This window comes from Muntiacus reevesi, chromosome 11 (genome assembly GCF_963930625.1).
Source record: "Muntiacus reevesi chromosome 11, mMunRee1.1, whole genome shotgun sequence".
NCBI lineage: Eukaryota > Metazoa > Chordata > Mammalia > Artiodactyla > Cervidae > Muntiacus > Muntiacus reevesi.
Genome location: NC_089259.1, coordinates 12,012,512 through 12,156,690, shown reverse-complemented (window position 1 = coordinate 12,156,690; position 144,179 = coordinate 12,012,512). Strand labels below are relative to the sequence as shown.

Genomic DNA, 144,179 nt, shown 5'->3' with positions numbered 1-144,179 from the left:
TACCAAATAAATCATAGGCCATATAGTGGGGTGGCCAAAAAGTTCTTTTGGGTTTTTCTGTAACATCTTGTTGAAAAATCCAAACGAGCTTTTTGGCCAACCCAATACTTAAGGGCAGTTTATTGTTTATAATATTCTTGGGACTGATTTCAAATTATAGAATATGTTCTAGGGAATATATTCTTTAATATGTAAGTTGTTTTAATTATCTGTGAAGTGGTCATTCCATGAAATAGTTTAAATTTATGTCAGTGAAATCTTTACAGTTTAACAAGATAAAAAAAGCCATCTTTGTAGTCTGAAAAATTGCTGAAAAGGGGCTTTACAAATTTTCTCAACTTAAGGGTCTGTCGTGGTCTGTGCATGGATTGGAAAACAATTTCCAGATATTTTAGGCAGAATGAGAGGAGGATAGTTCATTAGAGTGGGAGACGCTGTTGGAACAGCGGGCCGGCTCAAGGGAGAGCTGACCCCTTTCGGAGGCTAGTGGCCAATTTTTGTAGCCTCTAGACAGAGGAAATTCCAGCTGGAAGAGGGGCATTAGGTGATTGTTTAGGATGCTCTGGCTGGCTAATAGGTTCGGTATTATGGGGTCAGGGAACTGGCCAGCTTAGATCAAGAGGTTCATGGCAACAGCTGCTATGGGGCTTGCTTAATTCCAGAAATTTTCGTCCTGTGACCTTGGTATAGGGCTCCCCGGGGTTCACCTTATGTTTTACCATACAACATTTTCTAAGCTGTATATATGGTTTGACTTGCCTTGAAATCTTAAAGTCCAAGTTCCAAACTTCCACTTACCAAAAACTCAGCCTCTCCGTACATGGTTGTAATATCAAATCCAGGCGACAGAGTTTTAAGTGACGTAGAAAAGGACAGACTTATTGCTTTGACAGGCAAAGGGAGACACACCTGGCTTCGCCCTTGGACACTATGCGTCCCAACCCCAGAGGACTTGATGAGATGTGTAACAGTTGTTCCAAAGTGGGCTCTCTGAGTATCATGGAAACTTACATTACCATATGTAAACTAGATAGCCAATGGGGATTTGCTGTATGGCTCAGGAAACTCAAACACGGGCTCTGTATCAACCTAGACGGGTGGGATGGGGAGGGAGGTGGGAGGGAGGTTCAGAAGGGAGGGGATGTATGTACACCTATGGCTGATTCACACTGATGTTTGACAGAAAAAAACAGAATTCTGTAAAGCAATTATCCTTCAATTAAAAAATAAATGCATTTTTTAAAAGTGGGTCTCTGACAAGATTTGGGTGTGAGCAGGGCTTGCACTCCCTTAATCTCCTCTCAGGTGGTGTGTTCATGCTAAGTCACTTCAGTCGTGTCCAACTCTTTGGGACCCCGTGGACTGTAGCTCGCCAGGCTCCTCTGTCCATGGGATTCTCCAGGCAAGAATACTGGAGTGGGTTGCCATGGGGATCTTCAGGGGATCTTCCCGACCCAGGGATTGAACCTTCATCCTGTGTCTCTCCTGCACTGGCAGGCGGGTTCTTTACCAATAGGGCCACCTGGGGAGCCCTCTCAGGTGGGGAGTTTCACAATCTTGAGGAGCTTCTCTGGCCCCTTTAATCTTGCCTCAGGTGGTCCCTCGGAGAAGGCAATGGCACCCCACTCCAATACTCTTGCCTGGAAAATCCCATGGACGGAGGAGCCTGGTAGGCTGCAGTCCGCGGGGTCTTCAAGAGTCGGGCATGCCTGAAGTGACTTAGCAGTAGCAGCAGGTGGTCTCTTGGCTGCTCCTCCCTTGAACCTGCCCTTTGGAGGCTGCAGTCTTGCCCACAAGAAATGGAGACGGAAAAGCTCCGGCGCGAGGGAGCCCCACAGGGCCGTGCTCAGTTTCACTACTCGCCCCTTAATTTACATTTTCTACTTTGCTTTAATCTGCTTGATTCCAACATTTTCCAGAAGTGTACATTTTAGCATTTTTATATTTGTTTACTTGCTAAACAACATTTTTGTGAAAGGGCAGATAGTCTGCCAAGATAACAAAATATGCAACAAAATTAGAAGCAGAAATGTGGTATGAGTGGACATACCGGGGGCAAATTACAGGCCAGATGCTTTGCCTTTTCAATAGGGGGCCTGCTCTCTTCAGCTGATTACTGCACGGGTTCATTAATGTCAGGTTTTTTTGCTGGTTTGTAAAGAGAGAGCTGAGGACTTCCCTGACGGCACAATGGTTTACAATCCGCCTACCAGTGCAGAAGACACAGGGTGGATCCCTGGTCCGAGAAAATCCCACACGCCATGGGGCAACAAAGCCCATGCAAGCACCACAACTCCTGAAGCCTGCGCACCCTAGAGCCCGCACTCTGCAACAAGAGGAGCTGCTGCAATGAGAAACTATGCGCCGCACCCCGAGAATCGCCCCCGCTCACCACAACTCGGGAAAGCCCGGGAAGAGTAATGAAGACCCAGCGCAGCCTTAAATAATTTTTTTTTTTAAAAGAGAGAAAGCTGAAATCACAGAGGTAAAATCTCTGTGTCTCCAGCAACAAATTGGGGTTGAGGGGTTATTTAAAACCCCTGTAGGCTAGACAAAACCCACTTGCAGGCCACGTTTACCCACATTGGTCACCAGTTTGCCACCTCTAATATGGATTCTAATTATAAAAGGCTGACAGTTTAACTATCAGCTTCAAAATTAGGAGGGCATCATTTCTTCCATGTGGAATATATTGTAACTCTTTAATTCTTTGAACAAGTAGGCTTGAAGTATTAGTATGCCCTTCTCTGTTTTGAAGATGTAACAGATCTCTCATTACTGCTTCTCCCAAGGAGTTATGCAAATAAATGACAGAGCTGGAGGGGAGAATAACAACAAAAATCAATGTATTTTACGACATCAACAGAATAAAAGACAAAATAGGATCATCTCAACAGATACAGAGATTCAACATCCTTTCATAAAAAATAGACCTCTTTGTTAACAAAGAATGGAAGGGAATATTTTTTATCTATTAAAGACTATCTATCCAAACCCGCAGCAATCATCATAGTCAATGGTAAATTGTTGAAAGACTTTGCTCTGAGATCTGAAGTGAATCAGATATGCTTGCTATTACCACTTATATTCATATATTTTAATAAAAGTTCTAGCCAGCACAATGAAGCCAGAAAAATAAATATATATAAGAGCTAGAGAGGAAGAGATAAAACAATCTTTTCCTCTTTCTTCTTCTATTTTTTTTTTCCTGCAGAAAGCAAGAGTGTATATGTAGAAAGTTCAAAGTACAATTTGTTGTTTGTTGTTCAGTTGCTGGGTTGTGTCTGACTCTTTGCCATCCTATGGACTGTAGCCCACCAGGCTCCTCTGTCCATGGGACTTCCCAGGCAAGAATACTAGAGTCAGTCCCCATTTCCTTCTCCAGGGGATCTTCCCAGCCTGGGGATAAAACCTGCGTCTCCTGCATTAGCAGGCAGATTCTTAACCGCTGAGCCATCAGGATTACAATTACAAGCTACTAAAATTTAAAATCATATTTATGAGGTTACAAATTTTGTTAATGCAGGTTTGTATGCCCCACACACAGTGAGGCCAAATAAACCGTACTGTTAGAGTTTGGAGCAGAGAAAGGTTTATTTCAAGGCCATGCAAGGAGACGGGTGGCTCACGCCCTAAAAACCCTAAGCTCCCCTAAAGGTGTTTTTTTTTTTTTTTTTTTGGAGTGTTGGATAACTCAGGTTTACTATACCAGGAGACCCAGAGGAGTTAACACTCCAAGCTCTGAGCCCCGAACAAAGGGGTTACCGAGTTTCTATACACAGACAGGCATGATTAAGAGATGTGGTGGCGGGTGGGGGGAGGCGGAGTGTCACAGAGCATGTGATTAACTTCTGCACAGTTCTCTGGTTGACGGTAAGGTGACAGGGCTGTGTCACAGGGGTTAACATTATCAGTCCTTGGGCTCCAGGAGGCCTGGGGCTGTGGGCTTATGGTCATCAAAGAGTTCATATCTTCTCTTTGGTGAGGAGTTTTCAGATCTACAAAGCAACTCAGGAAATGTGCATGAAATACTATTATCTAGGTACTTCAGAGAGGAACTGCGGAAAGGCCTGCTCCAACAAGAAGGTGCCATAGGGTCCTGCTTGGTTAGTTTCATGGGGTAAATATGAAACTGGGCAGAAGGCTGTATGGCTCCAGGTACAAATTCTACATGTCCCCTGTTTCTTGTTTGTGGGGAAAAAAGCTTCATTCTGCCTCCTTGAACTTCCTTGAGTTCCAAAGGGCAGATTCAAATAATTGTTGTCTGTTTCAACTGCTCACAGGTTTTATCTCCAATAGGCTCCTACAGTTTTAGACTAAATTGTCATTACTATGAGGGTAGAAGCCAGTTTCAGACATGAAGTACCCTCCTTAGATCAGGTAGAGACTTCTACTGGGCAAGATGATGCCCACTCCTAGCAAGAAGTAGTTACAGAAGAGACCTCCCCCAACTCCCCAGAAGTGTCTTCAGTATGAAGCCTCTCAGAGGGGAGTTGTTAGGGAACCATTGGCCTAAACCACCTGCCCTTTCCAGACACGATAATTACCCACTTGCATGAGTTATCTCACAAAAGGAGGTCCCGATAAGGAACACAGAACTGACCAGCTGCCGCCAACCGGAAGAATTCAATAGGGGCCAAAAGGAGGGAGGAGACACCAGCCATGGTATCTGCCAACATGTCCTGCCAACCTCCCAGAAACCCTCAAGCTGAAATCCATCTCAACTGAGAGATGATGTGCCACCAGGAAAGGCCTTGACTCAGACCAACACGGGCAACAAGCAAGATGATCGGCCAGAGACAACCCAGAAGGCCAAACCCACCACCTAAAACCCTGAGCCTGCAAGGCGAGGCAGAGAAGTTCTCCTGGGTTCTATCACCTTGCTGAGTTCCTTACCCCTTTCTCTAGGTAATCAGCAACAGTTCATTGATTAGTGCTCTTTCAATGTTTTTATACAAAAACTAGGCTATGATGCTGTAGCAAATTAACCTCAAATCTCAGTGGCTCGATACAACATAAATTTAATTACTATTCATGTCTCAGTCCAGAGTAGGGTGACTGACTCTCCTGAGCAGATTGCCTCTATGCAATACCCACAGAACTGGACTGCTCCCATGGAATGCCTCCACAGCGCCCTTGGGCAGGGAACAGAGAATCAGCTAAGCACCTCAGAGGAGATTCTAGGAGCAGGTCCAACAGTGGCGTGGATCACTTCCACCCCCATTCCGTGGGTCACCTCAGCCTCACACTAACTTCTGGGAAGTGTCGTCTTCTAAAGTGCCCAAGGAGAACAAACGAGCATCTACCCATAACTCTCTCAATAGAATAAAACCACGATCTTCCAAAGTTGGTAACGGCAGGAGACTCCCCTAGGGGGAAGGGGTGAGTGGACCAAGCAATCTTATTCTTTTCCCCTTTGGCATTTCCTTGAGTGCTCTTTCATTTGCATCATTATCATCACCCCCAAGATATCAGAGGCTGCTGCAGCCATTTAAATGCACCCTTCCAAGGAGGACTTGCACTTCCCACCAACCTAACAATGTGGAAAAGATGCTGCTCACCAGTGGGGCTAGATGAAACAGGCCAGCTCGCTCCTTCCACAGCCCAAAGAAACCTGGTGATAACTCCACCAACTCAGCAGTTCTCTCTGCTGAGAATCGTCGCCACCTCTAAGCCACACATGGATCTAATGGATCCTCTAAGCCACATGGATATAATATGATTCATGATAACTCTCTCTTGCAGGTGGTCCTACTTCTGCTCCAAGCAGAAGCGCTCTTAGATGTCTTGCCCCAAAGAACTATGAGAATTTTTCCTAATAAATCACCTCCTTTACAAAAAGCTCATATCTGGAAGCCTTTCTTTTCCAGGGGAGACCCCAGTCCCAGCCCCAGCAACTGTAGTCTCAACTCTCAGCTCTACAGTTTAAATGGGACAAGCACAGCAGAGTACCTCATCATGTTACACCTCAGGGTGGATGCAATAATTCTAGTATAATTCTTTGTTGTGTGGAGCTGGTCTTGCTACCGTGACATACATAACAACCCCATTTTGTGTCTAACAAAAACGACCCACAACTTTCCAATGGTTCACTAGAATCCACAATTGAGAATCACTGGGATTTATTGAGAATCACTCGTCCAAACCCAATCCTTCAAGGATGTTGAGAACATAGCATTCAATGACACACACGTAGAGAAAGAGAAAGAGAGAGAGGCTATTTATTGGGTTTCACATGCAAAGAAGTAAATAGCACCACCAAATGCTTTTTATCCTATTCCTCCTTCTCTGCTTTCAAGGTAAGAAAGATTTGCTTGGCAATGGATGTAGTCCATGGTCCATGATAAATCATGACTTACCACCTCTAGACTCTTATTTTCAATTACTTCTTCTATACAAGAAATAATAGGAGTCAAGTCATAGTATTATCTGAACAAAGAGTCGCCACCCCAAACCAGTCTTCTGGGCAAGCAGTCCCCAAATGGAGCCTTCATACAAAACCCCCATTCCTGCCCATCCTTTCCACACCAGCACCCCACTGGCCTATACCCACCAAGACCCTTACTTCAGATTCAGACCCTCCCTCAAAAGCTTTTTCAGAGGACTTCCCTGGTGGTCCAGCGGTTAAGATTCCATCTGCCAATGCAGGGGACACAGATTCGATCCTGGTCCAGGAAGATCCCACGTGCCACAGAGCAACTAAGCCCGTGGATCACAACTACTGAGCCAGCACTCTGCAGACCTTGCTCTGCAGCAAGAGAAGGCACCGCAGTGAGAAGCCATGCACCGCAACTAGGAAAGTTCTTGCAGCAATGAAGACCCAGTGCAGTCAAAGATAAATCAGGAAACTTATTTTTTAAAAACAGCTTTTTCAGAGAACAGGAATTTATTATTGTTGCATTAATTGATCTAATGATTACAAACATTTAGTATTTAGTTCAGTAACACTGAAGAATTAAACTATCCTTGCCAAGGCTGTGGTAACCCACAAATATATCTCTGGTTCATATATTTATCAGAATGTTTCTAAACCCAAAGCATTTTCAATATCTTTACTTTTCATCTTCTCTCAAGGTGAGATAATCATGAGAATCATAGCAATACTCTGGGATAGTATGGCATAAGGGGCTTCCCCAGTGGTTCAGGAGCTGCAGAAGATGTGGGTTCAATCCTGGGGTCAGGAAGACCCCCTGAATGAGGGCACGGCAACCCACTCCAGTATTCTTGCCTGGGAAATCCCATGGACAGAGGAACCTGGCAGGCTACAGTCTATGGGCTCTTAAAGAGTCAGACATGACTTAGCAATTAAACAACAAAATTATGGCATAAAATACTTGTGAGGACTTTATCTTGCATCAGTCATTTGCTAATCCATGTGACTGTACCAACATGCATTACTCCAAGAGGCTATCATCAGCAACTTAGCCAAATGTCAGACTAATATCCATAAGCACTTGTGAGGCACTCTCCCAATCTAGCTAATATATTAACTTTTTCCAAGAACAAATCAAAACAAAAGCTACATCATGAAACTTTAAAAGAGGAAGAAATCTTTTCCATCACTATTAGCTCAATGGGAAGCAGCAGGAAGCAGTGGATAAAGGCCTGTATTTGAAGTCAGGAGACAGCCCTGGGCTCTTCCTTGTATGCTTGGTTGACCTTGGGAAAGTCCTTTAATTCTTCTCTCTCCTTATCTCTAAATGCTAAGAATAATGCTTTCCTTCTAATTAGGATCTAATTAGGAAAACATAATCCCCTTCAAATATTTACAACCAAGGGAATTGAATGCAAGGAGTTGCTTAGTCAGGTGACAGAGGCTCTGAGACCCAGGAAAAGATGGTTAGGGTAACCGGAGATTTGCAACACAGGAAGCAGAAAGCAGGAGGAGGCAGGGCTCTGGAGTCCAGGCGCTGAGGCCTGTCTGGTGGGAGGTGGGGCCCAGAAGACACAGCCCCTCACAGCTTAACAGAGCAGCTCCCACCTCCCACCAGTGCTCCCATTAACTGAACCCTGCAAGAAACCAGCTGATAAGGAAGGGGGGCATGGCCTGCAGGAGGGGCTTCCCAGGTGGCACCAGCAGTAAAGAAGCCACCTGATGATGCAGGAGACCTAAGAGATGCAGGTTTGATCCCTGGGTGGGGAAGATCCCCTGGAGGAGGGCAGGGCAACCCAATCCAGTAATCTTGCCTGGAGAACCCCATGGACTGAGGAGCCTGGCGGGATATACCCTGTAGGTGCGCAGAGTTGGACACAACCCAGTGACTGAGCACACACCTGGCCTGCAGGGTCAGGGCCCTGGGGATACAGAGAAGAGCAGAAAACCAGTGAGGAATAAATCTGAGGACAAAGTACCTTTATAGGTTATTGTGAGAATGAACACAGACCAGAAATTTCGTAGGAGAGACCTTTGTAAACTGTTAAGCTCTGTAAACACGATCAGGTATTGATTTGTAAGATGCATTTCGTTGAAAACACCAAACACGTCTGTCCGCCTGATCTCCTCTAACACTTGACTTTTACTCACCTTCCGCTTACTATTTTCTGCCCAATCCTCTTGTTTCTAAGCACCTGTCATCTCTCTTCTTGCATGCTTCTGCTCCCTGAGGCCAAGTTCTTGGCTGATTCATCTTCATAGCCTTCCATACAGATTTCTTGTAGTAGATGTTTAAATAAGTTTTGGAAGAAGGAAGGGGAGGTGGGAAGAAAGAAAAGAAATTTTTTTTTAAAAAAAGGAGGAGGAGGGAGTCCTTTGGTGGTCCAGGGGCTACATCTCCACTCTTGCAATGCAGGGAGCCCAGGTTCAATCCCTGGTCAGAGAACTAGATCCCTAGCCCTGCATGTTATAGCTAAGACCTGGCACAGCCAAATTAAAATAAATATTTTTTTTAAAAAGAAGAAAAAGGAAGAAAAGTGTGGAGGAAGGAAAAAAATGTCATATCCTGAAATTAAACTTATAATATAAAAGATGACTCCCTGTCATGGCATGCAGGGCACTGGGACAAAGACTCTTCCTTACAGGGACCAACCCAAATGTTAGAGGATGTTTGGCATCCTTGAGCCCCACCCATTAAGGGCTGCTCCTTGTCTCTCCTCCTGACACATTTCAAACTGCCCCTGGGAGCTGGCTATTCATAAATTCAGGCCTGGCCTCGGGATGAGCTGAGGCATCTCTTCTCCCAAGGTCCCAATCCCTCATGCCTCCCTTTGACTTTTTTTTAAAATTTCTTATATTATATTGGAGTATAGTTGATTAGCAATTAATTGATAGTTATTAGTTGATCATGTCACCGACTCAACATGAGTTTGAGCAAACTTTGGGAGACAGTGGAGAGCAGAGAAGCCTGGCACGCCAGCAGTCCATGGGGTCAGACACAGCTTAGGGACTGAACAAAAACAACAATGTTGCTGATTAACAATGTTGCATGAGTTTCAGGTGTACAACAAAGTGATGCAGTTAGACACATGGATGCACAGTATCTATTCGTTCTCAATTGCTTTTCCCAATCAAGTTGTTACAGAATATTAACAGAGTTCCCTGTGCCGTACAGTAGGTCCTAATTTTAAATAGAGCAGTGTGTACAAGTCCATCCCCAACTCCCTAACTCTCTCCCCCGCAACACCCACAACCGTAAGTTCATTTCTCTCAGTCTGTGAGTCTGTTTCTGTTCCATAAATAAGTTCATTTGTATCCTTTTTTTAAAGATTCTGCCTATAAGCAATATCGCATGATATTTCTCTTTCTCTGTCTGACTTACTTCACTCAGGATGTCACCCCGGGTTTGATCTTGTATTTGATTTTATGACAGAATTATTCATTATCATGTCTGTTGAGGGAGAGAGTGAATAAGTAAAGTGTAAGTGTTCTCAATCAATATTCATTACCTATATGCAGCTGTCAACTTAAAAAAAAACATGTACAACGTGAGAGTTGTGAGCCAAGTTTTATTTGGGGCCTAATGAGGACTGTAGCCCAGGAGACAGCCTCTCAGAGAGCTCTGGGGCACTGCTCTGAAGAGGCGGCAGGGAGGCCAGTATATACATATACATATGAATTTAATGAAGGGGGGATACATACAATCAAGCACACACTTTAGCAGAAAATTACTGCTAGTCACAAGGAGGTTGCTATTAATCACAAGGAGCAGATGCCTCCAGTAATGTCCTTAGTGCTTTTCTAGAAGGAAGATGCAAGAAATTGGGCTCATAAAACTTTCTCCTGGAAATATCTAACTACCTGAAGTCCTGTCCTGCAAGCTTCTCCAGAGCACAGAGTGCCTCCTTTCGGACTTCCGCCCTGAACTCTTTTCAGGGTGTGCTCACGGTCACTGGCTGCAGTGACAAGAGAGAGACTCAATCCTTATAGAATCAGATGGCGACTGACAATTTCTAGTTGGCACGAGAGACATAAAGTGATCCAAAGGAAATTAGGAGAGGTGAGCGTTGTCATAGCCGAATCATTCAATTCAGAGAAAACTAATTTCACTGTCCCCTTGGCACAGGGCCATTCATTTATTCAATCAACAAACCCGTTAATCCATTACTATAATAGGGTAGTTACGTTAGATGCTGGATTCTTGTTGTTATTCAGTCACTCAGTCGTGTCCAACTCTTTGCAACCCCAAGGACTACAGTACACCAGGCTCTCCTGTCTTTCACTATTTCCTGGAGTTTGCTCAAACTCATGTCCAGTGAGTGAGTGATGCCATCCAACCATCTCATCCTCTGTCACTCCCTTCTCCTCCTGCCCTCAATTTTTCCCAGCATCAGGGTCTTTTCCAATGAGTCGGCTCTTTGCATCAGGTGGCCAAACTATTGGAGTATCAGTACTGATACTGATACTCAGTATCAGTCCTTCCAATGAACATTCAGGGTTGATTTCCTTTAGGATTGAAACTGGTTTGATTTCTTTGCAATCCAAGGGACTCTCAAGAGTCTTATCCAGCTCCACAATTTGAAAGCATCAATTCTTCGGTGCCCAGTCTTCTTTATTGTCCAACCCTCACATGCACATATGATTAGTGGAAAAACCAAAGCTTTGACTATATGAACCTTTGTCAGCAAAGTGATGTCTGCTTTTTAGATGCTTGACTTCTCTGGTAGCTCAGACGATAAAGTGTCTGCCTACAATGCGGAAGACCCGGCTTCAATCCCTGGGTTGGGAAGATCCTCTGGAGAAGGATTTTCCAGTACTCTTGCCTGGAAAATCCCATGGATGGAGGAGCATGGTAGGCTACTGATCTTCCCTGGGTTGGGAAGATCCTCTGGAGAAGGATTTTCCAGTACTCTTGACTGGAAAATCCCATGGATGGAGGAGCATGGAGGTGGGGTCGAAAAGAGTCGGACACGACTGAGCGATATCACATATGGAGATAAATAGAATACAGTCTCTACCTGGGGCTTTTGATCCAGTGAGGGAGAGTGAAAACTGATCAGCCAACTACAACATTAAATGTATGTTAAAAGCGCTGATAGTGGCAAAGAGCCTTAAGGACACTCCAGACAAGTCATTGTGCTTCATTTCTGCAACTATTCAGGCACGCTCTGAAAAGGCCTGGACAATGACTGATCCATGCTATAGGCTTCTAGCAACTTTCCACCCCATCCATGGCAGGGACCCAGGGGTAGGGACAGAGAGAAGCTTGTAAGTTGCCTGAGGTCATGAGATACCTTAAGTCACAGGTTAAATTCAAGTCCTGGAACTGCAAAACCCAGAAACAAGCAGGCAGCTCGTGCCAGAGCATAATCCATCTCATGACTTGACAAGATGATCTCTATTTGTCTTCTCCACGAGACCAGCTGAAACATTAGCCTCTCTGTGGCTTAATGACACAGTTATTACTGTTGCTTTCCAAAATGAGGCATCACACGGATACACAAACACACGTGCAGAAAGTATTTATGGACTCTGCCAATGAAATACATGTCAAAGCAAGCTCTCCCACTGAATGAATATACTTATAAGTGTCACTCCACCCACCAATTGTTAAGAAATAAGTGTCCAGGAATGGCAACCTGACCCTACAGAGATGTATAAAATACACACTGTGAATTAGTCCTTGAAGATGAAAGGGTGTGTGCTCAAAAGTACTTAAATTTCTGCTCAAATTTCAGATTTCCCCACTTGAGCTGTGGATGTTGAGTGTGATTCATCAGGGCCTCGCTCTTGTTTCAGGCTGCAGACATGCTGAGAAATGACCCAATAATCCCAGAGGAAGATGAGCCCATCCGTTCTGTGAATTTTCAGAAACTCAATACGTGTATCCACTAGAAGAACAAGGTTGTAATAGCTCCTCACGGTGGCCCATGATGTCAGGAGTTTCCAGCCCAGGACTTGGGATCAACAGACACTGTGTCAATGACTTTGTCTGTTAATTGATCTGGGGCCTTGTCGCTTATGGAGCTTTATGTGAGCATCACAGAGTCTACACAAAACAGGGAGATGTGCACATGCGTGCGTGTGTCTTCACGGGTAATTCTGTGATCCCCTCCTCTGCTATGAAGCCTGTAGTTAGAAACCCTTCAGGCATAAACAGAAAAGAAACTTCATCCAAATGAGACAATAAGAAATTTGAACTTATTCCGTAAACTGTAAAATGCATGCTAATGATGGTTGTTAGTTACTATTTTCTTATTAGTGCCCATTAAAAAAATCTCTGCTTGTCACCATCAGTTATTATGATCAACATATAAACAGCAGAATATTTTTTTAGTTAAAAACTGCAACTTGAGTTCCTCTAAGGGCAAAAGAGCTATCTTTGCTCAAGGAAAAAAAAAAAAAACCTTACTGGGAATATTCAGGGCAGAGGTAAAGCCTCAAGGAGTTTGTCATAAGCAGACAGAGGGATAAAGGTAAGGGAAAAGGCAATCAGAAAAGAGAGACGGGGAGAGGGCTGGAGGCTAGGGACTGCAGAGTTCAAAGAACTTTTAAGAACTGGATGTATTATATTTTGATCTAAGTTGTGCAGCACTATATTACAAATCCCTCTTCCTTGCCCTACAACTTCAGAAAGCTGTCTACCTACCCAACCTTAGAGATCAAAGGTATTTGGGAGAGCAAGCAAAGCCGGGCTGAGAACTTCCATGGCGGTCTAGCTGTTGACTCCGCATTTCCAATGCAGAGGCACGAGGTCAATCCTTGGTCACGGACCCTGCATGCCAGATGGAGCAGCCAAAGAAAATAGGAAAGAAGGAAAGAAAAGTGGGTGGCACTGAGCGTGGGGTGGCTGTGTAGAAAACAGCCAGGGAGCACGAGGCAGCAAGACAGTCCCTGGACGGGCCTCTGAGCTTCGGCAGGATTTCAGGGCCATGGCTGCCAGAAGACAGGGGGCAGAGCTAATGGGGACACTGGATGTCTGGCCCTGTTCTTCATGCTTTACTTGCAACAGCTCCTCGAAGCATCACCCCAACATTAAAAAGAGCATTATAATGCCTGTTTCACAGATGAAGGAGCAGAGAGGCTCAGGCACCTGCCCAGGATACACAAGGAGTCACACCCAGATGTGGGATCCGGACACAGGGACTCCTGGGTCCCTGCCTTTGCTCACTGTGCCTGAAGCCAATGTCAACCACAGCTCAAAAGTCACCAGGATTCCAGCTGACATCTGGGCTGCAAATTTCTTGTGACTGTTTTCAAACTGATGCAGTCAGAGGCCGGGCCACGCTTAGATGGTGTCCTGAGTCTGCTGGCACTCCTGGAAACCAGATGTCAAGTCAGGCCTCCCCAACAAGCCCCCGCAGCCCGAGTCCATTGGGATGACCTTTACATGAAGACCACGCAGCACTACTATTTCCAGGAGCCAGAGCAGAGTATGAGGGGGGGGCAGAGGGACAGATCGTGGCCCAGGAAAAAGGCAGACCAGACACGGAACACTCTCGAGGAAGCCTGTTCACGTTGAGCCTCCAAGGTGCAGGCCGTGTTCATAGTTAGCATCTCTTTGCTTGGCTTGGAATGATGGACCTGGGAAGCCTGAGTAGGCCCGCCGGAGCAGGGTGGGTCCCCAGGGGCCTGGAGTGGTCAGTGGGGGTCTCTGCCTGTGCCCCCCAAACACCAGGGAGCAGGAAATAGATTGTGTTGGAGAGAGAAAGCGGAGTCAGGTCTGCAAAGCAGTGAGGCTCTGAGGAGGGAAAGTAAAGACAGGAGTGTGCGTGAGCCTCGGGAGAGAGCCCTGCAGGGGTGCAGGGGTCAAGGGTCGTCTGCATTTGTGTCTCGAGCTCTGTGGCGCAGGGAGCCTGGGCTCACCTAAGAGGCCGGGCCCACAGTGACGATGGCGATCCATGGCTATACTTGATTCTTCAGGAAGTTTGCCCTGCTCGGCCTCTGGGACGTTCAAGCTCTCCAGTGTAGACCTGCGGGTCCACAGTCGGTCATGAGCCAACCCTGCTTCCAGAGCAAATGTCCTCTGGAAATGAAACTTTCTTAAAGCCCCTTTAAGAATCCTGAGATGAAGAGAATTGGGAATATGAAACTAGAGTGTGTTGGAAGCAGGGAGGTAGCTTGACACAAGAGTTATTTCAGGGGCATGTGAAGACCTAGAGCTCCCCAGCACTTCCAACTTCCTCGCTGGTGCCTAAAGTTGCCCTCTCAGCCATGTCTCCTCTCCCCAGTGGCCTTCTCCAGGGTCTAGCACAGACGTTTCTGGAACATGTCAATCCCCCTGCCATAAACCTGTAGCCTTAGCTCCCTGGTTACCCAGTCATGGCTGGAATACCTGGGGTCTTATGTGTATTCAGCGCGGGGGAGAGGGGCTGGAACATTGGATGCGAGGGACTGTTCTCCCTTCTCCTCCACTAATTCTTCCCATCCTAGGGAGCAATCAGGCCATCAAATAAGCAATACAAACTAATATGGGTTTAATGAAATGAGGGCCTTGGATTGACAGTATTTTGCTTTAAGGACTCTCTGGGCTCTGGCAGCATAATTTATTCATAACCTGCTACTCCCCAGGAAGGGAAAACAGATGGTTTATCTGTTTCCAAGTCGGAGGTTGAAGGACTAAGATCAATAAGCATGATCCCATGGCAAACACTGCTGTCTGATTCCACTCCAAAGCCCACTTCCCTTTTGCCCGCCTCCCACTATAAAGAGTGAAAATGCTAGAGACTCATGTCCCAAGACTCCTTTGCAACGGAAGGTGGTGATAAACGGAACTATGCTTGGAGGTATGTGGGAAGTATTTTCCCTCCCTGATCAAAGGTGGGAGGCAACAAGGAGAACACTCCTATGTGACCCTACTTTCTGCGTTTTGTCCAGGATCGGGTGAGCACGTAGTGCCTAGAGCTGTGCAGCCATGTTGTGGCCATGAGGAGAAGCCCAGAGAAACATATGAGATGACAGTCTGGGGTCTTGATATCATAGAGATGCTACACTTACTCAGAAATCACCTACCTCCAGACTTCTTGGTGAGTAAATTAAAAACACCCTTATTGCTTAAGCCCCTGCTACTTAGGTTTACTTTTACTTGTAACAAAACATATCCTTTTTAAATTTAGTGGCAGTACATAGAGCAGCACAAATAATATAAAGTATTAGAAATAAAATAAAAATAAGACTGTGAGCCTTACTTCCACAAAGTTTCATAACTACTAGTTAAGAAATTTATCACCTATTCACTCTCAAGTCAAACCCCCAAATCAATGGTCTACCTGGAAAATGCTAATTAAATGCCCAGTTCTATGCATTAGATCCAAAGGAGTGTGCTAGGCTTTGAGATGTTTTTCCAGCCTTAAAAGTGCTGAAGGCAAACATGGATGGATCTAGAGACTGTCATATTGAGTGATTTAAGTCAGACAGAGAAGGAGAAATATCGCATGACTTCCCTTATATGTGGAATCAGAAAAGAAATGATACAAATGAATTTACTTATGAAACAGAAATTGACTCAGACTGAGAGAATGAACTCATGGTTGTGGAGGTGGGGGGCAGGGCTAGTCGGGGAGTTGGGGATGGTCGTGCACACACTGCTATATTTAAAATGGACAGCTAACAAGGACCTACTGTAGGGCACATGGAACTCCGCTCCATGTTATGTGGCAGCCTGGATAGGAGGGCGTTTAGGTGAGAATGGTTACATGTATGTGTATGGCTGAGTCCCTTCGATGTTCACCTGAAACTATCACAACACTTGTTAATTGGCTATACTCCAATATAAAGTTTTTTAAAAGTAGAGAAAAAAGAAAAAAGGTGGAAAGCCATTTAAGAATTTAAATGAAATGGTGCTTTAACATGTGCTGTTTTTGTTCTGGCCTTGCCACACTCGGTTCTCGGACCAGGGGTTGAACCCACGGCCTCTGCAGTGAAGCTCAAAGTCCTAACCGCTGGACCGCCAGGAAACTCCCTTTTCTGTGTATCTTAAGATGCTTATTACTGAGTTAAGGCTGAGATCATTTAACTACCTTGGCAAGCTAGCAATAGAATTGGGAGACTGGTGACAGACTCTGAGATCTGTTCTAGAAAAGGATTCCTTCCCCAGATCTGACGGTTGTGAAAAATTCCCCAGGCCCCTGTGCTACTTATCATCAGCAAACACATGAGGATCCCTGACAGTGATCTGGATGTGGACCTGGGCTGGATAGCAGTCTAGGGCCGTGCTTGTATCATAACAGATGTAATATATGCTGACTCACAGCATCAGCGCTTTATCAGAGGAATAAATGGAAAGTGATTCTGGGCTGAGAGGGTAAAGGGATCAGTTCATGGAAAAGCGAGCCTGCTTAGGCACATATTCTGAAAACTACAGACCGAGAGCCAGGAGAGGAGTGCCAACCGTGAATAATGAAATCACACATCCAGACGTCTGGACGGAATCAGACATTCTGATGATTTCTTTCTCAGCAAAAATCAAGGTTTCTGCCTGGTGCTGAATACTTTGAAGATAAGTGCTCTGAAGGCAGAGCGAGGTAGCGATCACATTCAGTGGAGTTAGGTGAACTTTCAAAACTGGGTTCATTTAAAAAGTGAGCCCCAGAGTGTCCCACCAGCCAAAGGCCGGCTGTCCCTGCCTTTCAGGAACATTCTGGTTGTTCCATGATGTCAGGTGGTTATAGAGACTGAGCTGGCCTCACCTGAAGACTTCACTGGGGACTGCACATCCCAGTCCACATTCTAACCAAGAAAATTCCCGCTGTGGCGAAAATTCTCAGGAACACACAACTCAGCCACCAGCAGAGCCACAAGCACACCCTAGGAAGTACGCATCTGAGTTCCCACTCACTCCCCAATTCATTAGGCTGCATCCCTGCCTTCTCTCCACCCTCAGCTCTAAATAATGGCAGGTGGTGTGTGGGTGGGGAAGCGGGGAGACCCCTTGCCCAGGCGGGCCTGGTTCCATCCATGCTTAGCACGGGAAGTCCTACATTCAAGGCAGCTCCACCAGTCAGGGGTCAACTGGGATGGCTGGTTCCCCAGTGAGGTTCCCCGCACCCTCTGATGGATGCTTGCCCTCTCGGCAGCTCTGGATGTGGGTTAGCCCCTGTGCTTCGAGAAGACTCTCTGCCCCCTTGGTTTCTATTTATTGTATTTTATTTTGAGCTGTGCTGGGTCTTCACTGCTGCATGCAGGCTTTCTCGAGTTGCTCCAAGTGGGGGCTACGCTCTAGTTGTGGTGTGTGGGCCTCTCACTGTGCTGGCTTCTCTGGTTTGAAGCACTAGCTCTACAGCGCATGGGCTTAGCTGCCCAAGGCATGTGGGATCTTACAAAGTCAGGGATTGAACCAGCATCCCTGCATTGTCAGGTGGGATTCTCAACAACTGGACCACCAGAGAAACCCCACCTTGGCTTTCTTTCCTCCTCCCTCTCTCATATCTCCTTTCTTTACCTCTCATTTCTCTGCTGACACCTTCCTTCCAGCCTCTACAGTCAGTGCTTCTCACAGTTCTGTCCTTAGCTTGCCTTTTCTCTTCCCAACATGCTGGGTTGACTAGTGTCCCCCGAAATTTATATCCTCCCAGAACCTCAGAATTTGACCTTGTTTGGAATTAGAGTTTTGGTAGATATAACTGGTTAAGTTAAAATTTTCATTGCTCAGTCATGTCTGATTCTTTGTGACCCCATGGACTGCAGCCTGCCAGGCTCCTCTGTCCATGGAATTCACCAGGCAAGTGGGTTCCGTTGGCTTCTGCAAGAGAAGTTAAGACAAAGAATGTTGCCTGCCATCAAGCCATCAGCCACTGCTGACGTCCAGATGGTGCACCTGAGGGGAATTCATGATGGAGAAAAACAGGATACTGGCCCAAGAGAGTTAAGATGCATATCAAAGGAATAATTTCAATGAACACAGACTCTTGCATCTTCCCATACACAGAAAAGCACTCAAACCATTAACTTGAGATGTCTGTTTCTTGTGACTAGCATTAATCTTTTAATGTCCAACTACATTTTTTTTTTCCAGCAAATATTCCTATATATCCTCGTTCCTTCCTTACCTCTTGGGAGCAGTTCCTCAGAGCTGTCTGCGAGGCTGTCTCCCAAGCTATGGTCCTCAGTAAGGTCCCCAAATAACATAATTTGCAGCTTTTAGGTTGTACATTTTTCTTCAGTTGACAAGGATGAGGAAGGATCTTAAATTCAGTATGATTAATGTCCTTACAGACAAGGAGACAACCCACAAAGACACAAAAGGAAGAAGGGCACGTGAAAATAGAGACAGAGATTGCAGTAATGCCATTGCAAGCCAAGGAACACCAACATTGCCAGTGTTAAAACAACAGGCCCAAAATGGAGTCACTTACGCTCACCTCCATGTCACTAAACTAGATCTAATACTTAATTACAGTTTCAGCCTCTTCCAGAGATGGAATTTTAAACCAGTCAATCAGGAATCAGCTGTTCACTCTAGTGAGGTCTTCTGTTACTCAGACATTTGCCTTCCCCTAAAGGACAGTAACCTTGCAATACCCTGCTGCTTCTTTGTCTAGTATAACCTCCTTGTTCCCACATCCTTCTGCCTGTAAGTCGTTCATTTTGTACAGCTCCTCAGAGCTCCTTTCTGGGGTGCTGCTCAATTCATGAATCACTGAATACAGTCAATAAAGGTCTTTAAAATTGAGTTTGTTGAGTTTTGTTTGTTTTTTTTAGTACCAGCAGCTATCAGAAGGTAGGAAGCAGCATGGAAGAATTCAGGAGTTCTCAGAGGGAACATGGCCCTGGTAACAGCTTGATTTCTTCTAGCCTCCTGAACTGTGGGTGGGGGGGGGAGTTTCCACCTCTTTATGCCACCCAGTTTGTGATAATTTGTTACAGTTAACCTAGGAAACTATCACAAGCATTGTCTTAAGTAATGTAATTTAATCGCTAAGGTTTCAAGCCCATCTATATGTCTGTGACATCTCTAGCTCTTAAGTGCCGGCTGGGAGCTCTCTCCCTTGAGTTCTAGGTTTGGTTTCCAAGCACCAGCTTAGACAGCAGACACCCTGGACCCCAGTGTTCTGCATGCACTGTCCTTATAATGTGTCCAGCTTTGACTTGATCTCTGCCATGTACCTGGTCTCCCTCAACAGTTTTTTTTTTTTAATTGGCCATGCTGGGTCTTAGTTGTGGCAGGCAAACTCTTAGTTGTGGCATGTGGGATCTAGTCCCCTGATCAGGCATCTAACCCAGGCCCCCTGCAAGGCGAGTGAGAAGTCTTAGCCACTGGACCACCAGGGAAGTCCCCACTCCTCAATAATTTTTTAAATCTAGGTTAGTAGCATAACCAAAACCTGCCTTCCCTACCTTAAACCTTGATATTACCCTTGATTATTCCTCCTCCCCACTCTCTCTACTGGAGAAGGAAATGGCAACCCACTCCAGTATTCTTGCCTAGAAAATCCCATGGAGAGAGCAGTCTGGAGGGCTAGAGTCCATGGGATCTCAAGAGTCGGACACAACTTGAGTGACTAAATCAGTACCACCTCCTCTCTCTATATTTTTGCAGTCTAGTTGCTCAGTTGTATCTAACTCTTTCGCGACTCCATGAACTGAACCCCACGAGGCTCCTCTGTTCATGGTGTTTCCCAGACAAAAATACTAGAGTGGGTAGCCATTTCCTTCTCCGGGATCTTCTCAACCCAGGGATTAAAACCAGGTCTCCTGCATCAGCAGGCGAACTCTTTACCACTGAGCACCTGGGAAGCACCTCTTTACACCAATCTTACCGTTAAAACCTCACAATTCTACCTTCAAAGTCTCTCTCTGTAGATTGTTGGGTGAAGCAGAGGGGGTCCAGTCAGAACCCAAGGGACCACCGCTGCTACATTTCAGACTTGTGTCTGATCTTGTCTGAGATCCTGGAGCACCAGGCAGGTGGCAAAGATCCAGCAGACACCAGTTTGGCTAAGAGGTTTGTGTGACTTTGCGAGGGTGTAATATATTCCTGGCTTCCTTAGCCTGTGGGGCTTCCTAGGAGGCACCCTGGTAAAGAATCCACCTGCCAATGCAAGAGACACGGGTTTGATCCCTGGGTCAGGAAGATCCCCTGGAGGAGAGCATGGCAACCCACTCCAGTGTTCTTGCCTGGAAAATCCCATGGACGGAGGAGCCTGGTGGGCTACAGTCTGTGGAGTCACAGAGTCAGACACGACTCAGCATGCATGCACACGCAATAGCCTGTGATTACAAAGCAAGGCCATACTTCCCTTTCAGAAACCAAATTCCTACGGCAGGAGACCTCATCCTGCTTGCCTGCAGCAAACGGTTCTTTCTCAAAGTGTCCTCCTGCTATTTCCAGAAGTCCCTAGAGGGTGTCTCATCTGTATTCACAAATCAAACTGGCACCTGCTGGCACCAGAATGTGCATTAGCCAGGGCCAGCTTGGCCGTGTGTGTCAGAGGACGTCAAAAACTAGCCTATACAAGAGAATAATTGACGCCCGTTGTTAAGAAGGAGGCAGAGGCTCTAAGCCTTAGCACGATCTTCTGAGAAACTTCTGCACCATGAGAGCGAAGTGGAGGAAGAAGCAAATGCACAGACTGAAGTGCAAAAGAAGAAAGATGAGCAGAGGTCCAAGGACACTTTATACCCACAGAAGTCACACGAGCAGAAACAAGGGAAACCAGAGGCCAGGGATGCTGGTACGAACTGTTGGACTATGTGGCTTCCCTGATGTCTCAGACAGTGAAGAATCAGCCTGCAATCCAGGAGACTCCTGGGTCGGGAAGATCCCCTGGAGAAGGAAATGGCAACCCAGGCCACTATTCTTGCCTGGAGAGTCCCATGGACAGAGGAGCCTGATGGGCTAGAGTCCATGAGATCATAAAGAGTCGGAAACGACTGAAGTACCCTGGCATGCACATATGCATGTCCAGAATTTGTCTCAATGGATTTGGAACATCTAGAGCTATTTTGATGGCCTCAGCTGGCTTTGAGATACCTACCTTGCTCATATCGAAGCAGTCCCTTTTGGTCCTTTACCCTGGAACTATGACATTCTGAACCAGTTCTGTTCTCAGTTGTGGCTGCATGCAGCACATGTACAATGAACCATCTCTCCTGCAGTCAGAAATAAACAAGAAGGATGCTGAGGATTTTCATGTAACTAAAGTAGTAGTGCGTTCTCTTGACAAAACTCTATTAGCCTTTGCCTTGCTTCATTCCTTACTCCAAGGCCAAATTTGCCTGTTACTCCAGGTGTTTCTTGACTTCCTACTTTTGCATTCCTGTCCCCTATAATGAAAAGGACATCTTTTTTGAGTGTTAGTTCTAAAAGGTCTTGTAGGTCTTCATAGAACCATTCAACTTCAGCTTCTTGAGTGTTACTGGTTGGGGTGTAGGCTTGGATTACTGTGAGGGTGAATGGTTTGCCTTGGAAATGAACAGAGACCATTATGTCATTTTTGAGATTGCATCCAAGTACTGCATTTCAGACTCTTTTGTTGACCATGATGGCTACTCCACTTCTTCTAAGGGATTCCTGCTCACAGTAGTAGATATAATGGTCATCTGAGTTAAATTCACCCATTCCAGTCCATTTTAGTTAGCTGATTCCTAGAATGTCGACATTCACTCTTGAAATCTCCTGTTTGACCACTTCCAATTCGCCTTGATTCATGGACCTAACATTACATGTTCCTATGCAATATTGCTCTTTACAGCATCGAACCTTGCTTCTATCACCAGTTACATCCACAACTGGGTATTGTTTTTGCTTTGACTCCATCCCTCCATTCTTTCTGGAGTTATTTCTCCACTGATTTCCAGTAGCATATTGGGCAACAACTGACCTGGGGAGCTCCTCTTTCAGTATCTATCATTTTGCCTTTTCATACTGTTCATGGGGTTCTCAGGGCAAGAATACTGAAGTGGTTTGCCATTCCCTTCTCCACTGGATCACATTCTGTCAGACCTCTCCACCACGACCCGTCCGTCTTGGGTGGCCCCACATGGCATGGCTTAGTTTCGTTGAGTTAGACAAGGCCCTCTTCCAACAACACAAGAGAAGACTCTACACATGGACATCACCAGATGGTCAACACCAAAATCAGATTGATTATATTTTTTGCAGCCAAAGATGGAGAAGCTCTATACAGTCAGCAAAAACAAGACCGGGAGCTGACTGTGGTTCAGATCATGAACTCCTTATCGCCAAATTCAGACTGAAATTGAAGAAACTAGGGAAAACCACTAGACCATTCAGGTATGACCTAAATCATATCTCTTATGACTACACAGTAGAAGTGAGAAATAGATTTAAGGGACTAGATCTGATAGACAGAGTGCCTGAAGAACTATGGATGGAGGTTCATGATATTGTACAGGAGACAGGGATCAAGACCATCCCCATGGAAAAGAAATGCAAAAAGCCAAAATGGTTGTCTGAGGAGGCCTTACAAATAGCTGTGAAAAGAAGAGAAGTGAAAAGCAAAGGAGAAAAGGAAAGATATTCCCATTTGAATGCAGAGTTCCAAAGAAAAGCAAGCAGAGATAAGAAAGCCTTCCTCAGCGATCAGTGCAACGAAATAGAGGAAAACAACAGAATGGGAAAGACTAGAGATCTCTTCAAGAAAATTAGAGATACCAAGGGAACATTTCATGCAAAGATGGGTTCGATAAAGGACAGAAATGGTATGAACCTAACAGAAGCAGAAGGTATTAAGAAGAGGTGGCAAGAATACACAGAAGAACTGTACAAAAAAGATCTTCATGACCCAGATAATCACGACGCTGTGGTCACTCACCTAGAGTCAGACATCCTGGAATGTGAAGTCAAGTGGGCCTTAGAAAGCATCACTATGAACAAAGCTAGTAGAGGCGATGGAATTCCAGTTGAGCTATTTCAAATCCTGAAAGATGATGCTGTGAAAGTGCTGCACTCAATATACCAGCAAATTTGGAAAACTCAGCAGTGGCCACAGGACTGGAAAAGGTCAGTTTTCATTCCAATCCCAAAGAAAGGCAATGTCAAAGAACGCTCAAACTACCACACAATTGCACTCATCTCACACTAGTAAAGTGATGCTCAAAATTCTCCAAGCCAGGCTTCAACAATATGTGAACCGTGAACTTCCAGATGTTCAAGCTAGATTTAGAAAAGGCAGAGGAACCAGAGATCAAATTGCCAACATCCGCTGGATCATCGAAAAAGCAAGAGAGTTCCAGAAAAACATCTATTTCTGCTTTATTGACTATGCCAAAGCTTTCGACTGTATGGATCACAGTAAACTGTGGAAAATTCTGAAAGTGATGGGAATACCAGACCACCTGACCTGCCTCTTGAGAAGCCTGTGTGCAGGTCAGGAAGCAACAGTTAGAACTGGACATAGAACAACAGACTGGTCCCAAAAAGGAAAAGGAGTACTTCAAGGCTGTATGTTGTCACCCTGCTTATTTAACTTCTATGCAGAGTACATCATGAGAAACGCTGGGCTGGAAAAAGCACAAGCTGGAATCAAGATTTCTGGGAGAAATATCAATAACCTCAGATATACAGATGACACCACTCTTATGGCAGAAAGTGAAGAGGAACTAAAAAGCCTCTTGAAGAAAGTGAAAGAGGAGAGTGAAAAAGTTGGCTTAAAGCTCAACATTCAGAAAACTAAGATCATGGCATATGGGCCCATCAATTCATGGGAGATAGATGGGGAAACAGTGGAAACGGTGTCAGACTTAATTTTTTGGGCTCCAAAATCACTACAGATGGTGATTGCAGCCATGAAATTAAAAGACGCTTGCTCCTTGGAAGAAAAGTTATGACCAACGTAGATAGCATATTAAAAAGCAGAGACATTACTTTGCCAACAAAGGTCCGTCTAGTCAAGGCTATGGTTTTCCCTTGGTCATGTTTTAATGTGAGAGTTGGACTGTGAAGAAAGCTGAGTGCCAAAAAAATTGATGCTTTTGAACTGTGGTGTTGGAGAATAGTCTTGAGAGTCCCTTGGACTGCAAGGAGATCCAACCAGTCCACCCTAAAGGAGATCAGTTCTGGGTGTTCATTGGAAGGACTGATGCTGAAGCTGAAACTCCAGTACTTTGGCCACCTCATGTGAAGAGTTGACTCATTGGAAAAGACCCTGATGCTGGGAGGGATTGAGGGCAGGAGGAGAAGGGGCTGACAGAGGATGAGATGGCTGGATGGCATCACTGACTCGATGGACATGAGTTTGAGTAAACTCCGGGAGTTGGTGATGGACAGGGAGGCCTGGCGTGCTGCTATTCATGGGGTCGCAAAGAGTCGGACACGACTGAACTGGACTGAACTGAACGTGGTAGTGGAGGCGCCCGGACCTAAAGGCCCAAAGCCAACGCTCAGCGCCTCCACAGCTCTTCTTCTCTTTGCTGCCCGTCCTCACTCTCCCCTTTCTGCTGTCTTTGCTCTCCTTTCTACATGGCCTCATTTCTTCTCTTCATCTCCACGGCCCAGGCATAGCCATGTGAGTCAGCCCCACAGATGGGTGTATGTGTGCTTAGCTGCTCAGGGGTGTCTGACTCTGTGACCCCGTGGACTGCAGCCCACCACGCACCTCTGTCCATGGGATTCTTCAGGCAAGAATACTGGAGAGGGTTTCCATTCCCTCCTCCAGGGGATCTTCACAACCCAGGGATAGAACCCAGGTCTCCCAACCCTAGGGATAGCCTCCAATTAACTCTGTATGGGTCTCAGATCCAAGTCTAGGCTGAGGGCTGTGTCCAGGGATGGAGGAGCAAGGCACATGGCCATCTCTGCAGCTTGGAGGCAAAGTCTGTACTGGGAGAAAACGAGTGACAGCCCAGCCCCACAGCTACCACGAGGCCCCACACGTGTCTCCCTCTGTCGTCCTCTCGTGTGTTTTTGTCCACTGCCTCCAAAGCCACAGGGAGGGAAAGCCTCATCGCTGCCCATGCCACTGTAAGGCCCAGAGCATAGGCAGCGCCGCTTAAGGTCCGGGTGACTGAGTGCAACGCCGAGAAGAGGGCGTTCTTCTATGCGACGATGCGGCCTGCTCTCCAAGGATCCCACAGTGAAGACGGCAGTTACATGCAGCACAGGACGTGGGGGGAAGTAAGACGTTGCCGATGTCCAGGGTGTGGATCCACGAGAGGAGGAGGTGGAGGTTATTAGGACAAGGTCAAGGACCACGGGCCAGGCTGTCCTGAAAGACAGCTGTTCAGGCAACACCAAGAGAATTGGAAACTCAGAAGTCAAGTCAGCAGGTTGAATCCTACTGGCCCACGAGTTCTTCTAAGGAGTTGGACTCTGTGTGTGTGTGTGTGTGTGTGTGTGTGTGTGTGTGTGTGTGTGTACTTACAGGAGTGGATAATCCAAGTGAGTAAGCCCATCAGCTCCAGGTGGATTCTAGATTCTGCAACGTGAGAACCTCTGGCTCTGGCTGTCCTTCTCACAGTTGTCCAGTCACGGACGTTGCCCTGGAGTCCCAGTGCAAGCGTTCTCCTTCTGCCCCCAGGCCCTGGGGCCACCTGTCACCAGCAGCCACTGTGCAGCACACAGCCCCATCTGGATTATGGGGAGCAGGGAGCCGGGGGCATGGGGGGGGGACTGGAGCTCGCACACATTACTGCTCGGTCCCGGAGTGGGAGCCCTCGTACCACCCACTGGCCGTGTGCACCAGCTGTCTAGAGCGTGAGGCTGGTGGTTCTGCCACTGCCCCATCCTGGTCTATACAGGCCTGATCCAATGGCTCTCCCACTGCCTGTGCCTTGACTGTAGCCAGTCAACAGAGCCAAAGTTAGCAGCCAGGGCTTACTTCAAAGGACCGTTTAGAATCACTCTTACTTGCAGCATGAAACACAAGTGATTGTGGTCACCGAGAGAGGCTTGGGAGATAGAAGTTTGTGGCTGGACGGAGTGTAATTAACACATCATCCACACAAAGTCCAAAGATGGAGTCCACAGCACCACTGTGATGACTCCCCAGAAACACATTGTAATTGTATCATGCCATCCAGATACGCTGGGACAAGCATTTATGTGTCTGGACAGAAGTCAAGGCAGATTAAGAAGGGCTTATGCCAGAGGCAGCTTCCCTGACCAGCATAAGGAGGCAAGGCGTGAGAGGAACTCGAAGGGGCTGGTCAAGTAAATAAATCCACAGCCAGACAATAGAACACGACATGTAATTAGGAGTTACACTGCAGGAGAACATATAATGATACAGAACACGTCAACAATATAACGTGAAAAGAGTAGGATATGAAGACTGAAGAAGCAGCATGATCTTAGGACTCTCAAATGTTTATTATCTTTTTGCATGCTTTCTTTGTATTTATAGAATTTTTCTTTGGGGATTTCCCTGGCTGTCCAGTGGTTAGGGGGGGCTTTCCAGGTGGTGCAGTGGTAAAGAACCCGCCTGCCAATGCAGGAGACACAGGAGATGTGGGTTCGTTCCCTGACTCAGGAAGATCCCCTGGAGGAGGAAAGGGCAACCCACCCCAGTATCCTTGCCTGGAAAACTTCATGGACACAGAGCCCGGCGGGCTACAATCCATGGGGTTGTAAAGAGTCAGACACAACTAAGTGACTGAACATACACACACACACACACACACACACACACACACGTGGTTAGGACTCCATGCTTTTAGTGCCGAGGGATCAGGTTCAATCCCTGGTCCGGGAACTAAGATCCTGTAACCTGCATGACAGAGCCAAAAATTAAAACAAAAAAAAAAAAATAAATAAATAAAAATTTTCTTTGGACCTGGTTACTTGAAAAAGGAAGAAATCTTGATTGCCACTATTTGGGAAAAAAATAACACTAAAGGTCAGAAAGATGTCTCTCAAGCTAAGAGATATTTTTAAAAATTATTCCTGCCCTTCCCATCCCCTGGCACTAAATCCAGTCCAAGAGTTATGCCTGAAAAGCCAAGTCCTTTTTCCCTTTCCTGCCCCTACTAATAGTTAGGGCCACCAGGCCAGAAAGTCCCAGGGTGGAATCTGATATGGGACGGACACACACACACACACACTCACTCACACACATTGTAAAGAGAGAGGCATTTCATGGGAACCTGAAAAACGAAATCCTTAACTTAATGGTGTTCTATAAAAACTGATTGCTAAAGAAAATAAATCCTAACAAAAGCAGCATGACAAAGGATGGCCATCTGTTGTGAGCATCATAAAGGAGAGATCTGTATGGGACGGAGGCTGAGCCTAATTATCTCTAAAGACTCTTCTGAAACTCAAATTCTCTGAAATAGTGAGCCCATAAAAAAAGGAAGCACAGTGGGGAAAAGGAGGAAAAACACTCCACTCTTCTTCGACATATATTCTGTGACTTCTGACACCCCTGTCTCTCAGGTTGGTAAACTGGTCCCCCTTTATTTAAGTTTTAAAAAACATATGCGGTTATGTAGTCTGTTTCTGCTTGAAGAAAACCTGGTCATCACCCAGCTTCAGTACCCACCCCCCTCAGTCCCTTGGAGATTTCTGATGGCAAACCCCCCACCCTTCCCTCTGTCAGCCAACCCAGCCTGATTTGCTGTGTTGTTGTTGTTCAATCACTAAATCGTGTCCGACTCTTTGAGACCCCATGGACTGCAGCACACCAGGCTTCCCTGTCCTTCACCATCTCCCAGCATTTGCTCAAACTCATGTCCACTGAGTCGATGATGTCATCCAACCATCTCATCCTCTGTCTCCTCCTTCTCCTCTTGCCCTCAATCTTCCCCAGCATCAGGGTCTTTCCCAAAGAGTTGGCTCTTCACATCAGGTGGCCAAAGTATTGGAGCTTCAGCATCAGTCCTCCCATTGAGTTACACAAGACCCTTCACCATGACCAAGTTTGTGGTTCATGGAGGGGGTTTGTAGTATGAAACTTCTATTAACCACCAGATAACTAAAGGAACATGTTCTCTTTGAAAAGGGCTCAGCTTCACTCCTTCTCACTCCTGGACCCTGGTCCCCGGGAAAGTGAAAGTAGTAAAAGTGAAAGTCGCTCAGTCGTGTCTGACTCTTTGTGATCCCATATAGTCCATGGAATTCTCCAGCCCAGAAAACTGGAGTGGGTAGCCTTTCTGTTCTCCAGGGGATCTTCCCAACCCAGGGATCGAACCCAGGGTCTCCCTTGTTGCAGGCGGATTCTTTACCAGCTGAGCTACAAGGGCAGCCCCAACCAACAAGCCGGTCAGGAGCTCTGGTCCCCAGGGGAGGCATCAAATTCCATGGAGCAGCTAGAGGCATCGTCTCAGGGCACAGCACAGCGGGAGAGTCATATAGCACAGCTCTCGCTGGGATGGTCAGGACTTCACGCAGGGTGTGCCGCCTATATATTTTAAGCCAATATGTTTACATACGGTGGTGTGGGTTTGAGGAGTTATTTATCAGATCTAAGATATTTTTTTCTGGCTTGTTTGAGCAAAAGGATGGAGGAAGAGGGAGCTGGTACTGGCTGACAGTGAACAGGCATATTTGAAGTGCTTATCTTATATCTCATCTCAGGCTTCTCAAGAGCTGCATTTTATAGAGTGGGGTCTGAGTATCTTAGCTGCTTGAATATCTTGCCCAGGGTTATGCAGCCTATAAGTGGCAAAGCAAGGGTGAGAACCAGAGTTGTCCTTTCCTTGAGGTTTTTTAAAGCAACTGAAAAACTAAGATTTTGTTAAATGTTTCTCAGTGTCACATCATTTGGAAAAAAACTGTAATGAGTGGATGTGAAGGTCAGGCTTATACCTCAACAATGTTTCAGTTTAAATTTCAAGTTACATGTAATTAAATTGTATAATTCAGAATATAATGATGCCACTGTATTAGCAAGATAGACACACTTAGTGATGCTTACTACTGAACACAAAAGAGCCATTTAATTTAAACAAGATAATTCAAATATTTGCTTGCCTAAAGCTCATAAAATGCCATTTCATTAAATCATGTTTTCATTTATGTGACCGTTATATCGAAGCTATTTTATTGTTATAGAAGTTGGAATAGTATGGAAGGTTATTTTCAAATGATGAACATATAATGAAAAATACTTTTTAGAATAAAATACACTTGGCTATATTATGTATTGATGTAATAAGTGATGACTGAGCACCTGCTATGTTCTAGGTATGTAGGATACAGTAGGTTTATTCCGTTGAGCAAGTGGAGGGAAACAGAAATTGTGAGGTTGAATAATGGCCCCCCAAAGATCAGTTTCTAATCCCTAGACCAAAATATATGGCAAAGCAGAGTGGAGTGTCTTTCCTCATTTCCCTCTCTGTACGTTCCTTTTTTTAATGGGCTCCTTCTTTGATAGAATTTTCCGAGGAATCCTTAGAGATAATTATGCTCAACCTCCTTCCCCATGCAGAATTCTCCATGTGAATGTCACCTAACATGGAAAGAATATCTTTGTGGATGTGATTAAGTTAATGGTGTTGACATGGGGAGATTATGTTGGATTATTAGAGTGGGTCCTAAATGCATTCACATGTTTTCTTCTAAGACAGAAGCAGAGGGAGATTTTGACACTGTCACACAAAAAAGGAAGTAATATGACGGCACAGAGAGATGTTGGCCTTGAAGACTGGAGTGATAAGGCCACAAGCCAAGGAATGCCAGTGGCCATCAGAAAGTGGGAGAGGCAAGAAGAGATTCTCCTAGAATGAAACACTGCCATTTGCAGCAACATGAGTGGATCTAAAGATTATTCTACTAAGTGAAGATGGAAGGATCATGGTGGAGAGTTCTGACAAAACGCGGTCCACTGGAGAAAGGAATGGCAAACCACTTTGTCATTCTTGCCTTGAGAACCCCATGAACAGTATGAAGTAAGTAGGAAAGAAAAAGACAAATACCATGTGATATCACTTATACATAAAATCTAAAATATGACAGAAATGAACTTATCGATGACACAGAAACACACTCATGGACTTAAGAGAACAGACTTGTGGGTGCCAAGGGGAAAGGGAGGGTGGAGGAGGGATGGACCGGAGTTTGGGATCAGCAGACGCAAAGCATTATACACAGAATGCATAAACAACAGGGTCCTACTGTATACACAGGGAACTGTATTCAATATCCTGTGATACATCTAGCAGAAAAGAAGGTAGAAAAGAAAGTATATATAACTGAATCACTTTGCTGAAAGCAGAGTTTAACACGTAAATCAACTATACTTCCCTTGCCTTTGGGCTTCATTGGTGGCTCATCAACTGTATTTCAAAAAAAATAAATTTTAAAAAATAAGAAAAGAACACAAATGGAAAAGTGATAAATAATACCTGCTTTAGAAAAATTTTCCAGGGACTTCCCTGGTGGTCCAGTGGCTGAGACTCTGTGCTCTCAATGCAGGGGGCCCAGGTTCAAACTCTGGTCAGGGAACTAGATCCCACAGGCTGCAACAAAAGGGTCCGGCATGCCGCAACTAAGACCTGGGGCAGCAAAAACAAAACAAAGCAAAACAATAAAAGAGGTGGGGGGCAGCAAAAAAAAAAAAAAAGAGAGAGAGAGAGAGAGAAAGTTTTCCAAATAAGCAACAACAATGCATCTGTTGGAAAAAAAAAAAAAAACAAGACTCTCCTCTAGAACCCCCAGAGGAAAGTGGCCCTGCCTACTGACACCTTGACTGTGGCCCCAGGACGCTTATCTTGGATCTCTGCTCTGCATGACGGTGAGAGAACACATTTCTATGTCACCAAGAGTGTGGTCACTCGTTTCTATAGCATTGGGAAGCCAGTACATACACACGCATGTGACCATGATGACATTCGTGGCGATTGATGAGACTGAGAAATGTGATAAATGGAGGAATGCCTTCAGTGCACACAGCCCAGGCAGGGGGCTCCGCGGTGAGCATTTCATCACCGGCCTGTGAGCCTGGAGCAAGGCGGAGCCTGGCCGGCCGGTGGCCACGTGGAGGCTCACAGGTGGGTGGGGCTCCAGGGGCGTGGGGGGCACGTGACTCCAGGGGCATGGGGAGGCATGGGGGGGTGTGGGGGGACGTGGGGGGACGTGGCTCCAGGGGCGTGGGGGGCACGTGACTCCAGGGCCGTGGGCGGGGAGCGTGGGAGGATGTGGCTCCAGGGGCCTGGGTGGGGTGTGGGGGGCAGGTGGCTCCAGGGGCATGGGGAGCCCTGGGGAGCCAGGGAGATGGAAGCCAGGCGGCCCGGGCACAGGGCTGTGAGACGCTGTCCGAGAGACTGTGGCCACTTCGTGTAGGGTCTGCCGGACAGGGTAAGGAACCTGGGGTTTAGACCGATGCGCTGTGAAGACTGGAAGATTTCAGTAGAGTGATGTGATCTGCTTTCCATCGGGTAGACATCACCGTGTAAACAGTGGATGGTGAGAGTGGAGAGGAAAGGGAGACAGCAGTGGGATGACGATTGCAGGACCTCCAGGGCTGGGGGCAGAACTGCTAGTGGCGACCTCAGTGCCCCATCTGGCTCTGGAAACCAGCGCCTCCACCGGGTGCCCCTATTTCAGTGACATAACCACTGTTTGCAGAGCCCTGTGGCAATGACTGGGGGGACTTTTCCACTGTTCCTTCTCCCGTCTCCTGCTGTCAGGGGGCCTCTGAGTCCCCGACAGCCCAACCATCTCCACCTTTCTGCTGCCACCACCCCACTTCTGCTCTGGCTCTCCTTGCGGTCTGTCTGAATGAATAGATGAGAGCCCCTGGCTGTGTCTAGGTCTCCCTTTTGTTGTTGTTGTTCCGTATTTCCGTAATTTCGTGGTTTCATGAATCCATACTTTTTACAGTAACTTTTATTGGAGTATAGCGCTTACAGTGTTGTGTTAGCTTCTGCTCTGCAGCAAAGTGACTCGGCTGTATGTACACATCCATCCCCTCTTTTGTGAATTTCCGTCCCATTTAGGTCAGCGCTCCCTGTGTTGTACAGTCAGTTCTCATTAGCAGGTCTCTCCCTTATTAACTGGGTGACCTGATAAATTACCAAACTTATCTGTTCCTTACTTTCACTATCTGTAAAACAGAGAAAACAGTCATCTCTTTTCACAGGGGTGTTGAGGGGATTACAGAAGGTAAAGGATGTCAAGTGGCTGAAAACCATGACTGCCTTCATAAATTTTACTGTCTTCCTCATTACCACCAGCAGCATCCTAATCTGACCTCCAGGCCCTCCTCCACACGGCTGCAGGATTAATCTCAAAAGCTCTGCTTTGATCAGCGTGCTCTCTTCCGTCATCTTCCATCACTGCGGGATGCCCTCCGTATGAAGCTGGAGTTGCACAGCCTGGCCTTCAGCCCTGGTACTCTTGTCAGTCTTCCCACCTCCTTACTTACTCCCTCATCCAGCCAAACGGCAAACCTCACGTTCCCCCTCACTTTCACTAAACCACACAGGCTAGATTTGCTTTTTCACTTCCAAGCCTCTGCTCCTGGGTTATCTTCCACCCCTACTTCCCTCCCCAGGGCGCATCCTCTGGTGCCTGCCTACACTTAAGCTTTTCAACCATTGAAAGCTTCAAAACTCCATAATTTCTGTGCATTTCTCAACCTTCTCTCCCCTGAATAAGCTCATTGATTTACATCTCTGTTGTTGCTCAATCGTGTCCGACTCTTTGTGACCCCATGGACTGCACCACGCCAGGCTTCCCTGTCTGTATGTTAGGGTGCACCTGGAGACCCTCCTTCCTATGAGCTCTCATTAGGAGAAAACCTGGATCAGAACAATTTAATCTGAGGCACTGCCCCGGGCCTGCTGCCACATCTTACTCCTTGACAATGAGCATCTCCCCGTGGCCTCTTGAAGGTCTCAGGGTCTGGGAGGGACAGGACAGTGAGTGTCCACTCTTCCTAAGAGTCAAGGCCCAGAGCCACCAATGGGAAGCACACCCCTCTCTCCATGCAGGAGTCTAGAATGATGCTGTTAGCTCTCTGAGGAAAATCTGGGCTTGTCTCACCAAACAAACTCCATGTATGACCTGCTGAGGTGGTGAGCCCGCCCGCAGCTCCCCTGGGCCACAGGGCGGAGTCCCTGGCCCACGCCTTGCAGCGTCTGTGATGATGAAGAAGGAAACATCATGGAACACCTAGGCTAAGATGTACATTACAAGACCCTCAAAGAAACCCTCAGAAAGGCACAGTGCGGGCTGGGGTCCCTGTGCTGAGACCTGGGAGGGTCATTGTAGGGATGGCTGGGGGGTGGAATTCAAGGCCAGAGCTAGGTGAGTGGGGGTGGGGAGGTGTGACAGGACAATTCCCTCATGTGGGTCTGAAAGGTGTAGGAGAAAGAAATGTCTACCTGGAGTTTCAGCTCTAATCTCCTTTCTGATGTTGTTTAGTCACCAAGTCATGTCTGACTCTTTGCAACCCCATGGACTGCAGCACACCAGGCTTCTCTGACCTTCACTGTCTCCCGGAGTTTGCTCAGACTCACATCCATTGAGTCGGTGATGCCATCCAACTCAGAATATTCTGGAGGGTCTGTCTGGCCATTGTTTGCCTTGCCTCGCTTCCAGGACATTCTTAGTTACCTTCTGTACCCAAAGCACGTGTTCATTTTCATGGAGGGAAGGAAATTTCCACCCCAAGATCAGAAGGAAGGATTGGAATGCAGTTTAGTTCCCTTTCTCATCATCTCTGCCCTTTGACCAAAGGAGGGGGAATTGACCTGATGGATGAGCAGAGAGAGAAATTCCTGGGTGCAAACCCTACATGTCAATGGGTGGGGGTGCTTCCCTTAAAAGTAGGGGACAGGTTCAGTCCCTCTCCCTCTCTCAGGCCAATGGTCCGTTATGTTCCCAGGGGCTGGAGATGGGGGTCATAGACAGGCTTGCCTTTGGGGAGGGCCAGCCAGCTATCTGCCCTCTTAGTTCCTTCTCCTCCTTATATGAGTCACTAGGGAGGCTGGGCTGGCCCTAGTTCTAGTGAAAGTGAAAAAGTGAAGCTGCTCAGTCGTGTCCAACTCTTTGCAACCCCATGGACTGTAGCCCGCTAGTCTCCTCTGTCCATGGGATTCTCCAGGCAAGAATAGTGCAGTGGGTTGCCATTTCCTTCTCCAGCTAGGGGAGGGTGCAAAAGGGCACATTTTGGCCCTGAACGCTCACAATTCTGTTATGCAAAGTGACCCAGAAGCCCTGGATTTGTCACTGAGCCCTTGCTGGGCCCATAGTCAAGTAGATCTCACCTTCTATATCCCTGGGTAGCAACCTGTACCATCTCCAGAAAGATTAGAACCCAAATGAGACCTCCACACAGTTAACCAGGACAGAACTCCACATGTCTACACTGTCACCTGAGTTACTGGACTTCGTGGGGACCAAAGCATAGAATGGTCCTGGGAGAGATGGATCTCGTCCAGCCCTTTGAGTGGGTGACTTATGAGATTACCTGTTACACAGCTGCAGAGAAGAGACTCACGACCAGGAGATGGCAGGGAAAACTCCAGATCTGGGAGACAATGTGACTCAACTTCTTGACTGCCCTCCAAGGATTGGCCGAGATGACCCTTAAGAACAGAAAACAAAGGGACGTTTCCATATCTACACGATGCATCTAATCCCTTCTCTAGATCATAAACTCTTCATAATCTGGAGCTGTTTGACTTATCTTTGCATTCAACTGTCAAGCATTGAGCCTGCCATAAGGTAGGAAGTTAAAACCTAGATTGAGTAAGATGTATCTGTGGATGATAAACTTAAGGATGAGGCTTATGGTGTGCACTCTCTCAGGGTCTAAGAAAGAGGAAATCTCCCAAAATGTCACTGCTGATCTCCTTTGAATAAGAAGTAAATGACAGCACCCAATGGAACCAGAATCTTTAAGTACAAAGAATAGATAAACTGTGAAGAGAATGACTAAGTCATTAAAGGATCCAGGACCCTTTCTAATTCATTTTTCTTTCTCTTATCTCCCATATATTTTCTTGTACATCTTCAATAAGTGATCGCAATATGTATGGATCCTTAGTAACCCTTTACCTCTGCTGGTTTTGGTTCATTTCAGGACACACATGCAAACATATATGTGCAATGGTCCCTCTCAACCGAGTATCTGCTAAATTGCTACTCAGAAACAAAGACCCAATGAGATTAATATACACATCTCTTCCAAGGCCCTGGGTCCCTCCTGTTGTGGCCTCCTAGGTACCCAGTGGTTACCCAGATGCCAGCTGTTTCCCAGCCATTAAGAACCAGGTAAGTTAAATTGATGATCTGAGATTCTGCCTCGGGGCACTAACTTCAGTCAATTATTGAAGTTACTGCTAGTTTTGAAGTAGTGTTTGCTTTAAATCTCCACTAATGTAAATCTCACAGGCAGGGAGGGTCCCTCAGCAGCCATTCTAGCTCCAGTGAGAAACCAGAAAAGATGCTAAGAAGTTAAAGAGGTGGTAAAGACCACGGTCTCTTGTTTGACTAACACAGCAGTCATCTTCAACCTGAGACAAGACACAGGCTTTTGTTTCACTCGAGTTGTGGAGGAAAGCCACTATTTAGGGTTTCAAAGTATGGCATAATATTCATTTCTGCAAATTGTAAATGAGATTATATAGTGTTATAAATAAAATACATACATCAATCTAGGCATTCATTCCTCCCTTGTTAATTCTAACATTTTATTTGTACTTAATATACCACTGAGATCTAAACTCCTAAAATGTATTCATTCAACCCATATTTACTAGCGTGCACTGTGGTCTGTGTTAGGCACTGGGCTCTAGGGATGCTTATGAGCTCCTAGACTCTTGAATGAGATCAAATTTGCTCACAAGTAAATGCAGTTGTGATTCTGCTGTCTGGGTCATAAGATCAAACCATTAGTTTGCTAGGGCTGCTGTAACAAGTACCACAAACTGGGAGGCTTAAAACAACAGAGGTTTGTTCTCTTAGAATTCTGCAGGCTAGAAATCTAAAACCAAGGTTCCAACAGGGCCATGCTCTCTCTGAAACCCCTTGGAGAGGGTCCATTACTTTCTCTTCCTAATTTCTATTTGCTGTCAGCATCCTCAGCACTCCTGAGCATGTGGGTGCATCACTCCAGTCTCTGCCTTTATCATCACATGGCGTTCTCCCTGCATGTCTCTCTGTATACATGGCCTTTCTGTAAGGACACCAGTCGTATTACATTAGGGGCCCACCATACTCCAGTGTGACTCCATCTTAACTGATTTCATCTGCAATGACTCTGGTTTCCAAACAAGGTCACATCTGCGCTGGGGGGTTAGGATTTCAACACCCCTTTTGTGGGGGACACGGTTCAACCTGTAACACATGGATCTTTAAAGCTTGATGCTTTAAAGCATTCACTCTTGTGAATGAGGGAAAAGCATTAAAACCTTACTCTCTGTGTGTGAATCAAGGTATGAAGGCAATCTGGCCCATCTTGTCAACAGGTCAGGATTTCCCGCTGATTCTGGTCAGACCTTTGTCCTCTGAGTAGCAGGGAAGTCCTGCCAAAAAGCACTTAGGTCCAGCCACTGGGGACCATGGGCCTTTCTCCTCTCTCTCTTTTCTTCCTTTCCCACAATAACATCTTATTTCAAACCCTTGAATGTCCTCTTTCAACATTAACCAATCATTTCCCAGGGGCCTTAAGACGTTCCAATTCCAGTAACTACTAATTTGAACAAAACTGTGTGAGGAAGCCTGTTGTGGGCAGGCTCCTTGGACAGGTGACTGCAGGTCAAGGAGGTTTCCTATGTGAACCAAAAGGCCACCTGGAAGGAGCCGGAGCCCACCTCCGCTCATGAGCACTCCAAAATCACAAATACCTGCCAAATACCACTGATAGAAAAGATTGGAAGCTGCCAAAGAAAAGATATTCTATATCCAAAGACATAACAAAGAAATCACAACAAGCTGGTGGGAGAGGCCCATGTGTCTATAATCAGATTCTATGCCCTCTGGGTGGGTGACCCACAAACTAGAAAACAATACATCACAGAAGTTCTCCCACACAAGTGGGAGCGTTGAGCCCCTCAAAAGGCTCCCAGCTGAGGGCTCTGGCATTGGGAGGACGAGCCCCCAGAGCACTCGGCTCGGAAGGTCAGTGGGGTTTGAGCGCAGGAGCGCCACAGGACCAGGGGAAACAGAGACGCCACTCCTGGAGGGGCACACGAGGTGCACTGGGCCCCAGCAAGAAAAGCAGTGACCACGGGAGCCTGGCCAGACACGTGCTGGCCTCGGAGGGCCTCCTGGTGGCAGGGAGCGGGGGGCCGCTGTGCCTCTTCCCGGGGACATGGACACAGCTGGTGGAGATCCCAGGGAGTATCTATCTACGTGAACGCTGGCCAAGGGCAGACATCTTGCTTGGGTCCTTGACACTTTTTGGAGACCTGGCACACCCAACAGCCTGCAGGCTCCAGTTCTGGGAAAACTCAGGTCAAACAACCAAGGCAGTGGGAACAGAGCCCCACCCATGAGCAGACAGGCTGCTTAAAGATTTCCTAAACCCACAACTGAGTCTAGGTACAGCCCTGCCCACCAGAGGCCAAAAGCCAGCTTCACCCACAAGGGGGCAGACACCAGAAGCAAGAGAACTACAGTCCAGCAGCATGCGGGACCAAGTCGGCAAATGCAGATCAGGACCCACCCTGGGACCGGCTGGTCCCTGTCTTCTAGGGGACAAGAGAGGAGGGCACCACTGGGACCCACAGGGCATCCTCTACAGAGAGTCACCTCTCCGAGGTCGAGAACAACTAACCTATTACATTCGTAAAAATACACATAGACATTGAAGCAAAATGAGATGGCAAAGGAATATGTTCCAAATGAAAAAACAAGATAAAACCCCAGAAGAACAACTAAATGAAGTGAACATCATCAATCTACCTGAGAAAGAGTTTAGAGCAAAGATGATCTAAGAACTCAGGAAAAATTTGAATGGATGCACTGAGAAAGAAGTTACAAGGAGACTTCAGCGAAGAGGGCTATCTGGACCTTCTAGGGGAGGGCCACCTTCAGGCTCAGAGCTAGAGTTCTCCTTGAGGGAGAACAGTTCATGAGATCAAGAATGAGAAAAGCCCTTTGCAAACTCTGATAACTAACAATGGGTTGTTTTGATGATCTTCATGTCCTGTAGCACCTAGAACAGTGTGGTCATTACCAGCTAAAAGCTCCTGCTGAAATTCCCCACAAGGAACCAGTGGACAGTGAAGTTAGGACTCTGGCCACAGAGAGGGCCCTAAGAGCAGAGACCAAGAGCTCTGGTGGGAAAGCTCTCTAGCCTGCTCTCTGCTCCTGTCCCCACTCTCAGTCCAGCCTAATGCATCACGTGTTTATGAATCCAACACGTTATTGTTTGAGAAGCAAACACCAGAGAAGTGCTGACGTCAGGATGCTGATGTCCAGGACTCCAGAGAGGAGCACCAGGGTAGACGCCACTTCCTACAGCCCTTATGCTGAGTGTGAGACCACATCTTCAAGATAACCTCACAGTCACTCTCTGAATAGCAGCTTCTCAAAATCTAGGTGATGAGATATATGTATAAATATCCACAGATAATACATAGATACAGCTATAGATAGAATTATAGAATATATTTATATATTCAGTAACAATTATATGCAATTGTTGTTATAATATGTATTATAAATATATTTAATATAATATATAATTTAATCTATTTTCATTATGCTACTATAATACACAATTTAATAGAAATGTTAGTATGATATAATATATAATATATATTTATAAATGTATTATATATTATACTTTAAGTTACTATAATATAAAATTTAATATAATTTTATGATATGAACTTTTAGTTTAATACTACTCTTTTCTGGAGAAGGGAACAGGGACCCACTCCAGTGTTCTGGCCTGGAGAATTTCATGGACTGTATAGTCCATGGGGGTCACAAACAGTCAGACATGACCAAGTGATTTTCACTCACTATAATTTTATATATATAAATATATTTTCAGTTACTTTTTTTCCTTTGGCCATGTTGAGTGGCTTGCAGGATCCTAGTTCCCTGACCAGGGATCAAACCTGGGCCCCACTATGGAAGCATGGAGTCCTAACCACCGGACCACCAGGGAATTCCCTCTTCTTCAGTTTATAAAGTTTTTGCAGTGCACGTGGCCAAGCGCATGGCAGTATCAGACTCATAACCAAGTTCTGCCCAGGGCCGGAAGGCCCCATGACCTCACGGCAAGGCTGTCCCAGTGCTTTCTCTAGTAAAGTGCTCAAACCACACTCAGCTGCCTGCCAAGCTCAGGCCTTCAGAAATGGCAGGTTGCGAAAAAGAAATGCTGGGGCAGGATTAGTGTCCCTGGTCTTGACTGGAAGTTTCTTCAACATTACTTAGAAACTTTTTGAAGTTTCTCCAGTATTCCTGAGCCATACTTCACAGGCTAGCTTAAAAAATAAAGTCAAACCTCTGGAGGAAAACATAACATTCTCCCAAATACAAAACGTGTACAAAGTATTAATCTCTGACTTTAATTGTTGGAAGTTCTTTCCCCCCCCAGTAACTATACATAAAGCTCTCAAGATGGGAATTAAGAACCATTCTCCATTTCTTCCCAGCAGATTCCAGCACTTTATTTTAAAATTCTGAACTTTGCAGGGCCTCCTCCCTAGCAACATACAGCATTAAACCAACAGCAGCAGCAATTCAAGCTTCAAACCCCTCACGTAGGATGTGGAGACAAATACATCCAAAACCTACTCTGTGATGGATCCTACACAAGACCCTCGGAATAATCCATGCTCTCATTCTCAAGGTGGCCTCTAACAAAATTTATGTCCAGGCATAACAAGCTCATATTTTATAATCCAAATTGCAGTGCAAGTCCAAAGAATGTATTCGTTTGCATGAAATATTCTTTCCAAGAAGTTCCTCCCAGGTGTGGAATTTTAAATGTGCTTCTCTCAACAGGCAAGGCAGACAAATGGCCTTGGCTGGTCAAGGGTTATATTTCACACAACCAGGATATTTCAAATGGTTCTTATTTCAAGGGATCAATACACAGCCCAGTTCATATGCATAAACCTGTCTGAGCCTCACCAATGCTAACACAGGCCATTTCTTGAGCCTCTCCCAAGGTGGAGCCTTAAAAAATCTTGACACCACTGAAATATATACTGTAACAAAAACAATAAAGGGATGAAGATGAGAGATACAAACTCAGCCTGGACGTGCCCTCAAGACAGTTGTTGGGCGCAGTTCAGGCTCTGCTTCTTGTGCAGAAGAAACACAGACCAAATTTAACTCTGTCAGCAAGAACAAGCCCCAATTTTTAACACAGTCATCTTTGCCCCAGGTAGGACCTGAAAGAAAAATAGCCTATGGGAGATGAATCAATGTGACAGGGCAATCACTTAGTCATAAAACCCCTTGAAGGACTCGGATCTGCAGAAGAACACAAAAGCCAGGAGTGTTTAAAGGCTGGATCTCCATTTACATGCTTCCTTCGTGTTTGAGCTCCCAGTGGCTAGGCTGGGAATGCATTCAACCCTCTTAGCCAATACCTGTCCATGAACACCAGTTACCCGAAGGGCCAGAGGACACAGGGACCCTCACAATTCCCTTTCTAACCACATTTCCTTCTGGAAGCAGAATCATGGGATGATGTACCACTTACTTCCTGAAAGAGGTTTTCTGGGAACATGTACTCTTTTCAAAAACGGTGACTTTCTAAGAAGTTTTTGTGAGAAGACAGGATCAGAGCCAATCTGTCACCCTCTTTCACTGGCATATTTTTCATCCTTCTCTAGACACTCCGTCCCTGTATTGCTGTGACTGAAAACATTGGGTTGACCAAAAAGTTCCATAAGATATTATGGAAAAACCCAAACTTTTGGCCAACCCAATACATCAGCCTTAAGACCCTAAATCTGGGAAGAGAGACCTTCCATTGGGCTCACTCTGCCTTTCCATCAGGTCACAAGGAAGAATGATTGAGAAGACCATCTTGGACTTCCGCAAATATACACATCCTGGCATCCTTGCTGCTCCAACCTTTTGACCGCAGAAGAATCCTTTATCAGTACTGTGCTGTGCTTAGTCACTCAGTCGTGTCTGAGTCTTTGCGACCCCATGGACTGTAGCCCACCAGGCTCCTCTGTCCATGGGATTCTCCAGGCAAGAATACTGGAGTGGGTTGCCATGCTCTCTTCCAGGAGATCTTCCCAACCCAGGGATTGAACCCAGGTCTTCCACATTACAGGCAGATTCTTTACTATTTGAGCCACCAGGGAAGCCCTTATCAGTACTGGTGTTGGCCAGTTAGCTGAGTGACCAGCGAAGACAGGCAAATAGAAAACTCAGTGTGAGAAAATAGACAGGAGTGCAGAAGGCCAGCAGTGACAAATGCCACACACCAACACAACAGCATTCTTGGACTCCCTAAACAAGGAAAAGAAAATTGGAAATAATAGTATCCAACAGCAGATATTTACTGAGAGTCTACCGTGTGCCAAACAATACACTGGTCCCTGAATGTAGACAGACACACACTTGGTAGAAAGAAGACTTTGACCTTGAGGACTTCCAGGATCAGTAAAAGGTGGGTGTTTTTTTTCAGCACAATGGTAGAGGCTGTGTAACACAGGTGGAACAGAAATCATGTGAGAGCAGAGAGAAGCAGCTGAGGTTTTCTGAGCAACCAGAGACAGGTTCTCAGAGGATGTTGATCAGTTACAAATTTTCTTTTTGGCCACACCCAAGCAGCTTGCAGGATCTTTGTTCCCCAACCAAGGATCAAACCCAGGCCCATCACAGGGATAGCACCAAGTCCTAACCACTGGACCACCAGGTAATTCAGAATTTTCAAGGACAAGCTGGCCTGATAAACCAGCTGTGTGCATATGCAGCTTGACCAGCTCCTTCAGCCAGCAGGACTGTTACAAGTCAAACTGACCTGGGTTTAAACCAAGGCTCTGACCCACTGGCAGGTTTCCCTGGTGACTCAGATGGTAAAAAGTCCCCCTGCAATGCAGGAGACATGGGTTCGATCCCTAGGTTGGGAAGATTCCCCTGGAGAAAGGAATGACTACCCACTCCAGTATTCTTACCTAGAGAATTCCATGGACAGAGCAGCCTTGTGGGCTACAGTCCACCGGGTCACAGAGTCAGGACACGATTGAGTAACACTGATACACTGGGAGGCTGTGTGGTCCTGAGCAAATCACTGAGCCTCAGTGAGCCCCTAGTTCTAAATCTGCACAATGAGGAGAATAATACCTCTCTCGTAGAATTCTTCTAAGGATATGACCTCACGACATATACAAAATGCTCACTACAGAGTCCAACACATCTGAGGCTTTCAGTGCAAATTCTATTGTTTTTTTCTGTCTTTGTGCTTCGGTACAAAGAAGTCCCAAAGAGACTTCTCCCAAAGAGAGAAGGCCGCTAGAGATTTTTACCCCCTCTCAACTTTGCATTAAAAAAAAAAAGAAAACAAAGAACATGATGCAGTTCCCCAAGGCATTGCATTAGTGAAAGGAAAGAACTCAAACTCACTGCTGTTTCCTTTGAGCCTGTTAAGAGTCTGAGGGGTGTTTGAAGAGTTCCCCAGAAGAGGCAGGCTGCCACCAACATCTCATTTCAGTATGCCTGATTGGGTGATGACAGCCTGCTTGCACAATCAATACTGACTTAGGATAGCAGACTGTGTATTTCCCACTCCGCACATCAGGGCCCATATTGATTCTCAGGGCTGCCACTGTTTTGCTGGCAAAATCAGGATTCCTATTCTATGTCTAGAGAGGCAGGTTTGGGGAGGCAGACGGGGTCCTCCTGGTAGTTTTCTGGGGCAGCTCAGAGGCTGGAGCTATTAGCTGAGCCCGCACCGAGGGAGGCCAAGGAATCAGCTCCCAGGGGACAGAGCTGCCCAGGCCAATTAGTGTAACAGGAGGGGACTCTGGCCTGGCATCCATAGCATCGCAGAGCAGCATTGATTCAGCTTCACATCCTAGGCTTGACAGACTTAAATAAAAAGATACCTGATGTCAAGTTAAATTTTAATTTCATATAAAAAATGAATTTTCTAAAGTGTAAGTACATCCCCAATATTGCATGAGACATAGAACTGCATTATACTGAAAACTGTCCATCGTCTATCTGAAATTTAAATGTACCTGCATTTAAGTCTCAAATATTTCATGGGGCATATTTATATTGAAAATACTCACTGTTTATCTGAAATCCAAATTTAAGTGGGCCTCCTGTTCTGTTACATCTGGCAAGGCTACCACGTGCACGTACACGGGCATGAAGGAAACTGGCAGGGTTCTGTCTGAAGCACCCTCAGGAAAAAGTCCACACTTCTCCGGCTGGCACGCCAGGGGCCCACGGTCCGGCTCACTCTTTGCCACCCTCTCCTCACTCTTTCCCAACAAGGCCCCTCCATTCCAGCTGAGATGGTGCTATTTCTGACCTCCGAATGGGTCCAAAATGTCTTTCCATCCCCCGCTCAGGGACACAGGCTTGCGATGCCCTCCCAGCTCCTGTTCCCAGACCCACATCGCCCCCAGGTCTCAGGACCCGCTCCCATCTGCCCCCTTCTCCAAGGATTCTAACCACACACACCCCGCCCCCATAACCCCAAGGCAAGGACTTCCTTCTTGGAACTTGGTGCCTTCTCCTTCACTCACGTGGCCTTGGGTCACGACGTGAGTCCTTTTCCCGTTTCCCGGCCGTAATCTACAAGGTAAGACACGACTCAAGCCTTTCTTCTTCCGCGTCTGTTCTGCGCTCCCACCTGCCTGGCTGGTGGATCGAGTAATCCCGGGTTCCGTGGGGGCTCCCAAGACGCGACCACACGTGACGCCCAGGCTTGCAGTCAGGGTGGGGCAGGGAGCCACGCTCAGCCCTCGAGTCTGAAAACGCCCACCGTCACCGAGTCCCTGCGTAGGAAGGCGGATGAACACATTGATGTCCAGCTTTTACCGCGCTGCAAAGCACCACCTTGGAGGAGCCTCTTTCTTCAGAAAGAAAGCAGAGCCCTTCCCAGTGCGCGTGGACCCTCCTTGATCCTCCTCCTTGCCCTCCTTCGTGGGGCATCTCCACTGCTAGCCTTCACTCGCTGCGCCCCAGGCACCCCGGCGCTTCCAAGAACACGGCGTGCACGCGCCGTCGCCGTGGGCTCCACCTTCGCTCTCCCTCTGCCCGGCCATTCTCCCCTCTGCTGCCCACACAGCTGTCTCCACACTTGGGGGTCCTCACATAGCGTCACTTCAGCAAGGTCTGCGCTGACCGCCTTGCTTATAACCGCAGGATCCTCCCCAGAAACCTCCGTCTCGGCTCCTGCTCTTTCTCCTTGGCACTTATCATCAGGGAACATAAATTTTTGTTTGTTTGTTTGTTTTGTTTTTTTTACTAGCTTTCCTTTACTGTCTATCACTGTCCACACTGGAACATAAACCCCATGAGAACAGAGATGTTTTAATTTGTTTTGTTTCACTGTTGTATTCCTAGTGTCCAAGAGATATTAGTCAATAAATATTTGAGTAAGTCTATTCCTGTGTATTACACTATACAAAAGCTTATAAAATAACCTGTAACCCACCTAGCTTATTTCCTGACATCACAGAATGCCCCTCCCTCCAGGGGACTGTATTCTAGTGAATGAAGGATGGATGGTCAAACAGACACAGGGAGGGCCTCGCTGTCCTGAATACCTAACAGGTGCTTGGTGAGTACTCGCTGATGGAGTGGAAAAGGCAAATTCTAAAACACATACCTCCTTAGAGAGGAGAGAATACGGGAGAAACCCGTGCCGACCTCTGCCGTGGTGAAGACAGCACGGGGAGTAACTCCCTCCCCGAGAGGTGCGCCCGCGCCCCTTGCCACGTGCCCTTGACCAGAAGTGAGCAGGAGCCTCGGCCTCCAGCTGGAGCAGAGTGAACTGGCCCGATGGGGACTGAACCCAGACAGTGGCCTTATTGGCACCAGCTGCAAGCAGCCAGCCCCTAACCGACTCTGCAACAGAGAGGAAATCCCAGGATGTGGGGCCAGGAAGTGACCAGCACACCTGTAAATACTGAAATAGCACAGGAGCCGCAGGGTCTAGCAGGACTGCCAGAGGAGGGCTCTGAGTGCGTGGGGCTCCCGCCTTCCTTCCTCGGGGCCCTGGGGCCCCACCTCTGTGTGTGCTCCAGGTGGGCCTGCAGGCTCCCTGTCTCAGGATCAAGCCATCTGTGCAGTTTCTGCTGTTGCTGTTGTTCTGTTGACTATTAAAAGAAAGTTCTGTTTTGGGAGAAACACCTTGCAAACACCTTGGATGCAAGGAGACTTAATTTTCTCCCTGTTTGACCCTTAGCTGATGTATCAAAGGCTTTTTACTCTTATTTATTTTTGGTCTTTTCAGCCAAGCCTTGCAGCATTTGGGATCTTTGTTCCCGGACCAGGGATGGCAGCCGTGGCCCCCCTGCAGTGGAAGTGGGCATCTTAACCACTGGACCACCAGGGAAGTCTCCCCATTACCCTATTTCTAAAAAGGGGTTCAGGCAACCTTCTTCAAACCTCAGCCTTGGCAGCCTCCCCAGGTGGCTGTAAAGTCAGGGGTCATTTAGCAAGTGAAGGGGGGTCTTCAGATGCCCTCAGAGAGAAGGGCCATGCCCTTCACCACCCACTCCTTTGCCTATAAAGTGTTCAGAGAACCTTGCCCGACCCTGAATCTGATTCATCCAGGTGGTTTTCTTGCTACCTGCCTCCATACAGATCCCGAGGCAAGGATGACATTGCAGCTACTTTGTTTGGAAAGTGAAATGCTGGAGAGGTGAGCATGAGAGGGCTAAAGGGGGACAAGGCAGGGAGGACGAGAAGCAACGTGACACCAGGGCGCTGCCCTGCACACCGTTGCTCAGTGAGGGGCCGACCCTGGCTGCATCTTTGGAAATAAGGTGGTCACCAAGAGAGTCTTAGGAGGCCTGCAGTGTTTGTGTCCAGGACAGTGGGGATCTCAGAGTTCTTCCTACTTCCAAACTTAGGATAAAATTGCTATACAGAATACTTGTTGGGATCCATTTGTCATGCCTTCTGGCTGTGAGTTTCTTCACTTAACTCCAAATCAGGACAGAGATTCACCTGGAGTGATTCTGCAGGATGGCTACCCTCACCTCCTTACACCCCACATGATTTAGCTCTTTTAAGAAACCATTTTTCCAGATCCCTCTTCCTTTGACCCAAGCAGCACCTTTTTTCCTTCCCTCCTGCTCGCTCCTCAGCAGAGGACCAAAGGTCTCCAAGGTTCCAGTGAGGTCCTGGTTTCAACACTGTGGCTCTGAGTGATACACAAGTGTGTAGAAAGACCACTCAACCTCTCAAGGGAGCAATTGCAATCGAGGTGGCTCCAGTGGGAAATGGATCCCAGCTGGGACAAGAGATGGGGAGAATTTGGCAGTGGCCCATCTAGGGCTGTGGTCTGTCTCTCCTCATCACAGCCTCCATGTTCCCTGAGGCTTGAATGCCATGATTTTCACCAAAGTCTCTGACTAGAAGTCCAGTCCAGGGATTTCCCTGGGAGTTCAGTGGCTAAGACTGTGCTCCCGGTGCAGGGGACCCAGGTTCAGTCCCTGGTAGGGGAACTAGATCCCCACATGCTGCAACTAAAGAGCCCACAATCCACAGCTAACACCTGGAACAGCCAAATAAATAAATATTAAAAGAAAAGAAAAAAAAAAAAGGATCCAGTTCAGAACGCTATCACAGCATCCCCATGAGGGGCTGGTGAGATACTCCAGTGACATAGCAAGTCACTGATGTCCATGGTTCTCCAGAACATTAGATATAAGACAGAGGAGGTGATTCCAGATCGATTTAGCAATTTCAAAAGGATGATGGAATATGCATGTTTTTCCAGAGAGAATATATATTTTCCTACCATTTTCTACAGACCATTTATTGCTTTGCGTTGGATTACACCTAAGTAGGGGTGTGTCTGTATGGTGTGTCTGTGTTATTAGGGATTATGAGCTCAAATAGTGAAGTGTTAAAGTGAAAGTGTTGTGTTCAACTCTTTGCAACCCCATGGATTGTAGCCTGCCAGGCTCCTCTGTCCATGGAATTCTCCAGGCAAGAATACTGGAGTGGGTTGACGGTGCATTCTCCAGGTAATCTTCCCAACCCAGGGACTAAACCTGGGTCTCCCACATTGCAGGTAGGGTCTCTACCAGCTGAGCCACCAGGGAAACCCCTCAAATAATGAAGCAGGAATAAAATCTGAAAAAAAAAAAAAATTCTTTACACTGCTCCCATGACAGCACAAACCAAATCAATGCTGTAGGGTTGTTTCAGAGCCAGCAGATGAATAGAAATCTCTCTGCCATCACCCTGTGCTCAGAAGACACGGGGACTCTTCCTGCCCTTTAACTCTTCTGCCTACAAGACCCATTATGATGCTTTTTTCAGGAGGAATGAGAAATTAATTTGGCTTCCCTGCATCTTGTTTTATTTTTATCTAAGTTCAAACTGTTCATTCAAAAATAGAAACAAAGGATCACAGAAGATGCATGCAACTGGCTCTTAAACTTACGGATGAAAAACTGGTTATGAAAGAGGTTAATGTTGTTATTCCAGAGAGAGAACCCTGGTTGCTATGGTGAGGAATCTTCTGTCAATCACCGGGATGAAGTTGGCTCTTCTCACAGGAACAGCCTGTATTAGAGTTGCGGTTTGAATATATTTGCCACTGAGCTTTGACTCAAATGTTTAACTTAGTGGACAGGTCTGTGTTTTCTCAATTGAAATATCGTAGACTTTAAATGCAGGGCTTGTAGAATGCAGCTGAGTGAAACTGCATGCTCTCAGAAAGGGCAAGTTTAACTACCAGGCTAGGTGTCATTCTGGGGGAGGAGAACAGGTTTGATCACTAGTGGGGGAACTAAGATCCCACAAGGCACCAACAGGACTGGAAAAAAAAAGCATTATTTAATTCTGAAAATGTATGGAAGAATTTGGACAAGTATAGAGCTAACCATGCAGAGAAGGAAATGGCAACCCACTCCAGTACTCTTGCCTGAAAAATCCCATGGATGGAGGAGCTTGGTGGGCTGCAGTCCATGGGGTCGCGAAGAGTTGGACACAACTGAGCAACTTCACTTTCACTTTTCACTTTCATGCACTGGAGAAGGAAATGGAACCCACTACAGTGTTTTTGCCTGGAGAATCCCAGGGACGGGGGAGCCTGGTGGGCTGCCATCTATGGGGTCACACAGGGTCAGACACGACTGAAGCGACTTAGCAGCAGCAGCAGCCGCAGAGCTAACCATGACCAGCAAAGGAAAAGCTCAGAAGAGAACGCTGGAATGTGTGGTGTGATTTGGTCTGTAAAATGGGAGTTCTTGATGGATTCCTTGATTGACTGATTTTTTGAAAAACTTTCAAGGATTTTGATCTGTGGCGTTTACAGCTTAATGATCTGCCATTCCTGTTGAAATTTATTCAGGCAATAATCCACAAGAAATTGGTTGTTTTCAACCGTTTATGACTTGTTATTTAACATTTAACAGAATGGCTATTTATTTTGGAAACAACCAATTGTGAGAGGTTTATTGCTATTGTAAACCATAATCAACTGCTTGTATCATTACTAGTTTCGCAAGAGATAAAATGGGCAGCTGCAAGCGGAAAATTGTCAAGTAGCTTTAAACATTTGCATTTGTGATTGTACATGGGAGCTCCTTCACCTTGAAGTTCGCCGGCGTTTACAGCAACACTGCAGTTGCCTTCAGTATGAAATGTTCGGCGTTCTGCTTAAAATCGGATCCAAATAAGATAACGCTCCTGAAGCTCTCTGCAATTTTTTGTCAATTACTTACATGAAAAAGGAAGACACGATTTGGATGAGCTAGGACAATGCTGTAGATTACATTTTGTTTATCCCAGTATCACAGCAGGAATTGCATTTCACTGCTTTTAGAGAAATCCAACCGGTGGAGTCATTTATTCCACCGAAACCTCAGAGAGCTCCTTCTGTCACCAGGGTTTACGGTTTCAGCCCTCCGTGCTCTGCTCTAAGACTCACCGGCGGTGGACTAAGACCCAGAATGTGATTAGAGCTCTGAATGGCCCTTCAGCCCAGAGTCCCCAGGAGCATCTCATGGTGACTGTGATTTATAGAGGGCACCACATGCATCAAAGCCACACAGATGCTCTTGGGCAAGCGTGGTCTGCGTGGCTTGGAATTTCTGGCGGTAACCGTAGAGTCCTAGAGTTGACAGGGGCGTGGAGGGAATGACAGGGGCTGAAAGCCCATCCCTAGTAGATGAGAATCTGGGTCCTGGGGCAGTAAAACCAAGTCTGCGACAGAGTGCCAATCACGATGACTCTCTGAGACCAAGATGGAGCTAATAGGGCTGCCCTGGTGGCCACCTCCCAACGCAGGAGACACAGGTTCCATCCCTGATCCGGGAAAATCCCACATACCTTGGAGCAAGTAAGCCTGTGAGCCACAACTGCTGAGCCTGTGCTCTAGACCCCAGGAGCAGCAACTACTGAGGCCCTCGCACTGGAGAGGCCACGCTCTGCAACGAGAAGCCACTGCCACCAGAAGCCCATGCATCGCAATGAGAGAGCAGCCGCTGCTTGCTGCAACCAGAGAAAAGCCATGAAGACCCAGCACAGCCAAAATAAATACATTAAAAAAAAATGGAGATAATCATAGTACAACCTCCCCTACTATACAAAGGTTATCCCGAGAAACACAGAGGGGAGGAATATATAGCAAAAAAAGGATAATGAGTGGGTTCAGATAAAGTGCAGTGCTTTCATTATAATCATTTTATTCTTAGTTATTTTGCATGCTTAAAAGCAGACTGCACCTTTTAGACAGCTGCTGAGATTTTATTTCATTACCCTGGCTGTTCCAAAGTTTGTCTTCCAAGACTTGCCAGGTGACTTCCTCACCACCAGTTTTTCCAGGCAGGACCCCATATACTGTATTTGCTCTTTAGGGAAAAGGGCTGGTACAAGGGAGATGCAGTTTTATCTTGGGCCCAGGAACAAAGAATCCATTTACTGCTGGGGGGCCCCGCCCTACGTCACCAGCCAATGTCTGGTGACACTGCAGTGGAGGCCTGGGGGGCATGGTCCTTAGTAGTGGCTGCACTCCAGACCACAGCCCCTGGAGGGGTGGAGAGGATACTAGGGACACAGAGAGCCCAAGACGAGGGAGAAGCGAAGGACAGAAACACACGCACAGAAAGACAGAGACCTACAGAGAGAGCGGGGGATGGAGAAAAAGCAGCCCTTCGGGTTTTTCCAGGAAACTAAGAGAGGCCCTGGTTCTTAGCTGCAGGACTCACCAGAAGGAAGGAGGGGGAGCCACAGAAAGACAGCTGGAGGGTGTCTCTGTTTTGGGTAAAATTGCTGCAAAGGGCAAAGATGACAAGCCTGGAATTCTTTTTTTTTTTCTTTTTAAATCCCTCCAAACCCCTATGGCTTAAAGCCGAGAAGCCTAAAAAAGCCTGAGAAGGTTGGCAGCATCCTCAGGCAGGGAACACGCAGTGGAGGCTTATTATAGCTCCCTGTGGGTAGAGGGCTGGGGGCTCTCAGGTGCCAGACGGGTCCCCAGGTCCAGAGCCTTCCCTTCCCTGCCCCACAGGAAGGGAGACCGAAGCCACAACATGAAGGGATGCCCAGGGTCCCCGATCTTTTATTATCCTGCAGATTTCCAGGGCAAAAAATAACAGTAATTGCCACTTCGTACTTAGTATTTAGGTGCCAAAGTGAAGTGAAAGTGAAAGTTGCTCAGTCGTGCCCAACTCTTTGCAACCCCATGGACTATACACATTCCATGGAATTCTCCAGGCCAGCATACTGGAGTGGGTAGCCTATCCCTTCTCCAGAGGATCTTCCCAACCCGGGGAACAAACCCAGGTCTCCTGCATTGCAGGAGGATATTTTACCAGCTGAGCTACCAGGGAAGCCCATATTTAGGCGCCAAAGACCATCCTAAATGTCTTTCTTGCATTATCTCACTTAGTCCTTATACAATCTGTGAAAAGTGAAAGTGTTAGTTGCTCAGCCGTGTCTGACTCTGCAACCCTATGGACCATAGCAGGCCAGGCTCCTCGGTCCATGGCATCTTTCAGGCAAGAATACAGGAGTGGATTGCCATTGCCTCCTCTAGGGGATCTTCCCTACCCAGGGATTGCACCTGGGTCTCCCGCACTGCAGGCAGTTTCTTTACCATCTGAGCCACCAGGGTGGATAGTGGATAGTGAAAGTGGCTCAGTCGTGTCCATCTCTTTGCGACCCCATGGCCTATACAGTCCATGGAATTCTCCAGGCCAGAATACTGGAGTGGGTAGCCTTTCCCTTCTCCAGGGGATCTTCCCAACCCAGGGATGGAACCCAGGTCTCCCTCATTGCAGGTGGATTCTTTACCAGCTGAGCCATCAGGGAAGTCCTTACTATATCCATGAGTAGGTACTAGTACTGCAGTTTCACAGAAGGAACCACCTCTATCTGAACATATGTACCCTATTTTGCATAATTCCAGTTATAATGAGCTTATATACTTTAGTCCCATCTTTTTCCACACCTGCACCATCATATGATCATCATCAGTGTCTCCTTCACCCCTTGGGTGAAAGATATCTGACATGAAAATAATCTGACTGTCCTACATCAGGTCCCCTGGAGTTTGCATTAGATCCATGTCAACCTAGTGAATTTCGCTGGGTGCTTCCAGTACGCCGAGCACCATGCTAGGTCCTGGGTGAGCACATTGCCCCTGCTGCTGACACAAGCCCTGCATCCCTTAGGTAGACTCTGTACTGGCCTGGGCTGCAGAGCATGGTCCAGGTCCCAGAAAGATGAGGGTGATGGTGAGGACTAGATACAAGGTGAGGACTAGATGCAAACACTAGACACAAAAGCCTTTACTTTTGTTTCCCCTGAGTCAACCTAAAAAAGCACTGTGAATGAATAAAGTTGCTCAGTCATGTCCAACTCTTTGCAACCCCATGGACAGTAGCCTACCAGGCTTCTTCATCCATGGGATTCTCCAGGCAAGAGTACTGGAGTGGACTGCCATTTCCTTCTCCAGGGGATCTTCCCAACCCAGGGATCGAACCCGGGTCTGCTGCATTGCGGGCAGATGCTTTACCATCTGAGCCACCAGGGAAGCCTACAAAAAAAAAAAAAAAGCAGGATACAGGGACACAACATGAAGACCCAGGAGAGTAAAGGGGGCTCCCCGTGTCGCTGAGGTTTCTCACAGGGCACACCCAGGGCTTCCTGGTCCTGCCAGCTGCTGTGGATTTGAGGTCCATCAGGATGGAGAAGCGTATGACTGCTGCTCCACGGCCTTCATACTCTGACCATCAGCCCCCAGAAAGGACAGGTGTGACCAAAGAAGGCAGTAGTTCTGCCACTCAGCCTGGAATTTCAAGGTTCTCAGCCAGTGTGGCTCAATGGAACTTTCTCTAATGATGAAAATGTTCTATGTCTTTGCTGTACAAAATGGTAGCCATGAGGTGAATGTGGCTATTGAACATTTGATATGTGGGTAGTGCACCTGTGTGGATCACAATAAACTCTGGAAAGCTCTGAAAGAGATGGGAATACCAGATCACCTTACCTGTCTTCTGAGAAACCTGTATGTGAAGCAACAGTTGGAACCGGACATGGAACAACAGACTGGTTCACAATTGGGAAAGGAGTACGTCAAGGCTGTATATTGTGACCCTGCTTATTTAACCTATATGCAGAGTACATCATGAAAAATGGTGGGATGGGTGAAGCACAAGATGGAATCAAGATTTCTGGGAGAAATATCAACAACCTCAGATATGCAGATAACACGACTCTAATGGCAGAAAGTGAAGAGCAACTAAAGAGTCTCTTGATGAGTGTGAAAGAGGAGAGTGAAAAAGCTAGCTTGAAACTTAACATTGAAAAATAAGACCATGGCATCTGGTCCCATCACTTCATGGCAAATAGAAGGGGAAAAATTGGAAACAGTGACAGATTTTATTTTCTTGGGCTCCAAAATCACTGCAGATGGTGACTGCAGCTATGAAATTAAAAGATACTTGCTCCTTGGGAAGAAATGCTATGACAAACCTACACAGTGTATTAAAAAGTAGAGACACTGCTTTGCTGATAAAGGTCTGCATAGTCAAAGCTATGGGGTTTTCCAGTAGTCATATATGGATGTGAGAGTTGGACCATAAAGAAAGCTGAGCACCAAAGAATTGATGATTTTGACTCGTGGTGTTGGAGAAGACTCTTGAGAGTCCCTTGGACTGCAAGGAGATCCAACCAGTTCATCCTAAAGGAAATCAGCCCTGAATATTCACTGGAAGCACTGTTGCTGAAGTTGAAGCTGTTAATACCTTGGCCATGTGATGCAAAGAGCTGACTCATTAGAAAAGACGCTGATGCTGGGAAAGATTGAGGGCAGGAGGAGAAGGGGACGACAGGGGATGAGATGGTTAGAGAGCATCACTGACTCAGCGGACATGAGTTTCAACAAACTCTGGGAGATACTGGAGGACAGGGAGGCCTGGTGTGCTGCAGTCCAGGGGGGCCTCAAAGAGTCAGACACTACTTAGTGACTGAACAACAATAACAAACTTTAATTTAATTGCATATAACTTCAGTTTCTATTTAAACGGCCACATGTAGCCACTGCCTACCATATTGGACAACATAATTCCAGGCTTTGAGACTCCTGGAGACCGGCACTAGAATGGTCTCCCTTTGCCCCATTTTCCTAGCTGTGCCTCTCCGTCACTCTCCGTGGACAGACCTGGACTGTGTCCTTATGCAGCCCTGGTTTTCACGGCAGTTTGACTTCCCTTCCCTCTGTGTGTAGGTGGTGGGAGGCAGAGCAGAAGAGCTCTGTATGTCAGGCAGGTTCTTTCTTTAACAACTGGAACCAACTCAGGCTGACCTAAGCAGAAAGGGGACTCATTACAGGGATACTGACGGGCGCACAGAATCATGGAGAAGGCAAAGAGCCAGGTTTAGCACCCTGCAGCAAGCATCGTGGCTTGGGTGGACTTGGAGGCGTGGGGGGTAGGGAGGGGGTGGGGGGTGGTCAGAGCCTCCGGTACTGATACTTCTGACATTAACGACGAGATAGAACAGACCAGGGTGCCAGTGCTGTGCTCAGAAAGTTCGCCGCTGCCAGAGCTCTTACTTGGAGCAGGCTGGTGGAGGCTGGGTCATTTGTCCATCTGCTGGCTACAAAGGGGTCTGGTGAAGCAAGTGGTTGCCACTTCCAGTTTCCACAATGGGAGGCAGGATCCACCTTAGATCAGGGAAGTCCACCAAGTTAAGAAGAGGCCAAGATGCTCGGTGATGAAAATAAATGAATATTCCTTCACAAACACCATGCGCCACTACAACACGTATCCAGATCTCCACTGAAGTCAGCAAGATCTGCAATTACCCTGATTCAATGAAGCCCATCTGTGAATCCAACCAAGCCAACACTGTACTGGCTGCCCTGCAGAAGTACTTTCTCCAAAGGGCACTCAAGTGTGATGCCATGACTGAACAGGAAAGGATGCTATATGACACAGCCCCGTGCAGTGTATGATGTCTTTTCTAAAGATACTGTTGAGGACATTGTTCGCAACCCCTCAACAGAGCTGAGCTGGCTGCCGGAAAGCTTAGGGTAGACACAATAGCTCACCTGAAACCTGAGTAAAGAACGCACAGCATGGAATTTATGCACAAACTTCATTCTTTGTTTTTTCTTACCTGTCTAATAGCTATTTTCCTTTGATTTTGTCATCTAAAGTAAATGGTTTATTTTACATTTTAATTATACATTTGTAATTGACAGTATCTCCTTTTTGGAATATGTCAAAATACAAATACATATAATAACATGCACCCACACAGTTGCGCCAAGAGGTCATCTCACTGTGCTAAGGATGAATGAAGAAGGGTCAGCGGGCTCTGCCTGCAAAGCCAGAGGGGAGGCAGTGCACCAAAAGGGGGTGCCCTTAGAAGGATGGAGAGGTACATTTACCGTTGCTTAGCCACTCAGCTCTTCTTTGACCCTATGAACTTTAGCCTTTCAGGCTCCTCTGTCCATGGGATTTCTCAGGCAAGCATACTGGAATGGATTGCCATTTCCTTCTCCAGGGGATCTTCCTGACCCAGGGATGGAACCCATGTCCCTTCCGTCTCCTGCATCGCCTGGTGGATTCTTTACTGCTGAGCCACCAGGAAAGCCCTGGAGAGGTAGACATTTACTCGCAAAAAGGACAAAGCAAGGGAGAACCTCTCAGGCCGCATGAGAAAAACCAGTGTTGAATTCTGGTTTTCAGCTCTTCTCAACAATCGCTGGTGCAATCTGGAGGTGAGCTTTTCACACACAGGCTCCTGGATGGTTTCTCTGACTCATGTTCTTGTCTTCCACAGCTTTCCTCTTTCCCACAGCGGAGTGGGACAGGACTCCAAGGCTAAATGAAGAGGCTCTCCGCTGGCCCTGCGTGGTTCCCATCTGCCCATTTGGCCGCCATCCTCTTGACAGAGGTCTGGCACAGCAGCTCATGCCTTCCACCACCTGTGGGTGACTTTTTTCTTTTTTTCCCCCCTAACTCCCAAAGGAAACACCCAAATAAATCCGCCCTCTTTGGTAGATTGAGCAGCCAAAGGAGCTTTCTGGAGAGTCAGTGGTGCCAGAAGCCAATTTAATATCCTTGTTTGATAGGATGAAAGGGCACACAGATAAGGAAACGACAATAGATGCGGCCTTCGAGAGGCTTCGGGAGAGCTCTTGACTCTGCCCACGTGATGTTCCCGTCAGTAGAGCAAAGTGGCAGGGTCGGGGTGGAGTGAAGTACGGAGGGAAGTCCGACTTCTTAGAATCTTGCTGTTTCCCACTGAGGGGCCATCAAATGGTAACATTCTCTCTTGGCCCCAGACCTGATGCTGTCCTCTCTTAACACACAGTGTTTATCCTCTTTGCTGTGATACGCGCTTAAAAAATACTGTGGATCTGGAAATCCATCAAACATGCCTAAAGAACGCCTGAAGATCTATAAGGTCTTTTCTGGTCCCAGCGCCAGCTCTTGAAGTCAATTTGTCACTGTGCCTCCTGTTCATTTCATTGGATGCGTCCTCTGGTGTCCTAAATGCAACATGACAAGTGACTAATGTCCTGAGAGGTGAGGCAGGTCATTGGACTGTGATCAGGTTGGAATGAATGACCACCCTGAGGAGACTTAATAAAATTTCCAGCATCTAAGTTCTGGCCAGGACGGAAGGTTTTGGAAACTCAGGCTAAAAATTTTAAGGGCAAGTTTGGGGCTCAGCTGGGCATGTGCCCTGGGAGGCAGCAGAGTAAGGGGAAAGAGATCCAATTTCAAGGTTAAAACGCTGAGAAAGGTGCTTAAGCTCTTGAGTGCCCTCTTCCTGGATGAAATGGGGATAAAAATACCTAGCTCCGGGTTGCTGTAAGGACTGAAGAGATACTGAATATAGAAAATGTTTGGCACAACTATCAGGCCAGTAACTGACAGCTATTAGTATTGTTGCCAAAATCTTGGCTCCCTGTCCACAAGTGCCAAACAGAAATACGGAGGCAGAGTTTGGAGGAAAGAGAGAGAGTGGCTTTATTATTTTTGCCAGGCAAAGGCAAACACAGTGGGCCAGTGCCTCAAGAACTGTGCCCCCTCTTTCTTGGGAACAGGGAGAGGTCTTATGTCCTATTGAAGGTCTAGCACTTGTTTTCTCCTGCAAAGCTTCAAAATGGCCACAGCTGGCATCAGCAACTGGATCTTGTGTCCCTGAAGTTAGGAGCCCATGACCTTCTTTTGGAAATGCAGAATGCCACAAGACAGTGTAGGGGAAAAGTGCCTGGTGCAGAGTGTCAGCTATATGGGTCAGAGAGTAATTAGCTTTGTGAAGGACAAGTCCAGCTACAAGTGTTTGTTAGTAACAGCTAAAGAACAACCAAGATTGCGTAACTCTTGTAGACCTTTTTGGCTGTTATGTGCCAAAAAAGGCTGTTCACTCATTTCTGTTTCTGCTGCAACAAATTCCCCCATGTTAGTTACTCCCTCCATATCAATGGAGGAAAGGAAATAGGCATTGTTCTTGTCTGGCTGTAAACCAGATCTTCAGCTTTGCTCCTCTGGACAAACAGCAGCTGCACAGTCCAGGTGCCCATCTATCTCCCACATCAGCATTGTGCTTTACTTTGCCATAAACGTGGTCATAGGACTGTTTCTTTTCTTCTCTGAATTATCTTGGGATTGATTTTTCAGCTGTTTCTCAGTATTGATAATCATTTATTTTAGTAAAGCAATTTTCATTATAATCTCATTATAAAATAGTGTAATTTTTCTGATTTCCAATTGAGAGATCTATATACTTCTCCATAGGCATCTCCTGTACTATTTCTCCATATTTCTCCTTAGGCAAATTCCTAAGGCTCTATATTAAGATGTACTGGAAGGAGCCTCAGGAAAAAGGGAAAACAGTTGATATTAGGATGTTGGAATTACAGCTGACCTTTGAACAACAGGGGTTTGAACTGCATGGATCGACTGTACATGGAGTTTTTTCAATAGTAAGTACAGTGCTATGTGATCTGCAGTTGATTGAATTCAAAAATGCAGAACCACTGACAGAGTGCTGACTATAAAGTTGTACAAGGATTTTCCACTAGGGGTGGGGTGCTGGATGGGAATTGGTGCCCAAGACCCTCATTTTTTCAGTGACCAACTGCATTGGTAATTTGTAAATCATTAAAAAAAAAAAATTCCATTTAGGGACTTCCTTGGTGGTCCAGTGGTTATGAATCAGCCTTGCAATGCAGGGGACGCAGGTTGGATCCCTAGTCTGGGAATTAAGATCCTGCACATAGCAGAGGAACTGAGCCCGCACGACTGCCACACTATTGAGCCCCGCTCTGGAGCCTCAACTTGAGAGCTCACCTACTGAAACTACTGCAGCCCATGTAACACCAGCTAGAGTCTCTGTGCCGCAACAAAAGATCCCACACATGCAACAAAGATCCTGAGGGCCATAGCTAAGATCCGACACAGTCAAATTAAAAAAGAAATACATTTATTGTTGTTGTAACATCTTGAAATAAAAAAACAGCAAAGCCAAAGAGAAAGGACAAAGAAAAATGGACATTTTGGGAAAAGCTACTGTGTAGACAATAGGCTGGTGTATTACTATCTATGACATCGTTAAACTCCCCAAATAACTCTTAGAAGTACATATTATACCCATTTTATGGGTCAGAAAACCAAAAGAGAGGCTACAAAACTTCCACCAGGTCACTCTGCTAACAAAATGTGGATCAGGGATTTACACGTAGGTCTCTGTGCTGCTTCTACATATTCTGTGCTCCTTAGACAACAGCAAATTCAAAGGGCCTCAGAAAAGGCTGTGTCTTGCCCAGGCACACAGCTCATTAGCTGCAGAGCTATAGGACCAGAACCCATGTCTCCAGCATCCAGATAACAGGAATTCAGGTGGTCTTTGAGAAAAAATTGCCACCTTTAAATATATTTTTAAAGAAGAGAGCACAAAATTCTCAAATAAATCTTGATGGGATAATTTAGGTTAGGCATGCAGTATTATCAGAAAATGCCCTGATAATAACAAAGATTTGCTGCCCTTGCCCCTCTGAAAGTACTCTGGGTGGGTGAATGTGGTTTCCCAGGAGGCAGCACCATAAATATTAGCAGCAGGAAGAGCAACACCAGGTACGGACCTCTGAACTCGGATCAAATTGGTAACACACGTGGGTGTGTCTGTCTAACGGAGTGGGTGGAGAACCAGACCACCGATGACTCCCCGTCTGATGACTCCCCGTCAAGTGAAAACAAGACATCTTCGCACAGAGCCCAACGTGTTGCAGATCCCATTAGAGTAGTGCAACTGGCTTGCAGCTGTTACCTGGCAGCTCCACAGCTGGCTCTGCGACACACACTAATTGGCATCAGGGTTTGGCTGGACACCTGATTGGCTGGGCTGCAAAGGAAAATTTTAAACTCATCAGCGTGGTCGCTCTGCAGCCTGGAACGCATGCAGAGCATTCTGTGCACAGCAGAGCCTCAGCTTAACATCAGCGAACTCATACATCGAGCTCCAGAGAGAAAGTTTAGAATAATGCGGTATTACCCAAGACAGATTTTGGGGAATAGAAGAGCTCCCAGCCACCTGCAAAATGGAGCAAAGATTCATGCCTGGAGATGGAAATAAAAAAATACCAGGCTCAAAGTCCATGCTATTAGGCCATGGGTGAGGCACCTTGCCCATTTACAAAAGTGAATGGTTCAACGCTCTGGTGACTCTGTGCAAAGGCAGAATGGTTCGTGGGTAAAAAATCAATGTTGCTATTCCCTGCAAAAATACCACTAATGCCTTGAACAAACGCGTCTCTCCAAGGAGTCCTGAAGAGTCACTGCATTTCTCCTCCTCGGTTCTCATCCCTTTCTCATTAGTCTCACCACCTTCCTCCATGGGTAGGCGGGCAGCAGGCCTTCCAGGAGAAGGCAGGGGAGGCAGGCTGGGCTCATGGACGGACCAGGAGGAATGTTACCCGGGCACCCTGAGGCGACGAGGGTCCTGAGGCGTAACTGGTGCAAGAGTGAAAAAGAAAAAAGGCCAAGAGTAGGAGAGGACAAAGCCGATGGGCTCATTAGGGGAGGGAGGGACGCTCGCTGCCACTGTGGATGTGGAACTCCCAGACGGCAAAGACCAAGAGCTGTCTTAGGCTGAGGCAGCCTTGGGAACGAGACTTGGTGCTGCTGGGGGTCAGCTGGGGGACACACAGCCTAAAGTTAAGCAGAGTCAACTGCCACACATCCCTTCACTGAATCCAGAAAGTCGAACCCTTATTGTAACTGAACACTAAAAATCGTTAAACCTCTTTCGGTTGATCGATTTGTCCCCTGAAGCCAATTTATACTATGGTAATTCCATCGCTGGCCCTGAATGGGGCTCTGAGCAATTACCACCTGACCTGCTGACCTCTGCTAACGAGGTATTCACGGCTCCAGATATTTCCAGCCAGTTTAGCCCAACTGTTCTTCTTTCCCCAGGAAGAAGCCTGTCAGCCAGGCTATGGGAGCAAAACACCCTACTCCCTTGATGTTAAGAAATACAAAAGGGAGGACTTCCCTGGTGGTCCAGTGGTTAAGACTTTGCCTTCCAATGCACTGGATGCAGGTTTGATCCCTGCTTGGGAAGCTAAGATCCCACATGCCTCACGGCCAGAAAAGCAAAAACATAAGCAATATTGTAACAAACTTAATAAAGACTTTAAATTAAAAAAAAAAAAGAAATACAAGAGGCCATCAGACCTACTGACACTGTATGTACACCACTCGGAGCCCTAAGAGGAGAAGCTGTAACCAACAGCACATTCTCCAACCACATGCCAGACCCTGGGAACCATCCTTGAGGCATTATCACTCTGTTTAAAAAAATCAATCCAAAAGGAAGATGGTGACACATTAAGATCAACTTGTTTTGTATTTCCACAGAGAATATGGAGGACGTGGCTTCTTCACATATATCGTGAGCAAAAATTCAAATGAATAATTTCATTATTTGCATATTTTCAGGTTTTCTCTGATTTTCCTCATTGTTAACATTTCTTAACGTCAAATATCCCACACACCCTCAGTACGCTTACAGTTCTCATATCATGGTACTATGTACTCATTGTATCTGAACAGGAAACTGATGTTCCATAAATAAATCCCATCAGCACAGTCAAATATAGCATGCTCACCGATTCTGCATATTGTGCTTAAATCACAGACTGCTGTGAAAACATATTCCTCCCCTGATAAGACAGGATCCGAGGTTGCATTTGACGGCAGGCACTCTCTTCGCATTATGTTGACCCAGCGCAGTCCATCCTCTTTCCTCCATTGGTTTGAAAACACATCTCAGGACCGTGTCTCACGACAATGTAAGACTCTCCCAGGGGTGTGTGTTAAGTGATGGCACCACGCTCCAGAGGTCTAGCTGGCCTTGGAAGAGAAGATAATTAAGCTGTGGCCATTCCCTGAGGCGCAGAGTGTGTGTGAGTGAGAGAGAGAGAGAGAGAGAGAGTGTGAGAGTGTGTGTGTGTGTGTGTGTGTGTTCCCAGCATGTGTGCAGACATATTCAGTAACATATTCCAGGGGTGACAGTCGGGTTGTGTCAGCATTTCTGTTACCAATGCCTATGCTTACAGTTCTTTATGCAGTCCAAAGTGCTGCAGGCCAAAGCCTGACATGAGGATGTGCTGTGTCTGCCATGTGCTCAGTTGCGTCCGACTGTGACCCCATGGACTGTAGGCCACCAGGCTCCTCTATCCATGGGGATTCTCCAGGCAAGAATACTGGAGCGGGCTGCCACGCCCTTCTCCAGGGGATCTTCCTGACTCAGGGATGGAACGCACGTCTCTCGTGTCTCCTGCCTTGGCAGGTGGATTCTTGACCGTTGCACCACCTGGTAAGTGCCCGAGATGAGGATACCTCATGCAAAAAAACAACAAGCAAGCAGAAACCACGAGGGAAGCCCATTTGCCTTATGAGATAAATACTGAAATTAGTTTTAAAGTACTGTTGGGCTGATTTCTGTGTTTTCCCTTGCCTGTTTTGGTATGAGAGGTGAAAACCCAAGTTTCTTTCATGGCTTCTGAGAGAATCCACACATCTATGACTTTGGTTTCCGATAGCTGCCTTTAGAAGTGAACCCATCAATATTGTGTCCTGAGAGACGATGGGGCCCAGCATCTCCTGCAGCAGGAAGGGCTGAAAAAAAAAACTAGAGCAGGGTCTGTACGAGGGCTCACGGGGCAGATGAAGTTACATAACACATAGGTCAGTGTCTTTTCTTCAAGAGTTGTATAACAAAAAAATTGAGTATAAATTCAATTTTAGCAAGTCAGATTTAATTGATTGTATTCAGAAAACAAAATAGATGAAAGTATCTTACAGTTTATTCTTTACAATTTTAAAGCAAAGCAAACATGGGAGTATTTATTATTAATTTACTTTCATATATCGGATTAAAAAAATCTGCTTACAAAGAGGAAAAAAAGCCAACAAAAATGCAGTATATGAGTACAAAATGCAGTGAAATGGAATGCAAACTGAATAGCTAAGTACCAAGAAGCTGAGGACAAAGCATAAATCAGCTCCAAGGGGGTCAATGAGAGAAGGCTGCATTTCTGTACGTACACACTGCTCTTTCTGAACACTGCCATTCAACATTCCAGGCCAGATGGGAGATGCAGACTGTGCAAATAGAGTCTGACAGCTCACCACAGGAAAAAAAATATTAGATATTTTCATCCTACTCCAGAGGCATGGAAGCCAAAATGTAAACAGTTTTAAAGTCAACTATTGGTAATCCACATTCATAGAAGGAAAGAACAAAGGCACTGATAATCCAAGAATAGATAAATAGAAAGGATGATAAGTTGCCTTTGGAATGCTCTTATTTTGTTAATGTAGGAATACCTATGTTCATGGAACTCACAAATCTGCTGTGAGTATTATAGTCGTGAGGTGGTAGAAATCTCTAGAAATTAAACTTTTTCACCATTTGATTACAGCAGGTGAAAGGATAGAAAGTTAAGTGACAACCTTAAAGACTCAGTCAGATTGATGACTCAAGTTCTATGGGTCGACTCAACTCTTTGTGCAAAGTGTAATTTTGGAATTTGGCATAAAAGCATGGCATGAACCAATAACCCAGTCCATGCTTGGGAATACAGGAAAGTAATTTTGAAAAGTTCTACCGAGCACTCAAATTCCCTTTCAAGCTGTTAAGTTATTTCTTTTTAGTTCACCTGCCTCTTTTTAACCTTTTTTCATTGCCTCGCTACATCTTTCAATAAATGCAGGCTTCTTATTCTCACCTGTCCTATATTGAGCAATTTCTTCATTTCTCTCCTCTCCCCAAGGTCTGCTGTTTCACTTTCATAAGCTGTTTTCTGAACCTTGCTCTAGACATTCTCCTTGAAAGCTTTTGCCTGTGAATGTTTCAAATAAAATCTCAACAAAGTTCCCTCCAGCCCCACTTTAAGTTAGAGAAGCATACATTGCTAAACTCTACAACTGAACTTTTGCTGTGAGTGGCTGGATGGACACCACAAGCTTCCCAGCCAGAATGAAGGCCATTAACTACTCCCTGCTCATGCCAAGTGATGCTGGATCCATCCATAAACCTATTTCCCAAACTTGGCTCATCAAAAATCGAGCCAAGAGCTTCTTAAGGCCCTTCCTTCTACCATGATTCCCACATACCTACAATTAGTGCAATGAACCCTTGGACAGCAAGGTCAAACCAGTCCACCCTAAAGGAAATCAACTCTGAATATTCACTGGAAGGACTGATGCTGAAGTTGAAGCTCCAATACTTTGGCCCCCTGATGCAAAGAAAAAAGAAAAGACCCTGATGTTGGGAAAGACTGAGGGCAGGAGAAGAGGGCGACAGAGGATGAGATGGTTGGAGGGCATCACTGCTCAATACATATGAGTTTGAAGAAACACAGGGAGATAGTAAAGGACAGGGAAGCCTGGTGAGCTGCAGCTCATGAGGCTGCAGAGTAGGACACGACTGAGCAGCTGAACAACACATGTGCTTCAGAGTCAAGCCAAACGGGATTCGGATCCCAGTCTTACCACTTACCAGCTATGGATTCTTGGCAAAGCTCTTAAACGCCTCTGAGCCTTTGTTTCTTCATCTCTAAAATGGGGACAATAAAAAGTACCTCTCTCTTAAAAGGTGCTGTGAAAACAGAGAGAGACAATGTAGGCAGGCCGCTTGGCCTAACAGTTTCCGACTGTTGATTTAATTTTCCACGGGCATTCCCCATCCTCTAAGTTGAGGTGAAGCTTTGAAATTTATGGTCAACATCTAGCCTGAGTGATCCTATTCTGCCCATGTGAAATTAAACTTCCTCTTGATGTTGGATATTGCATATCTATATCTATATAATAGTCTGTTCAGACTTAAAATGTTGACCAGTGCGGCCAGGCACTGCTGAATACAGCAGAGGGGGGTAGGGCTATTATGACAGGAAGAGAAATGAACAGTACTTAATGAACTTCCATTTCAATTGAGCAGGGTTTTTAATAAAAAAGAAAAAAAAAAGGGAAAGCTTTTTATAAATTCTTTGCTCAGCAACAATAAAAAAAGGAAAAGAGCACTCAGCTGGGAACAATAGCTACTCAGCTCATAAAAATCATTAGAAGGAACATTTTCTTTGTCTACCAAGTCCAGCAATTTCACTGGTGGGCAGTGATCCAGATCACTAAGATTCCACCTAAAAAATGAGCCCAGAGAATCAAGTTTTCCAGCTAGTATATTAACTAATCTCCTAATGTGTCTAACTCCACTGTAAGTATGATTCTGTCTCATACTTCATGGCCTGTTTTTGACAAGCGGATGATACTGACCTGGTGCTAACAGGACATGCCCTTTGGGCTGCCTTTCCATCACGAGGGAGGCTTGGTGCTGACGCATCTCGTCTACTCCGCTGCTAGCAAACCCTCCTGGCTGCCAGAGGCCTTTGTTCAGGGGGTGCTGGGTGAGGTGCAGAGCGCTTGTGGATGGCGCAGTTCCCCCTGTGAGAAATGAGCTGGCCTCCTTGGGTACTTCACTTCTCACTGCAGCCTCTGGAGTTCTCCTAAGTGGGTGGAGTCATAGAAACTGTATTTTTGACATTATCAGCCTGGCTGATTCATCTTCCCCCACAATGTCATGAAGCTACCTTAAGCTAATCACCAAATGTGTTGCAGATTCATCATTGCAAGCTCTTTCAAGGTCCCCCATGACAACCAGAGGATTTCTATACTTGGGATAAAGTATGTTATTTCTTATGACCCTGCTGGGTAATCACAAACATACCCAATCATACAAGTCTTAGTATTTCTTAATTCAAAAGCATTGGGAGAGGGGGAAAACTTCTCTAAGAATCTATTCTTCCTTCTGTTTGAGAATCCAACACATTTAAAAAATGAGCCAATTTTGTATTTTCATTGCCTGATATAGTAAATATTCTATTTGCTGAATAACCAAAATGCACTTCAAACCAAAAGAAGGAAATGATTGGAAAATGAAATAAAACAATGTCTCCAACAATGAACACACTTTTGTCCTTATTAAACTTCTACTTTTGACTTCAAGCTGGAGACTGGCACCATCAACCATACCATAAATGGCATTCTGTGCCCCCTTTAGTTAACTATCCGCCTGACTTACACTTTCTCTGGAATCTGGGAAGTAACTGCCTTGTTTTCAAAAGGTCTTTCCTGCTCTCTCAAACTACATCTAAGATGTAAGAATAAACAAAAACTGCAACATCAACAAAGAACTTAACTAAGAAGAATCTGCAATAACAGCAAATATATAAAGGCAATACTTACTGAACATACGTAACCATTCAAATAAGCTTTCTACAGATAATAAGGTGTTGAGGATGGGTAGCTGCTTAGCCAATTTCATAAGTATTCTGACATTTATAAGTATTCTGAGACTTACTACTGAATAAATATCTACCTAAAATAAGAGTTGTATCACCTGAAACTACACCAGTTGGTTGAACTTAAATTCTGTATTGCTGGAGAATTTTTTAAAGGCAATAAAGGCAAAGCCTTAGCTGATTTGATTAAGGGGTGGGGGGTGGAAATCCAGACCTGCTACATATTAAAGTGATAATCACTCAATGGTCACTAATTCTTTCACAATTTTCTATATGTCTTCTCCTTTGGAATCTTGGGGGGCTCCATGAGTTTTCCATCAAAACTGCTAGTTTTCAGACTCAGGCTGAGTTTGAAGCTTCCACTTCCTGTCTCTTAGACTCCAGCTGCTGTGATGCGATGACACCTCTGTACAGAGGTGCAGAGGCTCCAGGCTGACACCCCCAGTTAACCTCCAAGCCAACAGTTCCAGTTGATGCTTCATGAATGGAGATGAACTGTCTCTACCATGCATTACTTAAATGGCAAATTCAAGAGTAAAATCAGTGATTACTGGAACGTACACCAAATCTTAGTTCAAGGTATTCTCACAGAGGGGATAAAAGAAGCAATAATTGCATTTCTCGAGCATTTGCTATACGACTAAATGCTTTATACAAACTTATTCCATATAACAACCTTTTTAGATAGGGTTATTATTTTCTCTATTTTACAGATGAGGCAATTAAAGCCTTGCAGATTAACTGCCCCAGATCATGCGAGAGGAGGATAGTACTTAAAACCAGATCTGTCTGATTTTGGGGCACACACTCAGCAGATAAATGAGAACAGAATGAAGGAAATTTCAAGCTAATGCTGGAGACTTAAATTTTCATGAACACAGTGTGGACTAGAAAATGATATCAATTAACAGGTATGTTCTTAACATACCCCAATATTGCATAGCATAACTTTCAAAAGTAGTGGTAACATTTTTTGAAGCATAGTATTCAAAAAACATTTTTTTTAGTACTTACAACTTTATGATGTCTACAAAGTCCCAAGTGCTCCACACTTGGGAAGGTTACAAAGACGAATGATAAGATTCTTGCTCTAAAGGTTCTTGTACTTTTGTAGAAGAAATAAGTCACGTTACACAAAGAGTTGTTTCACAAGGTACCAAACGTGAGGAATAAAGTGCTACGGGAATATATTCGTTCATCTAACAAATATTTATTGAGTGTCAATGTAGCGGTGACCAAGACAGATACGGTCCTTGTTTGCTGAGAGCTGACAATTCATGGGATTACTTTTGCTGGAAGCACCAGAAAAGGAGAGACAGACATTTCAGCTTGGCCTTGAACTATTCCCAGGCTTTGAACATGTGGAGATCTGGCTATCAGGAGGGCATTCAAGGTACAGGGGTAGCAGTGGACAGGAAAATATACTAAAGCACAAAAAAACTGTGACACACATGGGGATTTTAAAGCAAGAACCATATTTTAGTGACTCTGAGAATCAATTTTAAGTCAGGTCATCCATTATTTTATGTACCAAAGGAAAACACGGTTAACATTTAGAGCAGTGGCTCTCTACCTGGGGCAATTTTGCCCTCCAAGGAACATTTGGCAACATCTAGACACATTTTCAGTTGTCACAACGGAGGGGGCGCTCCTGGCCTTTCCTAGGTGCAGGCAAGGGTGTTGCTAATCATCCTACTGTACACAGGAGAGCACCCCACAGGAGGAATTAGCAGCTCAACGAGTCAATATCACCAGTGCTGAGAACTCCCTAACTACAGGATATCATAAAATGAAAGCTGCATCTAGATTATTACAGAAGCATTTTAAGATAGATGGAATGCAGTAACCTGGGATGAACTCATCGTTGTAAAGGAGTACAAGAAAATAATGCTGGTATTCTGACTCTGCCTCTTTTCTCCCTTTTAGAATAGTAAAGTGATGATGACCAGGGGCTGTGTTGAGCAAAAAAAGAAAAAGAAATTGAATGCACTGTACATTACAGGGCCAGTCCTTCCAGACTGTGTGTTCATCCGTTGCTTTGGAGAAACCCTGCACTCCAATCGAACTAATATACCCTTTTTCTGCTAATTCTGATTCATCTCAGGGAGAAGAGATGACTCACCCATCATATGGTATATCTCACTGTTTTTAAAGCCCAGCTCTACGCTACTGATGCTATGAAACACCCCCTGATGCCCAGTGTAAAATATTCTTTTTTTTTGAACTTCTTTGGCATATCATCTGTGACTCACTAATAGTACTCCTGTGGTTTATCTTTCCTCTAAATGTAAGTTCCTTTGGGTCAGGATCCGTGCCTGGTTCACACCTGGAACTCTTGAGGACCCCTAGAGTGCTTCACACGCTACAGGTGGTAAATAAATATTTGTAGAATGAATAATTGAATAAATACACAGTACCAGAAGACTATATAATTAAGTACGAATCCCTCAGACTTCTCCCAGCAACTTCCAGGCTTTCCTCACAGGGCTCATTCTGTAAACCTTTAATCATTTTAGCAGCTCTCCAAGTTCTCATGCGTCAGCCATGGGATCTCTGGGAGAGCAGTGTTCTTTCCTAACTGCTGCTTTACAAAACACCCTTTTGTAAATTCCATCAAGCTTCAGATCACTTTCCTGGGGTGGCAGTCAGGGTTTCGTCTTAAAACATTTAAAGCACCTCACATAGGCAGAGTGCTACATTCCTTTGAAGAAACAAGGGACAATGCGAGCAGAAACATAAGCAGCAAGAAATTCTGCACTCGTGCTCACAAATTCCAATCATATTACTGATAACTACACTGTTGCAGGTGCTGGGGAGGGGCGACTTCAAATGTATGACTATCAGAGGGAGGAAGAAAATAAGGGGGAAAGATCAGTGCTAGAATTTTCATGTGCTCCTTTGAAAGATAATACAAAGAGAGACTGCTCATCTTTTATTATTACATAGCTTGGTCACGGAAGAAACGACTGTGGTCAGCACACGTATGAACATCACGCAGGCCATGGTCTACATTAATCTGCAGGACTATTCATAAGGTCCCCCTTTTCTCCGTCAGAGCAGTCCCTGAGTATCCATCAGTGTTTGGTGGTTGCTTCTAGCAAGTCTTTTGCTTCATTAATTTTGATTGCTAAGTAAGGAGATCCACCTGAGAGGACAGAGAAGAAAATGGATTAAAAGACACTTCACTATTGACATTTTTTAAAGTCTCAAATAAAGAAAAACACTCAATTAGACTTCTCTGATATTTCCCCACACATTCATGCCCTGACAAATTATTTTATAAGCTCTCTAGAAATCACAACAGGATAAATTAAACTCGTTCAATGAAGCACTACAGATACCTAACAATCATTAATGATAATCTCTGAGAAAAATAAAGAAACTTATGATCAGGAGTAATTTAAAATACACTCAAACATTTCACTGGTCAGACATTACCTTTCAAATGCCGAATATCTGACCAGAGAATTTTCTGAAGTGGATGGTTAGGTAAATAAAATAACGGTCCTTCTCCAAGACTGTATTTTTTTGTTTTTAAGGAAAGAATATTCTTCTATGAAGGAAGTTATCTTTCTGAAGGAGGTGAAGCAATCCAAGGGTGCCTTCAGAGTTTTATCAAACCTTACATTTTCACAAAAATACATTAAAAAGGCAACTATATACTGCCAAGCTCTAAAAGTATTTTACTAATATTGGTAAATATTAGTAAATACTATGATAAATAATAAATCAGTGATAATAAAAACAACATTAAAGGGTATGCTCCCTGCTCTCTGGTGCAGTCCCATTAGAATACTTATGGAGCACAGATGGAGTCACTGCGCCTTAAATAAAATGAAGTCAGTTTTCAGAGTTCTTCACAATGAATTATTTCTAATGTAAAGAGCAAGAGGAAAATTTAGGTGAATTTCAAATTCAGAATTGTTATAAATGACAAGCAGGAGCTCTCTTACATATAAAAATACTGGCCCCAAACTGTCACACTAAAAACATCATACGCATCATACGCCTTCTAACTTCTAGTCCTGAACATGTTCATCCTTTATGCTCGAGCTAACAGTCCAGCTCACCAGTCTCCCTGTGCTTGTTTTTATTTTTTATTCTCTGCCTTGAGTACAAATGATCCACAGCTGATGAAAACATCGTAAGACCTCAGTAGCTCACAACAAACCACACAAAAAAACATCTAGACAGCACTGGTGTGTGCACTGTCCTGACTTTATCCGAGCCTTTTACTGATATCACACCATCCATTTTAGAAGGAAAAAGGAAGCAGGAAACAAATCAGCAACGTAAGGGCAACGCTCAAGGAGCTATATTTAGCTTTCTACCCTTGAGGAGATCACTGACATTTTCATATCAAGATCTGAGCTGCTATAAACACTTACGGAACGAATGTATCAGAGCGACCTTGAATACACAATAAGAATCAGAAATGAAATTGATGCGAGTTTCCATATGCACTTGGTTATGACATAAATTGGTATCAGGATTATCTTTGAAAATGATCTCAGAATTAGGTAATGTCACTCTTGGTGATAAGCTGTTTCCATTTTTAGAGTTACCAAGGTAATGCCAGGCATCTTGTATACCCTCCACAAATATTAAAATATCAATTGAACTCAAACATAACCTTTAATTGACTGAAATGCATTCTGGATATTTCAATCATTGGCCATAATATGCTCAGTTAACAGAAAGGGGAGAAAAAAAGCACAAAAGATCGAAAGTCTCATTAAACATTATATTTATTGATGGGAATGCTAGAGGAAACAACTGACAGTTTATTCTGAATAACACTGAATTACCCTTCACCCTCGTTTAGTGAGAGGGACACTGGACTTTTCACTTATGTGCAAGCTGAAACTTTCGGTTCAGTTCTCATACTACCCTTATTCTATCTTCCTAAAACTTGGGAAAGTTCCTAAGCCAAAAATTACAATTCCTATATTCCCTTTGGGGGCCTCCCTGGTGGCTCAGTGGTAGAGTCCGCCTGCAATGCAGGAGACCTGGGTTTGATCCCTGGGTCGGGAAGATCCCCTGGAGAGGGGAATGGCAACCCACTCCAGTGTTCTTGCCTGGAAAACTCCATGGACAGAGGAGCCTGGCAGGCCACAGTCCGTGGGGTCGCAAAGAGTCAGACATGACTGAGCAACCACACACACATGCAAGCACACACACACACATATACCCATTGAATGGTGTTTGATTCAAATTAGGATCTATCTGTGGGAGGCACTCTTGTGAAATCTGGAAAGCAGAAAAGAGAAAGGCTTTCTTGCTGGGCCTCTTTTTAGTGCTGCGAGCAAGTGAGACCGTGGTGTTGTGATGGCAGCAACTAAGCTTTTTGTACAGTTCTAGTGGGGGTCCCTGAGGCAGTCAATGAGTAGCTCCTCTGACAGAGTATCTCTGTAATTACCAGCGGAGCCATTCTTGCAAGCCAAGTCTAAAACTTACTCCTTTAGACCTCCCAACAATTTAGAACCATTCATTTCCTGCACTAAATGCTCTTCTGCTTAAAACACCTTGTTTCTGGCACTAAATCTTGACCGATATAAAATATATAGGATACATATCCTTTATTTAATGGAAAAAATACACTTTAGAATCTTTCAGTCCTGTTCAGATTTCTTGGGGGAATCATCTGGATTCCATTGAATTAGAATACTCACCCTCATACTTGATCTCTGAACCTTTGTACTTTCACTATATGACCATTGGAGCTCTTCAGCTTTGGGCTCTCATGGACTATTAGGTTTAAGACCACCCCTCCCATTGATACCAATTAGAAGACTTCAATAAAATTCAAACACATCAGTATGAAGGCACTGGAGGTCTACCAAGTCAGCCAGGACCTGAGGATCAAGATCCTGGAGATAAGGAAATGTGCTGTGATTAGTCCAACATTCTGCACTGCTTCCTGTCTTCAAAGCAATCAGACACAAAATAGTACATACTATACAATTCCACTTACATGAAACACATCTACATTGGAAGAAAGTAGAATAGTGATTGCTCAAGATGGAGCAGAGACTAGCAATGAGAAAGGACACCAAGGAACCTTTTGAGCTTTAAAATGTTCTATGTCTTCATTATGCTAGTGTTACATGGGTGTATGTATTTGTCAAATCTCAGCAAACTGTGCATTTAAATACATATTTTATTGTATGCAAATTATATCTCAATATGGTTGATGAATAAATTAACCAGGAAACTATATGTTGGTTATAAGATACCATCTTTTTTTTTTTTTTGAGACCATCTTTCTTAAACAATATAAAAAGGTATACACCAATGAAAGTAAAGTTGGCACTGGTATGCTAATTATCAGATGAAGTACACTTTAAGGCAAAATCCAACACTAGCAATAAAAGGGAGAAATTTCAAAGTGTTAAAAGGGCCAATCTTAAATTTGAATATATCTGATAACATATCATATGCAGATGACACCACCCTAATGGCATAAAGTGAAAAACTAAAGAGCCTCTTGATAAAAGTGAAAGAGGAGAGGGGAAAAGTTGGCTTCAAGCTCAACATTCAGAAAACTAAGATCATGGCATCCAGTCCTATCACTTCATGGCAAACAGATGGGGAAACAGTGGAAACAGTGGCTGACTTTACTTTTGGGGGCTCCGAAATCACTGCAGATGGTGACTGCAGCCATGAAATTAAAAGACGCTTGCTCCCAGGAAGGAAAGTTATGATCAACCGATATAGCATATGAAAAAGCAGAGACATTACTTTGCCAACAAAGGTCTGTCTAAGTCAAGGCTATGGTTTGTCCAGTGGTCATGTATGGATGTGAGAGTTGTACTATAAAGAAAGCTCAGCACAGAAGAATTGATGCTTTTGAACTGTGGTGTTGGAGAAGACTCTTGAGAGTCACTTGGACTGCAAAGAGATCCAACCAGTCCATCCTAAAGGAGATCAGTCCTGGGTATTCATTGGAAGGACTGATGTTGAAGCTGAAACTCCAATACTTTGGCCACCTGATGCGAAGAGTTGACTCATTGGAAAAGACCCTGATGCTGGGAGGGATTGGGGGCAGGAGGAGAAGGGGATGACAGAGGATGAGATGGTTAGATGGCATCACCGACTCAATGGACATGAGTTTGGGTAAATTCTGGGAGCTGGTGATGGACAGGGAGGCCTGGCATGCTGCAGTTCATGGGGTCACAAAGAGTCGGACACAACTGGGCAACTGAACTGAACTGATAACATAGGTTCAAGATATATTAAGAAAAACAAGGACAGAACTAAAGGGGGAACACATGAATCCATAATCAATGGAAGATTTAATACACCTCTCTCAGTAATCCATGGAAGAACTACATAAAAAGAAATACTGAACACACTTGATCTAAATGACATACAAAAAACACTCCATCCTACAACTGCAGAGTGACCTCCTTTTAAACAGCACACAGAACATTTACTGGAGTCGACCATGTGCCGAGATCTAACCCAAGTTTCAACAAACTTCAAAGACTCAAATCACAATAAGCAGTGCTACCTGAGTTGTGTTTCACGGATCAGTGCAGGGGTGCGGGTGTTACTGAACCACAGTGAGAGTCATTGAGCTAAACTAGGTGTGGAAACTGAGAGCAAGTTCTCCGGAAATCCTATAGCCGAGCGTAACACTGGGTGTCTGCACACTCGAATGACGAAAAGTCAGGGCTTAGAGCTTACATATCGTGTTTCAATTTTCTAATTTTCTAATAAAATCATTTTTGTTATATTTTACAAAAGTTACCAGCCCAACAGAGATTGGGGAAAAAAAAAGTCCTCTATCAAGACAGTTTGAGAAGTACTGATACGTGAATTAACGATGGTAGAATTAAGCTGAAAATCAGTAATACAGATAGGGAATTACAATGTTTGGAAATTAATCAATATACTTGTAAATAATCCAACCATCAAGGAAAATATCATAATAGAAATTAGCATTCAAGATAATTAACCAAGCCAAAGGTTAGATTTCTGAAAAAAAACTAATCAAGTTCCTAACAATGTATTTAAAATTTAAATGAAATAAATTCTAAGAAAAATAATGTATCAAGATAAAATGATACAAGAAGAAATGGAAAAATCAAGAGAATCCTAACTATTTGAGAAACTGAATCTGTAACTAAAAACCTTCCCACAGATAAAAATTCTGGCCAGGATAGCTGTATCAGTAAATTTTTCCGATAAAATAGAAGAAAAAGAAAACACATTTTAATTCTTTTTATGAGTAGCATTGAGAAAAACTCTGATAAAAAATATATCACAAGATAAACACAGATGCAAAAGCAAATATCAGCTTATCAAATCAGACTAAATTCATAACCAAGTTAGGTTTATATCAGAAATCCAAGACTGGCTTTAACATTAGAAAATTAATCAGTTTAATTCATTACATTAACATAAGGAAGAATATATGTATAATTACTTAAACAAACGCAGAAAACGTACACTTACAATAAAAACTTTAAGTAAGCTAAGAATAGAGGGAAACTTCTTTTATGTGAGAGGAAGTTATCAAAAGAAATATAGTAAATATCATACTTAGTTGTAAAATGCTGAAACCTTTGGCTCTGAGATAAGCAACAAGGAAAAGATATCTACAATCACTTCTATTTAACACTTTATTGGAATTTCTGGCCATTATAATCAATGCCCCCCTCCACTCCCTGCCCCAAAGGACTAAAAAGAAAGAAACTGTCATTCTTCATAAATCGAATGACTGAGTAAGCAAAAAAATCAAAGGCTCTAAAGACAAAATCACAGAATTAATAACGCAGTTTAACAAAATGGTGGATATGATAGCAATATACACAAACATTAACATTTTATGTCCTAGAAATAAATAAGTATATAATATACACTTTTAAAAAAACACAATAAGAATCAACACCTAGGAACAAATCTAACAAATTATACATAACTATAAACTGAAAAATCTCATTGAAATAAAGTTAACCTAAATAAACTTAACACCCAACAAAGATGTCCTTTTCATTATAGGGGGCTGGAATGCAAAAGTAGGAAGTTAAGAAACACCTGGAATAACAGGCAAACTTGGCCTTGGAGAACAGAATGAAGCAGGGCAAAGGCTAACAGAGTTTTGCCAAGAGAACGCACTGTGCAGGTATGGCCTGAATCAAACCCCTTACAATGACACACTGGAAGTGAGAAATAGACTCAAGGGACTAGATCTCACAGAGAGCCTGAAGAACTATGGACGGAGGCTCGTGACACTGTACAGGAGACAGGGATCAAGACCATCCCCAAGAAACAGAAAGGCAAAAAAGCAAGATGGCTGTCTGAGGAGGCCTTACAAATAGCTGAGAAAAGAAGAGAAGTGAAAGGCAAAGGAGAAAAGGAAAGATATTCCCATTTGAATGCAGAGTTCCAAAGAATAGCAAGGAGAGATAAGAAAGTCTTCCTCAGTGATTAATGCAAAGAAATAGAGGAAAACAATAGAATGGGAAAAACTAGAGATCCCTTCAAGAAAATTAGAGATACCAAGGGAACATTTCATGCAAAGATTTGCTCAATAAAGGACAGAAATGGTAGGGACCTAACAGAAGCAGAAGATATTCAAAGAGGTGGCAACAATACACAGAAGAACTATACAAAAAAGATCTTCATGACCCAGATAATCACGATGGTGTGATCACTCACCTAGAGCCGGACATCCTGGAATGCGAAGTCAAGTGGGCCTTAGGAAACATCACTACAAACAAAGCTAGTGGAGGTGATGGAATTCCAATTGAGCTATTTCAAATCCTGAAAGATGATGCTGTGAAAGTGCTGCACTCAATATGCCAGCAAATTTGGGAAACTCAGCAGTGAACACAGGACTGGAAAAGGTCAGTTTTCATTCCAATCCCAAAGAAAGGCAATGCCAAAGAATGTTTAAACTACCTTACAATTGCACTCATCTCCCAAGTTAGCAGTGTAATGTTCAAAATTCTCCAAGTGAGGCTTCAGTAGTACATGAACCGTGAACTTCCAGATGTTAAAGCTGGGTTTAGAGAAGACAGAGGAACCAGAGATCAAATTGCCAACATCCACTGGATCATTCAAAAAGCAAGAGAGTTCCAGAAAAACATCTACTTTTGCTTTATTGACTATGACAAAGCCTCTGACTGTGTGGACCACAACAAACTGTGAAAAATTCTTAAGGAAATGGGAATATCAGACCACCTGACCTGCCTCTTGAGAAATCTGTATGCAGGTCAGGAAGCAACAGTTAGAACTGGACATGGAATAACAGATTGATTCCCAATCAGGAAAGGAGTTAGTCAAGGTTGTATATTGTCACCCTGCTTATTTAACTTATATGCAGAGTCCATTGTGAGAAATGCTGGGCTGGATGAAGCACAAACTGGAATCAAGATTTCTGGCAGAAATATCAATAACCTCAGATACGCGGATGACACTACCCTTATGGCAGAAAGCGAAGAAGAACTAAAGAGCCTCTTGATGAAAGTGAAAGAGGAGAGTGAAAATGTTGGCTTAAAATTCAACATTCAGAAAACTAAGATCAAGATACCATGTATCTTGAAGTAATGGTCCCATTACTTCAAGGCAAATAGATGGGAAAACAGTAGAAACAGTGAGAGACTTAATTTTCTCGGGCTCCAAAATCACTGCAGATGGTGACTGCAGCCATGAAATTAAAAGACGCTTGCTCCCAGGAAGGAAAGTTACGACCAGCCTAGGCAGCATATTAAAAAGCAGAGACATTACTTTGCTAACAAAGGTCTGTCTAGTCAAAGCTGTGGTTTTTCCAGTAGTCATGTATGGATGTGAGAGTTGTACTATAAAGAAAGCTGAGTGCTGAAGAACTGATGCTTTTGAACTGTGGTATTGAAAAAGACTCTTTAGAGTCCCTTGGACTTCGAGGAGATCCAACCAGTCCTTGCTAAAGGAGATCAGTCCTGGGTGTTCATTGGAAGGACTGATGCTGAAGCTGAAACTGCAATACTTTTGGCTACCTGATGGGAAGAACTGACTCATTTGAAAAGACCCTGATGCTGGGAAAGATTGAAGGCGGAAGGAAAAGGGGACAACAGAGGATGAGATGGTTGGATGGCATCACTGATTCGATGGATATGAGTTTGAGTAAACTCTGGGAGTTGGTGATGGACAGGGAGGCCTGGTGTGCTGCAGTCAATGGGGTGACAAAGAGTCGGACACGACTGAGCGACTGAATTGAACTGAACTGAAATAAATGAAAGGATGTCTTGTTCATGGATTGGAAAAATCACTGTTGTAAAGATGTCAATTTGCTCCAAATTGACTTATAGATTCATAGCAATCCCAATTATATCCTAGGAGGTTGTGTGTGAATTGTGAATGTACATATGCAAATTGATGAGATAGTTCCTAAAACAGTAAAATGTAAAGGGCCAAACATAGCCCACCCTCACAAATCTTAAATAACAAAAAATGTAAAGAGTTTATATACCAGAAATGAGGATTTGTTATAAAGCTATATCATTAAAACATTATGGTACTGGCACAAGAAATTAACCAAGGGAAGATGAAAGAAAATAGAGAAATAATTCCAAGAAATAGCGCAGGACCACTTGGATATCTATATAAAACTAACTGAAACTTTACCATTATCTCACACCATGTACAAAATTCCATTCTAAGATGTAACTAGGTAGGATAATAAAGTTTCCAGAAATTGATTTCATGACTTTGAGACAAGCAAAAGTTTCCTAAGCTAAATAAAGCAATAATTATAAAGGTAAAGTTTCAACCATAACTGATCTGTAACAGTATTAAGAATTTCTATTAATGAATGAACATCAATATAGGTAGGCAAAAACAAGCCAAAGAGAAAAGATACATGTAATACAATGGACTCATATCTAGAACACAAGAGTCCATGATGTTCCCAAAAGTCAGGTAACAAAAGAGAGAAAAAAAACTGCAAAGAAAAAAATGGATAAGCAGCAGGATATTCATGTAATGAAATACTATGCAGCAAAAAGAATGAAAGAATTACTACAGGATTCACTGCTACATGAATGAGTTTCACAAAGATAATAAAATGAGAAAAGACAAAGCATAGAAGACTATACACTTAGATTATATATATATATATAAATATACACATATATATATACATATATAAAGTTCAAAACCAGGCAGAGCTTATCTATGGCAATAAAAACTAAAACAGTGGTCATCTTTGGTGAGTGGGGAATGGCCAGAAATGTACATGAGGAGAAAGTCTTGTGCTATTTTATTTCTTTTATTTCATTAATATATTTTTTAATTGAAGGATAACTGCTTTACAGAATTTTGTTGTTTTCTGCCATAATCTGAGTACTGGCTACATAAATGGATTCACTTCATGATAATTCATTGAGCTGTACACTTAATGAGCTGTGTACTTTTATGAAGGTATACTTAAGTTTTTAAAACTTTATTAAACACCGGAGATATGGTGACCTCCATGAAGTCTGATGACACTACCAATTAATACTATCCAAAAATCACTGGGGCTCAGAAAACCTGTGATCAAGACCACGGTGATGAGGATAGTAACTAGGCATTATTCTAATGTATTATTTCATTTGGTTCATCCAACTATCCTTTGTAGTTGCTCAGTTCTTATTTTCATTACCTAAAGAGACTGAATCACAAACAAGTTTAGTTACTTGCCCAACCCTAGCCAGGGAGTTAAAATGAGGCGGGGTCAGGACTCCCAGGACGGCTACCATACCATGCTGTTTCTCACTCTGTTTACATAATTCTTTGTTTATTAAATTTCTACCATGTTAAACATTTGGTTGTTGTAAATCTTTTCTATTTTCTGCAGGTCTCTAACCTCATCCCGGGCCCTCTTCTTTCTTGAGTGTCCTAAGTCACTTTGCGACCGACCCTATGGACAATAGCCCACCATGCTCCTCAGTCCATGGGATTTCCCAGGCAAGAACCCTGGAGTGGGTTGCTATGCCTTCCTCCAGGGGATCTTCCCGACCCAGGGATCGAACTTGTATCACTTTTGTCTCCCGCATCGGCAGGTGGGTTCTTTACCACTGGTGCTGCCTGAGAAGCCCTTTCCTTCTTGGGAAGCTTGTAAAACCACACCTTGTGGTTTACTTTTAAAGTATTAATATATACTCATCTAACCATTAGATAATAAATATCTTGAAGAGCAATCATGCCTTAGATCTCTCTGAGTACACAGAAGGGACTTGAGACATGTGTCCCTGATGGAGAGAAGGAAGTGGAGAATCACCATTCCCTCATCTTCTCACATCAAGGACCAGTTTCACTAAAGTAAAGTCACTCCAGAGAGACAGAAAATAGAGCACACAAATGTATTAGGAGTGGATGCTTTAGAGATAAACATCTGCAAAACATCTGGGTAAAGAAAAATCCTAACCAGCACACAAGAAAATAAGCAAATAGTCTACAACTAACAACTGCTGCAAGGTTAGGTACAGGCATGCCTTGTTTGATCAGACTTTGCTTTACTGCACTTCGTAGATATTGAGTTTTTTACAAATTGAAGGTCTGTGGCAACCCTGTGTCAAGTAAGTCTATTGCTGCCATTGTTATAACAGGTTTATTTTTTAATTACAGTAAATATGTATGTGTGTTAGTCACTCAGTCGTGTCCAACTCTTTGCGACCCCATGGACTGTAGCCCGCCAGGCTCCTTTGTCCACGGGATTCTCCAGGCAAGACTACAGGAGTGGGTTGCCATTTCCTTCTCCAATAGTATGATTACACAGTTTTTTTTTTTTTTTTTTTTATTTAATTGGAAGCTAATGACTTTATTGTGGTGGTTTTTGCCATATATGGAATCAGCCATGGGTGTACATGTGTCCCCCATCCTGAACCCCCCTCCCTCCCTCTCCCTCCCCACCCCATCCCTCTGGGTGGTCCCAGTTCACCAGCTTTGAGTGCCCTGTTTCATGCATCGAACTTGGACTGGTGGTCTGTTCCACATATGGTAATATACATGTTTCAAAGCTATTCTCTCAAATCATCCTGCCCTCACCTTCTCCCAGAGTCCAAAAGTCAGTTCTTTATACCTGTGTCTCTTTTGCTGTCTTGCATATATGGTTATTGTTACCATCTTCCTAAATCCAATATATATGCGTTAGTACACTGTATTGGCATTTTTCTTTCTGACTTACTTCACTCTGTATAATAGGTTCCAGTTTCATCCACCTCATTAGAATGGACTCAAATGTGTTTTTTTTTTATAGCTGAGTAATATTCCACTGTATACACTATTTTTTAAGCATAATGCTATTTCACAGTTAACAGACAACAGTACAGTATAAACACAAACATAATTTTTCTATGTGTTGATAAACCAAAATATCTGTGTGACTTGCTTTACTGCAGTATTTATTGGGATGATGTTTTATTGGAACTGAATCCAGTATCTTTGAGGTATGCCTGCATAATTTATTACTAATGTGAGTTTCATAGAAAAAACATCAATGTGAAGATTAAGAATATATAAGTTTCCTTTTATCCTTGGGTCTTCTTTATACAGATCTACATATTCCTTAACTCTGATTAAAACATGAATTTCTACATCCCAAGTCTGTAAGACAGAAGTAAGAAGTATTGCAATCTCCTGAATTGAAGGGTTCTTAAAAGTTCACCCACCCTTCTTAAAAGAAAGATGTTAAAATCATGTAGCAGCATATAGGAGACTGATTTCCAGAAGGAGGAGTTCCACTGACCCACTTCCCAGTGCAACTGGTCAATACTATAAAATAACTCCCAATCACTGGAAGCCTCTAGAAACAGTCTTCAAAACAAAAATAAAAAAGAAATATCTACTAAGAGTATGAAAATTCAGAAAAAGAGGCAGGAGTCTGTGGGAAACAGCTTGTTCCTTTTCCCCTCTCCACTCAGCAAGGCAGAGACTCCACACTGGACTGCTGCAGCCATAACACAGGGCTCCCTCCCCCCCGCCACCCCCCCCCCCCCCCAGCTCTGCACAGAGGCCTCTTTCTGCGAAGGGCTGGGTGGACCTGTGTATTTAGCTCCTGCACAGAGGCCTGTTTCTGGGAAGGGCTGGGTGGACCTGTGTATTTCTCTTCTGGCCTCCAGATGCCCGGTGCTGAGGCTCAGGCACAAGAAAATGGATCAGAAGCTCTACCCTGGGCCTGGCTCCCTTAGAATAAATACTCGGACCTCAAACTCTTTTCCTAGTCCCCAAGGCCTTAGGCTACTTCACTATAAGAATCCAGCCAGTTACTAAACAAATAAACAGACAACAATAACAAGGCTTCATCATCAGGGAAAGGGTGGCAGACCAATACCCAGAGCTGCTATAATATCTAATCTAATATATTCAGCTTCTAACAAAGTATTTCAAGGCATGTGAAGGAACAGGCAAGTATGACAGTATGACCCATGTATACATCATGAAAAAAGTAGCCACAGAAACTACCTGTGAGAGTGACCAAACGTTGGATTTATGGGAACCGATTCCAAAGTAGCCATTATACATTCACAGAACTAAAATTTCACATTATACAGTCACAGAACTATACATTCACAGAACTTAAAGTTTTTAAAAAATTACTAGAAGGGCTCAAGAGTAGATCTGAACTGGCGTAAGACAAAACTAGTGAACTTGAAGATAGTGATTGATAGTATGTAAGCTGACATCAGAGAGAAAAGGGAATGAAGGAGGAAAAAACCAAAGCCTCAGAGAAATGTAGGACATTGTGAAATCCATAAATCACACAAAATGGGAGTACCAGGAGAGGAAAGGAGGGGTAAAAACGTCTTTAAAGAAATAGTAGCTAAAAACTTTCCAAGGTTATTGAAAAACAATAACCTACACACCCAAGAATCTCAACAAACTCCAAGTAGGATTAATCTAATAAGACCTAAAACACACACCATAAAAAAATGCTAAAAGTCAAAGACAAGGAGAAAATGTGGAAGGTAGCATTAAATTAAATAAACAGAGAGGCCATTAGACTGAGGTGGCTTTAGTGCCTTAGGAGACTACATAATCACACGAAACCCTAAGCCAATAAGTCTCTCAACATTAAGAGATTAAAACCCAAGCACAGCTAATCACACAGAGCCACATCTTTCCAAGTAAAGCAAGTTCTTATGCTACAGTCAAGCAAGTAACTCCTTGCTTGCTCTGCCTCTCCTCCATGGAAGTCTTTCCTCTAGAGAGCTCCTAACCACTTCCAGTTTGGTGCTGCCCAAATCTAATCAAGTTTTGCTCAAACAGACTCTTAAAATTTTTAATATGCCTCAGTTTATCTTTTAACAGTAGCAAAAGAACGACAACGTGTCACTTATAAAGGAAGTCCAATATAATAAAAGGTTAACTTAGCAGAAACAATGGAGGACAGGAAGGCAGTGGAATAACATAATCACAGTCCTCAAAGAAAAAACTGTGGACCAATAGTCCTTTATTCAGTAAAGCTGTTATTCAGAAACAAAGTGAAACAGCATCCTAGATAAACAAAAACTGAAAGAACTTACTGTTAACAGATCCACTTTAGAACAAATAAAGGAAATTCTTTAGGCTGAAAGAAAGTGACCTCAGACGGTAATTAAAACTGACATATGCAAAGAGCACTAGTAAATATAACTGTAATTATAAAAGGCAATATAAATGCCCAATTTTCATTCTTCTCTTAGCTGGTGGAAAAAGTAATGGTATAAAATAATATGCACAAAATGTATTATTGGGCCTGTAACATATAGAAATGCAATACATGCATATTACATGTGCTAGTAATAGCACAAAGGACATATATAAGAGCAAAGGTGTTACAGATTGAGAAAATGACAACAGACAGTAATGATTCTAATAGTGTAGTTAGGCTTGTGACAGTAGATGTTACATGCATAACAAAATACCATAAAAGGGGAGGGGTATAGAAGTATTATTTCTATATATAGTACAAGAATTAAGCTTGTCTAAGTCTGAAGCTGATTCTGAAAACTTAAGACGTATATGGTTAAACCCTAGAGCAATCACTTCAAAAAACCCTCAAAAATAATGAAGTAATAAAATCAAAATACATTAGAAAGTATTCACTCAGTACAAAAGAAAACATAAAGGAAGAAAAACAGAGGGGCAAAAAAGACACGAGATAGCAAACAAAAAGTAAATGCAGACGTAAATCAAATTATATCAATAATTTAACATATGTGAATGGATTAAACAATCCAATCAATCATTACATTGTCAGGTTGGATTAAAAAAACACGATCCAACAATAGCCCTTTTACAGGAGACAGACTTTAAATACAATAATAAAAATAATTTTATTATTATTATTATTAGTTTGACTGTTCTGCACAGCATGCAGGATCTTAGTTCCCTGAACAGGGATCAAATCTGTGCCCCTTGCAATGGAAACATGAAGTCTTAACCACTAGACCACCAGGAAGTCTTGAGACAGACCTCAGATTCAAAATCACAAATAAAAGTATTGGAAAAAAATATATCATGAAACACCAACTATGGAAAAGCTAGAATGGCTATACTCATGAGATTTTATAACAAAAAGTATTACTAGAGATATAACCTGGACTTTGTGCTGCGGTCCATGGGTCGCGAGAGTTGGACATGACTGGACGATTGAACACAACAAACAGATACAACAATTACATTCGGGCGGTGCGGGGGTAAAGAATCCTCCTGCCAGTGTAGGAGACTCAAGGGAACAGGGTTAAATCCCCGGGCCAGGAAGAGCCCCTGGAGGAAATGGCAACCCACTCCAGTATTCTTGCCTGGAGGATCCCGTGGACAGGGGAGCCTGGTGCATTACAGTCCATGGGGTCACAAAGAGCCAGACGAGACCAAGCGACTGAATGCATACGCGTGTGTGCCCGCACATAAACACACACACACACACACACATACTCCTAACAGAGCATCAAAACACATGAAACAAAAACTGACAGAGAAACAGACAATTCAACAACAAGAATTAATGTCCCACTTTCAAAAATGGGCAGAACAACTAGACAGAAGATCAACAAGGAAGTAGAAGACTTGTACAACATTTAAAACCAACTAGACCTGACAGACATCTACAGAACACTCCACCTAACAAGAGAACATTCGTTCTTCTCAACAGCACATGAGCATTCTCCAGGAGAAATCAGATGCTAGGCCATAAAACAAACCTCAGTAAATTAAAAGCACAGAAATAATACATTATATTCTCCAACTACAAAGGGATGAAATTAGAAATCAATCTGTGCACGTGTGCTAAGTCACTTGAGTTGTGTTTGACTCTTTGAGACCCTATGGACTGTAGCTCACCAGGCTCCCCTGTCCATGGGATTCTCCAAGCAAGAACACTGGAGTGGGGTGCCACGCCCTCCTCCAGGGGATCTTCCTTACCTAGGAATCAAACCTACATCTCTTACGTCTCCTGCATTGGCAGGTGGGTTGTTTACCACTAGCACCACTTGGGAAGCTCCTAAAAATCAACAACAAGGACAAATTTGGGAAATAAATATTTACGGATTACAACTTAAGTAGTGCTTAGAAGGCAATTATAGCTGTAAGTGCCTGTATTAAAAAAGAAAAAAAAATCTCAATAACCTAAACTACAAAATTAGACAAATTCCTCAAAAGACATAAATTACTAAAACTGTCTCAAGAAGAAACAGATAATCTGATAGACCTATTACAAGTAAAGAAACTGAATCAGTAATCAAAAATCTATGCATAGAAAACCCAGGTACACACGGTTTATAGAAGGGGAAGGAACATTTTCTAATTCCTTTTTATAAGACCCATATTATGTTGATACCAAACCAAACAAAGACATCACAAGAAAACTACAGATCAATATTTCTTATGAATGTGAATGTAAAAGACTCAACAAAATACTAACAAACTAAATCCAACAGCACATTAAAAATACCTGTGTACCATGACTAAGTGGTACTTTTCTCAGGGGTGAAAGATTGGTGTAACAGCCAAAAATCAATTAATGTAACTCACTACATCAACAGAATAAAAAACAAAAATCTCATAACAGCCTAAATAGATGCAGAAAAAGCATTTGACAAAGTCCAACATCATTTCATGATTAAAAGGCTCAAAAAACTAGAAAGGAACTTCCTTATCTGATAAAAATTATCTATGAAAAACCCACAGCTAATAATACCACACTTCGCCTAATACCCATTACTAGGCAACTGGATGCTTTTCCATAAGATCAGAAATAAGACAAGAATGTCCCCTCTTACAACTTCAATACTGTACTGGAGATTCTAGTCAGGGAAAATTAGGTAAGAAAAAGAAACGAATTGCATCCATATTGGTAAGGAAGAAATAAAACTAACTATTCACAGATGACATGGTCTTATAGTTAGAATATTCTAATGATCCAAAAATGAAAACCAATTGGAATAAACAACTTCAGCAAGATTGAAGGATATAAAACAAATATTTAAAAATTAATGATATTCCTATACACTCACATCAAACAATCAAAAAATGAAGTTAAGAACATAATTTTATTCACAACAATGGGAAAAAGAATAAAACACTTTGGAACTACAAAATATTATTGAAAGAAATTAAAGATCTAAGTAAGTGAAAAAACATCCCATGTCCATGGATAAGTAGATTTAACATTAAGATGGCAATACTCCCTAAGCTGACTGACAGATTCGACAAAATCTCTATCAGAATTCCAGTCAACTACTTTGTCTAAATTGACAAGCTGATTCTGAAATTCACCTACAATTGCAGGGGACCCAGAATACCCAAAACAATCCTACAAAAGAAGAATAAAGTAAGACGACTCACACTTCAAAAAATGAAAATGTATTATATAATGCAAAGGTTGTCAAGACAGTGTGGTACCGGCACAAGGACAAACACACATCAATGGAATAGAACTGACGATAGGGAGATGGGATGAGGGTGAGGCTAAAGGATGACAGGGTTTCCTTCTGAGGTGATGAAAATATTCTAAAACTGACTGTGGTGATGGTTGCATACATCTATAAATATACTCAAGACTAGTGAATTGTGAAGCACAAACTGGAATCAAGACTGCCAGGAGAAATATCAATAACCTCAGATACGCAGATGACACCACCCTTAGGGCAGAAAGTGAAGAAGAACTAAAGAGCCTCCTGATGAAAGTGAAAGAGGAGAGTGAAAAAGCTGGCTTAAAATTCAACATTCAGAAAACTAAGATCATGGCATCTGGTCCCATCACTTCAAGGCGAATAGATGGGAAACAGTGGAAACAGTAACAGACTTTATTTTCTTAGGCTTCAAAATAACTGCAGATGGTGACTGCAGCCATGAAATTAAAAGACACTTGTTCCTTGGAAGAAAAGCTATGACCAACCTAGATAGCATATTAAAAAGCAGAGACATTACTTTGCCAACAAAGGTCCATCTAGTCAAAGCTATGGCTTTTCTAGTAGTCATGTATGGATGTGAGAGTTGGACAATAAAGAAAGCTAAGCACAGAAGAATTGATGCTTTTGAACTTGGTGTTGGAGAAGACTCTTGAGAGTCCCTTGGACTGCAAGGAGATCCAACCAGTCCATCCTAAAGGAAATCAGTCCTGAATATTCATTGGAAGGACTGATGCTGAAGCTGAAACTCCAATACTTTTGCCATTTGATGCAAAGAATTGACACATCTGAAAAGACCCTGATACTGGGCAAGACTGAAGGCAGGAGAGGGGGATGACAGAGGGAGATGGTTGGATGGCATCACCGACTCAATGGACATGGGTTTGGGTGAACTCTGGAAGCTGGTGAAGGACAAGGAGACCTGGCGTGCTGTGGTCCATGGGGTCGTAAAGAGTCAGACATGACCGAGCGACTGAACTAACTGACTGACTGAGTGAACTGTACACTTTAAGTAGGTGAATCATATGGTACTTGAATTATATCTCAATATAATTTTAAAAAATTAAACAGAGAAGGCTCTGAAGAATACTTTGAGTCTGATTCAGTTTATCAGATCATTAGAGAATCACAGAAACCTAGAGTTGGAAGTCTTAAAGGGTTCTACCTATTACACAATACAAGAATACCTCCTATTATACCTCTGAGAAGAAACTGTCCTCCGACAGTTTTTGATCTCAGATTACCTTTACTGCTTTGCCTGAACATCACTTTTTCCACTGCTGAGTGCCAGTGCCTCGAACACTGCCCAGCTCCCAATTTATTGTTCAGTTGCTCAGGTGTGTCCGGCTCTTCGCAACCCATGGACTACAGCATGCCAGGCTTCCCTGTCCGTCACCATCTCTTGAAGTTTGCTCAAACTCGTGTCCACTGAGTCAGTGATCTCCTTAGAGAGAACTTTTAGGACGACTATAAGTGATACTGCAACTGCTTCCTCTCCACCTGCCAATCTCTAGCCCTCCACCTACTCTGCTTTATTTTTCTTAAAAGCCCTTATCATCATGTGACATTTTTCACACTACCCTTTACTGTCTAACTACTCCCCCAAACTTACTGGCTAATAACAACTGTTGTTTTGCCCCTCCCCTCACTATTCCATGGGTAAGCTGGGCAGTTCCGAGCTGGGCCAGGTCGGCCAGGGCTACATGGTACCGGATGGCCTCCCTGGGACCTCAGCTGGGACGGCTAGACCTGACTCTTAACCTAGTCTTTATCCTTCGGGAGGCACAGACCAACCTGCCTTTTCCACACGGTAGTCTCCAGGTTCAAAGAGGGTAACAGCTGAGGCTGCAACGCTACTCGAGGCCAAGGCTCAGAATTCAGACAGTGTCACTTCTGCTATATTCTACTGTTTATAGCAAATAACAAGGCCAGCCTGTATATACACGGTTAGAAATTAGACCACCCCTTGATGAGAGGTGCTATGAAGAACTGGGACCATTTTTAATCTACTGATTATCTATGTCCTATTTGTCTCTCCTAGTGGCATATAAGACCTATGAAGGCAAGGTCTTTGCCTGTCTTGTTCAGGGTCTACCACACTGTCTGGCTTACATTAAGTACTTAATCAGTGTTCACTGAACGAATTAAAGACCACTCATATGACACTGCTTTCAGCTCTTCAACATCCTGTTTGGTTTCCTCTGAATAATACTTAGTTTGTCAATGTCTTACAAAATTTGGCATCTAGAAAGGAACACAAAATTTTAGACAAGATCTAACATCAGCTCAGCACAGCTGGATAATAAATACTAGTTATAAATTTATAACTAAATAAATACCAGAATAAATGAGCAACAAGTACAGAAGATTGTGGTAATATTCAGTCTTATAGATACTGTGTGCCCTTTAATGCAGCTTAAGAATGCACTGACTTATTTTTAGTGGCTTTTACATTGCTGAATATTATAGCCTTTGAGATAAAAAAATACCCATATGACTCTCTTTCATGTGAAACACAGCCATATCTCTTTCCTATATTCATACAGTTGATTTTGGGGCCCTAAAAGAATATTATATTTATCCTTTTTGAATTTAAATTTTGTTGTTGTTCAGTCCTATCCAACTCTTTGTGACCCCAAGGACTGCAGCATACCAGGCTTCCCTGTCCTTCACCATCTCCCAGAGCTTGCTCAAACTCGTATCCACTGAGTTAGTGATGTCATCCAACCATCTCATCCTCTGTCGTCCCCTTCTCCTCCTGCCTTCTATCTTTCTTAGCATCAGGGTCTTTTCCAATGAATTGGTTTTTCCCAACAGGTGGCCAAAGTACTGGAGTTTCAGCTTCAGCATCAGTCCTTCCAATAAATATTAAGAGTTGATTTCCTTTAGCAAAGACTTTTTTTCTCGGTGCAGTCCAAGGGACTCTCAAGAGTCTTCTCCAACACCACAGTTTGAAAGCATCAATTCTTCAGTGCTCGGCCTTCTTTATGTTCCAACTCTCACATCCAAACATGACTATTGGAAAAACCATAGCTTTGACTACTATACAGACCTTTGTTGGCAAAGTAATGTCTCTGCTATTTAATACTCTATCTAGGTTTGTCATAGATTTTCTTCCAAGGAGCAAACGTCTTTTAATTTCATGGTTGCAGTCACCGTCTGCAGTGATTTTGGAGCCAAAGAAAATTAATCTCTTCTAATTTACAGATCTCTCTGCTGCTGCTGCTGCTGCTGCTGCTGCTGCTAGGATGCTTCAGTCGTGTTCGACTCTGTGCGATCCCATGGACTGCAGCCCACCAGGCTCCTCCGTCCATGGGATTTTCCAGGCAAGAGTACTGGAGTGGGCTGCCATTGCCTTCTCCAACAGATCTCTCTAGTTGATCATTTTTATTGATACACTTTTTGATCTGAGACCAAAGAGTTTGAAAATTGTTACTTTCCTACAAAACACATGTGTATGTGTGATAGTTACTCAATCGTGTCTGACTCTGAGATGCCATGGACCGTAGCCCACCAGGATCCTCTCTGTCCATGGAATTCTCCAGGTAAGAATACTGGAGAGGGTTGCCATTTCCTTCTTCAGGGGATCCTGCCAACCCAGGGATCAAACCTGGGTCTCCTGCATTGCAGGCAGATTCTTTACCATCTGAGCCACCACATGGAATTCAAAAAATAATTACTTTGTATACCCAAAAAAGACCTGAAAACCAAAAAAGGAAGAATAAATTCCTAAAAGAGTAACCCTGGGGGTCCATAGTGCACACCTTGCTAAGGCTGCTGTATTAATGAGAATGAACAAACACTTGCTCCACATTACAATAGGGATGAATACCATAGTGACAATGTTGATCGAAAGCAGCCAGATGCACATGACTAGATATTCAAGAGACAAAGCTAACCTATGATATTATACATCAAGACAGTGATTCCTTTAAGGTTGAGGTAGACTGAAAGTGATGTTGCATGGTGAAGCACTTTAAAAACTTGTCTTCTACTCTGTGGTGGACCAATATTTTACAAAACACAAAGGTATCCCATACTTGATGTCACAACAATGTCAAATGTCTATAAAGATGTCTGAAGGCTTACTTTTGATTTTAGTCTTTGATTTCTTGCACACAGCTAACAAACCCGCCTGGAACGAACAGCCAAACTACACTTTGAGAAGCATGGATAGGTAGTCTATGAGAGGTTCCATGGTTTTTCAAAGTTAACTTAGTCTGTTTTCCTTTGTACTTTTGTTAGGCATTAATGTCAAACTACTGATTTCAGGTTACATGGGGCTTCCCTGGTAAAGAATCTGCCTGCAATGCAGGAGACCCTGGTTCGGGAAGACCCCCTAGAGAAGGGATAGGCTACTCACTTCAGTTGTCTTGGGCTTCCCTGATGGCTCAGACGGTAAAGAACCTGCCTGCCATGTGGAAGACCTGGGTTCAATCCCTGGGTCAGGAAGATCCCCTGGAGGAGGGTATGGCTACCCACCCCAGTATTCTTGCCTGGAGAATTGCATGGACAGAGGAGCCTGGTGGGCTACAGTCCATGGGGTCACAAAGAGTTGGACACAACTTGGCGATTAACACTACTACTACTGACTTCATAACAACTAACCTTTTCCTCCAATAATTTTTAACTATAATCTAATTAAAAGGTATTCTAAAGGCATTAGATCAAAGTTCTGAGACATTTTTACTGCATTAACCTTTTTTCACTCAAAGAAAAGGCAAAATTTACTTTTTACCAAAGTACATCTGAATGCTCACTTAAAACTGGTTACAAAAATTTTATTTCCAGTCATTTCCACAGCTAATTTTTCTGGTGTCACTTTCTCTGCCCAAGGTGATAATGAAATACGTAACAAATTATCACTGATCACACATTTGAAGTTCTAGCTTTTGTTTTACCAGCTGGTGGCAAAACCAAGAGAAAAGTCATTTGTGGGTAGGGTGATGGGGGGAGAATATTCATGAATTTCAGAAGCACTGGGTAGAGGGGTCAAGTTTTTGCAACCACCTATGTAACACTCAAGGGTGACCTGGCCAAAGCAAATATGGTGAAGAATTATAAAAAGAGGAGGCAAATTGAGAGTTGCAGATTCTCACGTGCTTAGTTGCTTAGTCGTGTCCAACTCTCTGAGACCCCATGGACTGTAGCCTACAGGTTCCTGTCCATGGGATTCTCTAGGCAAGAATACTGGAGTGGGAAGCCATTCCCTCCTCCAGAGGATCTTCCAGAAGCAAGGATCAAACCCAGGTCTCCTGCACTGTAGGCAGACTCTTTACGGTCTGAGCCACCAGGAAAGCCTGCCCATTTTCACACTTCCCTGGTCAGGGAATTAGATCCCATATGCCACAACTAAGATCCTGTGCAACTAATAAATAAATAAATATTCCTTGGGGTGGGGGGGAGAGAAAAAACACTACTGTAGAGTTAGAAATCAGAATATGTAAACCATTATAAAAATAAACAACAACAAAATCCATTATCTTCTTCCCTTTAAAAATGAAGCAAAACAATCTTCCCTCTGAAGAGACAGTTTCCAGATTTATGATCATCTCCCAGCTCCAACATATATGAATTCTTTTCCCTCAAGTAGTTGGCAATATTCCTTAAATCATCATATTTTTACTAGAGCAGGAATTCTTAACTATGAGTATATGGATGGGTTTTAAGAAGTCTAAGAACTCTCTGAAACTCCAAATGCTGTAAAACGTCGGATGAATGAGTAACTATATGGACAAGATGTCTCCAGTTGTCAACACATCTGTTATTGACAACTGGTGATTAAAAACATCTTTCTTTAGCTAAAAATGTGATCCAAATAGAGAGAGAGGATTCTTAATTAATTGAACAGGTATATAAAAACATTACATTATATCATATACCCAAAAAAGGCTTGTGAAAAATCCATTCATTTTGTAGATGATAACACTGACATTTAGAGAGATTAAGAGATGTTCAAGCCCATGTTGCAAGCTAGAAGGCAAAAGTCGGGGAAGAATGCTTCTATATCCATTCCCTCCCACAATGCCACCAGACTGGAGAATATTAGTAAACACATTAGGGGGAGCCAACAGCTCCACTTCTCATAAATATACAATCTCCGAATAAATCAAATAATTCTTTGACCACTACTGGCTCATAACGAACATAAACATTCTTTTTTTTTTTTTTTTTTACTGAAAGTATCTAAAAATACATATTCTTTTAGAAACATTTTTAGAGCTTAATTCTTTGCCAGTAGACACAATCAATAGCTTGTCAATCATCTGAAAGACAAAAGTGCTTGATCCCCCTGCAATCAATCAGAGAAGGCGACACACTTGACCCGGAAGGGATGGAAGATGTTTAGGAGACAGAAAGCTTCAAGTAGGCCCTTAAAACACATTCGTTTCTGAGTCAATTACTCTGAAAACCCACAATGCAAAGTAAATTAGTTGAATGGATCTTTGACTAACTGTTGAAGCTGTTTAGAAATTTTAAGCAAAACCTCTTTTCAAAGTTTAGTCTCTGGTTTATTCACATGAAAGAATAGCAAGTGTGAAAACCAAAGGAGATGATATTCAGTGAAAAGGATTTTTATAGTAAGTAATTAAGTGAGAAAGCCGAAAAAGAATGCCTTATTTTGGAGTCAGTTAGGATGGAGAGGGACCCAAAATTTGCTTTTAACTTTTTTCAAAATAATTCAAAAATTAAAAGTCTGTAAGGATACAAGAAACCCTGCACTCTCTGCCACCCCCCACCCTCCACCCCCACTTTTGACTCCTAAAATACAGTGTAACTTTCCACCATCTGTTATTGTAGAGCAGAAACAGTAATGAACATATGGGCTTTCTCTCTCAAGCAGCTGTAGTGTAGTTAAAGTTATAATAATTGTCTTTCTGTAAGATAAATTTACATTAAAAACCTGGCCAGTGAAAAACAAATGGCTCAGCCTCAGAGCCTTCCAAAATAAAATTAAGAAACTCGGCATCATGTGTGACATACATGCAGAGATTTAGAGAATACCCTCTAAATCTTGGGCTTTTATGTGTAAGGTTAAACAAATACAATTCATTATACCCAAATCAGTTTATACAATCAAAGAGTCCATAATTCACTTTTTCTCTTTTCCATCAAAATGCTAGGAGCCTCCAACAGGGGTTAAATAGTTTACAAATAGAAATCAGGAACTAAGTTCTCAACAGCTGATAACTATAAATCTATCACCTCTGTGAATCACTGAACTCCAATCTAAATGCTCATTTATTTATAAGAAAACTCACAACACGTGTGACATATAAATTTCCATTTCAAATATTATCATTTATAATGAGTTGAAGTAAACAAAGAAATACGGAGCGTATGCTGGTTCACATATTATGAAAAACAGAATTTTACCTACCTTTATCTGGGTGATTCAAAATCATGATTCTCCTGTGAGCTGCTCTAATCTTGGCCTTGCTGGCAGATGGGCTGTAAAAAGAAAGTGCTTGTAACAAATAGCATCAAATGCAGATTATAAATTAACAGTTTATATCAGTTTCAAGAAATTAAAAACTAATGAGAATTTCACCATCTTGTGGATAAATATAAAATTACAGCTTGTCACTTCATTCTACCAACCATCAAAATAAATCAGATCCAAGGCTACATGTACCTTCTTTAGTCCTTTGTCTCAATTAAAAAAACATATCCACAAGAAATAGGACAGGGAAATCATAGTCTGTAGACTATTACTTTGAGTGTGAAAATGTATGCTTCAGGCTCTTTCGGGGGAAGGCAGTACATACGACATTAACAAACAGGTATCTGAACTCTAGAGTGGTCAGACAGCAGGAGTTTAACCCCAGCACTGCCGTGAGGGTGGGGTGTGTGTGCTCACATTGTCAGTCAGGTCTGACTCTCTGAGACCCCACGGACCACAGCCCGTCAGGCTCCTCTGTCCATGGGATTCTCCCCGCAAGAACATTGGAGCGGGTGCCTTTTCCACCTCCAAGAAGGATGGGGTGGCCTTGGCCACATGTTTCACCCTCCCTTTGCTTCAGATTCTTCATTGTAAAACCGAGCCAGGAACAACACAGTCCTCATAAAGTAATTACGAGGGATTGAATTAGTTAATGCCAACAAAGTGCTACAACAAGGTTTGGTATGTGTAGCAAATGTTCCATAATAGCTGGTTTTTACTATTATTATCTTTCAACAGAACATCTCAGAACTCTTATTTAATTTATTTAGTTTTGTGAGACATCTATGGGAAAAGCTTGGCTGTGAGAGCCTAAACTTTAAACAAAAATTGAAGGAGAAAGTTATATAAGCCTAAAAGTAAAAGTATCCTTGTAAAACCTAATTTATTCAAGCACTGGAAATCATTCTTTCTAGTACATTTTCTAGGCAAGAAAAAAAATTTACACTAATAGTGACAAAAGCCTGGAGTTGCTACTTAATATTTACACTGGCTTATCTAAGCTATTTTTCTGGGCCTCAAAGGGAAATAACAGCGGCTAACTCAAAGCACATGGTGGCTGCTATGAAACTCAAAATAATCTGCATGGATGAACCACACCACAGGGACTAACAGCAGGTACTTTTAGAGATATTCAGACACAGGTTTAAATCCATTGCTCATTATCTATAAAACTGTGTCTTGCTTACTTAACTCTGAGTTATAATTTTCTCATGAATAAAAATGTACATTAAAAAGATGAAGTATAAATAATCTAATCTAGCATTTCTCGAATGACTCAAAAAACATTACGAGTATCAGTTAGGTGGAAAGAAATTCTCAAGGTCTGCAGAGGTTTGCTTGCCCTTCTCCTAATTGGTCATAAAATGTTTACATTCTGTTTTGAATACACATTCCTTGCTGTCAGTTGCCAATCCTCAATTCTGGCAGGATTTTAGTCTCAAGCTGTTACTTGCTGCTTCTAATCTCCTGGGGTTAAACAACAGACCAGCAAACAGGCTAAAAATACACTATCAATTGCTACATAAGCATATAAAGTATTCTTCTGTAAAGAAAATAAATAAGTCTTAAGTTAAAGGGGAAGCCAAAAGAAAAACCAAAATATATCCTGAGACAAAGAAATAACCTACTAAAACTTCTGGGATGCAGCTAAAGCAGTTCTAAGAGGAAAGTTTATAGTATTAAAATCCTACACTAAGGGGAAAGAAAAGAACTCAAACAACCTAACTTTACACTGCAGGGAAGTATAGGCAGAACAAACTAAGCCTAAAATTAGTAGAAGAAAAAGAAAAATCACAGTGAAAATAAATGAAATAGAGACTAAAAGACCAAAAAAACCCACAAAAAACAATGAAACCAAGAGTTGTTTTTTTTTTTTTTTTTTGGAGAATGGAAAGAAAACAGACAAACCAGAAGCTACACTCACCAAGGAAACAGAGAATTCAGGTAAAATCAGAAATGAAAATGGAGAGATTACAACTGATACAACAGAAATACAAAAGATAAGAGGCTGTACTACACAAAAAACACTGGAAACCCTAGAAGAAATAGATACATTCCTAGAAACAAAACACCTATATAAATGAGAGAATCTTAGTTCTTAAACAAAGCATTAATAATTAAATGTAGATCTGATATATCTCCAGCACAGGCAATTTCACTATGAATTGAAAATGGAACTTGAAACACAATGTTGCCCAGATCAGGGATTTCAAACTGCTCCCTGGAATGTATTTGAGTGACAGTAGGGGATTAGGGTGCATAGAACACAGCAGTGTTTCCTGATCCTGTAGCAAATAGAGCAGCTTTGGTTTCTACTACTAGTCTATTAAATAACATTTAGAGAGAGTTCCACAGAAGCTTTTAGAAAGTCTGAGTATCACAAATGTATGTGTAATTTCAGAAAATAGCAGGTATAGTAAGTTTTCCCAAGCAATTTAGGCTTTATGCAATATGGTAAGAAAATATAGAATCATCTAGTAACATAGAGAATTTCTTTGTTTTTAAGTAGGGTATCAACAGAGTCAGCCCCATTTTGTCTTTACCTACTTGTCATATAGTCTAAATCATTTGGATTCCAAGACCAAGGAAAATGGAAGCACAGCAGTGTACTCACATCTTAAAAGAATCTCCTCAGAACAACACTGCCTGACTGAAAGAAAGGGCTAGAGGAAAGCAAACAAACTTTACCTTTCTATGTAATGCGTTAAAGGCAAATATTTAGACTTTGCACTCATGAGAGAGACAGGAGAGGCTCAGCACTTGTTCTCTGGCAAGCACTTTGACAGAAAAGGTACTACGTGGGGCATTTTACATTAATCCAAGAAGGCAAAGTAGTATTAATTGCAAATCAAAACTGAAGAAGCTGAAGAGCATAAAAGCTAAAAATCAGTGCCTCTGTGACAGAACCAGAATCTGTTTGCTTAGCTGGTATTTACTGAGTAGTTACTAAGTGCCATGTTTATGCTAAAAAAAACTTCCTACGTGTTAATTTTTGCAGCAGTCCTATGCAGGAGAAACTAATGGTGATGCTGAAGCCACCCAGCTAGCAAGTGGTAAAACTGATACTGGTACCCGGATTCACTGTTATTCAGTCTTCGCTGTTAGTCATTCAATTTTCCTTGTGAAATTCTGGACAGCTTCCCACTCAAGGGAATAAAACTTAATAACCATGTATCTTAAGTCAACTCCGAATTATCTATACTAGAAACAGGAGTACCCTGGATGATATTAAATGATACCTCAAACACTTTTGTTTGGTTTAGTAATGTGCTTTGTATTCGCATATCCAGAATGCGAATGGGATAATATAGGGACCTCAGAAAAATAACAACGGCATTCAGAATAATATTAAAGCAAAAATAGTTAACAACACAGCTAATTTAACACTGTGGTTTCCCCTCCTTAAAATCATTTCTTTTTTGTATTCTTGGTGAGAGAGCTCATCTCTTTCAAAATTTAATTGAAGCACCAAGCCAAACTGACCTGTTTCTCTCTTACCCACTTTTTGTGTGTGTGTTTTTTTTGATTAGTCATAAGAAATCACAAAATGTTTTGGCTTTAAATATCTGCTAACCTACAAGAGACTTAAAAATTCTGTCAATATAGGACTTTATGATCTACTCTGCTTAATTATGTTGACTAAGTCACCGTAAGATTTGTTGTAGGTGACATACTATAACCAACCCAAGTAAAATTTTGAGTGAGCTCTAGGGAACATAAACAAATATAGATACTGATAAATCTATGCTAGGGGATGTATTCTTAATTCTCAGTGTTAAATGATATCATACAGTAATCACAAAGGATCATTAACTATCTCCTATACTGTTCAAAGTCAGACAATAAATGGCTACTAAGGTGAAGTAAGTATAATAAAACACGCTAGCTGTCAAATCGTGGAACTAGAGAATTGTGAAATAGATTCCATGATATAACTGAAAATATGATACAGATCAAATTAGAAAACTGAATTCAGAAAGAATTTAAGGTCACAATAAGGGGTTCTGATAACTGCGTTGAAATTTTAGTGTTCAAACACAACAGCTCCTTGTTGAGGGATAAAGGCACAGCACAACTATGCCTGATTTTTTTTTTTTTTAGAAATAGTAGGATAATCTCTTGGACTCAAGGTCTGGAAATGTAAAACTTTGCTATTTTCTCCTCTGCCTATTCATAATTTAAAATATAAAGATAATTTTACTGTCACATTTTGTCCTTTTTCAAGACAAACTCAGCCAGAGAACAAAATAACACTTACGCAGCACACCTACCTTACACCCAAAATGAGACTCGCTTCTCGCCTACTCATTTTCTGTTCAAATCCTCCTCTGTAGTAGGATGAAAAGCTCTGTACAGGGAACAAAGAGCGAGAGATGGTCAGCTCCACGTATGAAGGGGCATGACCCCGACCCTACCACACAGCTGCAGAGGGAGGAGCGGGTTTTCCAGAAGGCGACCCGGAACCGTGGGAGGCGGGGCGGGAGAGCACTGGACAGCACACCTCGGCATCACTCAGCGCGTCAACTGCTGTTTCCACTTCCCAGTATGCTAACGTTCCTGCACTGAGGAACGAGAGAGCGGGAGAAACAGAGGCTTCAACTTTTCTATGCTCTACAGGGATCTTCTCATTGGATAACCTTGACCAGGTTACTGCTGAGATGACAGACATCTTTTTAACCTACAAGACGGGCTGACTGAAGAGGGGAGGAGAAACTGACAAGACAGGGAGGCCATCAGGAGAGCAGACGGGAAGGCCAGGAGGGACCAGAAGACTGGGCCGAAGGGTCAGCGTGGCTGGAGAGGTCCGGGGGTGGTCTGGACCAAACTGGTAGAAGAGGAAGAAGCCAGAGCCCTCAGATTTGGGGTGGATGTGGAGAGCATGGACTGGATGTGGGGTATGAGAGAAAGCAGGGAAAGATGACGCAGTCAACGCCGCCGTACTCAGCACAGGGCCCCTTCAGGAGCAAGGCGCTACTCCTCAGGCCCCGGGGCTGCTGCTGGCAGACAGCACCCTGATGGCAAATTCCAGCAACGGCCTCTGCTGAAGAATGCCAAGCCCACGCCCCCTTCCCAGGGCAGCCTCTAGCTGACGGCCGGCTGACGTCATGGGACAAACAGTGGAGTTCTCCAGGGCTCAGTCCTTGAGCTTCCCAGGTGCTGTCATTTAGTTTCATGGCCCCTGGCCACAAGCTGGGACAACCACGATGAGTCACCTGAGAGTCAGAGGCCCCCCGTGCCGCCCCACTAGCTGCCTCAGGCCTGTGTAAGACTGCACTGCAGCCTAAATCATCCCTCCATCCTTCTTCCCTCTCTTGCCTTCTGGAGCTGTTGATCCTCAGAGCATTCTCTAATAAACTAACAGCTTGCTAATCTGTGTCTCATTCTGGTTTCCAGAGAACTTCAACTGCAAATGACTGCAAGGTTTCTGGCCTAAATTGCCAAGTATTGACTTAGAGGAGGAGTGGTTATTTGTTTTTTGTGGGTGATAGATATCAGGAGGTTGGTTTTGGTTATATTAAGTTTCAGATGTCTACAATGTATGTAAGTGGAGGAGATGTCTGACCTGGAGATAACACTGGGGAATTACCAGTACGCAGACGGTATTTAAAGCCACGAGACTAAACGAGATCACCTGGAGACAGAGTGTAGCTAAGAAGGGGGAAGACTGAGCCCTGAAGACTGCAACATTCAGTGGCAGAGAAACGGAGAGGGTGAGCAACGGGCACTGTGAGGGCCCAGCCTGCGGGGCAGGAGAAGCAGGCGCCCAAAGTGAGCAAGTGGGAAACAGTGCCAAGCTTCCGAGAGGTCAAACAGGAGCGGAGCTGAGGCTGAACCTCTGGATTTAACCTTTGCTAAACCTAAGGCTAACTGAAGGGACTGGGCGTGAAGGTTTGATTAGAGTGAGTTTAGGAGAGAACAGGAAGAAAGGAATGGGAGACAGCAGAGAGACACAACTTTTCAGGAGCGCTTAGAGAAAACTGCATGCGTGAACTCAACTTTACCAAGGAAAAACATACATACATGACTGAATGTGCACATGTTTCTAAAATGTGAACCCTTTCCTAAGGAATGATAAATAAGTGTGTGTGTGCATAAAACAAAATCTGAAAGTATATACCCCCCCAATGTTATTTTGGGGTGGTGGAATTATGAATATTATTTTATTCATGTTCATTTATACTTTCTAAATTTTCAACAGTGAACATGGTTACTTATACATTTTTTTTTAAAGGACTAAATAAAGGAAACCAAGGAAATTACTAGAGTGTAAAAAGAGTCCAAGGGAGCCAGATCTGACCATTTATATAACTTGTTCTTTTTGACCGGCTTGTCATAAATTTCCATTGGTAATAATCTCCTGACAATTAATCCTTCAACAAATACTTTAGCACCTAATATGTGCCAGGAACTTTTCAAATGAGACAAGTGAAATTCTGTCCTTCACCACACAGTTGTTCCTCTGTCAGTGTACCAGTGCTGTGAGGAATATAAGGTACTAACCCAAATTCCAAGTAATTAACAATCTAGTAAGAAAACAAAAAACAATCTCCTTCTCCAAACGGGAAGGGAATCAAATTGTTTAATACACATATTAACATGGACAAATTATGTGTATATACACACACACAAGCACACACACAGACAGAAATATGTAAAAGAATAAGAGATGTATAGGGAATATACATAAAGGAATAGGGCTTTAACAGAGGAAGAAGAGCTGGTCTTAAGGTTTCTCTCAAGCAACTAAAATTTTTACTAGATGCATACCTTACTCCCTAATATTTCTTTTTTCATTTATTTTTATTAGTTGGAGGCTAATTACTTTACAATACTGTAGTGGCTTTTGCCATACATTGACACGAATCAGCCATGGATTTATATGTGTTCCCCATCCCGATCCCTCCTCCCGCCTCCCTCCCCACCCCAACCCTCTGGGTCTTCCCAGTGCACCAGCCCTGAGCACTTGTCTCATGCATCCCACCTGGGCTGGTGGTCTGTTTCACCCTTGATGGTATACATGTTTCGATGCTGTTCTCTCAGATCACCCCACCCTCGCCTTCTCCCATAGAGTCCAAAAGTTTCTTCTATACATCTGTGTCTCTTTTTCTGTCTTGCATATAGGGTTATCATTACCATCTTTCTAAATTCCATATGTATGTGTTAGTATACTGTATTGGTCTTTATCTTTCTGGCTTACTTCACTCTGTATAATGGGCTCCAGTTTCATCCATCTCATTAGAACTGATTCAAATGTATTCTTTTTAAAGACTGAGTAATATTCCATTGTGTATATGTACCACTCCCTAATATTTCTATGAGTATCTACCTTTGGAAGTTCCAAATTTTAAAGTTTTCAGCATACAATAAACATAAATTGATGATATTTCATAAACTGTCATTTCCACTATGTTCACAAAGTTCATTAACCCTAAAAGCGGCTATTACATCCAAGCAAATTTTTTACTTTGTTTTTTTCCAGGTAGAAAAGGTGACTAAGAAAAGGTTAAAGTCTAGCATCTGGATGAGGCTCAGACCATAAATACTGACCTGCTTTCAAGTAAGTCAATCTGTAACTGTACAATCATCATGATCCTTCTGAAGTAACTAGATCATTTCTGAGGACAGACATTTAATATTTGGGGCTATATATAGAAAAGCAGAAGACAAAATCATGCCTTCTAAACTCATGTGGAGTTTAGGTTTTATATTACATAATTTTCAATTGAAATTGTAAGCCCTTTGAAGCATACAAATATAACATACCAATACTGCATTATATAGCTTATATAGAAACAGGCAATGCAGAACTGTTTTCTGACAACACTGGTGGGTCAACAAAATGGTAAGACTCACAAAAAATGTGATTATAATAAGGAACAACTATATCAAACAGATGGAGTAGATAAGTTATATTTTTCTAATAGAATTTCCAAGAACAGAAAGAGTGGGATTTATTCTGTTGTCTATTTGAAAGATACTCTGATCCTTACAAATTATTATTTGTATTACTTTACTCATAAAATATACAAATATATAAACAAAAGTCAAAATAATTTTCCTTCTAAAATTAACATTGAATACTGTAGTGCTATGTATTATCAAAAATGATGTGAAATTAACCAAGTTAAATGAAAGTCTTATTAGCTAACTTACTCAATCACTTGAAACATAACAGCCCTCCAAACAACCAGAAAAATACATCATTCCATAGTCTTAAGAGAAGAAATACATTTTACATTTAACATAAACTATAAACTTTAATTATGTAGAATCATCTACTTGATTTATAGATCCACAGAAGGATAGTTCTAATTAGTATTAATTCCAATAAACTTCACCTAACCATAAAAACAATTTAAGTCCAATTTTAAAAGCCTGTATTCAAGTAAAAAGACAAATTCACAAATAGAAAAATAAAAGTCTCAAAAGAAGATGAACGACTTGGGTTTTTTCTCCAGAAAAAAATTAGGGGTAATCAGACAATAGCTGAGTCAATAAACATACATGAATACTTAAAAAAATTAAGTAAATGGCTTTGATTAAAAATAGCAGACTGAATAATAAGTCTTTTACTTTCCAAAGGCTCTTTGAAATGAGAAATGAGATATTATAAACAAGAAAAATCCATAATAGGCCGAGAAAACAAGAAATGGTACAAGTACCAAAGCAGAAAGTTCAAAGAAATCCTGAAAGGTTTAAAACAGGTGAGACTGCACATAAAGAAAAATCACAGCAACCCACTCACCAGAGGAAAGAAAGATGAAAACACTCAATCCAGGGTCAACAAACAAAAAACATAGCATCAAGGTAATTAATAAAACCAGGACGGCAGACAGAGACCATTCCTAACTCCACAGTACAGGGCTAAGGGCTGCCGCCTGCCGCCTCAGCCCTCAGGCCAAAAAAGAGACTCTATGCCTGGAATGCACCTCAGTGCACAGAGCAGGTCCCAAGGGAAGCAGAAAGGCTTAACAACAGATCACATTTCAGAACCCAGAGGGCTGAAGAGAGGGGACATTTATACCAAGGAGTAAACACACACAGTACTCAACCACACCTGGGCTCTGCAGGTTCCCAGACAGCCTTTGGGCTCCTTGCTTCAGACGAGATGTGACTGTGGACCTAACCCACCTCTGTGCTCACAGCATACTGCCAGTCCTCTCCTTCAATTAAACTATTGAAGCAAATCTATCAAACTGCTGAAAGAGGCCACGAATGAGTTCCAGGAGCAGAGACACACTGGAAGGAAAAAATATAAGAGGCTCTTACAGAACAAACAGCTATATACGAAAAGAGGGGAAGAAACAAACTCTCCATACATTCCATGTGAAAGAAACTATTCTAGGCAACACTCCAGAAAAATGCGAGAGAGGAAAGCGTGAGAAAAAGATGAGATAGAAGAACAAACTGATGTTAAAGCATAGAAGGAGCAAATACACTTTGAGAATAAATGAAGACACAGGAACCTGAGTCTTGAACCTTCTCCTTTGAGTGACAGGAATTTACTGACACATGACTGCAGTCCCTATCTGTTAGTAACTGGTTCAATAATGAACAGAGTTATAAAATCAAAATACTGTAAATGCCAAGCTTATGAACTTGGCTTTTTGAGATCAATGCCAAGGGAAAGTATGCATATTTTTCATTCTTCAATTTCCCTGGAACAATTAATGTTTAAAGAATTATTCTCAAAAACTAACATCTTCACTGAGGTTTAATTACGATGATGATGGATACTCCAAGAGGCTTTACTGCAAACTGCATGAGTAGTACTTTGTGAAAAAGAGGCCAGATGAAAGCCACTTGTCTTAACTTGAAGGTCAAGGAGGGAAGGGTGGGGTGTATCCCTTTCCTCTTATTAAGAAATGCTGGGGCCGCCTTTCAGGACACCCATGACTGTCTCTTAAACTATGCCACCTTACCTGTGAGCCTCCATAGAGCAGTGAAATGTTTCTCGTTTTCTTTCTCTCCCTTCCTTTACAACGTTGAATAATGTAATTCTACAAAACATGAGTCTTCTAGTTATAAGTCTGTCTACTGAAGATCATCAAACAGGAGAGAAATGATTTCTGAAAGTCTCCCAGTTTACTATAAACATATAGCAAGTAAAGGATGAGATGGTTGGATAGTATCACCAACTCAATGGACAAGAATCTGAGAACTCCTCGGGAAACAGTGGAGGACACAGGAGCCTGGGGTGCTGCAATCCACAGGGTCACGAAGAGTTGGACACGACTAAGTGACTGAACAATAACAAACGTGGAAAAACAAACATTTATGTCACTATTTCCAGGCCTATTGCTCTATTTCTACTGACCATCACCTAGTCCCTGGACTATCTCAATGCCCTCTCAACACATTTCATAGCTTCTCTTCTGGCTTATTCTAGTCTGCTGCCCTCATGCTCATAACCTTCCAAAGGCTTTCCATCAGACTTAAAATCTGCAGTCCTTGTCATAGTCTATTTGGCCCTAAGTGATGTGGGCCCAAACGTCCACTATTCCTTCCACACACTCACTGGAGTTACTCCTGCTGCTAAACTCATTCCCACCTCAGGATCTCTGCAGCATTCCCACTGCCCAGGAAGCACTTCAGATGTTCACATGGTCTGTTCCCTTCTCAGAGAGATCGTCCCTAACCTATCTAAAATAGACTCTTCTCTGCTGTTAAAAAGTCAATCTCTTACTCTGATTTGGGTGGCCCAGTGGTAAAGATTCCACTTGCAATGCAGGAGACACAGGTTTGAAGACTCCCTGGAGGAGGAAATGGCAAGTCACTCCAGTATTGTTGCCTGGAAAATTCCATGGACAAAAAGGAGCCTGGTGGGCTACAGTCCATGGGGTTGCAGAGAGTCAGACACAATTGAAGTGACTAGGACTTCATGCACCCTGATTTAGTTTTTTAAAGAAAACTAAACTTCTAACTTCAGTACCTCTACATATTATATATCTTACTTATTTGTGATTTGTCTCCACTAAAAAGTAAACTCCTAGAGGGCAGTGCCTTTGTCTGGCTCATGACTACCTCGCACTCCCCATAATTACATCTGGTATGGAGCAAGTGCTTCTCTTGTGGCTCAGCTGGTAAAGAATCTGTCCGCAATGCGGGAAACCTGGGTTCGATCCTGGATTGGGAAGATCTCCAGGAGAAGGGAAAGGCTACCCACTCCAGTATTCTGGCCTGGAGAATTCCATGGACTCCTCGGGAAACAGTGGAGGACACAGGAGCCTGGGGTACTGCAATCCATGCGGTCCCAAAGAACCTGACACGACTGAGCTGCTTTCACTTTCATGTAGTAGGTGCTTAATGAACATTTGCTGAATGAATGCCATTAGTAAATACCTATTAATACTTAAGACGAAATATAAACAGAAAAGCAGAAAATAAACACACACTCCCTCTAATCACAGACACGAATTTTCAACTGGCAAAGTCACTTGTACTTCTTTCGTTCCTGAGTTTAATTATCTGTCCATTTGTCATCCTTTTAAAGTATGGTTATTGTTCATAACTAAGCCTCAAGGGCCTATAATGCCTTTGCTGAATCAAGTCACTCATTCTCAAACTGCTGCAAGCCAAGTTGATGTATACCAGATCTTCTGTTTCCCAGAAGTCAGTTTTAATGCTCCACTGCTTCCGTAAGCTTTCTGGGCATGGTCTCCAGGGGTCACAAACCCCAGCTCACCACACTATAGCTTCTCAGATACCTACTACCATTCATTCTTCACTTAGACTCTGCTCAGCAGAGGAGCCGTGATACTGGTAGATGTATGTATGAGCCCTATAGGATTTCAAAGTTGGAATCATATAATTTCATGTCTGAGATAGCCAGGTGCAGTGGTACAAGGAAGCTAGTTTCAAATTTCAAGATGAAATAAATTTGGGGGCATGCTCCATCTGGACAGGGACCATGTCTATTTTGTTCACCAGCTATGCCCAGCCCCTGGCACAGGACAATCACTGAATGAATAAATGAACACAAATTGAACAAGGAAAGCAAATTATCCCAAAGTTGATGTAATACTACTAAAAGGAATACAGTAATTATCAAACTCAGGAATAAGCATAGATACAATATGCCCAAGAAACTTCAAAGTAAGTTTAGATTTCTAACTAAACTCATTTTTAACTTACAGGAGTTGAAATCTTCTTCGCAGTTTCTGTGATTACTTGTCCTAGAGGTTTCCAGATCTGAAATGCGTAGCGACCTAAATATAATAGTAAAAGGAATAAATGCAAATACATTTTCTGTAATGAAAGCCAATACCCACCAGGTGCTCACCATAGCAGTTACTTATAGTTTACTTTATATATGTTAGAGTTTAATAACTATTTCAAAATCTACCAGAAAGACAGTCATTTTTTCATTCTAATTAGTTAAATGGACGACAGATTTCATTTTAATTACTCCAATTAAAAAAAAACAATTCTATTGCTTCTCACAATGATAATCACTTTGACATATACAGAAAACAAGTCATGTTTATGATCTATACAACACAGGACTGCTTTTAATGAAGTTACTGCTAAAGTAATAAAGCAATTACATGGGAAATATTTACAAAGAACGTGTTTACTATCAATTTCTCACTGAGGATGACCAAAAGCTTCTTTTATTTTAGTACTTTCCTTTCTTAGTCATACTAATTATCAAAACTCCTCTTAGACTAGACAACTAGGTATCAAGAGCAAAACAGGTTCTAACCTGTTTTGAGGGCATAGGACAAGAATAAAATATCATCAGACTAATCAGAATGTGTGTCCTAATTAGACTGTGTGTCTACTAACTCTGGTGTCTCTTTTCTAAAAGCTATGATCCTCTGAAGCTTCTAACCATGTTATTCGCTTTAAGATTACTACACAGGTAGTAATTCAACTACATAGGTCTTTTATAACAAGTTCAGTTCAGTTCAGTTGCTGAGTCGTATCCGACTCTTTGAGACCCCATGAACCGCAGCACGCCAGGCCTCCCTGTCCATCACCAGCTCCCGGAGTTTACTCAAACCCATGTCCATCGAGTCGGTGATGCCATCCAACCATCTCATCCTCTGTTATCCCTTTCTCCTCCCACCTTCAATCTTTCCCAGCATCAGGGTCTTTTAAAATCAGTCAGCTCTTTGCATCAGGTGGCCAAAGTACTGGAGTTTCAGCTTCAACATCAGTCCTTCCAATGAACACCCAGGACTGATCTCCTCTAGGATGGACTGGTTGGATCTCCTTGCAGTCCAAGGGACTCTCAAGAGTCTTCTCCAACACCACAGTTCAAAAGTATCAATTCTTCTGCACTCAGCTTTCTTCATAATCCAACTCTCACATCCATACGTGACCATTGGAAAAACCATAGCCCTGACTAGACAGATCTCTGTTAGCAAAGTAATGTCTCTGCTTTTTAATATGCTATCTAGGTTGGTCATAAATTTTCTTCCAAGGAGTAAGGGTCTTTTAATTTCATGACTGCAGTCAAGCACTGTTTATAATAGCCAGGACATGGAAGCAACCTAGATGCCCATCAGCAGACGAATGGATAAGAAAGCTGCGGCCATGAAATTAAAAGACGCTTGTTCCTTGGAAGAAAAGCTATGATCAACCTAGACATATTAAAAAGCAGAAACATTCCTTTGCCAACAAAGGTCTGTCTAGTCAAGGCTATGGTTTTTCCAGTAGTCATGTATGGATGTGAGAGTTGGACTATAAAGAAAGCTGAGTGCAGAAGAATTGATGCTTTTGAACTGTGGTGTTAGAGAAGACTCTTTAGAGTGCCTTGGACTGCAAAAAGATCCAACCAGTCAATCCTAAAGCAAATTAGTCCTGAATATTCATTGGAAGGACTGATGCTGAAGCTGAAACTCCAATACTTTGGCCACCTGTTGTGAAGAACTGACTCATTTGAAAAGACCCTGACGCTGAGAAAGATTAAAGGTGCAAGGAGAAGGGGACAACAGAGGATGAGATGGTTGGATGGCATCACCGACTTGAGGACATAAGTTTGAGCAAGCTCCGGGAGTTTGCAATGGACAGGGAAGGGTGGTGTGTTGCAGTCTATGAGATCAAAGAGTCAGACACAACTGAGCAACTGAACTGAACTGATGCCTATTCTGCTATAGCACTTTATACTAAAATTTTTTTATATTTATGGGCAAATCTGTCAGAATTCCTTTTCAGACATGATACTCTTCACATGAAACCTCCATAAGTAGTTAACTATAGTTACAAAATGAGACATAAGACTTTGATGGTATAAGAACCAAGAAAAACTGAACCACTGATCGCCCTGATTTTAAAGTTCTCACTGGTAAGGTGCTTTAAATAGAGTTGTGTGGAATTAAATATTATGCAAAACAAAACAAAATCTTTTAAGTCTCTTTTCCTATTGGATGTCACTGCATATAACCACAATAGAATGTATTAATAGCTCCACCTACAAAGAAGATACAATTAATAAGATCAAACACATGGCTCTTAGGAGGCACAAAAGTTAACTGAAAAATAAATCTTTATCAACAAAGAAATGCTCTTAGATGAACATTTAATTAGACAATAGCTATGTAATTTAAAATTATAAATTAATGACTGGAAATGATAGCAATTTTACTTTAAATCTTTATAACTATTCTTTCTAAAAAGATTTTGGCAGTAAAAGAAATCCTCCTGGGTTGCCAAAGAAATTACACCAATACATTAAATTGAGTAATAAACACACTAACAAGAATAACTAGCTCAGAAAGAACTGACAGAAAATGTATAAACCTATCTGCAAGAAAAAAATAAATATGGGCGTACAGAAGAGCCCATATCACTTATACTGCTTCATATTAAAATTTATTTTTTAACAGTATACTATAGCTCAAACTAAAAAAATGTCAGGAAGATCAATTATTACTGGGGTTAGTTTTCCAAACTTTGGTAGCATTAATTTCCTTCACTACAAAATTTATCTATACTGACAAATGTTCACAGACTATGAATGCTGTAAACAACGGGAATGCATGTCTTAAAACCAAAAACCTCAGAATACTGAGAGTCTTCTCAAAATTCACTCTAAAAGCTATTTGGAAATATTTCTCCTACAACATTTATTGATATGTATCTTTTATTTATCTTACCTGCAAAGCCAAGAGCTGCAATACCCAGCCCCACAGCTATCAAACTTCTTGCCTACAGAGGAAAAAATGATTATCATTTACAGTGCTACATATGAGTTTTTAAAGTAAAGCATTTAAAATAATGAGAACAATTATGGTAAATATCACATTTTCTTCAACCTCTGCTCTGTAGAAATTTTAAATATCTGCAGTGTCTATGAGATTATATCTCCTACACACTATATTGGCTGATTTTCAGTGAACTAATTTTAGATTTCATTCAATTTCCATGTAATTTGAATTCATTCTGACCAAGAGCTTTTATGTTACCTGTTGCTAAAATGTTTTCTATAGACTATTCTTAACAGTGGGTCTAGTGTATTACCTTCCGTAAATATAAAAGGCAAATATCTCCTCCTCCTTTACATATGTGATGCTCAAATGGACTCCACTCTACTTGAAAATATAATAAAACATGACATCCACGTGTGGCCAAGAAGCCAAACTGTGGGAAATCAGCAAAGGTGATGAAGAACTTAAGAACTAGCTTATTTCTACCTTTCTAGACCAAGGTAAAAATTTTAAATTAAGAGCGAAAAATCCAGAGTCTAAAAATATGAGCTCATCCAGATAAACTGTGAACTAGTTATACACTCCATATTATTCTCTGCTTTTCTCCTTAACTACCTGGAGAAAATATTTAAGTCGCAATAGAAAAAGGTTTTAGGTAGCAAAGATCAATGGATGCCCCCAAGATCCATTCTCCCTTTCTTCCACAGGATCAAAAGTTCCTGTGCTTAGCCAGACACACACTTCCAAGCCTCCCTTAGACTCGGGCACAGCACTGGTTAGTGAGTGTTGGCCTGCTTACAGGGCATAAGCAGAGCAGCGTGCGCAGCGCCTGCAAGGTCTTTCAGGGGACGGGGGATATGCCTCCGCTTTTCCATTCCTCCGTCCCACTGGCTGCAATGTGGACATTATACCAGGAGCCGCCGTGAAGGACACTGGTCTGGACGACCATGGAGCTGCAATAGTGCCCCTGGATTGCCTCGACTTACATGAGATAAAAATAAAATTCTGGCTTCCTAAGATACTACTCCTGTTTTTGGTTTTCAGGTATTTGCAGCCAAATCAAAATTTTGATGGGGTCATGATTGAGGAGAGATGCTATAGAAATGTTTTTTGACTGATTACCGGTGAGAGAGGCAATTCCGTAACATCCAGCAAAGACTAAGAATAGCTACAACAATCTCACCAGGGAACAGGAATGGATTCATTTCACATCAGTGCAGAAGTCAAAAAATGGAGGTTGAGACTGGAAGGACAGTAAAACCAAAAAGCCCTACAGCCATTAGCTTTCAAGTTCTGTAAGGGAATGCAAGTCTTAGGAAATCAAAACTCCAAATATTCAACGAGAGACTCTACAAGGATAAACACCAGGACACAAAGGCCAACTGTATGAAGGTGCTCTAACTTTAACACCCAGTAATGCTCTCTTTGGAGAAGGGCACAGCAAACCCACCCCGGTATTCTTGCCTGGAGAATCCCGTGGACAGAGGAGCCTGGTGGGCTACAGTCCATGGGCTCACAAAGAGTCGCACACGACTAAAGCAACTGAGCACTCACGCACTCAGTGCTCTCTTAGAAATACAGAGCTCTTCATAGACAAGCTGAAGAAAGTCCATCTAGGCTTCTTCAGTTCCAGTTTTAAGATACACCTTCTCATCAGGCAGAGCCCTAGGACAATCTCAGGGAAGGAAGAGTCTTTCTCTGGTAGAGGGCAAGCCTAGAGCTAGCTAGCCAGAGAGGCCAAACAGTCTTCAAGGTTCCCTTTAGGTTAAGTTAAAGTGAAAGTTGCTCAGTCATGTCTGACTCTTTACGACCCCATGGACTATACAGTCCATGGAATTCTCCAGGCCAGAATACTGGAGTGGGTAGCCTTTCCCTTCTCCAGGGGATCTTCCCAACCCAGGATTGAACCCAGGTCTCCCGCATTGTGGGTGGATTCTTTACCAGCTGAGCCACAAGGGAAGTCCTCCCTTCAGCTTGCCTAGACTTCATTACTCCTGAAACTGAAGGGAGATGTGTATTAATTTAAAGAAGATGTTCTGGGTTGGCTGAATCCCTTTGTTCTTCACCTGAAACTACCACAACATTGTTAACTAGCTATACGCAAACACAAAATAAAAAGTTTAAAAAAGAAAGAAAACGAAGTTCTGTTGAGGTATATTTTTGCCATTTTCCAGGGCTTCCCAGGGACTACAGATTTTGAGTTTTCCAGTCTTATTTTCCATTGCTTCACTTTAAAAATTCTCAGTTCAACCAAAGTACTCAGCTGCTTCATGTGTGAATTTATTTTCCTTCCTTATAAACTCTACTTACTCTTTTATCTGACTAGAATTATCTATCTGTGCCTATCAAGATCTGACATATTCTCAATATTTCAGCTTGAACCAGCCATAGAATGGAAGAACTCATTTGCAACATATAAAATAAGCACATATCCAAAAATACAGAGAATTCTTCCCCATTAATAAGACAGACAATCCAATAGAAATGGACAAAAGAGTAGGTCAGGGACTTCATAGAAAACAAAAATCTAAATGGCTGATAAACATGAATACTAATGGTAACAACCACCAAACCAAAATGGTGTACTAATATTAATACCAGAATATAAAGATCTCTGACCTTTGTGGAATTTGTTCTGTTCACCAATGAATCAAGCACCAAGCAGTAGTGTCTACACTTCTAGGGTGATTCCTCTAGGATATTCTTCTAGGATTCACTTCTAGGATAACAGTAATAATGTACATAAAGGACTTAGCACAGTGGCTTGGCACATGTATTTTTAAATTTGTCTGAGTAAAAGAAGATTCACAGAAGTGGTTTCTGAGGTAGGCTTTTTTTATAGATTAATTATTATAACATTTTTACTATTCTGACTATTCAAATATATATGAGAAAAAAAAGTTGCCTTACTAAAGAGATTTTTATGTCAAGATATTTATATCAAAAACATTAAACCATTAGGCATTTGGTCATTTTTCACTTTAATCTAACAATATGTAAGGCTCAACTGTGTTTAACAATTAAAAATTCAATTTAATTTTCAATAAATAAGTATTGAATACTCTGATGATTATTCTCTATTTGTCCCCCCAGGTTCATTTTCCACTCTCCTCTGCCTTGCTCTGTACCTCTGTCTCCACTTGCCTCAAAAGACTACATTACCCAGTCCTCATTTGCCCTCCTGCTACTGGCTGGGTTTTGCCAATGAGAGGAATTTTCACAGAACACCAAACACTAGTTACCAATCCCAGAAAAGGACTCTAAATATTCCTACCCAGTATATCTTGGTATCAAAGTTTCGAAGCCAAATACAATGCTCAAGCACTGGATAGAATTACATTTCTTACCCAGAGAAGAGGCAGAGTAAGATCAGCTCCAGTCCAGCCGTCTGCATGAGTCTCACGGGCTGGGGGAGACAGCTGACAAGAGGAAACTGACCCCTGTGCTCCCTTCCCCTCTTTAGCCCACACCACCCCTAGAATCAAACATACTGAAAGTTGGGGGCAAGACTGAAACAGCAAAAGATAATCCCACAAAACACAGGCTGTGTGAGCTCCTCACCTTTTGCTAAAAAAGTGTTTCGAGTCCAAGACCTCTTCTCATGAGGCCGAGCAGGGCTGAAAACCTGCGCACGTGAAACGGCTTTTCTCAAAAGGAAGCATCAGCAGAAAAGCAGCAGTGGAAGGAGACAGGAAAACAGTACCATTTATTCCCGGCTGTTTCCTCCTCGGCCACAGCTCTTGTTCAGCGGCTCTTCCTCCATCCCTGTAACTCTCACTGGGTCCGCGAGCATAGTTCCCAACCCCTTGCCTCCTTGCCTGAGTAGGTAACTGTTTCCAACTGTCACTAGTCCCTGGGTGATTCATCATCCTTTCTTGTTTACCTTAAACTATGCCCACAACTCTGCAAATAGTCCCTTCATTAAACTAAGTCCCCCAAACCCACCCATTACTACCAGTTTCCTCACTGGCACAAGCATGAGTATACATGAGTCACTATATTATGCCTAAGAGATGCAGTGTATAAGGAAAAGGCTTGTATCAAATGGGTCCTCTATAGCATGATGAACATGGTGAGCCTCCAATGCTAATGCTAACTAACCTCCCAAAGGTCTTTATCTTTAACCTTCTGTTTAGTTCAGTTCAGTTCAGTCGCTCAGTTGTGTCTGACTCTTTGCGACCCCATGAACTGCTGCACGCCAGGCTTCCCTGTCCATCAACAACTCACGGAGTTTATTCAGACTCATGTCCATTGAGTTGGTGATGCCAACCAACCATCTCAGCCTCTGTCGTCCCCTTCTCTTCCCACCTTCAATCTTTCCTAGCATCAGGGTCTTTGCAGCTGAGTAAGTTCTTCACATCAGGTGGCCAAAGTATTAAGAGCTTCAGCTTCAACATCAGTCCTTCCAGTGAATATTCATGACTAATTTCCATTACGTCGGACTGGTTGAATCTCCTTGCAGTCCAACGGACTCTCAAGAGTCTTCTCCAACACCACAGTTCAAAGGCATCAATTCTTCGGCACTCAACTTTCTTTATTGGCCAACTCTCACATCCATACATGACTACAGGAAAAACCATAGCTTTGACAAGATGGACTTATTGGCAAAGTAATGTCTCTGCTTTTTAATATGCTGTCTAGGTTGGTCATAACTTTTCTTCCAAGGAGTAAGGGTCTTTTAATTTCATGGCTGCAATCACCATCTGCAGTGATTTTGGAGCCCAAAAAAATAAAGTCAGCCACTGTTTCCACTGTTTCCCCATCTATTTGCCATGAAGTGATGGGACGGATGTCATGATTTTAGTTTTCTGAATGTTGAGCTTTAAGCCAACTTTTTCCCTCTCCTCTTTCACTTTCATCAAGACGCTCTTTAGTTCCTCTTCACTTTCTGCCATAAGGGTGGTGTCATCTGCATATCTGAGGTTAATGATATTTCTCCCAGCAATCTTGATTCTAGCTTGTGCTTCTCCCAGCCCAGTGTTTCTCATGATGTAGTCTACATGTAAGTTAAATAAGCAGGGTGACAATATATAGCCTTGACGTACTCCTTTCCCTGTTTGGAACCAGTCTGTTGTTCCAAGTCCAGTTCTAACTGTTGCTTCCTGATCTGAAACCAGATTTCTCAAGAAGCAGGTCAGGTAGTCTGGTATTCCCATCTCTTTCAGAATTTTCCACAGTCTATTGTGATCCACACAGTCATAGGCTTTGGTGTAGTTTGTAAAGCAGATATAGATGTTTTTCTGGAACTCTCTTGCTTCTTCGATGATCCAATGGATGTTGGCAATTTGATCTCTGGTTCCTCTGCCTTTTCAAAATCCAGCTTGAACATCTGGAAGTTCATGGTTCACGTATTGTTGAAGCCTGGCTTGGAGAATTTTGAGCATTACTTTGCTAGCTAGTGTGAGATGAGTGCAATTGTGCAGTAGTGTGAGCATTCTTTGGCATTGCCTTTGGGATTGGAATGAAAACTGACCTTTTCTGGTCCTGTGACCACTGCTGAGTTTTCCAAATTTGCTGACATTGAGTGCAGCACTTTCACAGCATCATCTTTCAGGATTGGAAACAGCTCAACTGGAATTCCATCACCTCCACTAGCTTTGTTTGTACTGATGCTTCCTATGTTCCACTTGACTTCGCATTCCAGGATGTCTGGTTCTAGATGAGTGATCATACCATCGTGATGATCTGGGTTGTGAAGATCTTTTTTGTAGAGTTCTTCTGTGTATTCTTGCCGCCTCTTCTTAATATGTTCTGCTTTTATTAGGTCCATACCATTTCTGTCCTTTTTTTTATCGAACCCATCTTTGCATGAAATGATCACTTGGTATCTCTAAGAGATCTCTAGTCTTTCCCATTCTGTTGTTTTCCTCTATTTCTTTGCACTGATCACTGAGAAAGGCTTTCTTATCTCTCCTTGCTATTCTTTGTAACTCTGCATTCAAATGAGCATTTCTTTCCTTTTCTCCTTTGCCTTTCACTTCTCTTCTTTTCACAGCTATTTGTAAGGCCTCCTCAGACAGCCATTTTGCTTTTTTGCATTTCCTTTTCTTGGGGATGGTCTTGATCCCTGCTCCTGTACAATATCATGAACCTCCATCCATAGTTCTTCAGGCACTCTGTCTATGAGATTTAATCCCTTGAATCTATTTCTCACTTCCACTGTGTTATGGATTTGATTTAGGTCATACCTGAATGGTTTAGTAGTTTTCCCTACTTTCTTCTATTTAAGTCTGAATTTGGCAATAAGGAGTTCATGATCTGAGCCATAGTCAGCTCCTGGTCTTGTTTTTGCTGACTGTATAGAGCTTCTCCATCTCTGGCTGCAAAGCATATAATCAGCCTGATTTCAGTATTGACCATCTGATGATGTCAGGTTTGCTATGACAAGTGAGTTCTCTTGGCAAAACTCTATTAGCCTTTGCCCTGCTTCATTCTGTACTCCCAAGGTCAAATTTGCCTGTTGCTCTAGGTGTTTCTTGACTTCCTACTTTTGCATTCCAGTCCCCTATAATGAAAAGGACATCTTTTCTGGGAGTTAGTTTTAGCAGGTCTTGTAGGTCTTCATAGAACCATTCAGCTTCAGCTTCTTCAACATTACTGGTCAGGGCATAGGCTTGGATTATGGTGATATTGAATGATTTGCCTTGGAAACAAACAGAGATAATTCTGCCGTTTTTCAGATTGCATCAAAGTACTGCATTTTGGACTCTTTTGTTGACTATGAGGGCTACCCCATTTCTTCTAAGGGATTCTTGACCACGGTAGTAGATATAATGGTCATCTGAGTTAAAATTCACCCATTCCAGTCCACTTTAGTTCACAGATTCCTAAAATGTCAATGTTCACCCTTGCCATCTCCTGTTTGACCACCTCCAATTTGCCTTGATTCATGGACCTAACATTCCAGGTTCCTATGCAGTATTGCTCTTCATAGCATTGGACTTTACTTCCATCACCAGTCACATCAGCAGTTGGGCACTGTTTTTCCTTTGGCTCCATCTCTTCATTTTTTCTTGAGTTATTTCTCCACTGATCTCCAGTAGCATACTGGGCACCTACCAACCTGGGGAGTTCATCTTTCAGTGTCCTATCTTTTTGCCTTTTCATACTGTTCCTGGGGTTCTCAAGGCAAGAATACTGAAGAGGTTTGCCATTGCCTTCTCCAGTGAACCACGTTTTGTCAGAACTCTCCACCATGACCCATCTGTCTTAGGTGGCCCTACAGGGCATGGCTCATGGTTTCACAGAGTTAGACAAGGCTGAGGTCCATGTGATCAGATTGGTTAGTTTTCTGTGATTGTGGTTTTCAGTCTGTCTGCCCTCTGATGGAGGATAAGAGACTTATGGAAGCTTCCTGATGGGAGAGACCGACTGAGGGGGAACTGGGTCTTGTTCTGATGGGCGGGGCCCTGCTCAGCAAATCTTTAATACAATTTCCTATTGATGGGCGGGGCTTTGTTCCCTCCCGGTTATTTGACCTGAGGCCAAACTATGGGAGAGGTAATGAAGATAATGGCAACCTCCTTCAAAAGGCCCCATGCATGCACTGCTACACTCAGTGCCCCCAACCTTGCAGCAGGCCATGCCGACCCACGCCTCTGCTGGAGACTCCTGGACACTCATGGGCAAGATCTGTAACCTTATCACATTTATTTCACCAGTGTAAGCTTAGATATGTGTTCTGTCTCTGTAAGCTTTTCTAATGTGTTCTGTCTCTGTGAGCTTTCTAATGTGTTCTGTCTCTGTAAGCTTTTCTAGATACCAAGAGCCTTTTAAAAATCTGATAAAATCTATGAATCATCACTCCCAGAAAAGCACAAATACATACACAGCACAATTTTTTGGTACATAATACGAGGGAATCCATGGGTTTCCCTAAAGTCCTTCAGTTCACAAATTCCAACACGAGAACCTCTATAAAAAATAAACAAATGCTCACTGAAATCAAGACCAAATTTACTTTCAACTCCTATAGCATATATGAAGTCTTGTCATTTATATTTATTTCTTATTCATTCAACAATAGTACAATAAGACAAATTATGCTGATGTCAGAATCTCTATTTAAGACTAACTTTATAGAAAGATAAACATAAGAGTCAGAATTAATCTTTATTTCTAAAGACTAATCTTACAGAAAAATAAACATGAGGCCTTGACACCTTTAAAAACAACAAAAACAAACACAAATTAGGTAGATCACTGGAGCAAATAAAGATGTTCAATAAATGACCCAAAACTAGGCAATCAAGCCCTACTTATCCACATTGAAAATGGACAAAGTATTAACATAGCTAATCAAAAACTCATTTCTTATTGGAATTAAAATTCCTTATTGGAAGGGGAGTGTATCTGATTTATCTCTTAACTGTATTTTCAATTAATTTGATAGTAAAATAGTTTATACCTTTTGAGCACAAACAATTGATAACAAAAATTATCTGGAAGTTGAACTCAACTTGAAATTTAAAAAAATATTATGTAACCTATACTACCAGATTTTGTAATCTAAAATAAGAATAAAGGTCTTCCTCATAAAGTTTCCTATGGAAATACTAAGACTGTTAGAGATAAGCAAATAAGAAAGCTTTAACCTCAAGGCTGTATATTGTCACCCTGCTTATTTAACTTATATGCAGAGTATACATTATGAGAAACGCTGGGCTGGAAGAAGCACAAGCTGGAATCAAGATTGCCGGGAGAAATATCAATAACCTCAGATATGCAGATGACACCACCCTTATGGCAGAAAGGGAAGAAGAACTAAAAAGCCTCTTGATGAAAGTGAAAGAGGAGAGTGAAAAAGCTGGCTTAAAACTCAGCATTCAGAAAACAAAGATCATGACATCCGGTCCCATCACTTTATGGCAAATAAGATGGGAAAACAGTGGAAACAGTGCCTGACTTTATTTTTCTGGACTCCAAAATCACTGCAGATAGTGACTGCAGCCATGAAATTAAAATACGCTTACTCCTTGGAAGGAAAGTTATGACCAACCTAGGCAGCATATTAAAAAGCAGAGACATTACTTTGCCAACAAAGCTCCGTCTCGTCAAGGCTATGCTTTTCCAGTATACATGTATGGATGTGAGAGTTGGACTATAAAGAAAGCTGAGCGCCGAAGAATTGATGTCTTTGAACTGTGGTGTTGGAGAAGACTCTTGGGAGTCCCTTGGACTGCAAGGAGATCCAACCAGTCCATCCTAAAGGAGATCAGTCCTGAATATTCATTGGAAGGACTGATGCTGAAGCTGAAACTTTAATACTTTGGCCACCTGATACGAAGAACTGACTCATTTGAAAAGTCCCTGATGGTGGAAAAGATTGAAGGCAGGAGGAGAAGGGGATGACAGAGGACGAGATGGTTGAATGGCATCACTGACTCAATGGACATGAGCTTGGTAGACTCCGGGAGTTGGTGATGGACAGGGAGGCCTGGCATGCTGTGGTTCATGGGGTCGCAAAGAGTTGGACACGACTGAGTGACTGAACTGAACTGAACCTCAAATGGTCCAGAATAAGAATATTATTTGTTTCCTAGAAAAGAATATTTATTTACTACCTAACAGTTTTTCATTCACTAAAAAGTCACTGGAATTTTTTTTTAGACATGAGTTTAGATAGCTCTTCCCAGGTGGCTCAGTAGTAAAGAATCTGCCTGCCAAGCAGGAGATGGGGGTTTGATCCCTGGGTCCAGAAAATCCTTTGGAGATGGAAATGGCAAGCCACTCCAGTATTCTTGCCTGGGAAATCCCATGGACAGAGGAGCCTGGCGGGCTACAGTCCATGGGGTCGCAAAGAGTCGGACACAACTTAGCAACTAAACGACAATAACAAAACAACAATAAGTTCCCCCAACCCTTCACATATATGAATGACCCAAACAGAAAAAAGTAACCAACTAACTGCAAATACAGAAAGTAGGAAGCACAAGAGAATCTATTTGACATCTAAGCAAGTAGTTCATAGAGAACTCTCAACCATACCTGTATCTGACCTTAAATTTTTTAAAGTAAAATTACATCTAAGCATACTGAGGCTTAAAAAAAGAAATAGCCTATGGTTCATTTGGCACAACTGTAAATTATAGAGAATTCCATCAACATCTTCTCTACTCTACCACTGTTGAAAAAATTTCACATTTGCTTTATCACTATGCTATTTCACATTTATTTAAACTTTAGTATAGTAACATCAGGCTAACAGGATCTATTTTATTTCTTTTATATACACAACACCATATTTGATCTAGTGTCAAGCACAATGAAGTGCTTCAATTTCTATTTTGAATGTTTTTTAAACAATGATGCTTTAAAACTAAATTGTTGGTAACAGAACAAAAACAACGTTGAAAAGACCATTTAAAAGCAAAATGGAGAATGGGGCATGGTGTTAGTAACACTAGTACTGTCATTTCCCACCAACTAGGCAACAGCCAGGTTAAATGTCCAAAACTGCTTTCATGCAACCAGACTGACATCATGCTACACCTGTGTTTTTATAGGAACTAGAGACATGTTCCTATTTCTTTGACTTTGGAAAATTAGAACATGTGCTGAAAAGAAAAGAAATCAGGTGGTGTGATTTAAAAGAACACATATGTATACACCTATACTCTGGCCTGAGCTAAAACTGTCACAGGTGTCATACATATGTAGGAGACAGTAGATGGTAACTGTAGATGCCACACAAGGTGTTTTCATTGCTGTTTTAAATATCCACAAGACTGCTTTCAGCAAGTTTTAGTGTTTTGTTTTTCTTTTTTCAGGTTTTAGTTTTGAAACACTTTCTTTGAAAATGCAGACGGCTGGAACAGTAGCTAACATTTTCCAGGTAAAAGATCTAAATGAATTCTTGATCCATTTTTTTTTCCTACATAAAATTAAACTTTATCTTTTTATAAAAAAGGTGTATATATATATATATATATATATATATATATATATATATATATATATAATTTAGATCAGTTACAGTCAGTTAAAAATTCTACCAACTAATTCTTTTACAACTGGTCTAGGCCAGTGTTTTGGGAAAGTGGTCTATATAAGGAAAACAGAAAAATTCTATTCATGCCAAATTTGGAAACTCAGTTTTTAACAATCTCATCATGGTCACCACGGAAAACAAAGATGATATGTATACACATAACAAACGTATGTGTTATTGGCCAACAGTATTTAATTAAAGTTTAAAAAATTCATGAAAACTTCAGATATTTTTCAAAAACCCAAACAGCATAGTTCTCACTGCATTCCCTATGACTACAAACAACACATGAATATTTTAGATTTTAAAATGTCCAAGCGTATGTATAACAGCATTGCAGAAATTAACAAACAGTACATTCCCAATGAAATTGCTGATTGATTTCAAAATGGCTGGAGAGTTGCCACAAAGAATCCTTTGCTTAGACTGCTAAATCTGGCTGGAGAAAAGTCTTAAGTCTATGTTAAAGAGGACCATTATAAAATTACGGTTTCTGATGCTGACTGGCCTTTCGCCCTCTCCCTCATCCTTATTCACCGTATTCCCCATTGCTCTTTGCCACTACTGTTACTTTTTTTCAGGTTTCATCTGTGAAGCAAGCATGAACTTCCTCAGTCTTCCATCCCTTCACCCTTGAATGTAGAGTCCATGGGCTTCAGAGTTAATCAGGTATGGGCTCTAATTTCAACTCAATCTTTACCAAATCTGGGACCCTAAGCTGAAGTCTCTAGGCCCATTTCCTCATCTCTAAAATGGGAATATTAATATATTCATCACAGGAAGCTCGACAAGATTATGAAGAACAACCAATGCAGTGTGTAAACATGGCAGATGTCTGTTAGTCGTTTCTTCACGCTCACATTTTTACTCCTAATCCTTCCTGTTCTTCTATGATCAGTCCTCCTGGAAAATCCCTGTTCATTTTTCAACAAACAGCTTTAAGGTCACCTCCAGGTGAAGATTTCATCACCCATCTCCTCACTCAAGTAAAACATTTCAGTGACCCCATCGTATTGGGCTGGCCAAAAGATTCGTTTGCTAGAAAAACCCAAATGAACCTTTTGGTAAACCAAATACTTAGCAGTTCTATTACAGTACATAGCACGTTCTTTATTAATAATAATAGTTTGCCTATTTCTTTCTCTATTTTTGGAATTAGACATACATTTTATTTATTTAGTGGAAAAGCATTTTATTTTAAACACAGCGGTTTGTACATACCTATCTCAAACTCCCGACCTATCCCTTCCCCAACCTTTCCCGTGATTTACCTATTTTAAATCCCTTCTAAAATGTGAGCTTCTGGATGTAGGGACTGCTTATCTCTTTAGATTTCCAGTCTAACAAAGTACTTAGTACATAGTAGGGGCTTCCCAGGTAGTGTGAGTGGTGAAGAATCCGCTTGCCAATGCAGGAGACACAAGAGATAGGGGTTTGATCCCTGGGTCAGGGAGAATAGCCTAGAGTAGGAAATGGCAACCCACTCCACTATTCTTGCCTGGGAAATTTCACGGGCAGAGGAGCCTGGCAGGCTACAGTCCATGGGGTCACAAAGAGGTGGACACAACTGAGCATACACACACAACACACACAGTTTCTCAAAAATTAATATAAAGGGATGAAAATGATCTTATGCAACATCCTCACTACCCAGATGCCTTTTGGAACTTGTATTATTTGTTCTGTGTATTGGTGTCCACCAGTGAATGGAATTATGATTGAAATGGGAAAATATAATGCAAAATGATAGTTAAATTTAATTAAGAAATTAAAACATAATCATGTTTCAAAATATCCTGGACCAGGTAAATATATCCAAAAGTCTCACAGAAGACAAAGAAGATGAAATTAAGGGTCTGTGCCAGGTAATTTTCATTACAAAAATTTAAATGAATACAATTCACATATCCATGTAGAGAAATAAGGAGTAACTGAATTGCTAAACAAAGAAAAATACCAAAACTCCCAATAAAAAAAGTCAGGCATTTTTTCAAATAGCCATTTGGAGGCTTCCTCCCATCTCTGAGTACTTCAAAGAGACAGACAAACAATAGAAAACAGAAAAATATACACAGAAAGTGGTACATGCAATGGAGAAAATTAAGCAACCAGAAAATTTACATGTGTTTATACAATGAAAGCGACAAATTAGTGAACAGAGGAAGTTTCACAAAGGTGACTTTTGGGTGGCGAAAAACAGAAAGAAAGTGTAGTCATGTCAGTATTTAAGGAGAAACCATTGTGGACAGAGGCAACAAATCTGAAGGCCCTAAGGCAAGCGTGTATAAACTGCTGTGCCCAAGAACACTCAGGAGGCCAGCACGCACAGAGAAGAAAGGTGAGAAAAAGGAACAGAAAATGAGGGCAGAGAAGCAACATGGACAGCAGATCATGTCAGGCCTTAGTGTCAACATAAGGACTTTAGTTTTTCTGAGTGCTATAAGCCATGCCTGCTTTAAGAGGCCTGAGACTTCATATTTACAATTCTAAAATGGTCATTAGTTGTCGTGTTGAGAAAAGACATGTCAAAGACAGAGGCACTAATGAGCTAGGAGTCATTAAAAATAATCCAGGAAGGAGATAATGGTATCTTGGACTGAAGTGATTAGTGATGGAGTTGCGGGTGGGGGAAGTAGTCAGATTCTGGATATATTCTGAAGATAAAGCCAATAAGATGTGTTGAGAGACTGGATGTGAGGTATAAAGGAAAGAGAAGATGATGAATGAAGATAATGTGATATATATGTACAATGGAGTATTATTCACCCATCAAGAGAAGGAAATTCTAGCATTTGTGACAAGATGGATGAATCTGGAGGATGTGTTCAGCTCTTTGTGATCCCATGGATTGTAATTCACCAGGCTTCTCTGTCCATGGAATTCTCTAGGCAAGAATATTGGAGTGAGTTGCCATTCCCTTCTCCAGGGGATCTTCCTGACTCAGGGATCAAACCCGGGTCTCCTGCATCACAGGTGGATTCTTTACTGTCTGAACCACGAGGGAAGCCATAACACAAAATGAAATAAAGCCAGACACAGAAGGACAAATTACTGACTGACCTCACATATATATGTGGAATTTTAAAAAAGTCAAATTCATAGAAGCAGAGAGTAGAGCAATGATTAGTGGGTGAAATGGGGTGATGTGGGTCAAAGCTCCTGTTAGATGAATAAGTTTTACACTTGAAACTTGCTGAGAGAGTAAACCTAAGTGTTCTCACACACATATATACACAGAAAGTAACAATGTGATGGACATGACAGATGTGTTAATTAGCCTGAATTATGGTAATCATTTCACAATGTCGATGTCTATGAAATCATCATGTTGTAAACCATACATATACACAGTTTTTATTTGCCAATTATACCTTAATAAAGCTGGGGGAAAGATGTCAAGGTTATTGCCTTAAACATCTGGAAGAATGGAGTTGCCTTTTGCTGGAAAGTCTGTAGGAGGAACTGAGGCAGAGGGAAGGGCTGTCACAAGCTCCCTTTTGGTCTTGCTTTTCTAAAAAGCAAGTTTGATAAATAAAACCTGAGCAAAGCTGTACATGAATTCCTAACACCTGGGGAAGAAAGGGTCTCATCTACTAATGGAAAAGAAGAATGAGCAGGTTGTCTCAAACTACATCCTGGTTGTCTGGCAGTGGTTCAATTCTCAAGGGTTAATCACAAGCAAATCACTTTCTGCTGACCTCGGTGTTTTATGTGGCCTCATTACTTGGTTCCATTTCTCCAAAGAAAGCTCTTTGAATTTAAACAACAGCAAGTGGAAAAGAGAAAAAGTGGAAGAAATAAGAAAGACTGCTGGCAAATCAGCACAATTGGAGAAAGAGAGTATTGCACATGCAGATCAAAAGAAGGAGAGGAGAGGAATTTATATTCCAGAAAGAGGGGCAGACATGATACAAAGACATTTAAGAAGAGAATTTTAATTTTTTTTTACAATTATTCTTCCCTAAAATGTTCAAGCTGACATGAATTTCACAGATTTTCATATCTAAATTGGACCAATGTACATTAATCTACCTGGCCTTTACCATTACACTGCCAAAAACAAATACACCTGCACTTTACTCAAAACACCAATTCTTTAATTGAAGTGAAAAACTTAACCTAAGTAAAAAAGAGAAAAAACAATGCTAATGACATCTTACTTGCTCAAAGTTAAAGTCACTTAATTTATTTTAAACCACAGGAAAGCATTAATTTCTATAGCACAAAACTCTAGGCTCAAGCCAAGCAAGTACTTCTCCACTCTCTAATGTAACTGACAAAAAGCTCTCCAAACTTAAATCCTTGCTATAACTGATGAGAAAGTACTGTTGTGCATTAATTCAGTGACCTACAGATACGGACCTTGTCCCTAATAAGACACGCAGGTATTCTCTGCTCACATTAAATGTGACTAGTATCAACCTAGTCCTGGTGGCCTTGCAGAGCATCAGGAGCCCCTGGGCTCATCCCAGGTTTGCTAAACCAGGCTGCACATTTGGCTTCAAGTTCTTAAACCCAAGGAAACTGTGATGTTTCATTTTATGTGTCAGTTTGGCTAGGTCAGGCCATTAAATCCCAAGCCAGGTGATGGCATGTTGGATTTTGTACATGGGGCTGACATCTATATTCAACTGACTTTATTAAGGAAAGGGGTTTCTTTGATCATGCAAGTGGCCCTCATCCAATCAGTTGAAAGGCCTTAAGATGGAAAACTGAGATTTCCCTGAGGAAGTAGAAATTCTACCTCAAGAATGAGCTGCTGTCTGAAGGTTTCCACCCTGTGGGCCTGCCCTACAGATTTTAAACTTGCCAGCCCCCACAACTAGGTAAGCTGATTCCTGGAAATAATACAATCTACTTAGCCCTGTTTCTTTGGAGAACCCTAAATGATATGTATTTCTGCTGTGTTTCAGGACCAGAGAATAATGCTTTTAGGCATAACCCCAAACTCATTCATTATTCACTAATTCAACATTTATTTAGACATTTAGTCTGGGTGCCGACTACAAAGCAGGCACTGTACTAGGGGTAGAGATATAGATCAATAAGATCATCTCACAAAGGTTACAAACTGATTCACAAGCTCAAAACAAAACATGTGAGTTATCAAAAACTGTTCACCTCTTCATAAATTTATCTAATTTCTTTTAGAACTTGATAGATTTTTTTCACCACTACTCACATAAAGATAGTATTAGTGACCATAGCCGCTGACACAGCAGGATGTCTGATATATATATCAGTTACTAAATAGCAAAAAAAAAAAAAAAAAAAAAAAAAAAAAGGAACTACTCTAGATAGGCAGCAGGATCAAGTAAACTTCTAAATATGAAAGAAATCAATGCCAGTGGCTGCTGAAGCCCCTCCTCTATTCAAACTCCCACCTCTCTACATCCCAGTTTATTTGTCTACTGTGATCCCAGACTACAGCTTCAAAACTTGTCTCCTTTACTGAACTGTGAGCCTCCGGAGAGAAGGAAGCAAGCTTACTCATCTTTGTATTCCTAGAATGAATATACGATGGGTTAAATAAAAGTTAGTGTCAACTGACTGGATGGATTAATGTGGGGTATTAATCCACAGAGATTAATGGCCCCAGGCAGAAGGCCAGTTGCTAAGTACTCTGCTTCTGTATCATAGAGGGCTTCTGAGTCAAGATAAAACTGAGGGACAGGATACAGGCGAGCATAGGAAAAGGAAGGTTACAGGCGAGAACAAAGTTTAGAAGCTGGGAAACCTGAATCTTGATTCAGATTCTGCCCCAACTCACTGAGACCTTGCTGCTGCTACCGCTGGGGTTTAGTCATTAAGTCATGTCCGACTTAATGCGACCCCATTGACCGTATCAGGCTCCCCTGTCCATGGGGCTTCCCAAGCAAGAGTACTCGAGTGGGATGCCATTTCCTTCTCCAGGGGAATCTTCTTGACCCAGGAATCGAATCCACATTTCTTGCTTGGCAAGTGGATTCCTTACCACTGAGCCACTTGAGAAGCCCCACCATGACCTTAGGTCTTTGCAACTGAATATACATGTGTGTTGGGGGGCAGGGGTCATCTACAGAATATGTTAAGTATCTACAGAATATGTTAAATACAGATTATACCAGTAACCTGTGAAATATTTCAAACATCAGAGCCGACAACTTGTAAAATATAAGGTCAACGTCCATCTATCTAACAACAGGAATCATCTCAAGATAAAAACCCTAAGCAGACAGGCCAAAAAGGGACAAGATTTTCAAAAATCAAATTCTAACTAGAAAAATTAAATGAGAATGATACTGAAAGATGACTGCAGTGTTTGGAAGATACGCTAGGAAGTAAGAACTCAGGCAGGCTTTGTATCCATGCTCTGTGACTCCTGACACTAGATGTGTCAAGTCTATCAGGGAAACTTCTGAGAGGAGTTCTTTGGCCTGAAGCTTCAGATAAACCCACTCTCAAGAGCTTGGTCTTCTGGGCACTTCAAGGTTCATCTAATTCTAGGGCTTCCCTGATAGCTCAGTTGGTAAAGAATCTACTTGCAATGCAGGAGAGCCCAGTTCGATTCCTGGGTCGGGAAGATCTGCTGGAGAAGGGGTAGGCTACCAACTCCGGCATTCTTGGGCTTCCCTTGTGGCTTGGCTTGTAAAGAATCTGCCTGCAATGCAGGAGACCCCAGTTCGATTCCTGGGTCAGGAAGATCCACTGGAGAAGGGATTAGCTACCCACTCCAGCATTCTTGGGCTTCCCTTGTGTCTCAGCGGGTAAAGAATCCACCTGCAATGCAGGAGACCTGGGTTTGATCCCTGGGTCGGGAAGATGCCCTGGAAAAGGGAAAGGCTACTTACTCCAGTATTCTGGACTGGAGAATTCCATGGACTATACAGTCCACGGGGTTACACAGAGTTGGACATGACTGAGTGACTTTCACACACATACACACATACATATACAGGAATTAGTTTAACTTGTTCATCACTGCTATTTTATTCAATGGCCCTAAATTTAACTCTTTCAAGTTTAAGAAGTTCCCCTAATTCTACCTTTTAAAATTTGGAGAAGGGGGACTTTTTTTAGTCAATTGATATCCTGTATCATTTTATTACTGTACTTTCATTAGATTACTTTTGTCCAGTAACTTCCTGAGTTGAGTTCTACACTATTCCTAAATTCTAAATGAAGTTCTAACCTATTTTAGCCCACCTTCAAATGAGGCTCCCCTGTCTCTCGTCCTCTCACACACAGACGTCTGCCAATCCATCGATTCACTGTCTCTTTCTGGAAACGCTCTGTGTCTACCTGGCTTGTGAGAGGCGCAAACAGAAGTGCATGTGGTTCCCTGGGAACAGACATGATACTTTTATACAGAAAAGTTTGTTTTATTTTCAGTTTCCTTAACATGTCCAAAGTCTTGTTGGCATTTCTAGAGTTCAAAGAAATAACAGAAAATACCTAGTCAAAACCCACTCCGCTTCCTTCCTTTTATGCAGGAAGAAACTGAGGTCCTGAATAGTCACATGCCATGTCTGAGTTGTCGCAATGATCATCAGTGTCTGCCCTGGGGCTGGAACAGGTGCCCTAATCCCAGACAGAGCCTGGGTCTTCAAGCAACAATTTAAAACTACTTCCAGACTCTTTTAATAGATTTTAAAAATCATTCAATTATGTTTACAGTGTGAGCTCATACTCAATGAAACATCCCTATCTAACTTTAGTGCCCGTTCACAAAAGCCTTATGAAGTCCTGCACAACCTCTTACTGGGTAGTTTTATAAACTACCCAGAGAAAATAGTGTCACTTAATTATCTAATCTCAAACTAGACACTAGCACTGGGTCTTGATATCCCCATTCCTTATAATTTCCTCTCCCCCACTCCATAAAATGTTACCTTCCCTCATCCTCCAACAAGAAGTTGTATGTCCAAAAGTCCTACATTTAAAATAAAACCAACCAGTTTGTTAAGTATGAAAGTAGGATTACCAGTACCTCCTTCAACTTCCGGGAAGGGCCATGTGGCAATCTGTCACACTCCAGTATAAAGGCCATTAATAAAGAGAGGCATCCATTTAGCTAATAACTCAAAGCCTTACGGATTGTCAAAGGAGTGGTTCAGTGAACATTCTCAAACTGATGCTGCAAATCTAAATTGCGACAGTCTGTTAATTTCATCATAAGAGTCAATAGCCTTAAACATATTCTTGTCATTAGGCTAAGAAAACAGAAAAGTGCATAAAAACTTTTACATAAGAATATGCATCACTGCATTATTTATAATACATAAAACTGGAAGCAATTTGAATACCCAACAATAGAGGAATGGTTAAGTAAACCAAGGCATGTCCAAAATCTGCACCCACAATTAAATAATATATTGAGGAATGTTTACAGACCATGGCAGAGAATAAAAGTTACAAGACAGAAGGGTCAGCATATATACCAGGAAAAAATAAAATGGAATCCTATTAACCAAAACATTTAACAGTAGTTATATATTCTTATTACCTACCTTTTATCACTGAGACAAAGACTTTGGATCACAGACTTTGCAATTCAGAGAAATATGGTTTGAACTGCTCTCTACATGTCAGCCTCCTGAGAAATCTGTATGCAGGTCAGGAAGCAACAGTTAGAACTAGACGTGGAATAACAGACTGGTTCCAAATAGGAAAAGGAGTACATCAAGGCTGTATATTGTCACCCTGCTTATTTAACTTATATGCAGAGTACATCATGAGAAACGCTGGGCTGGAGGAAGCACAAGCTGGAATCAAGATTGCCAGGAGAATTATCAATAACCTCAGATATGCAGACGACACCACCCTTATGGCAGAAAGTGAAGAAGAACTAAAGAGACTCCTGATGAAAGTGAAAGAGAAGAGTGAAAAAGTTGGTGTAAACCTCAACATTCAGAAAACTAAGATCATGGCATCCGGTCCCATCACTTCATGGCAAATAGATGGGGAAACAGTAGAAATAGTAGCTGACTTTATTTTTCTGGGCTCCAAAATCACTGCAGATGGTGATTGCAGCCGTGAAATTAAAAGATGCTTACTCCTTTGAAGGAAAGTTATGACCAACCTAGACAGCATATTAAAAAGCAGAGACAGGGACTTCCCTGGTGGTCCAGTGGCTAAGACTCCATGCTCCCACAGCAAGAGGCCGTGGTTTGATCCCTGGCCAGGGAACTAGATCCCACATGTTGCAACTAAGACCTGGGGCAGCCAGATAAATAAATAAATAATTTTAAAAAATAATAATAAATAAAGAGCAGAGACATTACTTTGTCAACGAAGGTCCATCTAGTCAAGGTTATGGCTTTTCCAGTGGTCATGTATGGATGTGAGAGTTGGACTATAAAGAAAGCTGAGCGCTGAAGAATTGATGCTTTTGAACTGTGGTGTTGGAGAAGACTCTTGGGAGTCCCTTGGACTGCAAGTAGATCCAACCAGTCCATCCTGAAGGAGATAAGTACTGGGTGTTCATTGGAATGACTGATGCTGAAGTTGAAACCCCAGTACTTTGGCCACCTGATGCGAAGAGCTGACTCATTTGAAAAGACCTTGATGCTGGGAAAGATTGGGGGCAGGAGGAGAAGGGGATGACAGAGGTTGAGATGGTTGGATGGCATCACTGACTCAATGGACATGGGTTTGGGTGGACTCCGGGAGTTGGTGATGGACAGGGAGGCCTGGTGTACTGTGGTTCACGGCGTCGCAAAGAGTTGGACACAACTGAGCGACTGAACTGAACTGAACTACATGTCAGCAATGTAACCCTGGCCCAATTACTTAACCTCTATACTAGCGCTTCATGTTGTGTGCACAATCCTCAGTCACGTCGGACTCTCTGAGACTCCGTGGACTATAGCCCTCCAGGCTTCTCTGTCCATGGTATTATCCTGGTAAGAATATTGGAGTGGGCTGCCGTTTCCTTCTCCAGAGATAACAATGTTTCTTCATCTGTAAAATGAGGTTAATAATAACCTACCTCCTCAGGTTGCTCTGAGTTTTTATGAATTAGGACATACATAGTACATCACCTCATATTTTTACATGAGGTAAACATTCAATAAATGGTAGCTATTTCAATTACTATATGATATTATACAATTGTTTCTTTTAAAATCAGGGGAAAAAAATAAAGGTTATTAAAACAGAAAAATCTTGGGAAAAGCCCACCAGTCAGTGTGTGCTAAGTCGCTTCAGTCGTGTCCAGCTCTTTGCGACCCCATGGCCCAGAGCTCACCAGGCTCCTCCATCCATGGGATTCTCTAGGCAAGAATACTGGAGTGGTTGCCAAGGGGTTTATTAATAATAACTAACTTTTCTAGTCAGAAAACCCTCTGACCTGTCTACTTTAAAATAAACTTTAAAAGCAAATTCTTTAATAAAAACAAATACACCTGATCTTTGGTATCTCCTTTTTAATCCTTGAGAAATTAATCCCTTAATTTTATACCTACCCTGACTGTAAAAGTGATCACTGCATCTCCTGCTAGCCCCCTCCCATCATGTACTCTTAGTCTTTTATTATGCCCATTTTGAATTCCCTGGCCAGTATCCCTTACACTTCTTCTTTTAGTTTGCCTGCAACACCTTGCAATTTGCTTATTCTTTTTGCTTGGGAAATCAACATTTTCTGAAAGCTACTTTTACTCCTTTACAATAGGGTCTTTTAGTTTAAGGCCATAATTTCTTAAAGTAGCAATGCTTTTAGCTTAAGTTTCATTATACAGTATTATTTTCTTCCGTTTTGAGTTGAGGTGAAATAAAGTTAACTCTGTTTTGAAGTTTAAGAACTTTTAAACACATCTTGAAGCTTCTGAAGGCTCTAAAAATTACCCGCTAAACCAAGGATGTATATTTTTGGAATTGAATTTCATCAATTTCTGATATCTAAATGATGAAATAGTAAAAAATATGTACAACAAAAAGTAAAAACAGTAAAAAATATGCTAATGTAAAGAAGTCAAGGACTTTTAAAGTCAAAGTTGGTTTCATATCCTAGTCTGGTCACTTGCTAGTTCTATGATCTTGAGAGAGTTAACTGACCACTTTGATCCTTAGTATTCTTATGAGTAAAATGACAAAATGTAGTATCTAACTTCACTGGTTATTATGAGAAGTGGGAAAATATAACAGTGTTTGATTAATAGAATTCACTGAAGAGTTAGTTCATTTCCTCCCTATTTGTTTGCATATCATGAACTCAATACATTCTTAGCATTTTTATCTCAATTGTATATATTCAATGATCAAAAACAAAAAATATTATTAATATTTGGGGGCAGGAGACAGGTATGAAAATGTGCACCTTATTAAAGGTTGAAAAGATTGGGAAGCACTGTTTAAGGAGAAACAAACTCAGAAAAAAGTTTATTAATAATATTAATAAAGAAAAGACTTTGGAAGATCCCACATGGTCACACTGATTTTTTTGGCCAAAACTGATTTTATACTACAAGCACCTGAGACAAATCCTCACAAAATCTCAGTTAAAAAAACTTTATCATATTGATAGCATATAGACAATAAACAGTGCCAGAAAGAATTACACTGACACTTAAAAATGAGAGCAGTCAACAACTCTAAGCTGTTTCCAAACAGTAGAATATCACAAGTTTTCTAAAATGGAAGAAATGAATGAAAGAGTTATGCCAAGTGGGAATATAAAATTGGGTATCAACAAATTTGGTATCAACTCCAATACCTTGGCCACCTGATGCGAAGAGTCTGCTCACCGGAAAAGACCCTGACAGTGGGGAAAATTGAGGGCAAGAGGAGAAGGGGTGAGAGAGGATGAGATGATTGGATGGCATCATCGACTCAATGGACATGAGTTTGAGCAAACTCTGGGGAGATAGTGAAGGACAGGGAAGCCCGGCGGGCTGCAGTCCATGAGGTTGCAAAGAGTCGGACACAACTCAGCAACTGAACAACAACACAGTGTTAGTCGCTCAGTCGTGTCCGACTCCTTGCAACCCCATGGACTGCAGCCCACCAGGCTCCTCTGTCCATGGGATTCTCCAGGCAAGAATACTCGAGTGGGTTGCCATCTCCTTCTCCAGGGGATCTCCCCCACCCAGGGACTGAATCCGGGTCGCCAGCATTGCAGGTGGATTCTTTACTGTTTGTGCCACCAGGGAAGTCCTTAACAACATGGCACTTACTAAAACATCTACTTAAAGTTCTCTGACAGAGGCCATAAGGTTCTCAAACCGAAACTACTAGTCAGCCTTTTACAAAAGAGGTTTGCTGCCCTCCATCCTCAAGGGTGGCAAGGCTGGCTCACTCATCTTCCCCCACACACCCAGCATACAGCATCCACATACTTGGTGTTACAAAAGAATGATTAAACTGCAGCACATCGACAGCCTTTAAAAACAGAGTTGGAGACTGACTATGTTACCAGGAGCATCAAGCAGTACAATTCCAAAAGGTTGAAAAGCAACATCAGGAGAAGTCAGAGTATATGTGTACTCTGACTATACTTAACATTTAAAACATGCTCTCTTTACCACTAAAAAAATTAAGAGAATCTCATTTATGATAGTCTTCTTTATTCCTTAAAGCCGTCAGTTCATCATACTCTAAAATTATGTCCTCTAATCTTCTGCTTTTCTTTCATCTAGTTGTTTCATTCCTGTTAATCATTAGGCAGAAATTTATAGAGCAGAAACTGTGCCTGGTAACATGAGAACTGAGAGAATAAAGGTCTTTACAACTGTCTTTGCCTGTAAAGAATATCTAATTTTAGTTTAAAAGGCACATTTCAAAGAGAAGAAGCACTATTTAAATAATGCCAGCAAATCAACAGGTGGGACAAGTCAGGTATCTGTTATCATCACCTAGTTTCAGATATCCACCAAAACACACACACACCCCCCCCCCCCCGAGAAAAATTACTTTAAATGCTCCACTATCATGAATCAAAGGATTTCTGAGAACAGGGAAATAGCACACTCCAGCAAAGCGGCTACCTCTGGTGGGTAAGGGGGGACGGTGGGGCATAAAAACTGTTCACAAAGTCCCTAAGGCATTTTATTCTCCCATAACAGCATAAGCAGCAAATAACCTTCTAGATAAATATAAACTGCCTGAAAGTGTTATAAAATGCTAAAACTTCTATCCTGAGACTGCAACATTTAAGTTCAAGATAGATAATAGTTATACCAGAGGGAAATAAAAAGTAAAAAAATATTCGACTTTAAAAAAGTAGTTGTGATGGAGAAAGCAAAGACGGGAGACCAGTCACTCTCCCAAAGTTCACTCAGCACTTATTTATAAATACACACTTATTCAGCATCTATGCCAGGTCTTGTGCTAAATTCTGGGGAAAAGAGTAGTGAGCAAGACATACAGACTCTTGTTCTCCCTTAGAAACTAACATAAAGGAGAAATCCAACAAAAAAGAACACACGCATCAATATGTTGAACCCAAGGACTTCCTGGGTGGCCCAGAGGTTAGGAAGCCACTGCCAATGCAGGGGACATGATCCTGGGCCTGGTACAATTACAGGTGCCATGGGGCAACTGAGCCCATGCGCCAGAGCCCACGCTCTGCGACAACAGAAGCCACAGCAATAGGAAGCCAGCTCGCTGCAATCAGAGAAACCCGCTCGCCACGATAGAGAAAGCCTGCATGCAGCAACCAAGATCTAGTGCAGCCAAAAAATAAACTAAAATTTTAAAAAAGTATGTGGAACCAAACATCCCTGTTTATTTATAAAGCCACTCAGTAGTAATAAAAGTTAATAGCTGTTCTTTAAATAAACAACTAAGTGACTACCATGTGTCAACTGCAATGCCAATCACAGAAGCATGTAAGTTCTTACTCTTGAGACTTCACAACGTACATGCTTATACATATATAAATAATTTTGATATAAGAATAATTTAATAAAAAACTGTATGACTTTCTAAGGAAGTACTTAGGATGAAACAACTTTATTCTACTAGGGGACTCGAGTCAAGCAAGGTGTCACATCAATAACCTGAGTCTTAAAAAATTAAAAGGAGTTTGTCAGGCAAAGAATTTCAGTTGAGGAGAAAACTACAGTAAGTAAAGTCACAGCTCAGGGTACAGAACAGAGAATGGAAAATGGGGCTGGGTAAATCAGTTTATTTAGGGGTTAGCTCATGAAGACTCCTGTAGATCAAAATGGTATATTTATACAATTTAAACAGTTACCATGGAAAGTCTGCTGTTGTTTAGTCGCTATGTCGTGTCCAATTCTTTGCAACCCCATGGACTGTAGCCCACCAGGCTCCTCTGTCCAGGGGATTTTCCAGGCAAGAATACTGGAGTGGGCTGTCATTTCCTTCTCCAGGGATCGAACCCACGTCTCCTGCATTGGTAGGCGGGCTCCTTCTTACCACTGAGCTACCAGGGAAGCCCATGGAAAGTTTGGACCTTGGTAAATTAATAAAAAGGACCCTGGTAAAATAATTTCAAAAATTTATAGTCCTACAATTAGGCCTGTAGTATAGAAAAATAATGGATAGCAGTGTGACGTTTAAAAGGGTAAAGGATCAGAGCAAAAAGACCTGTTTTTAAAGGCTATTACAACAGGCCAGGGTAGAGATGATAAAAACCAATAGTGAGAAGGGAGAAAAAGGAATTACAGAATAAGTGTCTTAATGGAGGTAAAGGAGAAAGAGTGATGATGGTATTATTCAAGGTAGGCGACAGACAAGAATTGCCATGTATGGGAGGGGATATAATGAACTACACTTTAGATAAGTTGAATCTAGTATTTTTATTTGTAGGACTCAAATAATGTAGGACTGAAAATTCTCAATAACTCCATTCTTCCCACTCCTTCCCATTTTGCAGTAACAATTATTCATTCAACAGTTTATTTTTGAAGCGCTTATCATGTATCAGATACCATTACAAACGCTGGAAATATAGCAAAGTCCTTGTCCACGGAGCTTACATTTTAGCCTCCACTTATGATACAGTGATAGGAACACTGTTCTACAGTAAAAGAGGCAGGGAGGAAATAGGGCAAGGCTGAAAATATGGGCATATAATAGATAATCCATGTGATTTCTTCAAAGTGAAACATCAGGGTTAATATTTTAAATTCAAATTGCAATTGTAAAAGAAAAGAAAAGTGGTCTTTTTTTGGTAATGAATAAGCACCTGATAATTTTCATGTTTGATATGTTTTGATTTTCATGTATCAGTTTTTCCTGCACAGAAACATATGTGGCTAATTTTCTTAATAGGATGCGTGTGTGTGTGTGTGTGTGTGTATGTGTGTGTGTGTGTTTTCAGTCTTATCTGACTCTGCAACCCCATGGACTATAGCCTGTTTTGCTTGCACAGAAACCTATGTGGCTAATTTTCTTAACAGGGTGGGTGTGTGTGTGTGGGAGGTGGAGGGGGGCTGTGTGTTTTCAGTCTTATCTGACTCTTTGCGACCCCATGGACTAAAGGCTGCCAGGCTCCTGGGTCCATGGAATTCTCCAGGTAAGAATACTGGAGTGGGTTGCCATTTCCTCCTCCAGGGGATCTTCCTGATCCAGGGGACCCAGGGAACTGAGGGATTGAACCCACGTCTCCTAGTGGCTCTGGCACTGGAAGGCGGATTCTTTACCATTGAGCCACGTGGGAGGCTAGCTACACCAACCCAATAACACTAAGAGGTATGCTCTTTGGGAAAGTACTAAAAATTAAAAGGCTGCCACGTCATACAAACTGAGCATGGTTCAAACTGCTTCAAAAATTGTTAATATTCTTCTCTAAACTCTAGTTTCTTTTTTACTTGCCCATGAGAAGCAGCTTTGCTAAAACAAAGTTGACTGTGACCTCTGATTATAAAATTTTAATTGTAAGATAGTATTTTATTCAAAGTATTACACAGGTATTTCTGCCTATATTTTAATCTTTTCAATCTCTCAAACAGGCTAGTGAACATGAATTCCTAATCCCTATAGGCAAGCTTATCTGAAACAGAACTATATACTATATATACTATATACTACTACACATACACATTTCAAAAACTTTAAAAAATAAGTTGCATCCTTTTAAAAAAATGATATGAAAAATGTCTTCAATTCCTAGACAAACATTTTATTTTCTACTATTTTCAGTAAGATTAGTGAATACATCCTATACCGAGGTTATCTGTTCTTTGTCACACCACCTGTTGTCAACTGCCCATCTCTCTCAGTACCTGAGTTCCCCCAAGGTTAGTACTATCAACTTTCCTATCTACTACCTCATCACTGGTCACTGCCTGCACCAATGATTCCCTACAGAAGAGAAAAGACCCTTAGGGGCCTTCTGAAAATTTGTGAGGACATGTTTGGTTGTCACCAAAGTGGGATAGGAGGGAGGGTATTTGATGGATGGGGACTATTGATCCTAGCAGTCCTAAAATGTATGAGACATCACTGGACAACAAACTGTCTGGATCCCTTAAGGTTTCAAAAGACTCCACTGGACACCGAGTAGGTGAAAAGCCTGCGTATGACCATCTTAGTCTAGGACTTTACTACATATAATGTTTGTGTTAGTGAAGACTGAATTTTCCAGAAGTGCAGCTATCATTTAAATTAAGGAAAGATTCCACTTTTTAACCAAAAATTGTTCACAACTTGGGAGAAATTATAGTTTGCCAATGACAATGGCACTTATGGAACTGCCAATGTAACATATCTGAAATCAGCCTGCATTTTTGCCACCACAATCACAATGATTTCTTTGGACTGGTGCTATATGCCAGCAACTGATCAGTATTTCACTGTGTCTTCTAATATAATCATACTTGAGCACTTACATATTTAAATAGCAGACATGTCATTTTCTAATAGAATACTTATTGCACCTTTATGCTTCAACTACAGCAGTAGACTGCTTTTAAAAATTATGTTTATGGGTATTTTTTATTGACTATAAATCTTTAGGATATTACAGGAGACTTTCATATTTGTTATAAAAAGGGGACACTGGGCTAGAAAGGTTTAGAATCACTGGCCTACACATTAGCCTTCACGTGCCTGGACTACTAAAGATGTCTCCTCACTGACTGCCTAGATTCTCTACGCTGCCTTTTCCAAAGAAAAGTATCTAGAGATGTAAAAAAAAAAAAAAAAAAAATCACCAATATTATTTCTATCTTCAAAATACCACAGGGTTCCAACTGCCTTGCAAATCAGTCCAAGACTGAGATTTTTACAACTTTCCATAAAGAGATGAGCTCTACCCAAGCTAATATCTTATCTGCTTTACATCACAGACAGAACACTCCATTCTGAAAGGCTTATTTCTGGGAACTATAATCAATATTTTGTAATAACCTATAAGGGGAAAGAATCTAAATATATATATATATCTATATGTGTCTGCATGTGTGTGTATATATATATATATATATATATCTGAATCACTTTGCTATATACCTGAAACCAGCACAACACTGTAAATTAACTACAATTTTCTTTTTAAAGTTGAATAATGAAAAAAAAAGAAAGCAAGCAAGCCTTATTTCTAAGGAGTCGGCAAGTCACAGGAGAAAGAGTGTTAGGGGACTTTCCTGATGGTCCAGTGGCTAAGAGGTCACACTCCCAATGTAGGGGGCCCTGGTTCAATGTCGGGTCAGGGAACTAGATCCCTCATGCCACAACTAAGTTTATTCGTCACAACTAAAACCCAGCACAACCAAATAAATAACAGAGAGCGTGAGGACCTAGAACCCTAGGCCTGCCACTTATTAGGTGAAGTATCCTGGATGAGTTACCACTTTCAGAGTCTCTGTCTCCTCCTCTAAGTGACAACTGAAAAGGACCTTGCTCACAGGGTTGCGGTGTGGAATGAATCAGACACAGCAAGAACTCAAGAGTTTGCTACTTCAAACCTTTATCTGTTTTGTTCATTCACTCATTCCAAGGATGATACCTGGTTGGTACCCAGCAGTGCTCAAGAAATGTCTGTTGAATGAAAGTATATTGCTTTCTGAAACCTTTCCAGCCTATCTGACTCTCTTCCAGAAATGTATCAGTTAATCAGATAAGAATAAGTTGAGTGTTACTTCGTGGGTGCTAAGCTGCTTCACTCTTTGCGACCCTATGGACTGTAGCCCGCCAGGCTCCTCTGTCCATGGGATTCTCCAGGCAACAATACTGGGGTGGGTTGCCATGCCCTCCTGCAGGGGGTCTTGCCAACCTAAGGATCTAACTGGTCTCTAGCGTCCCCTGCACTGGCAAACAGGTTCTTTACCACTAGTGCCACCTGGGAAGCTGCACAAATTGAGTGTTTACTAGAAGAAAAGGGTTTCCCTCAGTTGGTAAAGAATCCCTCAGTTAGTAAAGAATCTACCTGCAATGAAGGAGACCAGGGTTCGATTCCTGGGTCAGGAAGATCCTCTGGAGAAGGAAATGGCAACTCACTCCACTATTCTCGCCTGGAGAATCCCATGGACAGAGGAGCCTGGCAGGCTACAGTCCATGGGATCGCAAGAGTTGGACATGACTTCTCAACTAAACCACCACCAGAGAAGAAAATACCCAGTCTCTGCTCTTAAGAAACAAAGAAACTCTGGAAAATGACAGGGCAACATAAAAGATGTCACAAGACTGTATGATTAATCAACCAACAGTAAGGACAGTAAGTGCTACGTATCTAAGGGCAAGACACATTGCTGTGGGCGGGATTAGGATGGAATGTGATGTGAATAAGAGATAAAAGAGCCAAGTTTCCAGATTTTTCTCCAATTAATCCATTCTTCTCACACACAGCCTGAGAGAACTTTATAGTAGCCCAAATCTGTCTCTCCCCTAAAGCTCATCAAAATGACACCAATGTCCTCAGCATTGTCTACCTGTTTATGTGTGGCTTACCAGAAGCTTCCATGTCCTGGTCCCCGCCATAGGAGAAGAGCACAGATCAATAAGGTAGCCACTAAATACATGTGGCAACTGAGTACATGAAATGTGTCTAAACTGAAAGGTCCTGTTAGTGTAAACTTCACTGGATTTCAAAGACTTAGTAGCCCTCCCCCACAAAAAAAGTAAAACATCTCATTAATAATGTTCATTTGATTTCACGTCAAGACATCAGTGTGGACATACAGGATTAAATAAAACCACATTGTTAAAACTAAATCCACCTACTTAATTTTTCGCTTTTAATATGGCTACGGAAAATCTAAGAACACGTATGTGGTGAACTTCCCAGGTTGTCCGGTGGCTGAGAATATGAGCTCCCAATGCAGGGGACACAGGTTCCAATCCCTGGTCAGGGGACTAGACCCCACGTTCCACAACTAAAGAGTTCACATGCCGCAACTAAAAATCCCGCGTGCCTCAACGTGCCACAACTAAGACCCGGACCACCCAAAATAAAAAGGAACAGAAACACGTGTGGCTCGCAGTATGTTTATCCCGGCCAGTCTCTTCTCCCAGCTCTACAATGCAGCCTGAAGAGACCCTGTGTCCCCTGAGCTACGACTCTGGAGGTACTACTGCTGGCATCTGACACACTTTTCCCTCCTCACTGAGTTTGCTGCTACTCCATCTTCGGATCTTAGCTTCACAGCGACGGTTACACCGCTCTCTCCAAGAAGCTTTCCCTGGCCGCTCACCCTTTAGCCCCGACAGACTGGCCTGGGGTCTCCTCCTAGGTGGCGGGAGCATCCATCCCACAGCTCGTTATCAGACAGCAACTGCTTGCCTGGTGCTGGTCCGTCTCCCCCAAAGCGGAAGCTCCTTGAGGGACCAGAGAGTCTCCCAACACGCCTACTCGTGGACGCGGGCCACAGAGCAGCGCGAAAGCTGAACAAACGAGGGTGGGCCAGAGACGGTGAATGAACACCCGGGGCGACCGCGGTTCGGGGGAAAGGGGCGCAGAGGGGCGCGGGCAGGGCCTGTGGGGCTCCGGGGGGCGCCAGCGGGCGGGCCCGGACAGCTGGGAGCGGGAGAACGGCGGCAGCGCCGGGAAAGACTCACCAGCCCGCGGTCGAGGTCGGCGTCCGACGGCTGGGCGGGGGGCTGCAAGGACCCGGCGTGGCGCAGGCCCTCGCCGGCGGGCGCAAAGCCGACCCGGGTAGCCATGGCGGCGCGGCTCGGGGCCCTCGGAGCGCCTTGCTGCCTACGGGGCGGCCGCAGGGACAAACTAGTGAGGCCGGGACGCGCTCGCGGGTTTCACCTACGCCACGCCCGCCTCGTCGGTGGAGGCCGCAGCGCCAGGGCATCTCGTTCGCACCCAGCTTGTGCCATCAAGTCGTTTGTTTCCCATTTGCAGGCCTAAAACCCGCATCGGGACTCCGGGGGCAAAGTCCGAGGAGCTTCCTTCCCGCATCCTTACAATCTGATATTAGATCTGGTGTTGAGCCACAAGAGGAGAGATCCAGAGATAGTGCAGTGACTGAAGTTCCCCGAAAGTCCCTCAGACCCACACCATACCCGCCCCCCTACACACACACACCCCAACTACTGATCATACTTCTGTTTAAAACCACAATTCTCCCATCCACAAGGGCAATTGAAGTGACCATCTGCTTATTCCACCCCTTCCCCCCGTAGGACTGACTATATTTAAGGTGAAACTACAAAGAAACTTGTTTTATTTTCCACCCACAAATGGTTTTGCGCTGACTTGGATATAGAGAGACCCACTTTGTTATTGTCCATCCTAAAGGAAATCAGTCCTGAGTGTTCATAGGAAGGGCTGATGCTGAAGCTGAAACGCCAATACTTTGGTCACCTGATGCGAAGAGCTGACTCATTTGAAAAGACCCTGATGCTGGAAAAGATTGAAGGCAGGAGGAGAAGGGGACGACAGAGGATGAGATGGTTGGATGGCATCACCGACTCAATGGACATGAGTTTGGGTAAACTCTGGGAGTTGGTGATGGAGAGGGAGGCCTGGCGTGCTGCAGTCCATGGGGTCGCAAAGAGTTGGATGCGACTGAGTAACTGAACTGAACTGAAAGTGTGGGCCATAGCAGAGGGTGAATGCGACTGTAAAATGTGTGGTTAGTTTTTATAGGCTGGTTAATTTCATATGTTGATGAATGGGAGGGTTATTCCAACTATTTTTGGGAAGGGGTGGAGAGTTCTAGGATTTGGGTCACCGCCCACTCCTTGGTCTTATAACAGTGCCTTGGAACTGTCATGGTACCTCTGGGTGTGTCATTTCACTTGCTGATTGAGGATCAAGGTCTAGTCTTGTCTGCCATCTTGGTCCCATTTGATTCTAATCGGTTTCTGTTGCATCCTTGGGCTATGTCATTCTTTCAAAAGTTGTGCCCTGACCCTTTCGCTCCTGTTACAACACTACATTCAGTAGACTTTGGGCTGCTATAAAAGATACACAGTGTGAAAGTTTCAAGTTAAGTTTCACCTGGGGCAAAATGAGGACTGCAGTCTGGGAGACAGGACCTCAGATAGCTCTGAGAGACTGCTCTGAAGAGGTAGTGGGGGAAGGTCAGTATATGATTTTGGTGAAGGGGGAGCTCAATGCAATCAAGCACCTAACTTTCAAAAGGTTTTCTGCTAGTCAGGAGGAAGTGATGTCACCATGAAAGGATTTAGTGCTTTTCTAGACATGAAGAGATGCAAGATTGAGATCATGAAAATATCTATCTAAAGACCTGTCCCACCAGTTTTCCTGGAGCACAAAGTGCCTCTTTCTCCACCCTTAATTCCCTTTATGGCGTGTTGAAGGTCAACAGCTGCAGCACAGGGTTCAATCTCAAGAGGGTTCATTTGAGAGGCAGATGCCGAATGTCTTGGCAAGAGTGAATTTGTAGTTGACACTTTCTTAAGATAAGTAATTTATCTTAGATATATCTTAGTAAAAAAAGGTTTTCAACATTTGTTGTTTAAAAAGATTTTGGCAAAAAAAATTGACCTCTGTGTGCCTCAGTTTCTCATCAGTAAGTGAAAGTGAAAGTCACTCAATTGTGTCAGACTCTTACGACCCCATGGACTGTATAGTCCTGAATTCTCCAGGCCAGAATACTGGAGTGGGTAGCCTATCCCTTCTCCAGCAGATCTTCCTGACCCAGGAATGGAACCAGGGTCTCCTGCATCACAGACGGATTCTTTACCAGCTGAACTACAAAAGTGAGGGATAATAATAGCACCTCCTGTAGGAGGACTAAATGAATTGACTTTTGTAAAGCTTTTAGAATAGTGCTGTATACTGAGTTAAATTCTGTAAGTATTAACTACTATTTTACCTCTTTCATCTGTTTGCTTCTTTGTATATTTTCTTCTTGCTTCCCAGCCCCAACTGTTATGGGAAGGGAAGGGGGCAAAGCACAATGTTTAAAAGAATGATACAGCCTGAAAATAGGACATAAACTGATTATAACCAAATAGGTCCAGGATAGCAAACCAGCTGACTTCCACTACACCTTGAGCCTCAAGGATTCTGAACAAAGGCACTTGAGCTTACCAGTCAGACAAGGGGCTGAAGAAGGAAATGGCAAGCCACTCCAATATTCTTGCCTAGAGAATCCCATAGATAGAGGACCCTGGCGGGCTAGAGTCCATGATGTCACAAACAGTCAAGTAAGACTGAGCACAGCACAGGCAGAGGGGCAGGCTTCTCTGAGTGAGGACATTATATATGATTATAATAACAAAACAGGCAAAAACAAAGGGAGTTAAAGAAACAGAATTAACGTGGAAGAGTCAAAATTGACTCTTCTTTGTTACAGATAGATTACCAATGCAGAAGAAATTAGAGGCAGAATTGAATCAGAAGACTCTCATTCAAATAAAAGATTTTGGCTCTAAAAAAAAAAAGAAGAAGAAAAAAAAAGACTTTGACCCTGTATAGTCCTGATAAACATAGAGTACGTGAATAGACATAGGCTCTAGTGTATGTCTGTGGTAGTAGTAACATAATAGCCCCTCCTGTGTGAGGATTAAATAAACTGACTTTTGTAAAACTCTTAGAACAGTGCCATATACCTAGTAAGTTCTAGAAAGACCCAGGCAGGAGTTGGAGAAGTTAGTGCTCAAGTTGGCCATGGAAGGGTGACTACAAGTTTGCAGGACAGATAAGAAAGAGACAGGCTTAGGGGGATGAGACAATGAAAGCATTGTATATGAACAGTCCTGAAAGTCATTCAATTTGGCTAAACTTAAAGTATGAAAAAGACGACAAAGTTGGATGAGGGTAGATAGATAACCAGACAAAGACCAGATATGGAGCAGCTTTGTTTATTAAGCAAAGGCATTTAGATTTTATTTTACATGTGAAGGCAAGACATCAAAAAATGTCAAATGTGGCAGTGATATGATCAGATTCTGGTAGTGATGTGGCATCAATGGACTAAAACTAAAAGAGGGAGATCAACAAGAGAGTTATTTCAGTAGCCTGACTGAGAGGAAGAGATGAGACCTAAATCTGGGTGCTGGCAGACACACGGCAAGATTGCAGTGAACTTTAGTGGTCTCCTCCCCACCTTCAATCCCCCATTGCCCCACCAAACAAGGACCCAAGGACTGACTCTGTTCCTTACTCTCAAGAGTGCACCCACCACTCTGGCCATGATGTTTCATGGATGGGTACATAGCCCTTCTGGAACATAGGGATTATTGGGAGGTTTACCGATTGCTTCAGGGAAAGTAGTTTCTTCCTATTTAGGTGAACATAAACAGAGAAGAATGAAGCCCTAATTGTGGTTGACAGTTGGTTGACAACCATGAGCTAGGGTGACCACGTAATTTATCATCCCAAACTAGGTCAAATTTGAATGAAAGACAGTGCTATAAATAGTTGTGTTAGGACAATAGATGTAACTGGGAGTGTCTGGCCTACCAGGATATATGGTGCCCTCATCATTAGAAGGCTAGCCTGAGGATGCAGCAGACACCATTGAAAGTTACAAGGAGGTTAAGAAGAAACTGAGTCCTTAATCAAACTTCATTTGAAGTTTATTCCATCTCTGAAATTTATAGTTTTAAAGTAAAAATTCTATTTTACTTTCTCTTTAATTTTGTACTTTAAAATGTAAGCATTTAAAGAGTAGAAAGAACAGTATAATGAGACCTCACATCCCCTAAGTCCAGATTAAACAGTTGTCAAGATTCTGCCACAATACTCCTCTATTTTCCTTTTTTGGATGAAGTATTTTAAAGCAAATTAAGATACTATTTCATTTCACTCTGAATATTTTAGTATATATTCCTGCTAAATATAGATATTTTCTAACACATCACACCATTGTGACTTCCCATAAAAATTAATAACTTTTTTGTCATCTAGTTCATATCTAAATTTCTCACAGTGTTACAAAAAAATGTTTAAATAGCTGATTTCTTGATGTCTGGATCCAAACAAAGTCCACACACAGCAGCTGATTTTTGTACTGTGTTAGCTTCACAGACTGTGTGGATCACAATAAACTGTGGAAAATTCTGCAAGAGATGGGAATACCAGACCACCTGACCTGCCTCTTGAGAAACCTGTATGCAGGTCAGGAAGCCACAGTTAGAACTGGACATGGAACAACAGACTGGTTCCAAATAGGAAGAGGAGTATGTCAAGGCTGTATATTGTCACCCTGCTTATTTAACTTATATGCAGAGCACATCACGAGAAACACTGGGCTGGAAGAAGCACAAGCTGGAATCAAGATTGCCGGGAAAAATATCAATAACCTCAGATATGCAGATGATACCACCCTTATAGCAGAGAGTGAAGAGGAACTGAAAAGACTCTTGATGAAAGTGAAAGAAGAGAGTGAAAAAGTTGGCTTAAAGCTCAACATTCAGAAAACTAAGATCATGGCATCCGGTCCCATCACTTCATGGCAAATAGATGGGGAAACAGTGGAAACAGTGGCTGACTTTATTTTTCTGGGCTCCAAAATCACTGCAGATGGTGATTGCAGCCATGAAATTAAAAGACGCTTACTCCTTGGAAGAAAAGTTAGGACCAACCTAGACAGCATATTAAAAAGCAGAGACATTACTTTGCCAACAAAAGTCCCACTAGTCAAGGCTATGGTTTTTCCAGTGGTCATGTATGGATGTGAGAGTTGGACTGTGAAGAAAGCTGAGCACTGAAGAATTGATGCTTTTGAACTGTGGTGTTGGAGAAGACTCTT

At 42.6% G+C, this 144,179-nt stretch overlaps 1 protein-coding gene across 1 annotated transcript; it reads right to left on the bottom strand.

Annotated features, from left to right (window-relative positions):
* Positions 1-68,548: 68,548 nt before the first annotated feature.
* Positions 68,549-139,224, bottom strand: DNAJC15 (DnaJ heat shock protein family (Hsp40) member C15). The gene is made up of 6 exons (XM_065902094.1): positions 139,060-139,224; positions 108,078-108,129; positions 105,109-105,182; positions 97,245-97,321; positions 92,911-92,981; positions 68,549-68,815 (listed from the first exon to the last, which is right to left on the bottom strand). Exons 1-6 carry the CDS (start codon positions 139,162-139,164, stop codon positions 68,745-68,747), a joined length of 450 nt encoding a protein of 149 aa, XP_065758166.1. The 5' UTR covers positions 139,165-139,224; the 3' UTR covers positions 68,549-68,744.
* Between the last annotated feature and the right edge of the window lie 4,955 nt (positions 139,225-144,179).

Coding starts and splice junctions, on each gene's coding strand:
- DNAJC15 (XM_065902094.1), bottom strand. CDS start 139,164: ATGGCTACCCGGGTCGGCTTTGCGCCCGCCGGCGAGGGCCTGCGCCAC. Junction 97,322..105,108: donor CGAAGAAGATTTCAACTCCT/GTAAGTTAAAAA, acceptor TTCCCTGTACAG/AGCTTTTCATCCTACTACAG. Junction 92,982..97,244: donor AGTCTCATTTTGGGTGTAAG/GTAGGTGTGCTG, acceptor TTCTTTTTACAG/CCCATCTGCCAGCAAGGCCA.